The sequence below is a fragment of the Scatophagus argus genome, chromosome 20 (assembly GCF_020382885.2).
Source record: "Scatophagus argus isolate fScaArg1 chromosome 20, fScaArg1.pri, whole genome shotgun sequence".
Lineage (NCBI taxonomy): Eukaryota > Metazoa > Chordata > Actinopteri > Scatophagidae > Scatophagus > Scatophagus argus.
In genome coordinates, this window is record NC_058512.1 from 12,630,580 (window position 1) to 12,749,459 (window position 118,880).

The 118,880-nt window shown below is 39.1% G+C and overlaps 6 protein-coding genes across 9 annotated transcripts; 3 read left to right on the top strand and 3 right to left on the bottom strand.

The window, feature by feature from the left end:
- Positions 1-553: 553 nt before the first annotated feature.
- On the bottom strand, positions 554-21,476 carry LOC124051747 (cytochrome P450 26B1-like). 2 transcript variants are annotated; one of them, XM_046375400.1, is made up of 11 exons: positions 21,042-21,475; positions 19,915-19,992; positions 19,421-19,505; positions 18,899-18,934; positions 18,299-18,438; positions 17,752-17,875; positions 16,701-16,845; positions 16,418-16,522; positions 12,451-12,578; positions 6,680-6,767; positions 554-1,831 (listed from the first exon to the last, which is right to left on the bottom strand). In XM_046375400.1, the coding sequence occupies exons 1-11, from the start codon at positions 21,229-21,231 to the stop codon at positions 1,688-1,690; spliced, it is 1,263 nt and encodes a 420-aa protein (XP_046231356.1). In that variant the 5' UTR covers positions 21,232-21,475; the 3' UTR covers positions 554-1,687. The 2 variants fall into 2 exon arrangements, with proteins under 2 accessions (XP_046231356.1, XP_046231357.1); XM_046375401.1 differs by lacking the exon at positions 554-1,831 and adding an exon at positions 4,379-4,921 and having other exon boundaries at positions 21,042-21,476.
- A 732-nt stretch (positions 21,477-22,208) lies between these two features.
- Positions 22,209-62,939, top strand: si:dkey-247m21.3 (5-hydroxytryptamine receptor 4). Its single transcript, XM_046375388.1, has 7 exons — positions 22,209-22,381; positions 38,028-38,109; positions 38,293-38,466; positions 39,353-39,553; positions 39,921-40,074; positions 41,160-41,824; positions 61,894-62,939. The coding sequence occupies exons 2-7, from the start codon at positions 38,087-38,089 to the stop codon at positions 61,985-61,987; spliced, it is 1,311 nt and encodes a 436-aa protein (XP_046231344.1). The 5' UTR covers positions 22,209-22,381; positions 38,028-38,086; the 3' UTR covers positions 61,988-62,939.
- A 9,747-nt stretch (positions 62,940-72,686) lies between these two features.
- On the top strand, positions 72,687-79,773 carry slc26a1 (solute carrier family 26 member 1). Its single transcript, XM_046375724.1, has 8 exons — positions 72,687-72,900; positions 75,189-75,642; positions 75,800-76,006; positions 76,451-76,697; positions 76,919-77,150; positions 77,674-77,857; positions 78,138-78,425; positions 78,514-79,773. Exons 2-8 carry the CDS (start codon positions 75,235-75,237, stop codon positions 79,093-79,095), a joined length of 2,148 nt encoding a protein of 715 aa, XP_046231680.1. The 5' UTR covers positions 72,687-72,900; positions 75,189-75,234; the 3' UTR covers positions 79,096-79,773.
- A 4,274-nt stretch (positions 79,774-84,047) lies between these two features.
- Positions 84,048-89,884, bottom strand: LOC124051951 (progestin and adipoQ receptor family member 3-like). 2 transcript variants are annotated; one of them, XM_046375769.1, is made up of 7 exons: positions 89,710-89,884; positions 89,030-89,278; positions 88,647-88,809; positions 87,654-87,809; positions 87,304-87,501; positions 87,031-87,121; positions 84,048-85,886 (listed from the first exon to the last, which is right to left on the bottom strand). In XM_046375769.1, the coding sequence occupies exons 2-7, from the start codon at positions 89,224-89,226 to the stop codon at positions 85,744-85,746; spliced, it is 948 nt and encodes a 315-aa protein (XP_046231725.1). In that variant the 5' UTR covers positions 89,227-89,278; positions 89,710-89,884; the 3' UTR covers positions 84,048-85,743. The 2 variants fall into 2 exon arrangements, with proteins under 2 accessions (XP_046231725.1, XP_046231726.1); XM_046375770.1 differs by lacking the exon at positions 84,048-85,886 and adding an exon at positions 85,893-86,163.
- Positions 89,885-92,096: 2,212 nt separating this feature from the next.
- Positions 92,097-104,780, top strand: antxr2b (ANTXR cell adhesion molecule 2b). Of its 2 annotated transcripts, none has more exons than XM_046375207.1 (17): positions 92,097-92,454; positions 93,106-93,177; positions 94,828-94,899; positions 95,079-95,160; positions 95,387-95,491; positions 96,134-96,202; positions 97,331-97,411; positions 97,539-97,599; positions 97,722-97,817; positions 99,913-99,982; positions 101,882-101,960; positions 102,204-102,299; positions 102,454-102,504; positions 103,154-103,249; positions 103,357-103,530; positions 103,709-103,789; positions 104,615-104,780. In XM_046375207.1, the coding sequence occupies exons 1-17, from the start codon at positions 92,330-92,332 to the stop codon at positions 104,651-104,653; spliced, it is 1,449 nt and encodes a 482-aa protein (XP_046231163.1). In that variant the 5' UTR covers positions 92,097-92,329; the 3' UTR covers positions 104,654-104,780. The 2 variants fall into 2 exon arrangements, with proteins under 2 accessions (XP_046231163.1, XP_046231164.1); XM_046375208.1 differs by lacking the exon at positions 92,097-92,454 and adding an exon at positions 92,517-92,909.
- Positions 104,781-104,872: 92 nt separating this feature from the next.
- On the bottom strand, positions 104,873-118,608 carry LOC124051635 (ras-GEF domain-containing family member 1B-B-like). Its single transcript, XM_046375206.1, has 14 exons — positions 118,351-118,608; positions 112,048-112,560; positions 111,817-111,939; positions 111,438-111,575; positions 110,777-110,992; positions 110,077-110,151; positions 108,475-108,567; positions 108,050-108,152; positions 107,513-107,592; positions 107,304-107,399; positions 107,124-107,219; positions 106,696-106,819; positions 106,510-106,582; positions 104,873-106,401 (listed from the first exon to the last, which is right to left on the bottom strand). Exons 2-14 carry the CDS (start codon positions 112,552-112,554, stop codon positions 106,368-106,370), a joined length of 1,758 nt encoding a protein of 585 aa, XP_046231162.1. The 5' UTR covers positions 112,555-112,560; positions 118,351-118,608; the 3' UTR covers positions 104,873-106,367.
- Positions 118,609-118,880: the final 272 nt, after the last annotated feature.

Here is a 118,880-nt window from a genome sequence, read left to right on the forward strand (position 1 = left end):
GAGTGAGAAATATGCGTGTCTGCAGCATAATTCATTGTGTATAGGGGGGAGTATAGTTACGTATGTGAGTGAGAGCAGCTTAGAGAACACAGTGGGGTTGTTGAGCAGCTCACTGCAGGACAAAAGCATCTTTCTGAGACACATGCCTATAGCTGATTATGCAGACTGCAGACAGCATTAACAGCATAGCTCACATTTCATACATGTTACAGTTCACACTGTAGCTGGATGCTCTGGTGCAGAGTGAACATATTCTTGCTGCTGGAATATGTTAAAGACTATATAAAATACATTAAGACAATTTATTGTAATTGTCATAAAACTGCATTTCTTGTGCATTTGTACGCTATTCTATCTAACTGTATTGCACTTTAATTGGATTTTAATTGAGAACAGTGATTTGTCATATTAAAGAATGAACTTTCAATCTTGTTAAAAGGGTTAGGGCTTTCTTTAATGGTGGCGTCTGAAGGACCTTTATATGCTTAAAGTGGTTAAAAAGTTCTGTATTTCAAAAGAAAAAATGAGCAAATTAAAGAAAAATAAAAAAAGGTGTGACCATTTTTTCTTAATATAGAAATCTCACACATTAACAATGTAACATGATAGTAGATTTGACCAACAAGTTAGATATTTTCTCAAACCATAAGGAAACATAAAAAAAGACATTTAACAGACACATATAAACATACAGAATATGTAATCCAAAGAATGTGCTGCATTTCAACATTACTCAATAATTTAAATTTATATTTTATAAATGCTGTCGACTCAATTTAAGTTTAGTGCATGATTCATGTGCTAACAATCAATCGAAATGCTGAGGTTATTTCAAATTTAGCTGTGCACTCTGAGGCGTCTTCTGGCATCATTTACATGTGATTCAGAGGGTGTGTATATCATTGCCAACTGCTTTCAAAATAACCAGGTTAGTGTGTGTCTGCGTTTGTGTGCGCGTGTGAGACTTGCATGCTAAAAGGAAGCAAGTCGGTGTCGGTATGACGATCTGTTGCTAAGCAGTGGTGGTTGATAGGTGGTGGAGGGAGGGAGCGAAGACAGGTTTGCAGTCAGTGATGGAATTTTGAGGGCTTACCTCAGTGTGTGCATGTGTGTGTTCCCTTGGATTTGCTTGGTCTCAGTACTGACACTGCAGTGTGGCAAAAAAACGAAAAGAAAAAAAAATGATGCCATTTTGGAGGTGATTTCAATTTCGTTTCATAACGAACGCTGCCATAGATGGAAAGGAAAAAAGGAGAAGTTGTTTTTCAATTCAACCTCAAAGCAACATCTGTTGTATAAAACAGGTTCAGAGAGCCAAAGAGTTTCATGGTGAGTCTTTTTTAAACCCTGACTCATTAAAAACAGATTCAACAATGGAAGAATGAGGCATTTAGTTTGTTTTGTATTTCAGGTTCATGAAGGAAAGCTGCAGAATATTTGGTAGAGAAACACAGACTGAAACTTGCACACCCCTCTGCTATCTCCTGCATTATTACTGTATTATACGCAGCAGGGGAAAACCTCACTGTTTCCCTCTCAGTGTGTGTTCACATATTTTACTGCTTTTTCTGCATATTCTAGACAGGAATATCTGGCCTCAAGCTACAGCTCTGACTGCTCTCCCACCCAACGTATGAGAAGGTACATCACTAAATATACTGTGCACCCCTAGTCAGTGTTGCTACTTTCAAGATCTGGTCTGATCCAGTCGGGTGAAGGAGATTCTGGGAGGGTTGGCAGGGCGAGATACAGGCAGCCATTTGTACTCAAGGTCCTGTGATGGAGGGTCCAAACACCAGCTGTAGTGCTTTAGTAGGTAGGTACATGCTTCCTGGCAGCAAAACACAAGAAAAATGGGTTTCTGAATGTGTTTGATAGCTGGGCAGCATCGACATAAATGCAACTCACTTTCTCCCTGACAGATGATATTTAAAGTTAAAGGCAGTGGGGGCGTAAGTGACAATTACGTAATTTTTTACAGCAGTGCAAAAACAAAAATGTTAAACTAGAAGACACTTGGCAGAGCAGGAGCCTCCGCCAACACAGATTAAGTCTCCAACTTGTAAAGCTACAGCCTCCATAACACTGTATGCCTCTTTGTAAGTCGTTTTCCAGGTTTCAAAATAGATATGCAACGCAACAGCTTTCAGCAGCCAATCTGAAACAGAACATTAGGTCCTTGGGAGGTGGTTCACAGCAGAAATGACTCAAAACATCAACCCTTTTTTTAGATATATGATCATTTGACCATCAACAAGAGCTTTCTCACTGTGTATAATTCTCATTTTTTACCAAAATGTCACCAGCTAACATTACACTGCTACCAACTTCACTCCATTTTGTGTAAAAGTTGAACTATTGTAGGACAACGCAGGTAAAACCTCATATTGTGTATTTTATTCTACATACTAAGTGCACTCAGAGCCCCATGGCTGGTGATATAGCCAGCGTTCCCCATTGGTTTATAATCAGCCAAAGAGCAGACCAATAGCATGCACCAACTCCAGTTGCCTTGCCTTCCTCCACTTTATGAATGAAGATTGTTCTAATATAGGGGGAGGAGCAGAATGAATGAATGGGACTGGAGGAAGGGAGGAAAGAAGTGAGGGAATGGAGGAAGGGGGATAAGGGTGGTGGTGGGAGGAAGGGGGAAAGGGAGGAGGATGGAACAAGGAGGCGATGAGTCACATCTCTGACCTAGATCCCTGCGGTCTACTTTTTACTCTGGTCACGCCCTCCTGCGTGTGTGTGTGTGTGTGTGTGTGTGCTGGTATGTGTAAGTGGTCAGTCTGCTGAGAACCAATCAACCAAATGGTCTGGTGATTTTGAAATAACCAAGGAGGTTACAGTGAGAGATGTTCAGAGTGTGCATCATAGATTACAATAATAGTGCAAAGTAAATCCTCACAAGGTGATGGATAGTCTGTTTTCTTGCACATTATCACATATTAGTGTTGGCTCCCTCTGCTCAGTGCTGCAGAGGGCAACTTTTATTAGGAGAATCAGAACTCCTAAGCTAACAGTAAGAACGGGGTTGACCCCGTTTGTATGGATGACATCATGTTTCTGTATGAATTACTCTACAGTGATTGGCTGATAGCAGATGACAGGCCTGTGCCAGTGAATGTGAAATAAAATATTCATCATTACACAGACTGGGTGAAATTAAATCAAATGAAAAAAAATATTTAAAATGTCATTAAATTACATTTCAAATTAAATCGAATTAAAAATGATACTTTAAATTTGAAGATTAATTAGTAATTGCATTATCTACAGCTATGTTTTTTAATGTGTACTTCATGAACTGTCAAAAAATGTGTACATGAAGAGCACATTTTCAGTCTCAGGAATTCTCACAAACTTGAAAAAGTTTAATAATGTGCGACTGGGTGTAATGAAATTCATGCAGGGGATGGAAATACAACCAGCGAGAGTCTCCCAGGCTTTCCCTGGTTTCTCCAGGCTTATGATTCCACTTGTACTTCAGCCTTTTGACCTGAAAATACTTGATACCTTCCCCTAAACAAGCCAAAGTATCTGAAAGTACGTTATGTATGTTATGAAAGTATAATGCCATGGGTCCAAAGTCTGCCAAGTGCCAAATGTGGGTTGATTTTTCTGTTTGGTGAGTATATTTTGTAAAGTTATTCACCACACTGGCAGTTAAATGTAAGTCACAAAATTAAAAAAACATGCTGGGAGTATCTACCATGTTTTGGTGTAATTTACTCATGTGCTGCTTCTGTCGGCTGCTGTCTGTCTGTCTGCCTCCGAGTCTGATACACTCTGATACTAGAGACAAGGACTTCTTGGTGTATTCAGGTACATCTCATAAATTCTTTGCTGTGCAAAGCATGTGGGCCTTGAAGGCACATCCAAGTGCACCTTGTAAACCAACCACCTCAACACAGAATGAACTGCAGCATGTAAAATGTGTTGCCCTTGACATGCAACACAAAAACATTTTCAGGGTTTTAAATGTACTTATTCGTATATTTATTATACTTATAAACTTGCAGTGACGGCATTGATTATTTAGGACTCTTTGGAGCTCTGTTATTTATCTCATCTTGCTTTGGAAAGCTACATATCCCAGAGCTTGCAAGCTGACAAGTGTTATTAAATTCCATTTAACTAAATAGCACGCATCTTTACAGCAGTGTTTTTGTAATTAATCCACTCGAGAGTAAGCCCTTCTCCAGGAGCTATTAACAGTATTTTGCCTACCAGCGTCCGGTGGCTATGAGGCAGTGATACATATTTCAGTTATCTCAAAGGCAGTGGTATGGTCAGATCTTTCTCCCATATCCAGAGTAACCTGGACATGGGAGCCTGGGGGGGGGGGGGGGGGGGGGGGGGGGGGAGTAACAAACAAGCAGCCTCTGGTTATCTAGAAAGAGAAATCCAGTTTTAAATAATGAGATATGATTGTCCTCCTGAACAGCAAGGAAACCAGAATGAGGAGAGAGCAGATCATTAAACTGCTTTGGAAATTTCACCTGAGCTCCATTCAATCAGGCCCAACATAAACAATGACTCATGAATGTGTGTGTGTGTGCATGTGCATGTGCGTGTGTGTGTGTGTGTATGTATATGAGTCATCTCTCACTGTTGCATTTTGGATAGCTTGCACTAACACCCCCATGCCTATGGTGTTTGTATGCATGCGTTGCTGTTTTTAGCCATTTAATAACCTAAGAAGAAAAACTTCTAAAAGCTGTCTTTCTGACTGTAATCTGGCGGCGTAGGTTAAGTAACATACTTTAAGTGTGTGAGTTAACAGTCTGACTCAACGGATGTCAGCTGCTGAGATAAGCTCCTCATTGGCTGACGGGTGCAATCTGCTTCCTTCCCTCTGCTGTCTCGTCTGGTCTTCCTCACCACATTCATTGAGAAACAGCGACAATAAGCTGATGACCTGGCAGTGAATGAAGTCATTAAAACAAGACTCTGTAGCCCATCAGCTCAAAATAAAACAGAACTATCTGTTCTGCTGTAGGCTGTCCTGCTCTGTTTTAGATTTGGTGAAGCATCAACAACCAAAGCCAAACTATGAATTCAAAGAGCTGGATAAATAAATGAATAAAGTGAAAAGGTAAAACACAGTGTTCTAACATCTACCTTCAAGCATGTTAGCATTTGAACACGGTTATAGTAGAATCAATTAGCAGTCAAATCTGAAATTTTCCTTGTATTTGTGATACTACAGTAGGACTTATTATCTCTACACAACAGAGAATATACAAGAATACACATAATGTTTTAAAGAGTTTTTCAAAACGAGCCACCAGGAAACACTGAAAAGTCAGCCTGGCAAAATAAAAATACTTTTACCCAAATGATGGAGTTAGATGGCAACAGTTGACATTTCAGCTTTCTGAAAGTGTGTCCAAAAATACTTATTAATTAATAAAACTCTGCGTATTTAACAAAGAAAATAAAATCGAATAATTTCATTTTATCTGAAATGTTCCACCTACACTAGGTTTAGCTGTGATTACTTAAAACCAGAGGGGATCCTTCCAACCCAGTTGCACAAGTTTACAATTTAGAACCCTGGGAATCCACTGTGGTTGTTTTCAAACTGGTGCCGCCCACCTTTCCCCAGTGTGGAAGCGCAGAGCACACAGCTGTTCCCAGTGGGAACGCCCTTGCATGGGAAATAAATCTTTCTCCTTGCTGTTGTCACACCTGCAACACACCTGTCTCATTCTAGTGCCTTCCAAAGGCTGTGTTTGCATTTGTGTGTGTGTGTGTGTGTTTGTTTGTGTGTCTCTGGAGTATATAGGCAACGGTGGCTATGGTGAGTGCTGCAGTGGGGACTAGCAGGTGGTTTAAACAGGACAGTCTGTACCTGGGCTCTCTGGCTGCCACTCTGATATCTCAGATGAACACACACAGACAGACAGACACACACACACACACACACACACAAGGACAGGAAGACAGACAGACACACACACACTCACCACAGAACATACAGCCAAGCATTTCATCATTCTCATGAGACGTGCTCTCTTTACCGAAACTTATGGGATGGTTTACCTCTCTCTGCCACTGTCAGTGACATATGAACTAATAAGACTTTGTTCTTTGTTCATATTCCATATTTTGTCAGTCATCTTCAATAAATCAAATGAGGAAAATACAACTTTTGTAAAGTTTTTGTTTACCCCACATGAACAGAATACTGTTCTTCTTAAACTGTTATTGTCGACAGATGAGGACAAACTACCTGGTTGCCTCTAGCTCACACCAGTGATACTGTAAATGCTCATGTAGTATTTCTACAAATTCCGATTACAAATTATATATATTTTTACATGAGCTCTGTTGCACCCTCTCCTTCTTCCCTGAGGAGGATGAACACACTAAAGTGAAGACTTTAGACTTCGCTCAAAATGTGACCCTGCAGTTCAAAATGAAAAATGAAGAGCTGAGGCCACTAAACCACGACTGTCTCAACATCTCAGCATTTTAACTGTGGTTACAGAACATTCATTCAATGCAAATCACAAAGGAAGTGAAAAAGAGAACCATCACACAGTCTTTTACTTCCCTCACTCGAAAAGAAGACCATGTTATAAACCGAATGAGACATAGCACTACGTGTGTGTATTTGTATGTGCATGTACCTATGCATTTATGTGCGTTATGAGCAAAGAAATGGAGTCACCTTAAGGAAGACATCGGTAAGTTTAGCTCCAATGCAGCTTCTGGGCCCGCTGCCGAAGGAACACAGGAAGTGCTCCTGGCCTGCATTCCTGCACATATACAAACATTTACATGGTCAGACACAAATACAAATGTGTGCAAAGAAATCAATATTCTAACACGTTCAAGAGTTAGAGGGACACAAAACATTTCAACTATGTTCTACAATCAGGGTACTCAAGCCAGTGTTTTCTCAACCAACTGCAGGACCAGAAAGTTGTTTTAAAGGAATACAGATGTTATCAAATCTGGCACTTTGAGAAGGGAGAATGTTTTTGAAACACAAACAACAGTATATATTTCACTTCTAATCTAATAATAGCATACAATATTGTCTGCGTGTGCTTGTTCATTTCTTCATTGATTTTGTAGTCTTCTACCAACGCAATATTTTTAGGAATGCTAACATGATATCTCTATGGTGTGTTCTATCTATTGGTCAGTTCACCAATTTTGTCAGACTGAGATATCGCAGTGACTGTCAGATGGAGTGCCATGAAGTTTTGTATAAACTCTTATGGTTCCCAGAGGGACAGCTGTAATCACTTGGGTGTACAGTAGTATTGCTGCCTTCAGGTCAAAATTTGTCTTTGTTTGATTTGATGACCAAAAAAACAGCAAAAGTAATGACACCCTGAGCTCTATTTTGTATTTACTGCTAAATAACAAACGTCAGCATGATAAAATGCTAAAACGGATAGACACTGTTCCTTGGTGCGTCCAGTGGTCAAGAACTTCACACAGTACCTTTAAGGATGAAAGATCAAAGACTCAAAAAAATATCCATCTGAAATGGAAATGCATCTCTAAACAGCACATCTCAGCTTCTGACCTCTCTGTCACAAAAGAGTCAATTAGATGGTTGATTTCTCTTTTGGGAATCAAGAGAAAATCACCTCTGAACAGAACGGATGTGTCAAGTGTGAAGGTTCAAGACAACACAACATGGGCTTGAATCATTGTCACAACTTGACATAACTACTCTGTCTGACTCTCTCTGCAATACCTGCAGTAACCCCTCTAAAAATATACTTAAAATGAAGAGATGCTGGTTGTTTCCAGCCAACAGGTTTGTCAACAGCCTGCTAATGCAGGCCATCTCTCCCCTCTCACCGCTAATGCATCCTGTCTTCCTGAAACCTGAGCTCTGATTAAAGGCAAACAGGAAGCATTAATGGTGTGTACAGTCTGGGTCCAGTGTGTGTGAGAGGGCTTTCTGTGTATGTGTGTGAGACAGAGTTAGAGACAGAAGGGAGAATATTAGTGTTCTCTGCAGCATCTGTCTAATGGTTTAATGTTCTATTATGGCCATCCTGAAACAATAATTTCTGTAGTGTACAACGCAGTCCTGCAATACTTAGACAAAGAAAGAGAAGTCTTAGCAAGCAGACCAGCATAAGGCTATATCAAATATGCTGAATGGGTGGGAGATATACTCTGTTGTTCAGTGTGATTAACGTATTACTTTACTACTATAAAGTGTAAAATTAATCACACTGAACAATACTGAATATATAAGAATACTAAATAAGTCTAGATATAGCATGCATATTACACAGGTCATGACTAGCAGACCTGAAGCTGACTTTAGAGTTAGATTTAGATTTGCTGAAACAGAGACAGTACTAATCTAATGACTTCACTCTTATCTCAAATGGAGTACTGACGATTTGCTGTTCAATAGAAAACTGATGTCACTATTTTTTATTGACAGGAAAAAAGCACCATGTTCTCAGATTTATCTATGACCAGCAACACAAACCCGCTGCAGTAGCTCAGATTTTTATCTGTGTTTGGTAGCGTTTCCGATTCATTTATCCATGGCCAGAGCCTGTGTGGGCGTTTAGCTGATAGGACGTTAACTTGCCAGCTTCGCTATTTGCTTCCAGCTAGAAAAGCATACAGACACACACACACACAAACACAGGCAGATGATATGTACTGAAGCACTAACTGTGGATACTATACACAACTATCATACAGAAACACACAAGTAGACAAATTGGTTAAACTGTAGTTATTGTAGGTGGGCTTGTTATGTAACAGGACTGCAGTCATTAAATTAAACAGCCAGGTGGCAAGGAAAGGAGCCAGGCAACTATCAAGACAGACAGGAAAATAATCTCCAGGAAGACTGACAGATGGAGGAGCAAAGAAGGATGCAGGTAGGAGGAAAAAGAAACAGACTGGATGATAAATGGAAGGCTGGAAGAGTAGCTACAGCAAACACATACACAAACAGAAAGACAGCTAGAGAAGGAAAAATGGATAATTAATCATCTCGTTGGAAAAATCTGAAGTTTTAGCAGCAGTTAACTCACATAGAATACACATAAATAAATCAAAACGTTGAATTAACCACAATTAGCTCTCAGTCTCAAACCAGCTGATGCCAACTGCAGAAGTGAATATTTAAATATGAGTCTGTAGTTTTTACTGATCAGCACTGTGAGAAGCCTAAATGGCGTACATATCTTGGACTATATTTTAGCTAGTGAGTTTTGCAGGACGATGCATGTGGAATGAACTTCAACTCAGTTCACACTAACTCACTGTAATGAAGGATCATGTCAGCCAGAGCAGCAATGTGGTTCATTCTTAATAGTTTTTGCAATGGAGATGAATAAGCTGTATCATGGTTGGATACACAGACAATACATGTCAGTGGGATCAGTTCATTTATGGTTTTTGTCTGTAATGGGATTGGTTGCTTGTAACAAAATACAGCACTGCATTACCACACTCAGGAAGCTCAGGCTCTGTGTCTGCATGTCTTGGACTTCATGTGGTGTGGTCAAAACTTTAGGCACATACATTTCACATCTTTTGTGGTACATCTTTATACGTCTGCTGGATTTTACATCATATTGTCAGGAAAAATCTCCTCTGACTCATTCTTTAACCCCATCCCACGCACACACACGCACACACACACACACAAAGCACACAGGGAATCCCCATTGGTAAAAAGGGTGTGAGGTGGCCAGTTACCATGGCAGCAGCTACATGTCTGTTCGTTGATAGATTTCTTTCTCCAGCTGAGTGTTCTGTTGCCTTCACACACTCTTCAGTCAATTTTAACTGACACACACTAGAATAACACTGTGTCATGTAGAAGCAGATCAAGAAAAACATATTTGATAATTAATATACAACAGTTTCCCCTAAGTGAATTAATGTTTTAATTTGTTTTGTTTTTGTTAGTTTTGTTTTTTTTTTAACTCATTCAGATTTCTGTGAATGAGGTAAGAGAATAAAGCTTAACCCTTGACGAGTGGATGTTTCTACTGTAGGAAAAATGAAATTATAATAAAATACCAAACTAGTATGCACAGCAAGATGAAATAGACTGATCCATTGAGAGCTTGTCTTTACAAACAATGTCTTGACTTTGAAAAATACCTCTGTGTATTTCAGTTCTCATACTGCATTTCATATCTGCATTCGCCAGTTCCACTAAAAGAGCTGTTAAAATGGTGGTTATATTAAAGCGACAGAGGAAAGCCCCAGATAAAAAGAGGACTCTCCCCTGTTTTGTTCTGAGAGCCTGGAATACCAGCCCGTCTGAAAAAGAAGCAGGATAGGATCTTCTCTGACTCATTTTTCTGTATCCCATCCCACTCCACAGGGCATTTTTCTCCCCCACCCTGCACACACACACACACACACACACACACACACACACACACACACACAAAGGGGGAATCCCTATTGGTAAAAATGGTGTCAGGTGACCAGTTTCCATGGCAGCAACTACCTACATCTATACATTCATAGATTTCCCCTCACCCCCTGCTCTGTCGCCTGAATGAACAAGCATGAATGAGAATAAACAGGTGAATGGAGGAGGTGGATGAATTAAAACAGTTGAACGAAAGAGTGAATTAGTAAAGGAGCCAGGTCAGGTTTCATTTCAGGTATCAGAGAAGGATGTGAATCAGGGATGTGGACCCATAACTGGTCTTCAAGTGTCTCTTGGTGTATCTTTATTCTGTTCAGAAGCTAAACAAATCTGTTTTTTTCCCCTGTCTGTCTGTGCTGTACAGCACATGTGAAAGAGATCAGGTCAGATTTATGTGCTCAGGCATTGTTAATCTATCTGCATCGGTTGTTATGGTAACCACGTAGGCGTATGTATGTGTGGCAATAACCAGTGTGATTTTCCAATACGGAATCATAAAGTGAGCTGTAGTCTAGAGCCCCAGACAAAGCTGATTACTATTCTGATGTTTAGGGGAGGATGTCGAAACAGAGCCTCAGCTGTTATTTTTATATATCAGGATGTCTTATTATGCATTATTACACTTATACAAGGGTCACTGACCACAGGCAAAAGGAGAAGCGGTCTTCAATCATCATTCATTTTTTTTAAATTTGTTAATTAGTCAGTAAATCCTATGGCTAGATCTGTTCCAGCATATCGCCCAGTTAGGAAATATTCCCAGTTTGCATGAGCCAATTCATGTACATGTTTTTAAACGCTTGAAGAGCCAAGCTATTATGAACTAATAGTTTGCTTTCAGACAATTGATTCACAAAATCAATTTGCACTATTGTATCTTATGAAATGCCTTCAATAGTAAATACAGAGTAAAGTCACTGGAGCAATACAGGCTTTAAAATAACATCAGAAAATAGCAGTTTTATGGGTCCAAACAGTATACTACATTAGACTGAGAAATAAAGATGTGACTTGTGAGAAATAAAGATGTGACTTTGTTATATTTCTATAGGTGCATACACAAAGAAATGTGTGTTTCTGAGTCAGCAGTATCTCTGCAGTTTGGAAGGAGAAATATCAACAAACTGACAAAATCTGGTCATCTGTCTAGTGATGTTTGTATGATTCTCTTTTTTTTTGTGTGTGTGTGTGTGTGTGTGTGTGTGTTTGTGTGTGTGTAACGTAATTTTTTCCAAGTTCGTGTGATTATTAAGCTTTTAGATCAGTGTCAGGTCAGATATGTTGACCACTACCATTCTTCCTTTCCTCGTCACGCCAAATAGTTCATACTATACTAGCAAGCTACCTTTAGCTTTGTAGTTGGCTCAGTTAGCTATGGAACCGTTTGTCCAGGCAGTTAGCAGGTGTGAATATTGAGTCACAATGAATCACTATGTGAGGACTTCTTTTTTTTTTTTCAATTTAGAAACAAGCAGCCCATTTTTCCACAGCTAGTCATATGGCTGCTATTTTGTGGTTATTCTTTGTGTCTAAGTTTGGATAATTGTGCATGACTTGTATTGTCATTCATGCCAGTGCATCATTAAACACTCATATATGAACCATTTGAGTATCCATCTCTTTGTTATTACTCCTCTCCATCTTAATTCTGTTTATTCTTAAACATTATCCAACATTTTACCAAACCCATGTCTAAATGAAACATACAATAAATAATATATATATATATATATATATATATATATATATTTATATTTCTTCTCTTTTCTTTCTGTCTTTTATGAAATGGCTTTTTGTGACGCATTTCCTCGACCCTTAATGTGTCAAGGCACTGAAAGCTTCCTCCCACTTCTTCCTTTTAATGGTCAGTGTAATTGTGTGTGTGTGTGTGTGTGTGTGCATTTGCGTGATGCCACAATTAAGCCACAGCGAGCACCAGGTATGGTGTGTGAACAGAGTTGCACATACCGCGGACGTTTCTCCATCAACCTAAAAGCTGAGGTCTGAACTTTATAGACAGTAAGGCTGCAAGACAAGTTGAAGATCCTCACCTTTCGCTCCACCTCTCCGGCAGGAAGCTGTCTGGCTGCTGGAACACCTCTGGGTCACGGTGGACGGAGTGGCTGATATAGATTACACCGTAACCCTTTGGGACATGAAACCCTGCAAGGGTGGAGTCCTGCACACACAAAAGAAGATGTTACATCATAATATCTTATCTAAATTAATTCTACTTCTCTTTCTCTGTATCTAATCAATATATCTAGACTGAAAAGCAAAAGAAAGCGTTGTCATTTTTCCAGCAACTGATGACTCAATATACAAAGCTTGTAAAATATTGTAATATGTTAGCCTCTATCCCCACTAGAGTCACCAAGACAATTCCTACACCTGACTGGATGAACATTCTGACTAACCGGGCTGAGACTGGTTTTCATTTCTAAATTTCAAACTTAGCAATAGTGCAATGCTAAACCCTGCTTCACATCTGCAACATCTTTGTATTCTAAAAAACTGTTGATCAGGAGTTTTCAGGATTTTAGTGCAGATACACTATATAGACAAAAGTATTCAGGCGCCCCTCTTTATGGAACTTTACTGAACTGTTTTTCAGGAGTTGGGCTCAGCCCCTCACTTCCAGTGAAGAGTAATCTTAATGCTTCAGCATACGAAGACATTTTGGACAGTGCTATGCTTCCAACTTTGTGGCAACAGTTTGGGGAAGGCCCTTTTCTATTCCAGCATGACTGTGCCCCAGTGCACAAAGCAAAGGTCCATAAAGAAGAAGAATAATCACTTTATTGGCAGTATATATTTTTACATACACACACTGAATTTGTCTTCTGCATTTGACCCATCCTTAGTTGAACACACATGCAACACCCAGCAAATTACATGAAGTGAAACACACAGGAGCAATGGGCTACATCAAGCGCCCAGGGAGCAAATTGGGGGTTAAGTTCCTTGCTCAAGGGCACATCAGCTGGCTAATGGAGGGGGGGGGGCATTTTTGTCACATTAATCACTCCACCACACCCAAATAAGACATGGTTGGATGAGTTTGGTGTGGAAGAACTTGACTGACCCACACAGAGCCCTGACCTCAATTCCATCCACCACCTTTGGAATGAACTGGAATGGAGATTACGAGTCAGGCCTTTTTGTCCAACATCAGTGCCTAACCTCACAAATGCTCTACTGCATGAATGGGCAAAATTTCCCATAGAAACACTCCAAAATGTTGTGGAAAGTCTCCCCATAAGAGTGGAAGGTGTTATAGCTGCAAAGCTGTCTATGTATTTAGAATGTGATGTCATTAAAGTCCCTGTTGGAGTAATGGTCAGGTGTCCCAATATTTTTTTCTATATTACATATAACCAGAACAGAAACTGAACTGGGAACACCAAAATAATGCAACTTTAAGAACAATTACTAATACACCTTAAAACCAGAATGAGTGGGAGACTTCTTTCATTCTGATGTTTGGCTGAAATGATTTTAAACCTAAAAAGGAAAGAAAGAAAGAAAGAAAGAAAGAAAGAAAGAAAGAAAGAAAGAAAGAAAGAAAGAAAGAAAGAAAGAAAATCCTGAGTTCATTTTTCACTAAGCTCTGGGAAAAGGAGCCACCTTGGGGCAAAAAGACCACTTACCCAATTGTTGCCCTTTTAATTCATCTTTTCACTACATCCATTAGTAGCTGCACTAATGGACTGCCAGAGAACATGATCACTGTTTCTCTATCCTCTACCCTCTTTCTCATTTTTCTCTCTGTCTCTCTCTGCTGGAGTGGAAAATCTTTTACAAATCTCTTTCTTTCTCCCGCTTCTCACTGAAAAATGCTTCTGTCCTTGTTGAGTTCATTCTCTCCCTCCCTCATGCTCTCTCTGGCAGATCCACATACACAAAAACACATTCAGGTTGCTAAAACTATTGCATATCTTAGTTTCACTTGGATGGAGCTTCGACTTTTTCCACCTGACTGTGAATACTAATCATCTCTGTTTTTTCTCACACATCCGCCTGCACACGTAAACATCTCATCAACTGTTTTAACCCCTTTCCTTTTTTGTAGCATGTTTGTTCTTTTGCCGTGTTCTTTCGGTTTATGTACCTTGTTCAGTATTCAATGTTAAACAATGCAAAACATAGGTCTGCGTGAAAATGTGCCTCTTTTCTGTATTATTTTCCAAAGGAGCTACTTGTACTTTCTGCACAGAATTTAGGTGACAAACTGCTCTATTTGAGTCTGACACCATGACCTTTTGCATACTTTATGACTGCAGAAATAAAATATAACTATTCTTTGAGTTCATTCTTCTCTAAACAATCTGAAACTCCACGTCATGAACCCGTGTCCCACTGAGGCCATCAGGAATCAAAGTGTACTGGTGCATTTCCAAGAAGTGACAAATGACTTTCCACTCGGTTTCACAGTGTCACCAGCACACATCACTCCCACCACCAAGCCCTGACCCCCCCCTGCACCGACCGTCCAACTCCCTTCCTTCCGGGGAGGCAAAGCCAATCAATCACAGAGACGGATCAATGCCTCTGATTGGGCTGTTGCATAAGGCTGTTTGATGAGGTCACAGTGATCAAAGAAAGTTGGTAAGAGAGGAGGTGGAGACACTGTGAACGGCCCGCCCTGAGAGTAAGCAGCCGGCCAATCGAGAGACAGAACTTTAAGTAAAGGTGGGATTTTACTGGCTGACAGTGGTGATGTCAAACCAGAAGGCAATCATTTTAATGAATGAAAATCAATGTTGTAACAAATACAGTAGAAACATTGGATGTAAGATACATCAGAATATCAAGCATGTGGAAAAGATGGCTGCATGGAACAACTAATGATAAACAAAAAAAACAGTACAGTACAGTAACAGTATTACAGTACAGTAATAAAACGGTCCAGCAGTAAATACCAGTTCAGTGAATTTCAGCAAATGCCTCCATGCTGTAACTGATCTACCGACACTTTATATATCACATTGTCATTAGAACACATTATGCAGCTCAGATACTGGTAGTCAGACCTCTGAGGAGGTTCACACACAATGCTAGTAGCAATCAACGTTCGAGGATCCCATTGTGAAGCTGTCTCTGTTTGTTTCTGCCTCACCAATACTGAAAAATCTCTTACAGAGGAAAAGTCACAAAAGAAGAGGCTGCCACAGAACACCTACCAACAGCAGCTGAGTGACTATCATTAAAAACTGAACATTAAAAGACTGACTAAAGCGGTACTTAGTGGGGGGCTGATGTAATGTGCTGTAAGGTGTCTGTGAACTTCGTCCAGCACCTGTAACTCTCAGTACTGCTTAGTGCACTCAAGAGAGAGGACCTGACGAAGGAGGAGACTTTCATCTACAGTGATATGTTGCCATCTAGAGGTAAGAGGTGTAACACAGAAAACAGCCAATAAAATCCTGGTTTGTGTCACTTTTTAAAGCCTACAGGAATATAAATACAATATAATAATAAAGTTATTCGTTGTAACAGTTTGTCTATTTAACAGTCTTGTTAAAACACCCAAATGAAACATAACATACTTTATACGATAGGTTGTACTTAACTTTAATGTGCTCGTATCTTATTCTTATTCTTATCCTTGCTCTGTATGTTGCTTAAGGTTCACTAATCCAGTGACTGGAAGCTAATTTTACTAAAACGTGAAGCATAAATGGTCACAACACAGCAGCTCAGTATTTTCCGTGTGATGCAATCACAGGTCCTTGTATAACATAAACTCAGCATCACACATGTGAAGTCTGACTTTTTAAAATTAGACTGGTATCTAACATTAAAATTATTACATAACAGCTAATTTCTGTCCAGACAGGGGACGCAAAACTCTGAAACATTTGATTTGGATGCAAAATTTGAATCTCTATGTCCCTTCAGATAAAATTTACTAACAATGAGCAGCAGCCAATGATGCAGACTCCCCATGCTCGTGAAAAACACTGATCAAGACCAAACCTGTAATGGCTTTACAAAAGGAAAGAGAAACTTTCCTACCTGATCAGCTATTCTGCGTCCACCGATGAAAGGAGGCCAAAGTCTCTGAACCTCTAGCAGTACTCCACGCAAGTAATCAGGGTCATCCATTGCTCGCTGGCGTGTCTTCTCAGGCGCACAGAGAAAAATCTTTGTTCATTAGTTTCATTGAAAGCAGAAAGAACTGGGCAAGAAAAGTCATGGCCTGTGGTTATGGTTATCAAAGAGGGTGGTATGTTTTAATTGCATTCAAGGGCACATCTTAATGACACTAATCAAAGCCACAAGAGCAGTGTTTTTGTACCTGTTCGTTTCCACTGAGTGCCAGTGTGAAGGAGGTGAGCAGGGATGCCAGAGCTTTAGGGATCAGAGCTGAGATGAACAGCAGGAGGTGCTGGGAGGCACAGCTGGAATCCGGCAGCGGCAAAGAGGCAAGAGAGCCGACAAAACTAGAGAGAGAGGAGAGGAGAGAGCAAAATTCTAATAAACCAATAAATAGTGACAGCAGGGTTATTATAAACAAATGAAATCCACAGCCTCTATGAGTTTGTCATTTATAGCATAGAAGTAAAGAGTTTTATGCACACAAATGTACCTGCAATGAGCCACCATGATTTTGAGTAGGTAGTGTCACTGTATTTCAAAGGTATTTTAAATCCTCTACCCTGACCAACAGGAATTGAGAGAATAGCAAAAGGAGGCAAAATATTACTCATTGTGGACATTTTAAAATACTTATTGCATATACAGCACGTTTTCAATTTGTGTACAAAATATGAAGCTAAAATGGACAAAATGCTACACTTGGCTGAGGTGGAAAAGTTGGCATAATGAAAAACATGATGTGAGGCAGTTTTTCAACACATCAGTTTTTCAACACATTTTTCAACACTTCTGCTTTGTTCAGCAGAAGAACTTGCTGCCACTTACTGTAACGTGCCTTGACTAAATACTTACGTAACTACCAGCAGTCTGCAGGAAGCAGGAACAAGAAAAAGACACCAAATTTTTGTCTGTGTTGGCTGTCTGAAAGCCCAGATGTGTTCCTGCTTTTACTGTACTTCTGCCTCTTGAGTGTGTGTGTGTGTGTGTGTGTGTGTGTGTGAGAGAGAGAGAGAGAGAGAGAGAGTGTGTGTGTGTGCCTGTATGCAAGAGACATAAAGACAGAGAGAAAGAAAACAGGAAGATGCAAGAGACTAAGATGGGAAGAAGAGAAGCAATGGGGCGTTTTCCTCTGTGTGTGTGTGTGTGTGTGTGTGTGTGTGTGTGTGTGTGTGTGTGTGTGTGTGTGTGTGTGTGTGTGTGGGTGGGTGGGGGGGTGTCTGTCGGTGGTACAGTGACACATGCTGTCTCACCCCTGTGTGTCATTCTCCAGTTTGTCTTTGATGATGTCCATCAGTTTGTCTCTTGCGTCCAGAGCAATGGAGAAACCAGACGACCACAGAGGAACCTTCACATTGACCGGAGCAGAGATCAGACCTGTAGGGGCAGAGAAGGAGAAGGAGGAGAAGGAGGAGGAGGAGGAGGAGGTGGTGGTCAAAACAACAGGGCAAAAGTCATGTATGCTGAACTGAAATTAAAGGGGATGTGGGTTATTTTGCAATACTGTACAGCAAGGTACAAGGTCTAAAATGCTAGTGACTGACTTACTAGACATGTCTGCATGTCTGAGTTAGTGCTGAGTTATACTGGAAGACAAATTTACTTAGGAGCAGTTTATTTGAAGTGATTTGAAGCAGAAAGAAAGGCGGAGGGTGGGGGGGTGCTTAGGAAGGCCAAATGCAGACCTGCACTCGTCTACACTTGGTTGTATTTGCGTGCATCATGGTTTGTGTGTGTGTGTGTGTGTGTGTGTGTGTGTGGGTGGGTGTATGTGTGTACAGCATATTTGTGTGTTCCTACCATGCCAGTGCTGGGTGCAGAGCTGCACAATTTCCTCGTAAAGTTTAGGCTCCTCCTCCGCACGTACATTCAGGAACAGGCCCAGCACCAACTCTGTCCCAAGAGACTTAAAAACAGAGTACACACACTCTGGCTGGCCACTGCAAACACACACACAGATCACACGCTGATTAGCTGCATACATTATCAAACAACGTTATCAAAACAATTAGTCTGTATCGTAAATATGGAATGAATTGAGTGAAATGTTACAGTCCCACAATGGACTGAAAATAAAAATATCAACCACACATCAAACTGTATTTACACATATGAGAACAGGGGAACTTTCCTACAAGACAAACAAAAATAAGAAAACAAAACCAACACAAACATGAAGAAATAAAATTATTTCTATAAAAACCATACCAAACCTAACTGTTGTGTGGCTGCTGTGTGACTTCCTTTCCATTTTTATGACACTACTGTTGTTGTTTATCCAAATATCTTTCACATTTTAGTTTGTTGAGCTTGTGAAACAACTTGTAATCCTGCTTTGTACACCATGTTGGACAAAAGTGTCTGATAACAAGTGCTTTGAATGCTGGAGGTTTGGGTTACCTGAGAGAGAGGTCCTTCAGACGGCGCTCACACACACTGTGGAGAGAAAGAGGTTGAAACACAAAAAGAGACACACACACACGCACTTTGTTTCCAAACAAGAATCTTTGTCACAAACAAGTCGTGGTAGTGCATTATGTATTTTTTTATATTCATTATAACAATAAAATAGGCTTCAGTTACTTCTTATTCCAACATCAGAATTCACATATTAGAAAATGATTGCAGATATTTGTTGCTCCATGGAACAGACAAGTGGTCAGGAAACACTTTGACATGGATACACACACTACAGCTGTTGCAATAATAAAGGCTTTGCAGCCACAAATATCCTTGAGACATCAGTTGCTCAAGAGACTCTAAATACACAACTAGAACAAAAAAATGAGAACGATCTTGATGGACCTATTTCAAACACAAGTTTGCCTGTGAGGAACAATATATTTATTATAATACAATATAAAAACACATCACACACATCCACAAACACAACATGAACTGATGCTGAATAACTTCTACTACCTGGTGATATAATGACTTGATGATTCCAAACAACTTCCTGTGAACAGGCTGGTGAGAGACAGTCTGAGAAGACATGCCTCCTCGCCTAAAACACACAAATGTACTGTAAGTCACTCATATTTATATTTGCAAGCACAGTTTTGCAGTTATGATCTTGTACGCTAGGGTACTGTCTTGAGTGGCATTTTAAAATATTTTTCCATTCATCATCAATTAATCTACTAATTATTTTCTTATTTAATCTGCCCAAAGTGATGCCTGCAAATGTCCTGTTTTGTCCAACCAAAGATACAAAACCCAAAGATATTCGGTTTACTATCATAGAATAAGAATATCAGAAAAGATTTTCAAAAGGGTACCGGCAAATGTTTACCATTTTCGTTTAAAAAATTACAATTAATCAATTATCAAGATCGCTGCTGATTGGTGTAGCCTGCACATTCAAGAGCTACCTTAGAAGATCTGTTTTGTACTATTTGTGTGCTTATTGTTACCATTAGTGGTGACAACGGTGTCACCATACACGTTGGTCATCAAATCAGCTGGGTCCTTCAGAAACAAGCTAGACTTCTCTGAAACGCAAAACATACACGCACATTTACTGTACAGATACTGATCACACAATCAAACACATAATGTTCATGCTGGGGTTTGAGTCTGAATGCAGCTGTGTGGGTTAAAACCAAAGCACAGAAGAGCTGGATTATATCAAAATGGATTGCAGTGTATGTTCACACAAAGACTTTGAAAGAGTGGATTTCCCCATGTTGGATATCTGCCTGAAAATAAAACTCATAACCACATAAGTCTAGTGGTTTATTGTGTAATAATATCTTAAATGTGAGTTTATCTCAGTACAGTGAGCTATTACTTCATTTATCTGAGGATTTCATCAAGTTATACGTGCTCACAAAAATAACAAAATGCACTAAGAAGCTTGACATATCTTGTAGTAGTATTATAATTAATTAGCTTATAATAGGTTGCATTGTCCTCTCTATTAAAAAACATTTAAACTATTATCTCATTTAATTTCCTGTTTTCCCTCTTGATAGTCTCAGGTGATTTTCTGTTGTTTCTCTCTAGGCGCTTTTCATTTTTACAACTTATGCTGATATTACAGTTCGCAAAAATAATTAATGTATCGTATAGTTAGGATACTCTATAAGTGTTAATTGTGCTACTATTATATTACTTTAAAGACATCTGAGTCACATCCTCCGTCCACACTCTCCAGCCATATCACGAGTCTCTCCCATGACAGATCATACTAATCTCGGGGTGAGTTTTACTTCATACAGGGGAAATTTCCTCTTTTTTTTTTTCCTTTGGCCAGAGCGCACTCATTGTTCCGAGGCAAAGGAAGCAAGTCTACTATGAGCTCAGCTGAAAGCACAGATGCTCTGATTTCCACGTAACAAAATACCTGTGTAATGACAAAGATAATTAAACCAAAAAGTCACCACATTTTAAAACAAAGTCACTAATAATGTCGCTATTACGCACGCTGCAGACTTAAAATCTCATTAGAAAAGAATGACTTTTACACGTCACTGAAATCTGAGATGCTGCTTCTCACCTGTGGCGCGCACACACATAAACACATACACAGTTGACATACCACAAAGCATCTCTCTCATCCCCTTCACGGAGCAGATGAAGGCGGTCGGTCTGTTGAGCAGGCGGCACTTAAACACCCTGCTCCGGTGTTTCTCCATCCTCTGCCGGTAGAAGCTCACCGGGTCCCGGTAAAACTCCAGCGAATTGTCCCCGAGCACCGACACACCTGCATTTCCTGGTAGTTTCGACATTCAGGCCCGACAGTGGAGACGGGATTTCGCCCCGTTTTCGCCTCTTTGCTCAGAAAACAGTGACTGTAAAAGTGTATCAATACTCTGTCCAGGTGCACATTAAATCCTGCTGTCATCACCTCTTAATCCACTAAATCCGCGTGGCTCTGTGGGAGCGTTTTGTGTGTAATTACTGCTATCTCATTATCGGAGCTGCTTTGTCTGAGGTAGCACAAAGTATCCAGCTGCACTCGACAGTGACGCCTTCAGGTGCTGTCCGTAATTTAGGGCTACTAATGCGTCACAGTTTGTTATTCCCACTGCACTATTACTTTTGCTCCTGCTTCTGGTTCTATATACAACCCCTGTATACACAGGGGCACAGAAATCCTGAACCCTGCGCAAAGGTATTCCCTATGGGCCTAATCACCTCCCCCCTCCCATACCCCCGCATTTGAAAAACTCAGGACTGGCCCATTAAGCAAGATAACACAGGGTACATTTCCAGTGGGGAAAACGTCATAAGGACCCCCCAGGGTTCCTTACATGCTAGAAAATTAGTTGGCCTCCATGTGTGTAAATGTTCAAATATTTATCAGAGTGTTTTTATCACATATATGTAGTAGTTATAACATATGAGTCACATAATAAAACAGCTTAAATCTTAACCAGGGGTTTTAACTGTTTCATCATTCAGCATTATGACTTTTTGCACACTGGTGCCCATCTGCCTACAGCCAGTGCTCGTCTTATTTTCTTGCCCCTGGCCCCCAGATAACCTGAGTCCACCAATGGACATATCTATACGAAAATTGCCTTTAGTATATTTTGCATACTACATTAAGCAATCACTGGCAGTGAATAAATGTAAGTGTAAAATTGCATTTCCATTCTATTGCTGCAATAAAAGGCCACAGGATGGCAGCATCGATCCCTTTTCTCTCTCTCTCTCTCTCTCTCTCTCTCTCTCTCTCTCTCTCTCTCTCTCTCTCTCCTCTTCCTCCATCTCAATGGCACGAGGAAGGATTGTCATCTAGTGCCTCTCATCTGCAGCTCGTACAGCTCTGACTCTCTGGGTACGCTGCGCTGCTTTTCTTCATTTCGGCCGGAGCATGCGAGCCACTAGTAGACACTGGGGCGCGTAGGAACGTAGGCCAGGAGCCCGACACAGGTGAGCTTGTTACGTGAAATATTAAACAAGTTTAACAGACAGGAGGAAGAAAAGTAGGAAAAATGTTTGTTAATTTTGTTAAGTTGCAGATAAGATGGATAGATGATACAATTAAGTAAGTACAATTTAAAGAAATCGGATTAGACCTTTCCCTTATTGCTCCAAGAGTCAGTTCACAGTGTTTTATGGCCAGCCAGGAGTTCTGCATTTTCTTATCGTCACTGACAGAGTTATTTATTTACACTGATATGACAGCAGGTTGTTGGAGTGGAGAATTCAGTCTCCATCCTCCGCCTTGTTGAATACGCAGTCACCAAATGCAATGCCTTTCATTTTGGCTGTTTATTGTTTTGAAATTATTATTCATGTCTTCTCTCTCTGCCATAGGCCTAATTATGACCACTTGTTGTACAGTTGGAAGAGTTATCATTTATATAGACTTAAATCAACCCACTTCAACTTTTGCTGGTCATGATGGGCAGGCATGATTTTCCCTCTAAGAGGACACTTGCTGCAAATCGGTTTTGTACTAAAAGTCTGAATGTACTTCTTAAAAATAGCAGATGTGCCTGATTTCACCCCATGTAGTGCTGCTTGTGGTTTTTTTAAAATGCAAAAAACCTTATTGCACAGGTTCTGAGACTTTTATACAGAGAAATATAGTGTGCATTTATATTCAATATAAATATATATCTATAGATAGAGATGAGGTTAGGTTTTAAAAGAGAAGGTTAATTGGTGCACAGTAGCAGAAGTTAAAGAGATACAGACAGAGAACATTGCGGACAGATAGGATTTTGTTTGACAAATCATATAACTTCTAGGAAACTTCACCCCAGAATAAGTTAAGTTAAGTTAAACTTCATGTCTTATCTCTTGTTTTACGAGAGGTGTGCCCATCTGAGAGTATAGCTGGCTAAACACATAGTCGATGTGCCTAACAGATGAACAAGAGGAGGAGGAGAGTTTAGGGGCATCTGTCCTTCTGAATCTGTTGGTCCACAAAAATAGTTCGATTTTTTTTTCTCATCAACGTCACAAAAAGGAAACCTTTGCTGGCTGTCAGGACATGAAAAGGTCTGCTGTTGTTCAATTACCCTGAACACAGTGAACTGATTGCTGACATTTCAGCACAGACGTGCTGTAATTTTTCCATTCTTGGTACTTTAGTACAGTATAGTTTCTCTGTTGTTAATGTGAACCACACACACACACACACACACACACACACGCACACATACACAACCATTCAACGTGTATATTTGGCTGCTTCACAGTTGATTAAGCTGAATTGACTGTAAACATTGTAGTACTACTCTATAACAGTATCTGCCCTGATACGCTTTAGATTGTACCGTTTACATGGTGTGTGTGTCAGTGACAGAAAGTGATAAAGATAGGGATCAAACAGTGAGCAGAAGAAAGATGTAGTTTGACAGTAGTAGTAGTAGATTGAAATTCTAATTTTAAGTTCAGTTCTGTCAGCTTTGCCGAAACCCAAATACATGCACAGTTGTGAAAATTTTCTCTCAAACCGGTGTGTTAAAGCCCTGTTTAGGACTCGTTGGGCATCATCAAGAAGGCTGCAGCTTGTACCTGCTTGAGGCCTTTCAGGCCTACCAATACAACCTTCTACACATAGAAGACTGGTGCCTCCCTGCCTTATTATGCTTTGCTGCCCAGGGTTTGAGTTATCTGCTTATGGATCTTAGTGTCATGGCGTGCACTGACCATATCAGCTCTGCACTCGAGATGCTATGAGTACAGGCGTAGTCCTCCAAGATGCAAGCTCCACCAGCATTAGGTGAAGAAAATGCTGAGCTTTTGAAGCAGAACTCAAATCACTGCAGCTGTTATGTAGTGCAGGATCTTCATGACTGTGCATGAGTGCAGAGGTGAATCTGGTTGTGAAAGCTGTTAGAGGGCTATGCCTATACTCATCTGGAAGTAAAGTGTACGCCTAACATTATCCATTAGCTCAACATTTTAGCTATCGGGTTTAGGTAAATAAAACAAAGTTAGGCAAAGTCACACCCTTTCTTTTCTCCATTTTTGAAACTACTGTATTTAAAATTGCTATATAAATAAAACTCAATTTTTACTTGCTGACAAAAGTTGGAGGCAAAATAATGTTTTAGCAGAATGTTAACTGCGTATAGATAATCACTGTGTGAGATTTCATCTGGCATAAAATAGGTATTTGGCAAGTGAAACGGCACAAATGGACGGTGGATTTAGGGTCTCATCGACTGATCTCACTTGAAATATTTCCCATTTTATTTAATCAAACATAATCAAAATGACATGGCAGCTCAGGAACACCACCATCATAACCCACAACCCTCAGTCTTTGCTAAAGCATATTGTATTCCAGATAATAAAAAAGGATGACTTATATTTAGTTAGACTGGAACATCCAAGCTATCACAAGGGATGCAGTATTTTCAAACAAGGCTGATGCATTGATGTCATCCAACAGTAATTCTCTCAGCCATTGTTTAAATCCCTTCTCTGGTAATAAATCACTTTCCTTGCCTTCCCTTGACGTGGCTCTTCTTCTCAGTAAATCTTATTCAAACCAGCGTTAGCTTGCCAACTTCTTTTGGCTCATTCACATGTACAAACCATATTACAAGGAGTCCACAGTATGTAATCCTCTAAACACACAACATCGGCCGTATTCCACATGGAGATTAAGAACCAATAGATCATCGTTACTCATCTTCCATTAAGTTTTTTATTTCCAGGAATAGTCACAATTGTGTAACTTCTTCCAACATCTAGGAAGAAGATGAAATAAATAAAAGGCAATTTTATGCTGATTCTGAAGTTGGATAAAATTTAAATTAGATTTTGATCATCCTAGAAGAAAATAAACACTCATGCAGAAAATGTAAAAACCATGGGCAAGGCAGCCATACGCTCACTGATAGCCCAGGAAGCTTTCTAGGTATGAGCGTCTGTAAATGAATCAGGTAGATGAAACAAACTAGTGCTGAGAAACAATAAATGTACTCAAGTAACCTGCATGCCCCCGACAAGTGAAAGCACTACAGTGTATTAGCGACAGAAAAGGTGATTTTGGGGATTAGCACTGATTTCTGTCTCTACCATAAACAGTTAACTTCTTGTCCCTGCTATTGCCCACTGTGGTGTCCTTATTAGCCACTCCCTGCAGACATTTATGAGAGAGACGCCGCCTTCAGGATAATTTTAGGCCGTCTGTATCAACGCCAACTCATTAGTCTGATTCCCAGGGCTGGACAAGTCTTATTCATTATCGGTGTCACCTCACCCAAAGCAACATAACCATTTATACTTTTTGCCTCTCGATTATCAGTAGAAATAAGTTATCTTATCAGCAGAAGTAAATTCAATAAGGTGTTGTCAGCATTGATAAAAGCTCTCAGTATTGGTCCTTATTGTGGATACAGTTTGGAAAAACTTTTTCTTAAAAATACCCAGGTTATCTCCACATTTTTGTCAAACCATTTCAGTTTTTATAAACACAGACAACAACAATGAAGATACCATGGCTCATTTCTTTAGGAAGAAATTTGCAGCTGTTTATTTTTATCAAGTATGAGTGACTGACTCTACTTGCACCCACTGAGATACACAGAACTACACCTACACCTGAACAACGGTTCTCATCTCTACAGGTGTAGGTGTAGAGAGGAGTAATGTGGGATTGTTCTGACAATACAATAACTCTCTTGCAAACCAGAATGTTGTTTTTGACTGTCATACAACAGACACCTGCTTTTATTTCCCTTTTATAATCCAAAAAGTAATACAAGGTAGTGCTGAGAGCAGTAATTGCTTAATGGATTTGTAGATCATCAGAGAATTAACTGACAATTATTTTTAGTAATCATTTTAGTCACATATCAATGAAAAATGCCAAACATTCACTTGTTTCTGCTGCTCATTTCCAAAACATTTTATAGATTAATTGACTCATTGTCATAGATTTCTTTGTCACAGCCCCTTTCTGCATAGTACCAGCTTAGTGAACAAGGGTTTCCCATTTGACAAACAAAAAAACAATGCGCTTGTGCCGACAGGAATTGATTTGCCATTTCTGAGTGCAGCCTCAAGGTGAACAACTGTTTAATAGTGAACGAGCATCAGACATTCTGGAGAACCTGTGAAGGTTAAACTGTGTTGCATTTACTGAACCCCCACAGTCAGAAAATCTTCAAGCTACTCCCACGTGTGCTGATTTTTGGCTGTCATCCTACTGACTTCCTTGTCTATGAGCATTCAACAGTTTCAGAGTGTTGGAAATTCCTGTGTCATCGTTGGCCATCTACTTCTGTTAGAGTGAAAGATGACAGGTTTAGGATTTCTTCTTTTAAAGGATCAAGGAGGATTTTTATTTTATTTATTTATTTATTTTTATTAGTACATGACTTGAATGAGGCATTTTATTCTCTGAGATAAGAGGATGTTACCCAGGAGAGTTTGTTGCACATCCATCTCTTTCTTGGTTCTAAACAAAACTCTGAGATAAATTCAGTTAAATATTAACACATTTTTGTGGGACAAGAATGTAATGTGCGGACAGGAATTTTATTTGAATAATTGGACTTATGCGTGTTGACAGGTGGCCATGCAAAGCATCTAGTTAACCATTATGCATCTGGAAGAATTAACCAAGAGTAACTGATGGCATTTTAAACAGTATTGCTTTTGTATTTGTGATTTTTGCAAAATCTTTATAGGAAGAAGCGTTTTGTTGTTATGGTTTTTGCCTTTTACTGGCTGACATATAATTGTTTCTTTGAGCATATTTTTAGCACAGTTTCCTGACAGCAATAAAAAAAAGGCAATATTAATGTGGACAGTGGTGTGAGTATGTGAAGAGAGAGCAGAAAACTGATCAGTCCTAACTAAAGCCGTGGGGCGGTACATGAGGGGTAATGGCCCTGCATAGGGACTTTATTTCCACAGCTTGCCTGTCTTTCTTTGTGCACATGTAGGTGTGTGTGTGTGTATGTGTGAGATACACACTTTATTCTGTGGTCATTCTCCGTTTACCCCTTTAATCCTGTGAGCTGGCACCCTTATTGTGACGAGCCCAGTACGCTTAATTACCTGCTCACAACCCATTACCCTCACCCACACAGCTTCATTCTGAACACACACGCCATCCATTCAGAGTAGCATTTTGTTCATGCGTGCAGCAGACCAGTGTGTGATTTAGTGCATCCCTGTGAGTGCATGGAAAAGTCAGCGCCTCTTCACCGACAGAGAAAACTAGGAAAAAATAAAGGGTTTTTGAATATTCTGTAACAGTGGGTGACACTGTCGCTTTGAGGCTTTCAACTATGTTGGAGCAGCAGATTCAGTCTGCTGCACAGCAGGTTTACAGAGGATTTCTGGGAGTTGACTGGCTTTTTTAGAATTTTGTTTATTGTTTATTTGGATCCCCTTTAAATTGTTGCATTGACAGAAAAAGTAGATGAAATATCACTTGTGCACATAATAACCAAACTGGATAATCCATCCTGTTTGCATGTCGCCTGCGACATGGTGACAGGTGGACGCTCAAAACACAGCAAGTGGAGCGGAACTTGTGTGCATGTATTTGATCTAATCTTCTCTTTTCCCTACATTAGAACCTGATTTGAGATAATGAGTTAATGCTCAGCAGACTTTGTCCGGCAGGATCTGTCATTGCAGTGGCTATTCCAAGCTGATGGACCAGAGGGTTGTGAGTTAAGGTGTGCTACTGTCACTGCAGACACATTCTGTTGTCCTGCACCTACAGATAAATATGGTAGCTGCTTGTGAAAACATGTCTTGTTAGTTCCACACCATGAAGTACCATATAACATATTTTTCAACACTGGAACTTGTTTGATAACATGAGCAGCATTAACCATCCCAAATATACAGAAAGAAAAGATCAAAACTTTATCAACAGTTAATCCATAGGCAGAAGACTTCTGTTTTATTGACAGATGCTCTGCAGTGAGGAACACACACCGTTAACAAGCATCAAACCAGCATCAAACATGGAGACACTTAAAATTGTTTTTCCACAGGGTTTTCAGTGACTTTGAGTACACTTTAAATGCTATTTCCACCACATATTTAAGACTTTAATGTGTATTGGGTGCAGCTGAGAGTTTAATGTTGTTTCATACTCTACTAAAGAGGCCTTTGCAACCCAAACCAGAGAAAGTATGTGTGTCTGTGTTGGTGTTTGAGCTGCTGCTGGTGGTGAGGAGTTATTTCATGGTTTTGACTGGCGTCCCAAACCAATTGGTTCTTGAGCAGACTTTACATGTTTGTAATTTCTCCAGTTCCTCTGTTTCCTGCTGCTGCTTTCAGTACAGTGTGTGTGTGTGTGTGTGTGTGTGTGTGTGTGTGTGTGTGTGTGTGTGTGTGAGAGAGAGAGAGAGAGAGAGGGAAAGTGAGACCGGATGGTGTTTTTTGCTTTTGGCTGATCATTCCTGAGTTAAACTGACAGGAGTTCTGCTTTCTGTTTTGTACTCTTTAAGTTCTGGAGCTGTAAAAAACTGTGACAAAATATGTTTTGTCTTATAATATGTCATCCTTCCACGAGGTTCATGTCAATCAAGGTGAACTTGCAAGTTTATATTTGTCATTGTTTATATTTGCAATATGACTTTAATATGAATTTAGGTTGCCCATCCTTAATTCTAAAGCTGTTTTCCAAAAACAGCTGTGCACTATAGTTTTGGAGAAACATCACTCAAACAATCATGAATGGGGACTGATTTCAGTTGGCGGAGTAATACACATTTTGGTTTTTTGGCACCAGAGAATTTGGCTATGCAGGCAAGTAGGATCAGTTTTCTAATGTTTGGGATATGGAACTTATTGACAATGTAAAATCTAAAATATCATCAGACTTAATTTTATTAATTTTGAACTTTAATTCTTCCTTCTGATGTCTAAACATTGATCAATAGCTGCCACATATACTACACGCACTTTACAGCAGCTTCTGGTGAGAGCATCTGCCCCAATAGTAATTTGTTTAAGAGCCAGTCTTCCTTACTCAAACATTTAAAATTACAGGAGAGTAGTCTTCAGAGCATAATGCCTAACAGTCTCCTTGGAAACAGGACCAGGGACTCCTCCTCCACATACAAACAACTGTGCATATGACCACATAAACACACACACACACATGCACACACAAGGTTCAGCCCTCTCACAATCTGAGGTGTGAGATTATGTGAGAATTATTTACTTCCCACCTGACAAGAAAACAAGTGAGTGGAGAGTTAAAGAGCATTTAATTTGCTGCATTTGTTGTGTTAACCGTGATACATTGGGCACCGCACACTACTGCATAATGGAATTCATATGATTTACAACATTTGAACAAATTTTGATAAAAAACAGGGTAACAGAACAGGACTGAAATGGGTGAAATCACTAAAAATAAAAATATACTATATAAATGATTTAAAAAAAAGCATTATTTTAAATAGGAGCGTTCACAGGAGGAGCAAATACTCAAGGCCTGATGTAAAAATAAAATAACTTTATAGGTGAACTCAAGCAAAACTATCCATGTGGTAGCGAAGGAAGCAGTCGCTCGTCGATATAAATGCAGTTTGACATGTGTTTGGGTTACAATTTTGACAAACCTGTGGGCACTTCTTTCATATTAAACAAACTTTTGTTTTGTACACTAAAAAAAAATTGAAACATTGGCTTTATTTTGTCAACAGGTTCCACGAAAGTGGATTAGGTTAGTTCAAAACAAAAATGTTAAGGTCATCTAATGAATTTGTATTACAGCAGCACATTGACTGTGAATTGAATCAGCTAAAACAAATTACTTCTGATCAACAAGAGATACAGTATTTAACCTCACCCAACTTAAGTCAGTTGTATGGACTTAAAAAAACATATTTACAGGCAACATAATTTACATTTCTTCCTTCAAAGTACATATATGTTGAAGCAGTAAAATAATTTGTTTAAGTTAAATTAATCCCATTTATGTTTTACTAATTAGTTTGACATAATACTTTAATACTTAATAATAATTTATCAACTGGTTCCACACAATTGAATCTAATAATCCCAACAAATTTTTGATATTTCCTTTATTCACCAACAACTCAGCACTGATTCAGTATACATTTTGGTTCACTTGCTTTGAAAATAATACAGCAACATAAAGTGCCGTGAGTGCAATGCATATGATTTGAACTGCCAATGCTACTTGACTAATTGATGGGCTGATTGACAGAATATAATGAACAACTATTTCAAGTAAAAAATGCTGAAATTTTCTGGTTCCAATTTCTTAAATGTAAATACTTTCTAGTTTCTTTAGTCCTCTGTGACAGTAAAATGAATATCTTTGGGTTGTGGACTTCTGGTCAATACAAAAACAGAGTGAAAACAGCTGAGTGAAAAGATCGAACAGAGCAAACAGATCGAACAGAAAGTGTCAAGTTTTCACAATGGAGAAAACCCAAAACAAACAAAGCAAAAAAGGCAAAAACAAAGAGAAGAAAAACTTCCAGCCAACCCAGGAGTTGACATTCACCTCCAGTTCCTGGAAAAAAAGGGTTTCCATTCTCTGCTGGGAGAACAAGGCTGTTATGTCACAGGTAGGTCCTCCAAAAGAAGGTCCTCCAAAGAAGTAAGTCAAGGCTACAACAAGCAAGGAACAGACTGGGGACAAAACCCCTCTGACTAACAAGGGCCAGGCAGAGAAGGAGGACTTAAACATCAAGCAGTCTGACCCAGTCCCAAAGTATCACATCCTCCAAAGACAACCTGAGTTGTTGTTGTTGAGATGTTCCACAGAAGAGTGCTGCAGTGAAAGGTGGAGTGCTACATCTTCCGGGGCTCCAAAGCAGTCTGCTACACCTGATTTTGTACCACAGCAAGCAGGTACATTTTCAGGTACTACACAGCAGGCTTGGGAGGCCACAGAAATACCAAGGGGCCCCGTAGGGAGGAAACACCTTTGGGTATCACCCCCACCCTATTGCACTGCTCTGACTAAACATTCAGGTGAGGTGAAGGTCACTGACTTCAGAATGGACCCCATCCAACACAAAAAGCTTTGGATGGCACCACAACCCTGATCGTGCAACCACTAAACCACAGAATGCTGGAAGCATCAAGGCCTGTGAAGTGGTTGAGGCTTTCCCACAACAGGCAGTTCACATCCCTGAACCCAAGACTGTGCTGCACATATTAAATATTACATACTCAAGTTACGTTAACTCAGCACCATTTATTTACATCCAATATACTAAATTCTAATTTGTTAAAATAAAATGTTTTTTTATGCTAATTTAAAGCATTTTTTAAATATTAAATATATTCAATTATGCTATCTTAAACCAACACGAGTTTTTATGTTTATATGTTAATTTTAAGCTTTTTATATGTTCAGTATATTCAGTTAGCATTTGTTTAAGCACTGAAGTTTTTTTATGTAGAGTACACACTGTACTGGTCTGTTTAATTGACCTAACCTGCTCAAGTCCCGCACTATTAAATTATAAAACTTCTACATATTTTGTATATGATAAAATTATTTCTGCATGTATTGCTGTATCATTTAACTACAACATTTGCTACTGTAATATTTTCCTTCCTAAGGACAACACTTGTTAACCATGTTAGCAAGAGAGTGTATAGTAAACATAAATAACAGCAACAATGTAAGATAACACTGTCAGTCCCCGAAACAGCTTCCTTATGCCGACAAACCAACAGCAGCAGTGAACGTTCCACAATAGTTATATGTCAGACTAACACAAATAGTTCTCACTTGCAATCTGTAGGCATTTTCTGAAAACAACACAGTACACATCCCATAGATAAGCATTGCAAAAAGCACACATGCAAGCAGTTCAAATTAGCTGCACAAGTGCTTGTCCAAAGTCCAAGTCCAGTGTCGTTATTGCAAGAGCAAAAACTGTCCATATTCCACTAGACAAATGTGGCAATCTGCTTTGTGTCTGCATTCCCATGACATGGTAACAACTAACTCATACTATCTGTTTTTGAGAACTTGAGCTTTTTTAGACATTGTGTTTTTTATGTGGCCCATAACATGGCTGCAGCTAATGCAACTGTATCAAAGGCTTGGACATTTATGAGTGTTTAGCTCTTTACTAGTTATACACCATCCTGTTGGAGGTGAAACCCTAAACAAGCTACCTAATAAGCTATCAGCGCACTAATAGTAATGTTGTCTAGATCATGCAGTATCATCTGGCCTTCCAGGACAATCCCAGTGTCCTCTGCGTTATCGGTGGCAACAAAATGTTTAGTTTTCTATCACATATGACAAGGGAAACCATTTTTTTTTTTTTTTTTTTTTTTTTTTGAGAAACTGGAACCAGAAAATGTCGGACGTTTTTTGTTTGAAAACTGACTAAAATGTTAATTAAAGCAGTGGCAGTTTGTTAATTGATTCAGCACTACCACAGTGTATATCTAAATCAAAATGAACTTTTCAAAAGAAAGTACACTTTAAAGCATATCACCCCTGATGTCTCATATTAAAAGAAATTCTAACCTACTGGTCTTGTAAACCTAAAATTGATTATTAACATCAAAATCTGGAACATGAGAGACTTTCAAATTATAATCCTTTTTCCACATACTTTAAAGCTTTTGCCGATTTTAAGATCACTTTTTTATTTTTAAATTCAGGATCACTACCATATTATTTGACCAAATGTCTGGCTGTTCTATGCCATCAATAACTATTTGCTCTAGAGCTCGACAAAATATTAAAGATAATATCTTGAAAGTACTGGACCCTAATAATTATACTCACCACATACTCCCTCACTAAATTTGTCGGGTCTTCACAGAGCCACACACATCCCCTTGATAATGCATTCCTACCTTAAATCAACATCATAATCCAAAGTCAGAGAAAATTATTTGGTTAGTTTCCTCATTCAAATGTGTACTGTGAAATCATCAACATCTAAAATTATATTTGCATGCATTAGCATAGCTAACACTATGCTAACTTGTTCACGGCAGATAAACGCTCTGTTCAGTGAAAGTGACGTCTTCTGTGACTGATAATTGATAAGACTGAATTATATTTACCTTGTAAATTCTTGCAGCAGAAGTGTGGACATGATTTAATTATTATTTTGCATCCTTGCCTAAACCTGAACATTCCCAATATTTTGGTAAATTAAGGCCTTTTGATCAACCACCATATCCTGTCAGTCTTCCACTGTACAATGGGTCAGTGACACAACACATTGCTCATCCAGACATCTATACATATTTGATCAAATCTGAAGGTGCTATACTGGTGCTGCTGTACTGCATGCTGTAGTTACCGTCACCAGCATCACTTAGCTATTTACTTCACTGACTTTGAATATTCTTCTATCTTTTGTGTCTCACATCTCAGTGTGAAAGCTTTGGTTCTTTACAGTTGTTTCTAGTTTCACAGTACGTTTCACATTATGTAAAAATACCATTCTTCCCCCCCAAATGAGGATAAGGCCTTGACGCTTGTTGGAAAAAATGCCAGTCTGGTCCACGTGCTTTCATACTTTAAGGATTTTCTATCATGTTATTGTCTTCTCACTGACCCCATGCCACACTTTGCAGCATTTGAGGCTGATATAACACACATAAATTAGTCCTTTGACAGACTTACTTCAGAAGATAAAATAAATGACATCTGTCCTCCTCCTCTTCATGGTTTTCACTTTCTTTCTCGAATGTCCTTCTTTGAATCATCATGAAGCGTCCTTTTTAAATCACACTCTCTAATGCCTTTTAACATCACCTGTTGTCACCAATGGTCAGAACAGAAACAATTGTTGTATAGTGTTGGAGTGATAGCATTAAGAGAAAACTGCATCTTTCCAGGGATGTTTTTGACAGGAACATAAACATTGTCCTGATAAGAAGAGTTAGGTTTTCAGGTATGCAATTTGTGCAGCCCTGTCAATCAGGAAGTTAACCATATGGTGAGCGAGCATCTTCTAATTACAGCTGATGAGTCAGTCAGTCCTTCTACATCGTCTGTCTGCTTGTTTGTTTTTGTTTATCAGTCAGTCACACTTCACATCTATATATCTTATTATTGCTTTTTAACAGTATGATAAACATATGATAAACATATACATAGAGTCTACTGTAGACATGTGAACATGTATAGTTGTTAATATCTGGACTTGGACTTGAACTGATCTCCTTTATTAATGAGCCTTGTTATTCCTGACTTGGTATTGCTGGTTTGTTGCCTGTTGAATTTCACAGGCAGTTGTGAAAATGTGGAATATAATGATAATGTCTACAGTGATGATGAAAATCTGCTCACACTACAAAGCCATGCCACTGGAATTTTCAGCCAGTGATTTATTCTTTCAGAGCAATGGTGGACTAAGTGATGTTCACTGAAAAAAAACAAACATATTTAGAAAAATGTCTGAACATTTGTCCAATACTTTATGACATTCCCACCAACATCATCTGTGCTTTGTATATAGTGCACTATAACTTTGATCTTAGTCAGTAATTGCAGTAAGGATGATGATAAAAAAAAATCTTAAGAAATTTTTTGAGGAGTAATGATGACAATATTAACAACTGACATAAGAAATAGACGAAAACTTCCCTTCCTGCTCACTGCTCTCCACAGTTTGTTCTGTTCACTTCAGCCCTGTGTCAGTCAGATGTGAAATAGACACGGTGAGCTGTGAAAACACGCCTCCCTGGACTCACATCACACAGAAGAACCACAGGAACCTGTCAGAAACACGGCTCCTCTCCCTCCTCGCTCTATTTATTTTCTTTCTCTCTTTTTTTTCCTATTGCTGAAATTCACATTGAACAAATATTTTTTCATTCCTTAGATTCTGATGCGCGTGTGAGTGTGTGTGAGCGAGCAACAAGTACGATAGTGGGTAGTGTTAGTTTTGTTCGTCGGGGATGATTTCTGTATGAGAGAGAGAGAGAGGATAATGATTATTTCCTTGTGTTTCCTGCATGGACCATTTTAGTTGCAAACAGTAATCAGTCATTTTTCAGTGCGCTATTGAAAACTGGGTGTTGTAATGAGAATGCAGAGCTGAACACCATTCAATCTGTGTACCATTGTTGAGCTGAATTATCCTTTCAGCAACTTGACATTTAATTATATTTAGTGTGTGTAGAATCAGTGTTATTGTGTCCTAATCATGGACAGGCTGAGTTGCTCAAGGGGTGAAGGCCTTGCTGTGCTTTAAATTAGGTGCTCGTCAGGATATTGCATTATTATTAGATAAGTGTGTGGAGGTGTGAATTTTATTCATCATTCACAAAAACTACCTCAGTCACTTTTTGCATATATCACAGAGTGCAACACCATGAATGCCTTCAAGCAAAGACTTATGGCTTTTAAAGTGGATGTTAGCCCCATTAAAGCAATAAAACTGCACGTTGTTGCAGATGTTCCCATAACAAGGCAAAGCTATCCCAGAAGTGATTTTTTGTAATACTACCGTCTGGAGTGATGTAAATTTTATTCATGTCCTGTCCTGGCATTTACTGGTTAGTATGACAATCAATATACTAAATGACCAGCTTCACAGCATTTCCTGATTCTGGGTATTTATTTTTTGTGGATATGTGTTTCTTTTTTTTTTGTTTTTTACAACAGCACAATCATAAAACATATGTGTGAGTACTTAACCACCAAAGATGATGGTGGTAGCATTTTCTAAACCTCCCAAGGTCCTCGTGTGTTCAGTTAAAGAACACAGTGACATAACGACCCTTGTAAGTAAAGATAATGTGTAATCTATCGGAGTTGCGTTATCTCTATGCTCCCTATAAGTTGAAAATTCTACGGCAACATTCAGTCAAGTCAGTGGTGAATTCTTCATCAAATAAAATTAAACTTGCACTGAAGTCTTAGAGCTAACACTGCACCAAAACTAGGTCAGAGAATTGAGAATTACTGGCCTACAGATGTGACAAACTGTAAATTGGTGATCTGCCTGCAGGAAGTACATGTTGTTGACGAGATTGCCTGCTGTCAGAGTGCGTCAAGTGATGATATTGACCCTTGACTGCAATAATACTAGACAGCCGTCATAAAAAGACAGAGAGGCAACAGATGTTGTAATAGGTGCTTAAAGCTGATAAGGGATCTACAGCTGTATGGCTGAAAGGCTCTCTGCCGTACTTCAGGAACAGATACTTAGTGTGAAATGGCTCTAGCCATGTTCAGCCTTTTTTGTCATTTCCTGCTACAGTGGTAAATTTTGATGTAATCTTCTCATTATTGTACATGCAGAGACAAACAATATGTACTTCTGTGCAATAAATGTATGTATATATTTTATGATAAATCTATTTCAAGCCATGCTAGCAGCAGGGATGTCTTTATTGGTTTCTATCTCTTTCCCTATTCTCCTTGTTTTCTTCCCCGACTTCTTTTTCTTTTGCTGCATAGAGTTTCCAAAGATACTCCAGTTGTTATACCATTACCTGGGGATGGTCTACTGGGAAAAAAAAAAAGAAAAAAAAAAAAAAAGAAAGAAATCCTGTTCCTGTTTTGGTTTTTGCTATGGCACATGTGCTCTTTTGTGCCATAAATCAAGCCTCATTTCTATGGGAAGTATGATCATGAATAGCTTATAGGGAACTAATATAAATGTGGATGGTGTCATTTTTCTATTTATCTATTACGCAGTGCAGTCAATATTTACTTGATAATGATACATTTATGCACCACCTTAAATTGTGTTCTCATACTAATAAAATAATAATTTTAAAAAATCTACCTAGACACACAATGGAAGATTAAATATTGATAACTTGTTGTTGAAAAAATAAAGATTTTTTTTATATTAGGGGTTTTCCTCTTCATATCCGCATGTTCAGAACAGCATCTGCTACTAGATTAACAGCTATGTGCTGTAGGATACCAAAATTGGAGTGTCAGCTTATTTTTGAGGGCCATATACTCATCTAAATGAGAGGTTATTGATTTGACAGGAAAAAAGACTAAGTGAAATGGACCAGGTGGACAGTATGGGTCATTGCGGATCTAGTAGACAGTAACCTAGACTTAATGCTTTAACCTCAGTTGTCGTCTGGTCACCTCAGGCTGTTGCTGATAAAATCAATATATTTATTTTGGGTTTTTTTTAAAACCTTATTTACCAAGTTAAATAAGGACTGCAAAGTCAAACAGACTGTCCTTCAGGGAGAACCAGGATCTGCTGAATATTTACCTGCCACACAGGTGCTGTGTAGGAGCTGATACCTGACCTTTGACCTCCCTTGATGGGGGAATCAGAAAGGAGAATTTTCCTTGTGGTACACAAAGCATGATGATTTTTGCGTTACACAGATAAACTAACATGCTGATGGAATCTGGCAGGCACAGCTGTTGCCTGTGGCATCCTGGTTGTCTTATAAATATCACACATTTTCAAGCTGTGATCCACTTACTTATTTAAGGTGCAAATACAACATTTTTGGTCCCACAAAATGGATAAACATCAAGAAATCCAGCCCGTTTGTACATGCAGCCTAGATACTATTTTCGGAAGAATGCAGACTTATTGCAAGAGCCAGCAGAATTACACAATTACAATGTGTGTGTTTGTGTGATTGTGTCTGTGTGTGCGTGTGTGTGTGTGGACAGGGCCAGAGCATGGGGTGATGAGGACTATCCTCTGCTGACTTCAATGCAGATGACCAGTGATGGCCACAGCATCACCTCGACAGTAAGTCACTAATTCAAACTTAGAATTTTATAGCGAGTCATGTTTCAGTCTAATTGCTACAAATTTCAACAAGGTGTGGTTTTCTGATGAAGTTGTGAAGTTTGAAGTTTGATATCTTGATCTGCCGCTTGTCTCCTCTCTATTTATCTCACAAGTTGTGGGGGGTGTTTGTGTTTTTTGCAGTTTGCTGGATGACATAATAAACACAGGACAGCAACAACAGGAACCACAGCAGCAGGAATTCCTAAGCTCCCTGGAGACAATCATTCTCACCATCTTTCTCTCCGTCATTATCATCATGACAGTGTTTGGAAACCTGCTGGTCATGGTGGCACTCTGCAAGGACAGACATCTGCGGTGAGCCCGTTGTCTTGTTTGATACTTGAAGCAGTAACAGTGGGTCAGACTGCATTTAAAGTCCCAGTGCAATGAGAAGGGCCTATCTGCAGCCAGTGGAATCGCTCGAAACCCACTCAGCCTCAGCATCCCCCTTGTAACATGAACAAAGAGCAAGGGCGACTCCATGGTCACTGTTACTGAATATCTCATACAAAATTGAAGTCTTTATATCTCCTTCTGAAGTAAGAAATTGATGTAAAAAGTTTTGGTATATGTTGCAAAATTGGTGACATTAAAGTCAAATGTCACAAAGAGATAGAGCCAGGGCATTTGTTTCCTTGAAAACACACACGAGGCATTCTGGGAAACAGTGTTAAAAAAGTCCAGATGCAACAGTAACAAGGTTAGCATTGTCATAAAGCTGTCATAATGCTGCATGTGTGTAGCACTTGTAAATCAGGTCGGTCATGATATTGAGTTTCAGTTTGTTGTTTTTCCACATTTAAATGAAAGCTGTTTTTGTCTGTTTTTGAGAAAGCAGTACAAGCCCTTCAAATGTCAAAGCATTCACATTAAGGACAGCCTGTCCCAACATACCCTCTCTGACTAGACAGGTAACAGATATTCAGTAACCTGTGACACCTCGTCACTTCCGTAAGATTTAAGTCAGGCTATTTAGTACTTCTCATTTACGCATTTGGAAAAAAATCCTACAAACAAGACACATACCACTCGCTTTATAGTTGTGTAAAGTCACTGTCAGCAGATTGTGCAGCAAATCTTTAAAGGTTAGATGGACACTTATTGTAGTCATGTGAGACATGATGGTACAGGAAATTAAAAGGTACACCATGAACTATACTTTGACTTTTGTGCTTAATTTAGTCTTGTTGTCTCCTCTTAGAAAGAAGAAGACTAACTACTTCATTGTGTCACTGGCCTTTGCTGACTTGCTGGTTGCGGTGGTGGTGATGCCTTTTGCTGCTATCGAGCTGACCACCGGCCAGTGGCGGTACGGAGAGATCTTCTGCCTGATCCGAACGTCTCTGGATGTCCAGCTGACTACAGCATCTATCCTGCACCTTTGTTGCATTGCACTGGACAGGTCTGTACATCACAAAGAAAACTGATAGGTGGGCTTGAAGCTCAAACAGGTTTTGACAAATTATATGGCTTATTATACTCTGACAAACTAGAACTACTGTAATTTAATGCACAAATCCAAGAAAGTGCAAATGAACATATACATATAATATAGAAGGGTAATACATTTAAATTTGGTTGGGAACACTTATTTGGGTGACTCACCCATACAAATTCTCTGCATAACATCATCATCTGATACAATTTAAAGGCTCAGTTTGTAAGATTATGAATGATCCCTTGAGCATTAAAATGCTCATAAAGTTTGACTTTGCCATAGACCATAGTATACAATATTTGGGAGTATTCCTGTGTGTGTATTTTTCCAGGTATTACGCTATCTGCTGCCAGCCACTGGTCTACAGACATAAGATGACCCCTGTCAGAGTGGCGGTGATGCTCAGTGGCTGCTGGCTCATCCCCACATTCATCTCCTTCCTACCCATCATGCAAAGCTGGAACGCCATCGGCATTGAGGACATTGTGAGTCCTCGCTAGCTAAGAACAGAAATCAAGGAGGGGGTGAAAGGTGACACAGTAATGAGCTCAAAAACAACTGCTGATTGCATTAGTATTATTAAAAGGTGTACTACAGTGCTGCATCAACCACACAGAAGAGTTCATACACCTCCCTCAAATGCCTAAAGAGAGAGATGTTCTTTCTGTGAGGGCAGATGCCACATAAACCTTTCCAACATAATATTCTTTCTTTCTAATAATGCTTCCAATCCCTTGAACAATGACAAGGTAATGCAGTGATCACAAAACAATTCCAGTCCCCGTGGAGGCTCTCTTGCTGCGAGCAAAGACAGCACTTCAGCAAGCATTTTCTGCTGGTTTGAATATGTTTTGGCGTGAGGTTATTTCAGAACTGTCTTGAAATGAGCTGCAGGACTCCCAGAGGCAGACGGGGATAGATGAATTGATTCAGCCAGAGTTAATGAAATGCACTCTCTTTTCTCTGTCTTTCGGCCAGACAGCATCAAAACAACAATCTTCTGTTTTTAAAAGCTCGCTTGATGTCCTGAAGTATGTATTGGTGACAAAATTGTATAGAAGTTATTCACATTTAGGTTTGGTTTTAGTTTTTTTTTCTTATACTTGGTGAGTATATGTTGATCCCTGGTCACTCAGCTGTCTCTGAAAAATACTTCTGTTTTGTCCCAGAAAGTTTTAGGTTTGCACTATTTTCCCAAAAGAAAGAATGAGGCTCTATACTCCACTGCAGCGTGGCAATAGTGAAACTGAGTCTCTGTTCAAGTACACAAGGGGAGGAGATAACATTCACTCTTCTCCAGCAGGTTCCCTTTGCTACCAGGTTTTAAGCTAAGCTAGGCTAAATTCCTCCTGGCTCCAGCTCTTCACAGAACTCATAGACATGACTCTGACTTTTCTGGGCCAGAAAATGTATTTTTTAAGTGTTAAAAAATTTGTTCTCTTAACTTTTTAGTGACTCATAATTATGAAATTCAGTTGCTTATAAAGTTGCATAATGTATTTTTGTAACTGTTGCTGTTGGTCACCAATGTAGGTCAACTGAAGTCATCTTTGTCTCCTCTCCTTTCCAGATTGAGGAGAGGCGAGCCTTGGCAGGAGGCGCCAATGACACCAGCTGTGTGTTTCTGGTCAACCGGCCGTATGCCCTGATCTGTTCTACGGTAGCCTTCTATGTCCCATTAGCCCTCATGGTCCTGGCCTACCAGCGTATCTATGTCACTGCTATGACCCACGTGCGGCAGATTGAGACATTGCAGCGGGCCGGCTCCGCTCCCGTCACCGGGACAACTCCGATGATCACCGTGAGGTCATCCACTTCCTCGGATCCATTGGAACACTACCGCCTCAGGACAACCACAGGCTTCTCTTCCTCAGAACAGGCTCCTGTAGCAAACAGCCGCATGCGCGTTGAGACTAAGGCGGCAAAGACCCTGGCAGTTATAATGGGTTGTTTCTGCCTATGTTGGGCACCATTCTTCATCACCAATGTGGTGGACCCATTCATCCATTATTCAGTGCCCTGGCAGCTGTGGACAGCCTGGCTGTGGCTGGGGTACATTAACTCAGGGTTGAACCCCTTCCTTTACGCCTTTCTGAACCGGGCATTTCGGAGGGCATTTCTGGTAATTCTATGCTGTGGGGATGAGCGATACGCACGGCAGGGTAGTTACTCCTACGGACATACCCACAGAGTGTGCTCGGCTGCGTCGGTCAACGGGACATCTATGGCACTGAGGTAAAAACACATTAAAGACTGCATTTGTATGAGTTTCTGTGAATATTTGCTCAGAGTTTTACTCAGGATAATCATAATGTGTGCTAACAAAAACCTGTTAAAGATTTCTGATGGGTTTTGCAAATCAATCCTTTTTTAACTTTAGAAAATTTGCACGGTTGACTAGTAGAAAAGTGTTGTATTACATCCCATCTACAAAATATTATTTATTACCATCATCAGCAGTTGCATCACCTGTCTGTTTCCATGCCAAATGCATGATATTTGTGCTAGATTGACGAATGCCCAAACCTTAATTCTGTTTTGAAAGACAGTAAATATATCGGTCTGGGTCTGTTTGTGATTGTGTGAGAGAGAGAGGGAGAGAAAGAGAGAGCTTGTTTTTTGTCCTTCTTAAGTCATTAAAGAAGAAATCAAGGCCACAGGCAGGAAATCAGGTTCATTTGTCTCTTGTTGCAAAGAGAGGCAGGTGTATTTGTACTTGTATTTGTATGACTTACAATTCACTGAGAATCAGTGAATTGAGAAGAGGACGGTGGATCTGACTCTCATTTGTTCCTTTGTCTATTTGACACAACAAATCAGACAGCAACGATATTTGAGGGGTTTTTTTTCACAGCAGTTTCAGAATTTATATCAGTCAGTCCAAACAGCTGCAGCATTGAACCTTTGCTCTGTTGAACCGGGGAAGCCTTATGCCTTACATAATAAGGACATTGCCAATAAACATAAGTACAAGTTGACATACTGTGTAAATTAGTAACTGGCTGCATAAATTAGGTTAGATAATACTACTGCCTTAAGACTTCCAGTAATAAAGTAGTAATAAAAAATTACTTTAGTTTCAGTCCTACTGTATTGCACATCCTGTACAGTAATTCAAAGACTGAAGGCACATAAACACCAGCAGCAAGAGAATATATCATGATTCAACCATCATCTTATTTAAGTCATTATTTTCCATTTCAGCCATGTTATACCCGAATGTGTAGATAATAGAAGTGAACATCCTGTGTCTAGAAATAATGTTCATGGTCAAAGCATCTGTGGTGTTCCACAGAGCTATCATGCTTATCAGTAAAATATCAGCTAATCTGCACTTTAAAGACTAAATTCAGGTTTCAGCACAGAGTGCAGCCACAACTGCAGTAGTTTTTTCAGTACATAGATGGACATGGTTTTCAACTTCCTCTAACTTAAAAGCATGAGTAGTGAAGTGGGACAGCTGGGGAGGTGGATATAGAAGTAAGCCAACATTGACATATAGCATATAGGAATGGAAAACCGGCAACAGAATTGAGACTGCGTTTCTACCAACTGGTTGACAAACTAACAACAATTCAACAATTCAAAGCATTTCAACCAAAAATATATTGGTTTGGAACTCAAAAAATTGGTTCTCAGTCGGAATAAATTGAAAAAACAGATTTTTTTGTGACCTGAAGTGTGAAATTGATCATCAGTGGACTGGATATACTCTGCAGGTTGGAAAGAGAAGATGAAGAAGACAACAGTGAAGATGTTGAGTAAATTAAAGGGTGCGCAGTTGTCTGCTAATGAAACTCAATGCTTGGTCTCAGTTATCTGGAAAGGCTAGAAAGCAGTACAAGAAAGATCATCCTCAGCTATCCCAAGCATTGGCAAAGGCTGGGTTTTACTCAAACACCAGAACAAATAACAACCAAACAAATAATAAACAAAAAAGTAAAAAAAAAAGAAAAAGAAAGAAAAAAAAGATTACTGAGACTGCAAAAAGAGTTGTCAAAAAAGTGGAGCTAGAGCTAGGTAGGGTAATATTTTACCACGACATGATCTCCTCGATGGCATGATGGGTCTGAGACCAGCAAACCAGATGACTGGGGACCTGAATTCAGCGTGCTGAATCTCCGTCCACGTCGGAGTTTGATGACGGTAGGTTGACATGAATTACGTTTTCATTTCAAAATAAATAAATAAATAAATAATAATAAGTAATTATTTATATAATAATATAAATAATAAATAAATAAATCCATAAGCCTTTATAGTGTTGCTTTGTTACATTTCCATGATCTAAAATTAAACAAATACCTTAAAATATTTGTCCTGTCTCCTAAATACTTCAAAATTTATTTTTGGAAACTGTGAGTTATAATCATGCCTCGTAACTTCACCGGCACCTTGAAGCATGCCCAAGGTGTGTGCATTGTAAGCTGCGATGTGTAAATAGCCTCCACATTTTATGATTTAATATTGCTTTTGGAATTATCCAATGTCAGTGGAGACACCTCCACTGAAATGGCTTCTGATACTGAGGCCTCCACCAGTAGGCCTGGTGCCAGAGCTGCTTCTGTGAGGGGAGAAATCCCTGAGGAACAGGAGCAGACAAGGACCAGGAGAAGTAATTGGTTTTGCCCAGAACCACCTTCTGTTTTTCCAGGGTCACTTTACAACTATATGATATACCTGACTACCTGATTCATTATATTGCACCTCGTATGTGGACATTGACATATAATTATTTTTGAGTTGATTAATGAAGGTTTTCTTGTTGACCATTGCTGTTTTTTTTACACAGGTAAAAGACATCAGAAAGTCCTTTGACAAGAGCAGCAGACACAAAACCTCATCAGCAGTCTGTCACGTCTCTTCTGGACCTGGTTGAGAGGATGGTTGCTGCTATAGAGGGAGCCAGCAATTCAAATCAGAATCACTAATTACTTTTATTTGCTTGTCTGACTTTTGGAGTCTGTTTCTTTTTAGTCAAGTTTGCTATGTTGACGTTTCTTTGTTTACGTTTTGTATTTGTACGTACTTAACAAGTACTTGCTTTTCAATGACTCATGTTAAGATACAGTGTTAAACTATATTCTTGGGCATAAGCATTTGTACAGGCTGTTTGTATTTTTCGTTTATTGCATGTAAAAATACCTTGCAAAATATGCTATTTTTTAAGAGAGAACTTTAATGCCTACAACATGCCAAATGCACTTTAAACGGTGCACAATAATATATACAGAATGCAGTGGATGCTTAAGCAGAAAAGGAAAAATACAATACAAATGCAAATTATTTTAAAAGCACATTATGTACATTAAAGTTGTGTTCAGTCCATCAGTCAGAGCTCTACCATCGCAGCTCGCACATCAGCTCCTTCCTGCTGTTGACCTTCCTGTAACACGCGAACAGGAGGCTGCATACTCACATTCACTGGAGCCAGTCAATAAAAAGCTGACAAAAACCCTTACAAAATGCAACTTTATGTCCCTGTTAAACATGTGAGTCATCTCAAGTCATTGGCTCATGGAGTTTTTTGAGCTTAAACTCCTCTGAGCTGTTGAAACGGTCATGGGCGTCAAGGGAGGGATCGATTGAATTTTTCCCCAATGTGTCTTTTATACAGATCACAGTCTTTAATGATGATAACATGCTATCACAATATTGTACGCTGTCTTATTTTTTTTAAGTGCAGGGTTTCTGTTGACTCTAATGGTGGTGATTTACTTGACATCTGTGTTTGTGCTCTCAGCTCCTTCAAGTGGAGATGATGGAGGAGGTGGTCTGCTCGTGTCTGCACTGTTTAACTTTAACACAAGTACTTCACTGCTGCAGAGAAACAGAGGCAATCGCATACGCACATAGACACACGCGCACAGATGACAAATTAAATTATACAAAAGCATCTGTGCAAGCAGAGGCATGTAAGTGCAACCCTCTCATATTGTCGGAAAATCTTTTGCTCGTTTTCACGAGACTTTATACTCTCGTACAGTACTTTAAATGTGTGCAGCTGGAGTACACACGCAAACACACACTTTAATTCTTTAACTGCCTGTTAGTTAGCACTGAGGGATTTCTACTAAGCAGTTAGTTTTGTGTATACACAAGTGCATGTATGTGTCTGTAGTTTGTATCTTCTCCGGTCATAGTGGGTTTGCTGTGACATGTGTAACATGTGTATGGTCTGGTCTGGTGTGTTTCTGAGGTGTCTGTGTGCGTTTTTTAAGCTTTCTGTCTTTGTGTGTAGGAAACAGAAAGGCAAACAGCATTAACTCCAATCTGATGTCCTCTCTTTAAAACTGTCTCGGACAGAAAACAGACTCAGACAATCAGATTACAGCCAGCAGGATACTGGAAACTGAATTTACTGGAGGAATCCTGTCGAATGATTTTGTCTAGGCGCTTGAATGCAGTCTGCGGGTGGATGGTGTGTGTGTGTTCATGTGGGCGTTTCTCTGTTGTGTAGTTTTTTTTTTAAATCACAAAAAAGTGTATTCTGCCTTTTATTCATTTTTCTGTGTATGTGCTTGTGTGCACATACCAAAAATCGAACTCGAACTCTAAAAAATCATAATGTTTTCTTTTTTATGTTTTGCTGTGGACCATTCTTTTTAAGCAACCATTGATTATTTTCTTCACCAGTAATCTCTTGTGGTTACCAGTTTTCATCTAACAAAGACTGTGAACAATCTTCAGCTTACTACAGCTTTCTATCTTATATTTGTTCTTCAACCTTTTTCTGTGGTCAGCGATAGTCCACTAGTTTTTACTGACGCAGCAGAAGGATCTGCCATGAAATCTCTTAGTACTTTGGAAAACTCTCATCATGAATCATCATGAGCATACAACAATTAAATCAGTGCAAAAAAAAAAGAAAAAAAAAATACCAGCATGATCCTATAAAATGTAAATGAATACAAAGCTGCAGTTCTTATAAGCTCATTCGCTGTAACATGATTGACTCCTTAAATGAAATTATTGACTTCTGATGCCAGTGATAATGACAAAGATAAATGAATAGACTTGTCAAATGGGTTGTGAGTTTTGGCTTGTGACTCGCTGCACATTCCTGCTCTGCTAACAAAAAGGTGTTCGCAGAAGAAACAACATCACTGTGATAATTTTCCACTTTGAAAATCCTGAGGCCATTTCCCTGAGTGGTCCTAACAACAAACAGACAAATACACTCACACACACACACTGTAATCACTCACAGTACCAGCAGTGGACAGTAGACACTTGTTTGTGATTGGAGTCATAACAAAGACCTTGTGTTGTGCCCACTAGTAGAGACATCGAGACCATCTGAAGCAGGTTAAAACTGTTGAGTAAATACAGTCAAACTGTCCCTTGGGTCCTTGCCCCAGTCAGAAGATACTGCACAACTTTCTTTTACAGTATTTTAGCCTTTTCTTACTGTTGTCAAATTTACATAAGCTACCAGGTGGACAGACTGCTGGTTAAGGGTTGTTCGTCCAGTTGTATTGCTGATATGACACTGGGACAAACCTTATATTTGCTCCAAAATGAGTCAGTGGTCCTACTTAAGTAACAGGAACTTTCCTGTATTATCTGCCATTAAGTCATGTAACAAACAGTCTTGATACTCACACAAAATCACACAAGACGTAAGAAGAGACAGAAGGTGCTGATGATTAGTTATCTCCTTTAGATTATATTTAGTTTTAGTGAACCCAGCTGTCAAAGGCTGTATTTTCATTCAGTTGGATTTCCTGTGTTTTACAGGCAAATATTTGCTGACAATCTGGGAAGCAGGCAGTCTTCACATTGCAGCATAAACGGGACTTTTAACACTCCTTTGTTTCTGGGAACAACACTGACGTTTAACCCAAACAGTCTGTTTCACATCCGTTATGTAATTTATAATAATGTTTAGTTTGATAGGAGCTTATATACAGACAGTGACCAATCAAAGACACACAATGAGACAAAGCACAATGACTGACTCTGTAGGTAGTTAAAAGTCGGGGCTGTAAATGCTGCACGTTTGCTTTTTCGACAGTGGCAGAAGTTGAATTTCACTTCTTCTCTGGTCCTGAGATTCTCTCAGCTCTGTCATCTTACCTCCTTCAGAGCAGCTGACATCAGTACCTAAAACAGTGTGGGTTGAATGTGTGAGCTTGGACTCATAAATAAAATTATGAGAGTGAGTCAAGCAAGAGTGAAAGGTGTCATGTAAGAAGTTGATATACATTATAGGCTTAATGTGCATGACTCAGACCCCAAATGACAAAATAGCCAAACTTGTGCAGGTAAACAGATACATTTTTGTGCTTAACAAAGAAAAGCATCTCTATAATAAAGTAGCCCATAGTTAAATGTCTTACGGAAACCAGGAAGTGATATTATCAAATCCTGTTTCCCCAAAGTGTCAAGTGTCTGGTGAGAAAAATAATAAGCCACAGGAACGTCAGGCTCTTCCTGTTACTCTTCCTGTAATCTGGTTCACCTTCAGCTCGGCATGGGAGCCCTGTAGCATCCGATAAATACATCCAAGCAGTGGCCACCGTTGTCAGCCATGTACGATCGGTGTGACTGTTGTGTGATTCACCTTTCTGACAGTCAGTGCCAAAGCAAAGTACAGCTGTTCAGCGATTTGAAAACAGCAGAGTTTGGAATCTCTCTGGAATGAAGGTCACGTGGGAGACGAGTAAGATGACTCTTTGGCTCCAGGCCCATCCGCCATGCTCAGTAAATGCTGTTTTTTTTCCACCGTGGATGTTTCAGTGTTTTGATTGTTAAGATAAAACTTTCTTCTCCATGTAGGGAAATTAGGTCAATGTAGACGGTTTCAGCAGGGAAGAAGACAAATGAGCTTTGAGTGCAAAAATGCAAAGTAAAATAGTTATTCAAACAGTGAAATAATGAATCAGACATAAAATAATTGTCTGGATTGGAGGAGCTTTGTCAGGTCCGAGAATACAGCCTCACTGATGTTGTTGCTGTAGTGTCATCAAGCTTGTCTGAAATATTAACGGGAAGTGGAGTTTAACGTAAAGTTTCATTACGGGACACATGGGAACAGTAAAGTTTAAGTTAAAGGAATATTTTAGTATAAAAAATGTAGGACAAAAACAATTAGAGGAAATAATTGCATTTCAAAAAAGGGGTGAATTTATGGGACATTTTTTGCTGTTGATTGAATCCACATGTGTGACAGTGACAGATTGTAAATGTAAGGCAGTGTGCAGCCACTTGTATGTATAGTTATGATCTGGACTATGTTGCTTATATAAGCTGGAATATGGTGAAATGTTGTTTGTGATAAGGGTAGGCGTCATAAGCTTTGGCTTCAGCCTCTACCATTTTGGTCAAAATGTCTTTTTTTCATTTCATGCTTTGTTTAAGCCAATAAGTAGATTATATGACTTTAAAAAGACATTAGACCAAAATAAACCAATTAGTCAATTAATTTTTTATCCTTCCAGAGCCAAAAAGTCATTAAAAGACAGGATCCTTGCCTGTTATCACTCCTGCTCAGTTTGTGGTTGTAATGGTTGCAACACTTACAGGTGTGGAGGTTTGTAACCGAATGAATGAGAAGCAGGTCACTGCTGATAAAGAGCATGTTTTGTCAACCACAGAGACTTTGTCTGGACACACTGGCCAGAGAAGTGCAAACAGTCCAGTCTGTGATTTATTATGAGACTTGTATGATTTATTATTGTTTGATTGAAACCTAAAATCCTCCAGCTGCTCCTCACTGCTTCTCTCTGTTCTCTGTCGCTTTCTTTTTCCTACGCAGAAGATTTTTATCTTCTCTTTCTTTACTGATTTTTGTTGAACATTGGTGTGAAGTGTTTGTCCGGTCTCAAGAATTACCTTTCTTCTCTCTTTCTTGGGTGCTATGTCATCTCTCTCTCTCTCTCTCTCTCTCTTTGAGAATTTTCTCAAAAGACAACGATTGAAAGATTATTTGAAAAGATTTTTCTGGCAAATATGCCTTAAATTGAGAGTAAAAAGAACATATGAAAAGAAAAAAAAATTTGTGCAATTAATTGTACTCCTCTCTGGTTCACCAGCGGGTCTCTGCTTTTCTCATCTCTAGCTCTGAAAAAAAACCTGCATTAACTCAATTATCTCTTTTTTTCTGCTTTTTTTACAAAAACAAAAGGATCAAGAATATGAAGAAAAATAAAAGATGAAAATTTATCTAGATAAACAAATCAAGAGCATAATAAAAAAATGCCAAAACCCATATGACGGTTCTCCTGATCGCTGCCTTTTTCACTTTGAGTTAAGGACATCAGCTGCTGTCACGTCTCTTCCTCTTCAGTGTTAGACTCAGTGTGGACGCTCTGAACTCATCTGTGATTCTAAATGAAACTCATCTCTCCCTCAGCCTCTCCATCCATCTCTGGCTCTGCTCTTCTTTGTAATAGAAACATAGTTTCCGTGGTGACAAATTGGACCACAGAATGGACCCACCTGGGCTAATCAGCTCTTTGAAATTCAATTAAGGCAGTCTTTTTCTGTGAGGGACAAAAGCCATGCTTTGTTTTGTTTTGTTTTGTTTTGTTTTTTTTTCTTTAAAAATGATTTTGGGCACTGAAGACCTTCCAGGTGTCCTTTCATTGATAGGAAACCAGAGTTAGCAGCACATATAGTCAATCTTTACAGAGGAGATGAGTTGTATCTAAAAATAATTGTTAAATTTTTTCATGTTAAAGAGGCTTGAGCTCTCATTATTATGTTTGCATGGTAAAATTATACAGGAAATTTACATTAGTAAATACAAAACAAGATGCTGAAATCTGTCAGCCAGCTCATTGGTCATTCAGCCATATAACTTTTTGATTGGCCAGGTTATGATAACAGTCCTTCAAGTTAACACTGACGCTTGTACACAACAAATGCAGAATATCTATAACTAATAAAGAGAAGGCTAAGAAATTTGTTGTACACATTCACGGTTGGCAAAAAAAACTATTAAGAAGACAGGAAGATGTGCTTCACTCTGTCACAAGCAGATTACTTTTAAGTGATTCCACAAAATTGTCAAAAAAAGTGATACTCAGCCAAACCCCCAGGACTTCACCTCAGTTGACTGCTGGCCCAACAGAGAGATACAGCTAGAAACAAGACTGAGCTTTTCAGTGAAACATTGTGATTGAACTTTGCATCAGATCTCTTGCCAGGACTCTGATGGGTCTTTTGAGAACTTATGCTATCACAGTTTCCCATCGTTCTGTGAGCAGACTCAGTACCTCAATATTACATTTACAAATGCTCAACTGCTGAGCATGTTTTCCAGCTGATGTCACCAAAAACACAAGGTGGATAAATATTGAATGTGACGATGAGTAAGGGTGTGATCACACCTGCAAACTGTCCAAACAGTTCTGGAAATGTCAGCCTTGTTGCCTTTTGTTGTGTTTAGTTTCTTGAAATGCTTATGGTTTCATTTTTAGCAGACTAGGACAAAAAAATCACATGGCTTACAGGCAGTTTAAATTAACAAAGTTTTGGTAGCCTGCCATCCTGCCAGGTTAGACATTTTAACAACGAATGAGATGAAACAAATCTGATGATTTGTGTTATTTCTGCTTAAATTTTCAAGCATAAGCACGTGCTGCTAATCACATGTTAGCATCTATCTTCAGCTACCAATAATCCCTTGAGTTTTTGTGCTACTTTCTTTACTTTCTGGTGTGAATAACATTTTTATTCTTGTTATGTGCTGTTGAGTTTTATTGAAACTCGGACGCCAGAAACTGGTGGGAACAAATAACTGTTGGTCAAAAAGTTGCAGAGATAGCATAGATTTGGATTTGGGTCAACCTCTCGTATGTCATTATACAGTTTATGTTCAATTTAACAACAGAACAGTTGAGTTTCAGTGGTGTTGTTACATCAGAGGTTCTGTCAATCTGTAACTGCTGACCTTCTCTTAGCTTCAGGTGAATCACATACTTTAGATTTCTCAGTCTGATCACACAAGAGAAAAATAACAGACTCATGTCTGATACAGACAATATAAAGGCTCAGTTTAAATCTGACATAAACGCTGGCAGTCAGCATGTGCATTGTGCTCAGCAGATATTAAATTTGGGGATGAGGTTCAGACATTCTTAGGATTTGTATGTTCTGATCATGTGTTTTTACTTTAAACTCTGCAAAGCAAATTTCCCCCAAAGGAGCAGAACGTGTAATTCATTTCAAGTTTTGTTTGGACGTGGTGGTGTTCTCAGTTAGTGCTTTAGTTGTCCCTCCCTGATTGCCAAACATTACATGTAACTTGATTAACATAACTGTGTGTGTGTGTGTGTGTGTGGGCGGCAGCGGGGGGGTGACTTTTCCTGTAGCGCCACCACATTTAACATTTTTAGCTTGTAGTCATTAATGAACTGCCATGAAATTTTACAGACTTTATTTATTTATTTTGTAGAACCGCCATGAGGCTTTATGGGAAATATCTCAACAAATATTGGGCAGATTACCACAAATTTCAGGAGGAATTTAGGTAACTTTTAGCTTTTTATCTAGTACTATCATCATGTTAAAATTTCAGTAAGTCCAATTTTTTGCTTAATTACTAAATACTTGCAAAATAATGACATTCCTATTGTCCTCAGCTGTATTTTGTGTATGAGTAGTGCTAATTAGCCAGTGCAAGTGCCACTGTGCCTAAATACTGTCTCAGAAAGCCTCTGGCATGGCTTTACACTCTTTGTGATGTTCCAGTGAAAATGGAATTTGGCTGCGATTGCCAGAAAATATGGCATTTCAATTAACAGTATTCAGCTTATCATCTTTTATGCCACAACTTTGTGTTAGTGAGTAGCTTTTGGGCTAAAAAATGCACAACCAAATAATCAATAAAGAATCTAGTTTAATTATCATTCAAGTCAAAAGGAAAGAAAAGGTCCAGATGGTAATCATTTGTCACCAGCAGCTTAGGTTCACATTTTGGAATGCACACCATAGTTTGCATCACCTTAACACCAAATGAATGGTTTTATTTCTTGTGGTGTCCTTTGCAGGGCCACACCCAAATCATTGCCATAATTTATTTTGCACACACATTGTATACATTAGAAATTATGTGAACCCTTCCTCTGATATCTTAAAAAAAAAAAAGAAAATTGTTGGAAAATAATCATCAAAACAATTGTGTTATTTTGCTATATCTTACCATATCTCATTGTTAACTTTTGTGTGTTGATTGTAATAAAAGCCATTACCTCTAATTGTGTTTTAAATGTAACCGACTGACAGCAGGCTGACAGTAACTGAAACATGAGGTGATAATGGCGTGTAGGACTTAGTGTAGTTTCACTGCAGCTGAGGCCAAACAGGGTCACTTCTCCTCACTAATCTGATTGGCATGTGTCTTATGTCCTTCATTATGGTACTTCATTGAAAGTACACATTCATCTTGTAGCTGATATTCTCTTGTTTTGTATGTATACTGTAAGTATTCATGGAAATTTGATGGTGTACTTCAGAAAAAATCATGCTTCAGAAGAAGCAAAAAAACCCAAAACACTTTCATCACTGCACTCACAAGAGTTTTTCAGAAACACTGAAACTTAAATAGAATTGAATGCCTGTGGAAATTAATGACAGGTAATCTGTCTACAGAGAGCATGGATGAATCCTAAGATGGGACAAAGGTAGATGATGAGCAGGATGAAGCTCATTCGCTGTCAGAGCTGCCGTAATACATCGGCACTGATGTTCTTCTGTGGCTTTCCAGATGGATTTTGACTGCAGGCAGCTTCTCCTTCAGCTTTTGCCAAAAGATTAAATCCGGATAGTTATGTTTTTCATACTTAAGTTATAGTGACTGATAAGGCTGTGTGTGTGTGAGTGAGTGAATGAGTGTGATTGTGTGTGTTTGACTGACAGAAAGATAGATGAGTGTTTTTTGTCCGAGTAGTGATAGCTATAGTTCTGAAATCTTTAGACCTCGGGCCAACATTTCTGGTGCAGCCAGATAAAACTCGAGGCTAGGCTGCATGTCATTCTCTCTATTTTATTTTAATTGAGTTTTATTAAATAAAAACAACCAGTGCTCTTGGGTATAGATTGGTATCGTGACTGGATTTCTGAATCAATGGGAAAGACTGACTGAATCCCATATGGAGAAAAAAAGACCATATATATGTTTTTGCACGTCTTTGCCTGTACTATAAATTGTGTAAACTTAGCAACTGGACAAACTTGAGGTTTTTACTTTGATTTCCCATATGAACAGAAACCATTCTGTTCATATCACTATGACCATAACTGAGAAAAATGACATTTGATCAAGTACGCTGGTTGATCTGGTTGGAAAACTGCAGGTGTGTGTAAGAATGCTTCAACATCAGATTTTACATAAACATAACCTGGCCTTATTTTTTTTTCCTGTTTGCATGTAACATATATGGTTCAGGGTCTGTGTTGATGGAAAGTACCTGCATTGGTAAAGTTTACGTTAAGTCCCCCTATTTAGCATTTATAAGCAAAGTGATGTACCGAATAACAATCATAACATCTCCAATGAAGACATATTTCATATTATTTGAACTGTGTTGTTTTTTTGTTTTTTGTTTTTTGTTTGTTTTTTTTTGCCAGTTATAAGTTATAATTGTTGACAAATACATGAATGTTCTACTTAAGGTCAAACCAGCTCCTAAATGAGTGTCTCAGATGACAATAGTCAACTATTTGGCTATTTAAAACCAGATTTAGAGGAAGCAGTTCTCTGTTTAGAGAGCGATCAAATATCAATCAATCGATCGATCAGTCAAACTTTATTTGTATAGCACTTTTCATACAAGAACAATGTAGCCTAAAGTATTTTATATGCACGGAGGACTCAATAAAACAGAAGCTGAGTAAACACTATCTTAATATGGATATCAACATGAAACAAATGCCAACTGTACACTAATAACAATAACAACTTATATACTGATGAAGACTGTGATGAATTTATTTGCTATAAGATCTGTTGGGAGATGGTGTCAGGTCAGTGTATGAATAGATTTTTTTGGTGTTGTTCAAAATGGCTGCTGTTTTATCATCTGCATCCAAATAGCAGGAAAACACAGTAGATTTTCTGTCCCAGAAACCCAGATCATGCTCAGAAAGGGGGCCGCAGGACACCAGTGTGGACTGATGCAAAAGTATGCGGTTTGTGGTTCAGTGGGTCAGCGTCAGAGTTTGTTTTCAAAGACAACTTCGGCCCACAACTTTAATTCAAAAGGGAGTAGTAGGAGTGTGATTGTCACTGGTCAGTAATTTTAATTTTCTCAGAAGCAAACACACTCCAGAAGAGCATCTCAGATTTCTCTGAACATGTTTTGATGAGGGTTTGGAGCCAAACTCATTTCTTCTCTGTCACTTTCCATTTTCAGTTAAATTAGCTTCTGGCTTGAAAGGGTCCCACTTAATAATACCAAAGCGATAAACATAATGATGAGACCTTTTATTACTGTTTATTGGATTTTTTGTTTGTGTACTGTGCTGAGTGTATCCATAGTTCTTGACTGATGTGTTCTGCCCTTAATGCTTTCATTTGGTTTAGTCTCAGGAAGATAGGAAGAACCTTTAATAGAGGATGACTTGTGGTTTTGGAAAGAAACATCTGCCTTAGGTGGAACTCAACAAGATCAGTAGGTACCTTAAGCATTTACAACCAGGAGCAAAACAAATTTTAGGAATGCAACTGTGCAGAAAGCAGTAGGAGTAAAAATCACGCTCTCTAAAAGGCTGTAGTGTATTATTAATATTGCCTAGAGTCCTGTGTTATATCCACAATCTAATATGTCAAAACCAAAACAAATCCCACTCCCACTGACATACATTGCCATATTGTCTTTTCTGTTTAACACAGGAAGAGACCACATCTCACAGCAGAGTGGTTGTACTTTGTTTGTGGTTGTACTTTGTTTTGTTTGTGTGTTTTGGTAGCCATACTTAGCACGTCAACAGTTCAGTTCAGGTGCTCCTAAATTCGAAAAACCCAGCGAGTGTAAACCCATGTCCTAAAAAAAAAATGGCACAGTCCCGAGGTAGCTGTTCTCCCGGAATACTGACCCAGTTTTGATTAGCCTTGTTATATCCTAATAAAACATATGATACTGACCATTGTGGCAGCGAAAGCACCAAGAGAGGGTCAGGAACAGATAGCTGTATAAATGAAGAGAGAGATATTGGAGAGGAAGAGGAGGAGGAGGACAGTAGCCAACAAGCTGCTGCAAGAGAACCTGCTATAGCAGGAGAAACAGGTGAGGCTGACAGCAGGCTCCCAAATTTCTCATTTGGTCACCCTGTAGCTCCCAAATTGCATACTTTGTCAGTTGATCTGTCCAACATATTTGTTGTACCGGGTACACTGAAGCCTTAGCGGCCCAGATTTCAGGCTTTAAGAATGAATTCACACTTCCAATTATCCAATGAATTTCCCTCGGGTGCTAAAGCTGTCCAAGCAAGGCTTTAGCCTGCACTCATCATTCTATTTATGTGCCTGTGCATGGACACAAGCTTTGAAGTGTTTTAAGGCAAAAAAGGGACAGTTCATTTAAAGTCTTGATTTATTTCATTGAATAAAAATAGCAACTCTTCTGGCATATCAATTTGCCTGTGAGTGCATGTGTTCAGACTGAAACTCCCTCAATACAACAGACCCTTCTGCTTTGGTAAATGGTAATAGTGATGAGTTTTTAAGTAATGGGGTAACATGAAAAGCAATAGTATGGTCTTACAGGTGGAAATCGTTTGTTTAGAGAAAGGAAAACTAGCTCCTCCATTGATATCAATCAGGCTAATGCCGCCACATTGTTCGTGCTACTCTTCTCCTCAGTGTTCCTGTGGGAAAACACACCTTATCTCCCTCCCAATCAGTGCTCCCTCCTCACTACTTCAGCCCCCAAAGCAAGAAAATAAGCATGAAATTTGATTATTTAATGTCCCAAAAAGATATTAGCACAAAATTAAAGAAACACAAACCTCTCGTCTATCTCACGCCGATCTCTCTTAAGGTCACATTGGAGACCAGTTGATGCTTTGACACAAGTGACTTGTTGCACAGTGAGAACGAAACAGGAAGTGTTTGCATTTGGAGTGGTGTAGCAAGAGGAAAAGTGAAAGAGTGCATGGAAGATTTTTTTATGCGGATTTGAGACCAAAAACAGGATTGTGTGTAAGATATTTACTCTCACAAAAGACATACAAGCACACTGTAGGCAAAGTTTGATTTAATTAACTTGTGTGTGTGACATGGGCATTATGTCTTAGCGGATTATTTATGGTTAAATACATTTGAACCATGCATGGCACAGGTACTGCAGCTTTAATACAGTAAGAAATATATGGATCAGGCATGTAGCTAACATGCACAAACAAATGTGTAAACAGTAACAACAGCAATAAATATCGTTTCAAAAACCTCATCTGGTCTCAGTTAGAATCCCCTCCTTCACCAAACCCTTAAAAAAATCCGATCAAGGTGCTCTCCTTTCTCATGATCTTTCCCTGCACATGAAGCTTTTTGATGTATGTTTTGATCTGCTGTTTCAATTTGTCAGATTGGAGTGCAGCCACAGATAAAACTAACTGACGGATAACAGCAAATCTGGCAGCGCACAGGCACCAGATGCAGTTATGAACAGCAAGTTAAATACGACCTGTACTGAGCTGTTTTTAACTGGGCTGTTTTTTTCTGACAGCTGCTTCTCAGACATTTTTCCACTGAAAGATGGATTATGAATTAAAGTAATTAACATTAAAATGAAAATAAATAAATGAACACCTCAAAAGTTATTGAATGGCAGTGAGAGTAGAGTTTATTTTAATGGTTTAGTTCAGCTCAAGAGCAAAATATTGAGAAATCTTTAGGTAAAAACAATTTGTTGCTGCATTTAATTTTGCAGTCATTTAATCTTTTTCATTCATTTGTACGGTCAGGACAGAAAAATGAAGCCTTTGAGATGTTTAATTTGAAATCAGTGTCATATCTTAAATCTTCATTTGCTTCTTTTGAAGTTCTAAGATTTAAGTTCTAAGATCTCTTTTGGCAAACAGTCCTTGGATAACTACTTATTCAACAGCACAGGTAGAATGGCAGCTGGTGTACAGTACCTGTGTACAGCACAGCCAAGCAAACTCTTGTTGTTTTAGTCAATCAATAATAATTGCAACTAAGCTCTGATTTCATGCTCCACACAGGGGGAGTAATTTTACACACAGCAGCAGACAGTAAACTTGGTTACCTTGCAAAAGAGTTGGAGAAATGCAGCAAAACTACACTACTGTACTACTGTGCTGTTATTTGCTGCTCCTTCTAGATAGATAGATAGATAGATAGATAGATAGATAGATAGATAGATAGATAGATAGATAGATACTTTATTGATCCCAAGGGAAATTCAATAATCTTAATTCTTGTTGCATTACTCTTTGGAATATTTAAAAATAATCAAGTGTGACCAAAATTACCATGCCTTTTTTGTAAACACATTTTTAATAAACAATTGTGGTCAAAGTTAACCACAGTAATGAATAGATTATTATTTATTATGGCTGTTTCACAACAGGAGCCAGCATGTTTTGACAGTTGAATGCTTTAATTGTGAAGCTGCTACAGTAGAAAATGTTGGGTTAGCATTGGCGGTATATGTCACAGCTGTGGGATGAACAGTAAGGAATGAGGCTGGTATCGGTGGTTGTATGGCTGAATGACAGACCACATCATTTCCTTGTTTACAAGGATGGTGGACTCCGTCACTCAGCCACAATGAAAACCACTATATAAAGAGTTAAAGAAATAAGAAATGTAGACGAGTGTGTAGTGCCAAAAGTGGGGTTTCATGTCATGAAAATCTTACACAAACAGAGTTTAAACTTAAACTTTAACTCAGTGTACATCAGCTATGCTATACAGTTCAGTTTAGGTTTAGTTGCTGCTTTGAGACCCAGAATAGAAACAGAAACATATTTGAAGAGTCCCATGAGAGAAATTTGCAAAGTAGCACAGATCATTTCTCATTTTTCCTCCTTCTGACCATGCAGGAGCCTTTACTGTTTTTCTTTTTTTGTACATGTTTCTATTTTTATCACAATTGACAGTTGACACAACCTCACAAAATGTTTCACTACCCTTAAACTAAACAAAAGGAAAATGACCAAAGTGTAAATGTGTTGTAAAAGGAATTCCTCTCACCTTTTCCTTTTTTTCCTTTCAATTCACACACATACTTTTTTTTTTTTATAACTCTAGCCAAATTTAAGCTGTGTACTATTCGCAGTGCATTGGCCTAATATATCTAATGTGTATGTGCCATATAGGCCTATATCACCTGATATGTGTAGTCAAAACATCTGCTTCAGCCGTACAGATAATATTTAAGGATAACATGCTCATGTTTTCCTTATGAACAATACCGTATATGTAAGTCCAGCATGGTGACCTGTATCTCAACTGACTGTGAAGTCATTTGTGATGATAAGAAGTACAAATATCTTCACTACGTCAGCAGTACATTAGTGTTTTGGTCAGACTGTACATGTGAATTTAAATGTGAATCAGTCTTAAGCTGCAGGATGAAACTGAATCCAAAATGCCCCCAGATGTTGAGGAAAGCATTCATTTTATGATGCTAAATGTAAGCATGAATTTGTTTACGACTGAGTTAATGTCGTTTTGAGCTTCAACCCAACAAAGACTTTCCATGTAGTTTTCACATAATGTCAACCAGGGTCAGATCTCTGGGATAAGCCTTGTGAACAGCAATAGACCGGGAGAGGTACTGAGAATTTCTGCATGAAAACTGAAATTAAATAAAATTAGTAAACATCTAAACAAGGCAGCAGAGACAGCTGTTGCTTACAGAGGTTTGTTGGTCGTGTTTGATAGGTGTGGTTCCAAAAAGAAGCTGATAATGTCATTTCCCAGACTTGTTGGTCAAATCGTGTGTTTATGCAGAGGGTATTCAGTACAAATCCAGGATACTATGGATGCTAGGGGTTTAAACAAATATGAAAACATTTGTTTTCATATTTGTTTGTTATTTGCAATAACGATCATGTTTTGTAGGAAATGCAGCACAGAATTACTTTGTTTTCAACACAGGAATAAAATGTATATTGAACATCATTTCACTTTATTATAAAAATGTTCACATTTCACATTTTTTCTTTTTTTTCCTGACCTCAGCCAGTTCAGATTAGTAGTGTGTGAATGTAATTTGTAGGGCTGAATTTTTGTGGCTGAGGATTTTGACCTCAGACTCTCATTCCATGAGGCTATTTGTAATGTGGATGTCTGTTTCCTTGTATTTCCTCTTTAGTATTTCATGGCGACATTGTCTAACACTGATCCCTCCACTGGTGCTTGGTCCGATCCAGTGTAAGAGACAGATGGACAGACAGACAGAGCTGTGTTTGGACAGTAAACAGACTCACTGTACAGAAAACACACAAAACAGACGAGCAGAAGCGAAAGAACATTTCTGTTTATATTTCCCTCCGTCCCCTCCTTACCCTGGACATGCCTCCACATGGGACTCTGTGTGTGCGTGTGTGTGTGATCATTGTAGTGAGTGGTCTGATAACAGCTAATCACAGGGACTTCCCAGAAGGAACTAACCTGAACTTACGGTCAGGTGTGTGTTTGCTTGTGTGCGTGTTTCATAGTAGTCTTGTGCTTATGAGGTCTTCACACAGATGGGCAGATTACTTCATCTGCAATAAAGGACTTTTTGCCACTTCAAGCTGGGTTAAGGCTTCAGTTTGTGGTGTTCAGTATAAATTGAGTTAATTAATGGTTTAAACAAAGACACACTGTTTGGTACCAATTTTTCTTCCACATGGGAAATAAACATCACTGTCTCATCAGCACTGAAGGTCTGTGAGTTAGTTTTCAACAGAGTGAATCAACAGAACCAAATAAAAGAAACATTTCATCACTGTCAAATGAAAAGCATCTATCTTCATTGGTAAACCAATCTGAAAAAATGCTGCTTTTCTTAGTTCAAGAAACTAAGAAAAGCAGCATTTTTTCAGATAATCCATTTGGATTGTTGGTGTTTAATTTAGCTTAAGAGGCAGAAGAGTCTTCATTTAAAAAAAAGAACATTGCTGTTTATGTTTAAAAATTTAAAGTTACTTTCAGTTTCAATTTTTATGTTCTAGTATATTCCAGATTACTCTGATGAAAGAAGAGAACTTCTCACACTGGAAGTCAGAAAACAAGATTTCAGCTTTAAGTAGATCCATGGAGACTACAGGGTGTATTAACAGTGATATGATAAGGCATCGCAGAGTGTGTGTGCTGAAATAACTGGTATTGTACTCTTACAGTTTGTTTTTTTTATAATCCGTACAATTGGCTGACATAGACAATGTTTTCAGTAAAAGGTCAAACTATAAAAAGTCACTATAAAGCAAAGACATCTTTTTTTGTCACAGTATCTAGTATCCGTGCATTTGCAGTACATATAACCATTAAAAATGTAATGGTTGTAAAACTACCAGAACTTCATGGTCAAACATCTATTTGGATTCTAAACAAATACATTTTTCTGCTGTTTTCCTGGGCTCAGATCAGTTGGTTGTAAACAGACCAGTAACAATACCCTAAATCACTAAATGTTTTCCTCTTTGCTATGTGAGCTATTTTATATTTAAAAGTTGTACTTGCTACATAAACTGTCCCTACAAAAACAAATACTAAAGTGTCCCATTTTAAACTTAATTTATCTGCTTGTAAGCTGTCTTTTTTTCTATCTCCTTCATCTTCATCAGTTTTTGCAGAGGACTTTGCAGCGTGGTTTGAGAAGAATGTGGACAGTGGTTCCCAGTCACTCTTTATTCATTTCCCATGCCTTCTTCATCTTGCATTCCCACTGACTCTGCTACAGCAACCCTTCTCTGCCAGAAGAGCTATCATACAGCTGTGTCTGCCTTGACCTGAACCTTTGCTCCTAACTTTCCCTTGCAATACCAATCAAATATGGTCACTTCTAGATAAAAAAAAAACAAAAAAACAAAAAACAAAAACAAGATGGTGACTGCCATAATGCCGAAATGCTCAACACGGTAATCCACAAACAAATGCGAGATGAGATGGTTTATACAGTCCATACTTGTGCATAGGTAGACAGCCTATCAATCAGTCAGTAAAACTGTAAACTACTTTTGGGAGATGTACTCACAGAGTGTGAATGCCTACTGCAGAATAAAAATGTAATAAAAATGGTGTTTAATTGCATCAAAATCTTAAGATTTAGAACTACATGGGAATTAAATTTAATTGAAGTTGTTAAAGTTTACTATAGATGTCTGTGTCACTCTTTCAGATTGTCCTTCTTGCCAAACCGGAGCTACAGCGACAATGGACAGACGATACTGCCCAAAGATCAGGAGTCTCAGGACTCTCTTGGACCACTATGAGGATGACTGGACAGACATGTGACACCGTCAGCTGATGTAGGGGACCTCTAAGTTGATTTAGAGACGAGGACTTCATGGCCTGTGTGATCTCGACAGTCTACTGTGACCTGATCTGAACTGTTTGTGAGACCTTGTCTTAGATATTCGCTCTATGATCCAGCATTGTGGTTGGCATTTTTCCATATATGTTGATGCTGTCCTGGGTAATTTAAGGTTAGAGACACTACTGCTGGGTGTCATACAAGTGCAGAAAGGCAACTCTAATGCTCCGTGTTTGCAAATGAGAAAAACGAAGCATATTTGTGCAGAATTAAAGTACCGGTTGTAGAGCACTTCTCTCTGTGGACTGAAACATGCTGCCAATATGTTGCCAGTTCTCTCCTTGTTCTAAAACCCTGTTCTTCTCAATTGAGTATCTGGATCACTGGATGTGAAAATGAAGTCAATAGTCCAGTGCCACAGATTTCAGAAAACTACAGAATAATGGAAAGAGGGAGAGGCCTCTTCTATTTTTTAACCTCTATGAAGGCATTCATAAAAGTGCCATCTTTTGGTACCATGTTGTGAAGGACAAACAAGCTACAACAGAGCTAACCGCCAGGTGGTTGCACATGTGACTGCAGATTTTATCAGAATTTCATTTTATTGTAAAGTTTGTATTCTTGCCTTTTGCCAGCATCAGTGGCACTCTGAAAATGCTGGATGTTACGTCAGTGTGGACATGTTTATTATGTTGCTTTCAATTTTGGAACACCAAAGTCCAAGGGTGTGAAATTAAAAGTTGGGAAGTTTGAGATGTAATACAGCATCATAAAAACTCTTCCATCATTCACCATTGTGATGTAACACTTAAAAGCCCATTAAATACTGTTGCACTTATGTCTGTGCTCTGACATCTGTTGTATCTCTGACCACACCCAGCAGTGATGACATGTTTTTTTTGTTTTTGTTTTTTGTTAATGCAGCTCTACATCACTGTCACATAGTTTTTAGATTTAATGACCAGTGTTAAAACCACAGTGCCAAACATTTAACTCAAAAGGTTACAGGAAAGTAGGAAAAAAACATTTGATTAAAAGCTTGAGAAATAAATACAAGCTCTTTAAATGCAGATAATGCATACTGTGCATTAGAAAGACATCCTCACCATGAAAGCATTATATGAAAAAGACCCCTTGAAACAAGAAGAGTAGTTTTACGCCTAATAAAACTACATAATGAAAATCTCATTAGTTTAGACTTCACTGACCAAATGTATGTTAAAGATCAGTAGCTGCAGACCGTGGAAACTGAACCTGCCCCTTTGGCGAAATGACGAGAACTGCTCTGATTTTCTAAAAATAAGATACTCACTGAGGATCCCAACAATGAAAATAAGAGGCAGACTGACAGAACAGCTTTCTAGGCCTTACTGAGACTAAACTCAAAACTAACAGGCTGTACTGTAGAACATGTGGCAGCTGATCCACTTAAAGAAGAACCAATTGCAAATTAGTGAAAAGTCAGGGAAATTTAAAAAAAATTTTTTTTTTTTTACTTTGAGTGATGATCAGCCTTGCTATATTTTCCTTCTGATAACAAATCTTATGAAATGTCCAAAACTAAGAACCTGTCCGTTTCTTGATACTCCTTGACTTCACAACTCTGTTTGTGATGCATTTTCAAAAATGGTTAAATAATTTCCTGACGGAGGTGGTCACTGTATGTAGTTCTTGGAAATGTTACAGCAGCAGGACAGTGTACATGAAACGTCTTCAGAATAAACCACAGAGGTTTACAGCAGGAGGTGGGTTTGGTCTTTATGGGCAATAAGAAAGAATATTTCCCATTCCCAGACTTATCCTTTAACCTACAACAGCATTGAACGTTAGATTTACATTAATTGTACAAAATAATAGATTAGGTTTAGGAACCTTTTTCTGATTGACCTATAAAAACCTAATGAAATATGAAGTATCTTACTGTTTTGCATTTCCCTTCAACCACTAATCTCAATGTCGTTTACACTGCTCAATTGATGGTGTTGTGACATAATCCTTTCATGGTGGAGGACTAAACCACTAGCACAAAATCTGCATTTTAGGCCATATTTATTTCACAGTTTTTTAAGAATGTTAACAGAAATAAAATAATTTTTCATTTTTCATGTATTTGTTGGTACATTTTGACAAAAAACATCAGACATGATAAGCATATTCAGGCTGAGTTGAATAATTAATTCTGCTGTCTCCAATGAAAAATAAGAGACTTGTGAGTCAGATGATGTTGTGCAGTGTTTAACACGACATTAACTGATTTTGGACCACTAGAGGGCAGAAAGATTCTGTGTCTGGCCATCTGATGAAGAAAAATGTAATATTCACTCTGTTTTGAGCTTTGATTTGGTCAAAAAGCAGTTGAGTACTGCTAGAGAGCTGCAGCTACAGGCTTTGGCAGAAATAGTGTCAGGAGATTTGATTCAAAAGTAAATTCAATAATGTCTCTGCATCACAGGTTTATCTCCTACAATGTCTGATGCTCAGTTTACATATCTGAACTCTACGTCTCACTCCATCTCTCACAACACGCTTGAGAGATTGACACAATGAGGTGTGAAAGCAACTCAGCCACCTACAGTCATCACTGACATCTGCATTTTCATTTCAAATTCTTTCTGCCTCTCTGCCTTAGAAAACAGCACTTAATACAACATCTTTTCTTTTTATTTGCACTGCACAATCTCAAAGTCCAGCTTCAAATACGACAAGCCAAATGAATGTCTTGTTACAATGTGACAATTTTAAATAGTCTGCGGTGCCCTGAATTTCATCTATTTCATCTTTGTTGTGTGATGGAGATGATAAAATAAACAGAGAATTTGACAATGATTTGGCGTAAACTGATTAATTCCTGGGTTTCTAACCTGTAGGCTAAACAGAGAGACCACTAGCTTATTTCAGATCTATTAAATGTAGTAAGTCTTTTGAATCCTGTAAATTTCTGCAAGATCTGTAGGTAGATCCTGACATCAGTGGCATGTCAGTTCAGATTCTGTGGAATAGTGTGGTTGTGGCTCATTAAACTTGCATGAATGTGTTATCATTACCATCATTCATTGGATGTTGTGTTTCTGGACACCTGATGAATGAAAGTTGAGTTTTTACTTTCTTTTAGCTCTGTTTTGGTCACCACCAACTCCTGAGGGAAATATTTGGCTCTTTAGCTGCTAAACGCTGCACTGTGATCAGCTGGTTACTCTAATTTTGTGTGTTCTTTGTTGCAGGGCAGCTGGTGTGCAGTGAGTTTACCAGAATCCTGTGACCTGTAGAAACAAACTGCATTTGCTTGTGGGCTAGGGATGCTTTGTCTGAAAGTAGTTCTTTAACTAAGCACATCTAGTTCAGTAGATTAGTATACAGAGAAAACAGTGCATTCTTTAGTAAGATTAAAATTCTCTCTGATTGCCTGGAGGAGCCAAGTCTATTTTGAGAACAATTGCCCAGCACCTGTCAGATATGGTGTACACTTCATACTGCTCTAATACTAATCTTGTTAACTGATTATTGTAAGCAAATACATTTTTCACCATTTTAGGCAGGTGAATAACTATTTTAGTCTTTGCACATCTTCTGCTGATGATTTACACATCATCACCTCAGTTATGATGTGTTTCGGCCTTCAGTAAAACAACATGAACATCAAGCATGGACTAATATTATTCTATGTGGGACTGAAACACATTTTAACAAGCCTTTGTTACTGTTGGCGGTGGCAAGCGACAATTACACACAAAGCCCCTCGTCAGGAAACCTTTTTGGTAACGGCAAATATGATTATCCCCATCATTCCCTCCACCACTGAAAACAATCTTTGAGCTGATTTGCCCCGTTGATTGGTGCTCACCCCCGAGACTGCTGGCCATTAACCAATCAGGAAAAACTCCAGAGGTGGAATTCATTATTCAGTGAGCCCTCTCAAAACTCACCGACTCCAGTGCAATCTTTCTAGGCTTACATACTGTTTAAAGCATGAAGATCCCAAGGCTTTGCCTCCTAACACAGCAGTGCCACATCTGGGCTTGGGCTTTTTAAAAGCATCTTGGCTCTAAGTTTAGTCTGAAGCTACAACAGGATCACAAAATTATTTTTAACCCAATAAGACGCAGATCCAGTATTTTATCCTTCTTTGGGCTGCTAGAAATTTGTCATATAAGATTTTGTTCCTGTGTGAATCCAGCCTAATCTGCTTTTCTCACAGAAATGTCTATTGAAAAAACAATTTGCTGTAAGGTTTAAATTGTGATTTCTTTAATAAAGCCTTTGAGGGGATTTATTACTTATCTCCTTCCATGTGGGGCTAAGAGGTCAGGCTCAACATCAAAGCAGTAACCATGGGCCTTACCACATTTGGGATAGCTCCCACAGAAAAGCTCAGGTGAGCAGCTGTGTGCTCTTTATCAGTAATGGGGATATTATCCAGTCAGTCAGTCTTCATATTTGAAGTCTTTTGTGTTATAAAACTGAAAAAGAAAAATCAGTCCAATAAACATTTCTGATAATGTATACGTTTGACTATTGCAGTGCAGTGTCTTCTTTGTGCCAAGTAGTTAGTTCTTTATTGCCCCCTGAGGTCAAACAATAAAAACAACTGTTGCTGCTACTGACAGTCGTAGAGAACTGCAGGGGCAGTGGGTGTTTTTTCCCCAGTGGCCACAAGGGGGCAACAACAAGCCCATACTACACTCAAAAACAAACCTCATCAAGTGACACAAAGATGAAACTTATTCTTTGAAATTGCTATCTGAAGTTTTTTAAAACTGTACTTGAGAAAAGTAAAGAAATTTGGTTTTGAAAATGTACGTATTTTATCAGTTTAATTCTGATGTTCTCTATAAAGGGACATGCTTAATGCACCCCACACATTGACTCAGTATTGTACTAATGTTAACTGGCTTGGAGCTTTGGCAAAACACTCTGTCCTATTTGGAACCTCACTAGGCTCCCAGTCTCAATATCACTGTATACCAGCAAAGAGCAGCACAGAATCAATCAAAGAGGGAATAGGAAATGGCTGTTCAGGAGACAAGTGGCCAACCCAAACCAACAACCTAAAGTATTGTATTTGACAACCTGGAAATGAGACTCAACTTTTTCTTCTTGTGGGGGCTCCAAGTGGGGATGACAGAGGAGAAATGTGATGAAGAAGCTGAAGGACAAAAGAGAAAAGAGAAAAGGGAGCGTTGGACCTGCATACGGTATTTATAGGAAGTAGCTCTTAGCCACCACTAGATGTTGCTACACAACTAAGCAACCAAACTTGTCTCTTGCAGTTTTACTCCTCTGGCGTGATTAGAATTCATTTTGTGCAGACATATTTTAGCAGAGATATATAATATATATTATATAATATATATATATATATATTTACATGTCACAGTCAGACAAGCATGGTTGTAAATGATACAAATGATGATGGCTGAATGCAATAGTGCCATGCCATCAAGGCAAAATGTCTGCTGTCAAAAAACACCCTATTAAAGTACAAATGCATGACACAGTACAAAAGAGAAATTTCCTTAAAAGGTTATCCACACACAAAAAATGGAGGGCTTTGAGTCAAATATGTTTCCCTGCAGCTTCACTGCATAGTGCAAAAAGGTGTATTTAATGCACCTCTATGTACACATATCAATGGCACTGTCCTGTCCTCAAAATTTCCTTGGTGCTTACCAGTTACAAGTGCCTGGTTTCAGGTCACTGAAATGCACCAGGCACACAACAACACCTGTATTAAAAATGGAAATATAAAACACTTTTATACACTTTATTACTTTTGCTTTGTTTCAGTGACTGTACATAGCTGATTAAGTCGTTAAGAGATTTGTTTGACGCATACCACAGTATTAAATCAGAGTAGAAAAAACAACAAACTTAAATCCCCTCAAGAGGATTTCAACAATTTTGGCAGTGTATCCTTTATATTTGGCTACAAGTTGATATTTTCACGTTACCATTTTTCATGCTGATAACTTTTTAACTAAACATAGTTATTAATTCTTGTCTCAAGGAAGATGTTGTGCAACAACTGTCCTACATCCTTCTGGAACACTGGAAAAGAATGCCTCATGGACATAAACGCAAACTTTTGCACAATAAATTCAAACTTATTTCAAAGCACCACATGGGTCTTGTCCTGAGAGACAAGTAACATTTTAAAGAGCCTGAATAAGTTTCAGGGTGAGAAATACTTCAGTGATTTGTACAGCTGAGTCAGCAGGATTACCTTTTTTCACAGTTTAAGGCTCATCTATTATTCGGTAGGGTTGTACAACAAAAGACAACCATTATTTAAGGTTGAGTGTGGAAGATAAGTTGCAGTGTCTCACAGCCTGAGGAAAGAAGCTGCTCTGTAGTCAGGTGGTATGACAGTCGCTTGCCAGCAGGCTGGCTGGGGTTGGTGCTGTAGATGTTTACCAAGGATGTTCCTGTCCTGGGCCATGCACATCCCATGCCAGTTTGTAAAATTGCCTAACCTCATTCAAACACTCAAGCCAAGACATCATTTGAGAGAGCAATGACATGACAGCAGGCATTTTGGGTGCATGACTTTTCCTCTGTTGCAGCTAATCTTCCTTAAACATTTGCATTCCTGACAGGCAAGTGGTGTCTCAACTCAAGGAGTTAATAAGTAGAATGAATAAACACTTGTGCTCAGTGTCTGCTGCAGGACCCTTGCAACCCTTGAGAAATGTTGGAGGTGAAGAAGTGGTGGCATGTCATGGGTTTATCAGGATGTATTTTTTGGATTCCAAAGGTCATCACCTAAAATTGCCTAAAATGTGAAGCTTTAAAACCTGGCAAATACAAAATTCATAGAATTCTTTTGAAATTACAGTGCAAGTTCTTAAGAGGTACCTCTGGGAATCCTTTTCAGTTTGATCAAAAAAGGTTGTTCTATCATTCACAATCAATATGAATGCATAAGTGCATATTCATAAACATGTCATTGAGCAGAGTAGCATCCTTTTTTGTGCAACAGGCACATTTTAAATCCAAGTGTTTGAAAGTGTAAAACAACCTGTTTTTTGTTTTGAATTATCGAAGTTTCATTAACACAAACAAAATGTAAAACCACTGAGAAATTTTCACCTTATAAAGAAGTTATGTGATGTTGACACACATCAAACTAGGAGTAACATTCGCAGTTAATTGGAGTCATGTTTCCAGCTGATGATAATAAAGACTCATCTTCTGTTAAACCATCAACTCTTCAGGAAAATAACTGGGTATTTAGCTGTGAAATGCTATTTTTTTCTGTCTGCTGTTTGGTTCTGGTTAGGTAGCATACTTTTTTTTGGAACAACAGTACTCAGAGTGATCCACAATAGTAAATATGATGTGAAAGACATAAAACATTTTAAATGTTTTATAACTGAGGGAAAATGCAGAGTTGAGTGATGTAGGCTTCACATTCAATGTCATTTGATTCATTATCAATATAGTAGCTCATTAATATTAAGCATTTTTCAACTCAATCAAAAGTGGCCCAAGGAAGCTTGAATTTTCTCCTACAGTCTACCTCAGCTCATCTTAATTCTTGTCTAATAGGATAAGAAATCTTATCTGCCGCTGTTGTTTTAAAGTGTAACCCATGCCATTTTCAAACCTTAACCTCTCTCTTCAGCCCATTCTGAATCCTGATCATTTTGTAAATAAAAATAAATGGCTTTGCACTAGATTTCCTTGAATCATTCTTGCTTGCTCAGATCTCCGGGAAAGTTAAGTCCCAAAACACAAAAAATTAACTTGTGTACGTGCCGTATTACAGAAGCAGTGTACGTATGTTAAAAAGACAGTATGAAGTCCTCCTGTCCTCCTGACATATTTAAATCTTATGGCAAAACCTGTTCTGCAAATAAGTAACATGAATGGTTCCCTAATTCCCAAATATTAACTTTGTCCTTTTTTTTCATCCGGTGGTGCTTAGCTGCAAAATAAGCAGTTCCAGACATCAGTTGACAGATGAACGGATAAAACATTATATACAGTAAATGACTGTATATAATGACTGTATATACTGTAGTTTTTAGCAAACATTACTCAAACAGAAGAAAACATTTTTTTTCTTTTATTATTAATTATTTTTTAAAGAGGAATTATGCACAGCAAGTATCTGAGTTAGTATTTCTGGCATTTCTAAGAATTTTTGGGTGATAATGGAGAGTTCATTGTTTACCTTGGGAGAAAATTGTCTTGGACATTGAGAGAACAGTGATGTAGTATTCATTTACAATCACACTACAGCATTCCACCCACTCATTCCTACCTACACACCAAGACTATTGCACAGATGCCATAAATCACGATGCAGTGTATTACTTGATATAACGGTATGACTAAGATATGACGAACTTTGAAATGTATAAAATCCTGTGCAGAAGTGGGGTTCCAAGGAAAGACTGAAAAACACCAAATGGAAGCTTTTATGGACTGAAAATAAAAATAGTTTGTCTGTATTGCTGAGTTGTGAAACATCTTTTTGATCTATTTGATCCATTATTAGTTAATATACAGGAATGGAGCAGTGGGGTTTGAGAGGATGTAAATCTATGTACACATGCGCACACACATACACACACACACACACACACACACACACACACACACACACACACATCAGTAGGAGCTTAGTCACCATGGTAACCATCATCCACAGCCAACAGACCCTCCTCCCTCCCTCCATCTCTTATCCTGTCACCCCTCCCCCTCTGCATGGCTCCAATCCGCAGCCAGGAATGAAATGGGGTCCCGCTACCATCATGCTTTGCAGAAGGAAGCAGGAAGAAGCCAGGAGCAGTAAGCGAGCAGCAGAGTGGACGGCGGTACAGAGGAAAACAAACGGATGGTGGATGCAAGAGACACCGGTTAGGAAGGTATGGCCGTTGTTGCCTCCTGTTTACATTCAAGCTGCTCCTTCTCTCTAGGAGAATCCTTCCTCATTTACCTTTTCTCTCAACAGAAAAACACACAAACTGTGTCCAGAAATCATGGTGTGGCGAAGCTGACATACAGACAGATGGATGCTGCCGATGGATTTTAAAGGACAGTGCAGTAACCCTCGGAGGGTAAATAGTTTTTGCTTTGCTGTCAGGGGTAAACAAATGTGACAAGGGACTGACTGTATTAGAGGAACATAAAGAAGTAAAATGCCATGTCCTCACACTGACAATGATGCCATTCAGTCTAACATGTAATGTACAGGGGGACACGCCCACACACTTGCACAGGCACAGACACACTTTTGTCTCAGACAGTGAAATATAACCCTATGTATATAAAAATGAGCAATCTTAAACTTATCACTTACTCTTGATAAACACGACATTGCCAGGATTTATCCTCATCCTTATAAGTGAAATTGGCTACAAAAATACCAAAGCAGAAAATCTAACTCATCAGAGTTAAATGGTGTTTGCAGCCTGTACTCCTGTGCCCTGACTACCATAGCCGTCTCCACTGTTATTTCATTAAATTCATCAGTAAGCGAATCATATCATTATGTCAGTTAGTGCTGACTGTGACTGTCTTCCGTGATATAGTTACTACAATAACTATTTTCAGCAAAGTTGTGATGGCAGTTTATGTGGCCCCCTTGGTGTTTTAGTAAGCTAGAGTGAAATCCTGACAGCGGTGCCCTCAGTCAGCAATGCTAAAAGCTGCTGATTTGTTCACTGACAATGGTGATTGAGTGCAGTCGGTTCAGCTTGAAAATTCTGCATATGGACATGTACTCGTGCTGACCATCATAAAAAAAAAAAATTCTGCGGATTAAATTTTGATTATTTCATAAACTATTACTCCCAAAGCATTCACATTTTAGAGTGTTTTTTTAAGTCCACTTGTGGAGACTTAATCGAAGCTTTTTGAACTATACGAAACATGCAGAACTTTTAAATCAATCCGAATTTAGCTTCATCGTCTCACAAAATAACAGAACTTTTACATGTACAGATGTTCACGAGATTTTCATACTGTAATGTAATAAACACTAAAAATAAAAATCCCAATGCGAAACAGTTATCAGTAATATAATTTATAAAGTCAGTTTGCTACTAACTAGTAGGATAGCTGTTTTATTACTTTTAAATTTATTTATTATTTTATTTTTATTTTTATATATTAATCTACCTTTTCTTAACAATGTGGGTGAAACTTCTCATTATGAGTTCATATTTCATTTATGGAAAGACAAAGATAAGATAAATGTACATCCAAAGACACAGATGTAATACACACCATTTCCCTGTGTGTTACATGTTTTTATCCAACTTGGCACATACAAATCATAATTAAAAAACATGCAGCACTTGATATGAGCGTATTTCAAACAGATATAGGTTGTCTCGTGCAGTTCACACAGATAACAGCTGCATGTCTTGCTTGTTGCTCCTAAGCTGCTGTGCTCCATGGCCTACATCCTGAGGATGTAGTCCGATCCTTTCTTAACTGAGCTCATAATATTCTTGAACGACCCTAAAATTTAATGATTGACATTGTTGGGAACATTTGTCTTTAAAAGGAATGCAAGTCTCCACAATATGAGTAATACAAACACAGACACACAAACACACACACAAATGCCTTTCAGTTGGCGCAAAAAATGACAAGCCCCACCCTATTGGTGATCGAGCCAATAGGGAATGGTATGAGGGTGGGCAAAGGGCTGTTCTTATCTTATTATTTATTCAGCACACTCAGATTTACTGCTGACTGACTGCTCAGATGTCTTCAGAGACGAAGAAAGAGAGAGACATACTGAGAGCTGCTCAAAGACACAGGCAGGCAGAGAGTTAAGGCAGTCAAAGCAGAGCTGATTCAAATACGACACATCATTGACTCGAGGTCCTGTTTGTCCCTGTGACAGTGACTCTGCAGGTGAGTATGTGATCACACATAAGTGACTTGAACTGTGTGGGATCTTTTAATCATTTGGATTTAAGTGTCCAAGAAATGTACTTTTTTGAGTGTACCTTCAATCATTAATTGTCCTTTATTTAAGTATTCTATGAACTACATTTGGGCAAGTAAGAATGACAGGATATCCTTCAATTCTGCTGCAGTTTGATGCGGATTTTCCGTCTGTGGAGAGCATTACTGAATTGGAGATATGTAGTCTGCATGAGATCTTTCATAATGACTGGTTACCTTTATGAATTTCCTTACTGTTTAATCTACTGACGCTATCTCTTGATCATTGGTTTTGCAAGTTGAGTTAAACATGGAGATTTGGACAATGATTTGCATCCTTTGAAATCCACCTGTTCTCTTAGCTGTAAAGCAAACTTTAAGTCAGCTGAGTACTGTTCTGGTTCTGATCTTATAAATTTAGTAGATTTTTTTTCTTTGGTTGTCAAGTGGAGAGCACCAGTTTTAGTTTTATGTATGCTACTTTTGCATTTATTGTCACAATATCTATCATCAATTTAGTATTCAGGGTTTAAAAATTGGAATATTGCATTTGATGGTACTTTTGGCTAACGCAATTATAATTTAAAAAATATATATAGTTGGCTAATTCACTGCAGTAGACTGAAGAATAAAGCAGATATTTTTGCTGCAATACTGAAGACCTTGCAGAACTTAATGTAAGTTTGTGAAGAAAAAACAAAGCAGCTAAATACTATTCAGTGAGTTTTTTCTGTGCTCACAGGGTAGTCCTTTAGACATGAAATCCATTAATTTTGCCCCTTTAGACTCTTAACATGACTGCATAGAAAAGATTTCAATTCTACATTTCAGATCATTTCTAAGCAGCAGTGGGGTGCTTTTACATCACATGATTCAAGAAGGACAAGACTGATTTGAAATGGTTTTCAGAAACACCTTTAATCAATTCTTTTCAGTGCTGTTTAGGGCTGGCACTAAAGTAAATTGATTGTTTTGTTCCAAAAGGTCCTCAGTGTGACTCCTGTCATGTTCAGCAGTTAATCAGGTGTCTGTGTTTCTCTTCTTGAAAGAAAACCTTGTTTATGTGGACATTTTTTATCTGTTGGCAGGAGTGTTAAACACAAATGCAAGGTAGTTCTTGTTTTCTTGGTCCCTTTTTGGAAGATATTCTTTCACTTTTTTATGTTGTACCACAGAGTAACATGGCCTCATTATTTATCTCCTGTGTCTTCTACTTGATATAAAGCCAGGTTTATAAGATCCATGTGAACACAAACTAAGCTCTATGTAGGTTTAATTACATGGTCAGCTCCTTGCAAAGTTAAAAGCTACTGTCCTGCAAAGTAAACTCCAGGACAATGTTCCATAGGAACAGTGAGAGGAAAGTCAACAAAGAAGAAAAAGATTGTTACCAGCGCTGCTGCAGGAAGTCTCAATTACAGCACATACCAGTGTTGCCTTGATAACAGAGGCTGATAACACAACATTTAAAATGTTTTATGGTTTCTGTGACATGATTATCTCAGCTGAGACGCAGCTGCTGGAGAACAACTAACCTTATTAAGGTCGTCTGTGACCCATTAACCACAAGCTTCTTTCACGAGTGTCATGAATATGTTGATCTCTCGTTTTTATTATGGGCATTGTCAGTTATGGGTTTTAAAGCCAATACTCGAATATATATCAGCATAACAAATGCTGAAAAAGTTTATTTGATGTATATTTTGAGTATATTTTCAGTTTGGTTCATGTCCCATCTGCTAACATGGAGGGGAGGGGTTTATGAACTATACTTGAGCCAACCACTGGGGGGCGAATAAGATGTTTTGGATTGTTGGCTAGGTTATGCTGGCAATGAACAGGGAGTTTGTATGACATGTTGTCTGACTTATATTTCATTGCAAAAGTGTTGATGCAGTAATTGTTTTAATATGTAAATAAGAGAGCACAGACCATCAGACAGTCTCCAGCTGTGCTCGCGGGACAGCGGGACTCTGAGGTCGTACTTAATCAAGCACCAACCAACACCTCCACCACTTGAGAAGAGGACAAAAACTACAAATAGCACTGTTCCTATAAAATAAAATGCATGTGTAAATGCCCCAGAACTCAAACATACTACAAAAGCAGTTTAGTGTGAAAATGGCATAACATAAAGATCCAGTATCTTGTCTACTGACTGAGGAAAACTCCACCGATTCTTACTCTTTCTGTTTCTTGTCTGTCCTGTCTAATTACCTCTCCCTCCCTCATTTTCCTTGGTGATGATCTCCCAGGAGCACAGCTGACCATATTATCCACTGCCCCTGCCTCTCTAAGACCATGGAGGAGGAAACCAAGGTGACAGAGACCACTCCGACCCCACCACCTCTCCTGGAACGCCAGGTTCGCCGGCGTCAGCCCACAGTTTCTGTCCTCAAATCCAAGCTGAAGCAGGGTGTGACCTGCTCTGTGCCCAGAGTCCGATCCACCCTGACTGGGATCTTCCCTGTGGTGCGCTGGCTGCCTAAATACAAGCTCAAAGACTATGTCTGGGGCGATGTGATGTCGGGCATGATTGTTGGTATCATCTTGGTACCACAGGCTATTGCTTACTGCTTGTTGGCAGGAGTGGAGCCCATCTATGGTTTATACACTTCATTTTATGCCAACATCATCTACTTCCTCATGGGGACGTCCAGACATGTCTCTGTGGGGATCTTCAGCCTCATGAGCCTCATGGTCGGACAGGTAATGGATCACAAGTGACATACAATCATAAAATACGGGTCTCGTGCATTTTTAATTGTGGGCAAATTTGACTTTAAATTTCTTCACTTGTACAGCATTTATGTATTTATTACAGTTGTATGATTTCATTTAATTAATTAACCAAGATTTGTTGCAGGTGGTGGATAGGGAATTGTTCCTGGCAGGTTTTGATCTCAATGAGGACTCCACAGAATCTGGCCTTGATGTGTTTAATGCCACACTGGGCACTAACCTCACAGGTGGTAAACTACAGGGCGTGGAGCTAATGGGTCTACATTGCAGGAAGGAGTGTTACGCCATCAGCATCGCTACTGCCCTTACATTCTTGGCTGGCATCTATCAGGTAAAGGAATAGTATTCTCACATTACACTGCCAGAACTCTAAGGTGTAAAATAAAAATGTATATCCGAAATAAAGCCACCCTGTGGTGTATTTTACAACTAGTAGCATTATGGAGATGATGTGGAGATGTGTGATGTGCTACACAGTGGTGCTGATATGTTCATATCACTTGAATGATTAACAGTTTATGGTGGAAATGTACCACACGTTCTCCCTGAAGTACATCATCCTTAGTGAACTTTATTGTGGTGCTGGAGGAAAAGTCAGGGGATCACCGAAGTCATTGGGATACATCATATAGGAATCATAAATGCCTGTACAAAATTGTGTGCCAGTTTATCTTCAACGTTGAGATACTTCATTATTTAAGTGACTATCTTTCTCGTTCCCGTCTCGTTCTTCTCCCTCTTCCTTTCCTGCTCCACCTCCTGATCATCTCACTAGGTCATGATGGCTGTGTTTCGGCTAGGCTTTGTTTCTGTATACCTTTCAAGTCCTATGCTGGATGGTTTTGCCACTGGAGCCTCTTTCACCATCCTGACCGTGCAGGCTAAATACCTGTTGGGTCTAAAGATTCCCCGTCACCATGGCTATGGCACAGTTGTCGTCACCTGGATTAACATCTTCGCCAACATTCATAAGACCAACTTTTGTGACCTGATCACTAGTGCCATCTGTATCTCTGTATTAGGTGAAGACGTCTGTTTTACATATTCCTCATCAGATTCTCGGTTACTGTAAACTGCCTCATCTGCTTCTGCTTTAATGAATGATATACTACATTTTCCCAGAATAACATGGGAAGAGGCATCCAAATACTGTCTATATATTTTTGATAGCATACAGGTTTTTTCCACAATAACAAGTATTTATCATGAATATATTATATAATATATTATTTATAATTTAAAGTGGCAGGGAAAGAGATCCAGGAGCACTACAAGAATCGTCTGAAGATCCCTCTGCCAACTGAGCTGATAGTCGTGGTGGGAGCTACACTGGCCAGCCATTTTGGGGAGCTGAACGCCCGTTACAGCTCCAGTGTTTCTGGTCACATCCCCACAGGATTCATTCCCCCCCAGGTGCCCAGCTTTGGTCTGATGCCACGGGTGGCACTAGATGCCATTCCTCTGGCAATTATTAGGTAATCCACTACAGATTTAACAACATATGCAACTGGCATCACCATGTGTCTCTTATCTGAGCTGTTACAGATATAATTTGGTAGCTGGACTACTGTTTGGCACAGATATGAGCCCTTATTGTCCATATTGAGGTCTAATTGCATTTTCTCCCCAAAATACAAACAACAATGGACATTTCCTCCCTATTATTTATGTTCTTAAAAAAAAAAAAAAAGAAAAGTGGTTAATTTGATAGATGATAAGCACTCTTGAAACAGATTAAAGAGATGAAATTGACAATTGAGTTTTGATTAAAAAAATATTTATGGGTACAGAAATATGGCTTTTTTTATCACTAGTGACTGTATGGGATAAAAGAAAAAATACAGTTTTATTTACTTTTGTTACAGTATTCTGGAATATTAATCAGTTATAATCTGATCACCCTAAATGTATGTTTACATCAAATCTAAAAAGATTTTTATGAAATAAAAGATTTATTCACAGTCTCAGTTGGTAAACAAATATAATTTTGTCTTATAGTTTTGCCTTCACGGTGTCCCTGTCTGAGATGTTTGCAAAGAAAAATGGCTACACGGTTCGTCCTAACCAGGAGATGCTGGCAATTGGTTTCTGTAACATCATCCCCTCCTTCTTCCACTGTTTCACCACCAGTGCAGCACTTGCAAAAACCATGGTGAAGGACTCAACAGGCTGCCAGACACAGGTGAATTTCATAGCCTATTTTGAAAGTGGTGCTTTTTCAATGACTGGTCCAATCATTTCCTTTGTTTTGAGGATTCAGACGTAAATATTGATTCAATATTCCTCTGATAACAAGTTCTTGCTTTCCTATGTGAGGAAATGGTTTCTAGGAATATCACTGTCAGGTCTGTCCTTGGTCTATATGTAGAAAATACTGTATTTTACCTGTTTATGTTAACTTTGTGGAAAGTGTTCACTATTAACATCCTTCTCCTTCTATGTCTCTGTATCATATCCGTCAGGTATCAAGTTTGATCAGCGCCCTGGTTGTTCTTCTCGTCCTCCTCTTCTTTGCTCCTTTCTTCTACAATCTACAGAAGTGCGTTCTTGCCTCTATCATCATTGTCAGCCTTCGGGGTGCCCTGAGGAAGTTCAAAGACGTCCCAGCTAAGTGGCGTGCCAGCCGGAACGATGCCATCGTGTGGCTGGTCACCATGTCAGCCACAGCTCTAATCAGTGTAGAGATGGGTCTCCTGGTGGGAATAGTTTTTTCTATGATCTGCATCATCTTTAAGACCCAGAACCCAAAGGTGAGTAATGAACTTCGGAGTGATATTGGCCTTTAGTGATTTCATTTCTTTCATTTCATTTCTTGTCTAATATGATGTCTGATGTCAGGTCTCTCTTCTGGGCCGAGTCAATGATACTGATCTTTATGAGGACATAGACGAGTACAAGGACCTCATACCACCACCGCGAGTTCAGGTCTTCCGCTTCCAGGCTCCTCTGTACTACGCCAACAAGGAATCATTCCTCAAATCTCTCTACAAAGCTGTTGGAGTTGAACCGTTCTTGGAGATGACTAAGAGAAGAAAGGCAGAGAAGAAGGCCAACGAGGTTTACTTGAAACAGGCCCAGGCAAATGGGGATAAAAACAATGGAGAGGTTAATATTGGACTTGTCCAAAGAGATATAGATTTCCACACCATAGTTTTAGATTGCTCTGCCATTCCCTTCATAGACTCCACAGGCATGGCCACATTTAAAGGGCTGGTCAAGGAATATAAAGAGATCAGTGTGAGTGTACTCCTGGCCAGCTGTAATACCTCAGTCATCGATACCCTGCAGCAGGGACAATTCTTTGGGAAAAATAATGAAAACATGACTATCCTGCTATTTCATACAGTTCACGCTGCTGTTCTTCATGCAAACAGTACATTTGCAGCAGCAGAAAGCAAGCCAGAAGACGCTGTGGTGTAGGGCAGCTAGAAGAAGAAAGGGACAGAGAAAATGTGGTGGTTTCTTCCATTTCTCATTCTCCTTTCTTTAGTAAACCTAAAAGTGGTATTTAGGTTTAGGTATGCTATGTTATCATCGTTGACAATACTGCAGGTTGTAGCTTTGAGGTTGCCTTTGTCAAAGAAAGCATTGGAATGCCAAGAGGGCCCAGAAAACTATCCTATTAAGAGTTTTTTTTGTTTGTTTGTTTGTTTTTCCAAGATTTAAAATGCAATGCAATTTCAGCCCAAAAGCATGGTCATTTCATAAAAATAAGTATTTAGTAACCATTTAGTAGAAAAGCGAGTTATTTTTTGAACTGGCACCCTATGACTGAAGAAAAATAAGGGAAACAAATGAAAAATCCTACGACAATCAGAATACATAATAATATCTTAAACCTAATTTTTGTGCAAATACACTGATATTTCAATATCAGTTTTTCTCTATAACTAGCAAGAAAACAATATGGTGGACAGTTTTCTTTCTGGTAAACAAAAATATCCTAGCTGGGCTTCTTTTGTGATCTCTGACTGCATTCATGCATTACTGGTGCTGGGAAGGGGTACCTGCAGATGCTGGCACACCACCAGTTTCTTGCTCGGAACCAAGCTAATAGGACAGCAACAGAGGCTGCCCCTTGACACTAAGATGGTTTCATGGGTTAGGGTCTAATCTAATATCTATCTATCTAATATGGACTTAGTCCTGAGAAAGTAACAGACTAGATATGTAGATGAGTAAAGATTAAGGAAGGTGAAGAGATTAAAAAAGGAAAAGACAGTGGCAGTAGACAGTGGTTGTCAGTCTCATGTAAATCAAGATCACATCATCACATCATGAAAAGCAGTATGACATGCAGTTATCCCTACATTAGAACAACGCAATCAAATTGAAGATTCATCAACTTGACCTTCCGATAAAAGTTAGAAGAAAAAATAAAAAGAAAGTTAAGGTAAATATAAAGTCAATAAAATAATATCACTGATTAGCTAACAAATTTTACAAATTTCCATATAATAATAATAATAATGATAATGATATGGACTTTAGAGTAAATCAGTGGCTTATTTTTAGTCACCGAATCTGAATGCTGGGATTCTGAGACCAAGGTGTGTGTCTGAAAGCTTTTCAGGCACTGCCCATGATCCACAGCTTCAGTGATATCAACAGTGAGGTATAATAAACATAAACCTAGCAAGCACTGTAACTCACATTTAATCTGTGCATGCTTGCTCGTTTAGTGTAGTGTTTTACTTTACAACAGTTTTATATGAACGTTGGTAAGCACAAATGTGTATTCCATTTGAGTTCATATTCAGTTGCTGAATGTCTTTCATGTCTTTCAGTTTTTCATGTGAGACTATTGTGTCACTACAAAGCTGTTCTGAATTTTTATATCATTTTGTCTTTGGCCAAAGTCCATAATAATGGCCTTAATCCAGGAGTCCAGAGTTCTGGACTTGGAGATTCAGCCACTATAAGCAGTACTTCCTGAGGTGCCAGCTATTATCCTGGCTCTCAAAACCATTTCTAAAAGGCCAGTTGATCTCTTCCTGACTTAAAGCAGGAGCACTCATACACAGCAGGAAGAGAAGCCTATTGCCCTCAGACAAGGACAGTGTGGTCTGTTCTCATACAAATAAAGGGTTTACATGCATTTGAGTTCTCGGGTTCCAGATGAAAGTTAGTCATCATATGGTGCTTCTGAACTTTGTATTTTTTTCAGTAAACTGATGACAGCAGGTGATGCCACATAAATGCTTCACTGCCACTGTTTTGTTAAATGTTATGTGGTTCTATGTTTATTAAATCATGGCCTTAGTCTTGCATTTTATTGGTATAAAATTTTAATTAAAACATTAAAAATTTCTTGAAAGTACCCAACCTTCATAAAGGACCTGTTTGTACTGTCATGTGAACAGGATCATGTCAAAAAGATAAGCGTTTATGAACTGGTATTATAATAAGATGTAGATATTGTTTGTAAATTTAAAATGATCATTTTGGATTTTCATACATTCACTTTGTCATCAAAGGTTTTACCTATGTATTAATTTAATTCAAATCAGGATAGTGTTTATGTTACATTTGAGAGGAAGTTTGTTTGACTTTTTGACAGTGTTGACATTCAACACTCATATACAAACACTGCCTTAATGTTCAAAACTTGAATTAAACTAACATGTTTTTAGTGGACTGATTGACTGTGTGAATTATTGCCAGTATTAACAGATGTTTATCAACAGATGTTTATCATTTGTTAAGGACAAATGTTATTTTACCATCATCATCATTATTATTATTGTTGCTGTTGTTGTTTTTATCATCATCAGTAGTAGTAGTAGTAGTAGCAGTAGTAGTAGTAGTAGTATTGTTGTTGTTATTTTGCCAAAGGAAGAAATATTAAAGCTGCAGTAATCACTTTGCTCATACTAGCAATTGATACACATTACAATTGTTATACAAAATACGTGTATTTCTGCAGTTCTTATCTCTACTGAGCATCTTTCAGTTCACTTTTCCAGTTTTATGGCTCACAACTTACCACTCTAAAATTATATTTGAAAAACTCAACACAATCTCTTCCAGGTCTGCACCATAACATAATTTCTGAAAAGAATGGAAGCCAACAGTTTTAAATGGAGTTAACAGTGATTGTGACACTGGGGGAAAACAAACAAACAAACAATGACGCTAAATATGCTGGAAAATACAAAACTTTAAAAAGTTGAATGTCACTTGAAAAGTCACTTTGTCATTGGAAAAGATAACCTGAAAGTTTAAGAGATACACAATACAGACAAAATTATAGAGATGGAGCTGATTTTTCAGAGCTGGGGTTGGCCTCTCACTTCCAGTGAAGGGAAATCTTAATGCTTCAGCATACCAAGACATTTTGGACAATGCCATGCTTCCAGCTTTATGGCAACAGTTTGGGGAAGGTCCTTCTCTAATCCAGCATGACTGTGTCCCAGTGCACAAAACAAAGCTCCATAAAGACATGGTTGAACGAGTTTGGTGTGAAAGAACTTGATTGGCCCACACAGAGCCCTGACCTCAAACACCTTTGAGATGAACTGGAAGGGAGATTGTGAGCCAGGCCTTTTACTCCAACATCGGTATCTGACCTCACTATTGCTCTACTGCATGAATGGGCAAAAAATTCAAAGTCTTGTGGGAAGCCTTCACAGAAGAGTGGAGACTGTTATAGCTGCAAGCTGTCTACGTATTTAGAATGTGATTATCAAAATCCCTAATGGTCGTGAAAGTCCAAGTTGGTGTAATGGTCTGGTTGCCGAGCTGGTTGTCTATATAGTGTATTTTTGCTTATTTTTGAAAACTACAACTACATTCTTGAAATGAAAAGGCCTCCAAATGAAAGTTGACTGATATGATGATTAGTGTAGAAAAGACTGAGCTGCTGTGTCAGGCTCCTTGTAACTATCCATTAGTTTATGAGGTAATATACTCATTATCTGTGTACAAGATAATCATCATACTTTTAACACTGACAGAATGCCTTATTATGTTTGAAGTCATTCTAAATGATAGCACTACTACAACATTTCATGTGATTACTCTTCCCAAACTTACAGAGAGTCCATATGTTTATGCCTAGTTACATATTCATGTATACTTTAAAGGCCTGTCATTTACTTATTAGTTGTAAATGTGCTATGAGAGAGCTGCACCAAGACTGTCAATGATTAAATGACACAATGTTTCACACCATAAGCGCAAAGTTCAAAATGTTAAGCTTTCTACCGACATCACTAAACCTGTCAACAATCCAGCTGAATTAAAAAGAAAGCACCTTGAAGGAGCAGTGCTTTCTTTTCTAAATCAAATGGCAAGAATGTGGATAAGCTTGTTTCTCTAAACATCTAACTGCCGCTTTTAACCGCTTTTTTATATATTATGTCCATGTTTTATATGGCACATCCCCAAACTTTGATGCATCTTGACGTCTTGCCTGAGAACTTGATGTAAAAGTTTTCATGTTATGCTTTTAGTCAGACACTATCATACAGTATGTCAGGTCCAATAGTCTCCTTCCTGGTAACAGGAATACATATATATTAAGTTTTGCTTTTTCTCTGCACTGATTTTTAAATCAAGTGAAAACCAGTTCAAAGCCAAGTATATGTTCAGGATTTTCCATCATCGTGGCATCAGACACCCTTTGCATAAATATCCATTACTGAATGAGGTGGTTTAGTGATGGTATATAATTTTCTAACATAATTGTCATATTTACAAAGTCACTCAAATCAGCAATCATTCTAAATTACATCATTGCCATCACACAGGAAATAAAAAACAAGATGAAGAAAAACTCCTGTCCACTCATTTTTTTTTTTTTTTGGCACAAACTGCAATAATCTTTGTGCACGATACTTAAAGAGAATGGTTTACAGTGCATTTCAGCCGGCTAAGACCGATGCCATGAGCATGTGGTTTGAACTATGATCTGCTGTGTCATTAGGTAGTCCCTGTACTTAACAAGCACGTCAAATTGCTTACTGAAATGAATCACTAGATACTTGACACTGGGGGAACAGAGAACACCTCTACTCTGCAACAGTCTGCACAATCCACAACCATAACAAACAATGGATGACTGAACTGGTCAAGTGAAGTGAAAAAACATGGAGATGCTAACTCACATTTTCTTTTATCTCTTAAAATGTTGCCCATTCATGAGTAACTTTTGTATCAATGCTGCCCTCTATTGTTCAGTAATGTGAACGGCAGAAAAAAAAGCACATGATGCGCAGAATTGTTAACAGGCAGACATTATGCTTAATTTTCCCTCAAGAAGGCAGTCCTTCTCTAAACACAATTATCAGAGGTTACTGGTTTCTTGCTATTAAAATACAAACTATATGAGAAATAACTGTGAGCAATCTGAAAACAAAGCTTGAACAACATTCTGTTTCCCAGCATTCTTTATTCATTCAAAATATTGAAAAATATATTTTCACATAGGCACTGAAAAAAATAATATACATCTTGCACATCGGTGCCAATACTTAATCATACAAATGATGCTGACGAAAGGATAAAACTATCATGACATTATTTTAAAAAAAGGATCAAGCATTTTATGGTATCTGGAGGGCCACGTTCACGTTCACGTTCAAAAATAAAGACACACTAAAAATAAAGCCACTTTTTCAGGATTTGTGCAGGTTTTCGAACCACACGGACACACGGTAGTCCTTACACTTGTTAACGTGCTATTGTTTGTAATCATTTTCAGTGCACATGAAGTTAGAACCATGTTTATACCAGTAAAGTAAATGATTTTTTCCCCCACTGTGATTTGGAGGAACCACCCTATAAACAGCAATGTTTAAATGCCCTCAGTGGAAATCTCAATTGAGTTATTACTTGTCTACTGGCTACAGCCGCATGTTGACATTTATCTTCTACAAGTTAAAGCTGCAATAGATAAAAGAGGAAAACTAATAAACAAATCAGCATCCAAAGTCATGCAACATGATGTCAGGAGTCTAATATGGAGTGAAGATGATAAATATATTTAGCCATAAATTGAGTCAGGCTTCTTTCACCACTCGTCTTGTGATGACATGTCCTGTTTACTGAATTTAATCTCTAATAATGATAAATATAGCAAAGGAGATGATTGTACAACCTGTTGATTAACTGTGCTGCTCTGGAATTTAGGCTGCTATGACATACTGACTTTGGCCCCTGTAAAAAGTATTTTTTTTTCATTACTGCCAGCTCATTTGTTCCAAAGACAAAACAGTACACAAAGAAGAGAAAAAGACACAAATCAGGCTGTGCTACGAAAAAAAAAATGCACTAAAGCCTAAATAAGATTCTCTCTTATTTTCAATCATGCAACTTTACAGTGATTGCTGACAGATCTTTGATCATTTGTTCGGAAGTGACAAAAACTTTTGTTGTCATGCTTTGCCCCTCTACTCTTCATAGAGACATTTCATATAACGTAATCTTGTGGAAACTGATACAGAAAACAAAATTAGATGCAGAAAACTTCATTGTTTACACAGGCTATTATGTTCGATTTAAAAGAATCCTTATAGTTTTTCAATACTTCAGTACAAAAAAATGTTACAATCTAAGCCAACCATGATACAACATGATCACCAATTAAAAACACCACAGTAGTCTAAAATAAGTTTAAATTCTTGTTTCATGCATTGATCTTAATGGTTATGGTGCAACATTGAGGGTTATTTTCTGTCCGTCAGGTGGACCTGAGCACAGAAAATGATGATGAGGATCTGTGTGGTGCAGCTACATCACCTTTGACATCAGTTCATCTTTTGTGAAGAGAATTTAAGATTTACAATAGCTCCTAAATACTCTTAGGTGATATATAATGTTAGTTACAGTTGACTTGGAGACGATACTGGTCTACAAGCTGCCAGACAGTAACTGATGGCTCAGTGGAGCAGCTAATACTGAAGTCAGGAGCTGCTGGTAGTTAGTGGTTGAAAATCCATTAGGCAGCAACTTTTAAACAGCTGCAAACTGGCAAGAAGTCTTTGAATATTATCACAATAAGTTTCTACTGACAATTACTGGCCTCAAACTGACTGCCTATCCATCATGTTATTTGATCAGTTTAACTTAGCTGCTGCTGGTCTGCACCGGGCAGGCCTGGCTGTGTCTAAAGTGCATGATGTGAACAGCTGTCTGATGCCACCAGTAAAGCATCACCACCACCAATATGTGCCACACCTGGTGGCTGGAGCCCAGGTAATTCAGCTGGCCTGGGAGAAGAGAGGAGGAAAATGCTCTAAATACTGTGCATATTGTTTTTGTTCATTCTCATACTTTCTTCACAATGTATGAGGGTGAAAATATATTTCAGGAGGAGATGACAAAGAAGGAAGAGATGAGTTTCAGAGTCCATCCTTTCAGTCAGCATGGAAAGATGCTGCTTAAAGAACTCAGAAAAAAACAGTAATTTTCATTTTGGACTGAATGACAAACTCCATCTGCTGATGAAGATCGTATGCTATGGTGGGAAGATCTTTCGGTCTGTAACTGTATAGCATATATATATATCAGCATATATATTGGCTACAGAAAAGTTTAAGACCATATCAGTATCCGTTCATACATTACCAGTGCTCACACTTGTGATTTTCCCACTATGACAGGTCATAACGCATATGGCAAAGTATGTTCACTTAGTAACTGTTAAGGGAAATGGTTTCAGCTGTTTCACACATTCTACAGTATATTATATTTTATTATGTATTTTGTTTGTTCTACACTTCTACTGCAGTATGAATATTCTGGAAAATACCTGACATAGACATGAAACCTACGGTGAGGATCAGTATTACAACAGGATAATTACTGTATTTTTTTTCTGTGACTTTAGCTTCAATTGACTGAATGATTCACAATTACAGCATTCCTGCTACCCACAGATGCTGGATGTAAAGTGGTGCTTTCGTTAACACAATCTGACCTGGATTCAAAAATGAATTGAGGTAGATGTGACATAGTTTAACTTTAATTACACAGTTAGTTTTTAGATGGTTAGCTGGTCTTGGTCACAAGACGATGCAGGTTTTTAGTTTTATGTTTATCAAATTTCTACATCTGTTGGACCATGTTCGTAGAAGGTTTATTGTAAACCACACACATGGTGAGCTAGAGGCTAAAGGTCTTGAGGTTTTTTTCTACAGAACAACTGGCTTAACACGGACACAGTTTAAACTACAGCTTAGTACTGAGGTTTAAGAGACCATGTGATTATGTTCCAGACAACACAGATTTAAACTTGTTGCTGATGCTGAGAAAATATTTAATTAACACTGAGAAACGCATTTTTACTTGGTCTCAACTGGTTTGACACTACAGCTACCCACATCAGGAATATACAAAGAGAGAAGGACTCACCAGGGAAATAGCGTTCAGGGATTTTGGTGACATAGAACAGGAAGGCCGACGCAGCTATCAGGTACATCACTATCACGCGAGGCAGGAACAGCTGCACACACAACAAAAACCAACATTTGTGTGACTAAATGTTAAACAGTCACATGAAGAAAGCGCTGAGATTCATTTGTGAATCATGGTTGACTTGAAGAACACTGCTCTTAACAGGAGTTAAATACACAAATAAGAATGCTCTCACTTTGCTTGCTTTCAAATAGCACTGTATATCCTCACCTGTACAACATCAGAGGTAAACCCTCCATTGAGCCAGACCCAGTGACATGCAGGGATCACGCTGATGCCTGCCACGCAGCAGAAGATCGTCATTCGTATCCGTCGCCAGTCGTTGCTGAGGTAACGAGGGTGGACCTGAGCACAGAAGATGGCCAGGATCAGGGACAGGACTGTCAGCAGGTAGGCTTGTCGCCAAAACTGTAAGACAGCGGGAAAAAAACGATTACAATTGAATCAAAGTCGGGGCATTTGTTTCTTTAAGAGTATAATATCCTGCGAGAAGGAGAAGGGTCTTCCAACTTCAGCCTATCTGCAGGATAGCTGCCGGATGCTTGAGTGTTCACACTTACAGCATTACAGTAGAAAGCATAGAAGAGTCCAGGTACATAACAGCCCAGGATGCCAACAGAGATGCCTGCGTAGTCCAACGCCAGCCAGCGACGGCTAGTCTTCTCTGATCGGTGGCAAGAGAATAGGTGGTACCCCGCAGAACACAACATGCACACCTGAAAACACACAGTATAGATAGGAGGATACGGTGATTATTATTTGTGATTATTCATGTTTAAAGCTTTTATGGAGTAAATCATTTTGTTTTACCTTAATATGCAATTCTATAAACAGAAAAGGGGGTTTTAGCAGGAAGGTGGGAGGATAAAAGATACTATGTTATCGCACTGACATGTCATTGAATACATTAACAAGATTCCAGAGGCTTTATCAGCTGCTACACAACCTACAACACAAACTGTTCACAGCTAACACACAAACACTGTCTTTATGTTGAACGATTCATCAGCTGCCAATAAAGACTCTTTACTACACTACTGTTCCTACTGTAGCTTTATAATACACTTTGCTCGACCTTTACAACTGTTACACCTACACGCAGCTTACACACCTGAGTAGGTAGAGATGTACAGATTGTACCTGTGGCAGGAAACATGAACTTACATGAATCAGTTTGTTCAACCGCACAAATATCCTTTAACACTGCTCTGATGTTCATCATAAACTAATACTTAAAAACAGCTGTAAGAAAAGAGTCAACAGTCATTACTGCTGAAGTACAGACACATACACTCGCAGATCATGCACACTCCTCTTGGTCAAATGTAAGCTTATTTTATTAAGCCTGGAACACACTGAAGGATTGTCAAAATCTGATATCACAGCAGTGCTCATGCTAAGCAACATCTCAACATCATTCAGTTTCATGTCTAAAAAACACCACAAGCTCTGGGTGAGGGAACAAGAACTTCTCTGATATTAACTTCTCCAGGAGGCAGAAATCACCAGCTTTTGTCACTCTCACAGCATCCATCAAGGTAACTAAGTCTTACCTGGAAGCAGAACAGTCCTATAGCATAGATTACATAGTCCTCTCTGTTGGCTCCAGAGGCTGGCAGTACTGAGGAGAGGTCGTTCACAGCCAGAGAGAAGAAAAGCAAGAAACCCAGAAGGTGGCTCCAAATATTCACAGTCTCATTGGATAAAATAAAAATACTGCAACAGAAAAAGAACAAACAAAAACATGTCAGAAAGGGAAGGGGGGACATACACTAACATGCTCCAGTATATACTATAACATGCAAGATATTCACATAAGCCTGACCTACATTATGGTTCATCCAAATTCCAAATAGGAAGAAAAAGTCACATTACATTAAACATCACTGTCATGAATTTGTCTTAAATTCTGATTTCAAAAGTCTATATTTCCCACCTCCTCAGGCAGAGTTTGGAGGGCAGGTGAGCCCTGTAGCCATCTGTGATGTAGGGGTTTTCTTTAAGAAAGAGGGGGATTTGTTCATAGGTGTACAGTCTTATCCTCTGGGGTACCAGCACTGGCCAGTGTTGGTAGCTACCCAGCTCTATGTAGTGAGCAGTCTTCAGCAGCTTCTGGGGCATCTTCAGCAGCATCTTGTCTTCTGCTCTTCTAGTTCAAGGCAAGCTGGGAAAGTTAAGGCTAAGACTGGAGAGAGGATAAGAGAAAGCGCTGGTTAATCAGAGGCAATGCCTCCATTTATTCGATTTCAGTTCAGTTCATATTGGACATATTGGATAAGTATGATGGTGGCAGGATAGAAACTAAAGAGCAGAAAACAATGACTAGACTGCCACTGTTGATTAAACCCCATTTAAATACATGAAATGAGTAAGCTAAGGGTTCACCACTCTGAAACCTATCCGCACCATGTTGACTATTCAATGGAAGCAATTGAGAGAAAGCTTTTTAAATAGCAATACACAAGACAAACCGACATCTTCAAACTGTATGTCAGACCGTTTTGTTATTGTCAAGCCATGTTAGCTTGCTAAATTCCGACTAGCCACATTAATGCTAACTGGACAGGAATTATTTTATTCAGGTGAATTGATAAAAAACAGGTTTGCAAAGCTCACCATTAGTCGCAGTCCGACTGTAAATGTCCTCGTTCAGGCAATTTGACTACATTCAGATGGCTATCAAGTCAGCATTGCGTTAAAAAAACACATCACATTTTAGGAAAAAAGAAACATATCCTTAATCTCTCGATAATAGCAGCTAACCTGTCTTCTTCTTTTTGATATCGACAGTAAACGACCACATTGTACACGACTGCCACCAACTGATAAGTATGGGGAACTGTAACTGCAGCCATTTATTCAACCTGGAAACAAGATATCAAATATCCTGGGTTTTACTGCAAACTATTTCATAAATCCATTGTTAAATTAATTTTTTTTAAAAAATTCAAATTCTCTTGTGAAGGATTAATTGTGCTAAAAGATGTATTTTATTGTAGTAGTTTGTGCAGCTCCCAGTAGATATTTCCACCAAAACTGAAATGAAAATCACACCCTTGCTTTTGGAGCCAGTAATAACAATGCAGATTTTTTGTGACAGCAAAACTTTTCTTTTGATTTAATAGGCTGGACTGGCCACACTCTATACTATTTCATCTGTTTTGGATTTGATGGAGGGATTGGCTGTAGTCACACACTGTTCAAACTTCATCAGCAGTGGTATGAAGAGACACTATCTCTGTTTTGTTTTTCAACTGAGGTCAAAGCAGAGCATCTGGTGATCTCTCCTTTCTGCAATCAGTACCTTTACTTTGGTGGAAACAGAACCAGTTCTCCTTAAGGCATTACCATCCTCCTGCTGCTCTGACATGCAACTTTTCCCATTTGAGATTTAGGAAACAGTTTCCTTTCATTTCTACTTTAAGTAGGTTTCAGGCTGGAAAACCAATTTTAGACTGCATTGTCTCACATTATCATATATGTGTTCTTTATTAATATTAGCAGACACTCATTTTTGCACACAGTGAGTATCTTCCTTGAAACTACTGTAGTGATTACTTTGTGGTCTCCCTTTCCTCTTTTTCACTCTGTAGTTGTTTTAATCATATTTTTTTTTGTCTTTCTTAGAAAAGTGAACAAATGGCAGCATTCGAAGCAGACATGCAACAAGTATTTCTGACTTGTAGTACAAGAACTACACCCATACAGAAAGTACAGATCACATAATCCATAACAGCCGCCCATGAAATATCCAAGGGGGATCCCTGGCTCACATGATGTGACAGATCAGATGATATTTTCTGACTCAATGAATTTGGTATGTTATTATTTGATTTATTTACTGTCATCACTTCATCCTACTTGAAAGTTGAAATTAAACCTTCTGGGAAGCCACAAGCAGTCAGTGCATTTCTTCCCTGTGAACATAATGAAATATGAAGTCCCAGCAGCACAGTGTCCTAAACACTTTAGATTGATGATAAGGTTTGGTATATGATGAAGTCCCAATTATTGCTGTGTTGAAAAGCAAGCCCAGTCTCTCCCAGGGAGACAAAGAAGTAGGTTTAATTTCAACTTTTGGGAAGTAACCTTTTGGGATCAGACCAGACTCGTACAAGGCAGCAAATCACTCTGACATACCAAGGACATTGAGTTAGCCTATTCAATGCTGCTTACCATCTGCAACAGATTTACCAGAACATGATGCACTTGTTTGTCGTTAAAAGAAAAGAAAAGAAAAAAAAAAAACATCAGGCATACATTACTGGGAAAGTGATCGATGAATCAGTGAAAGTAAGCCAGTGCTGAGTTGTTCATTTACTGAGAGGAAACTTTTTTTTTTTACATTAAATATTGAAATATGGACCCCTTATAAAACACTTGTCAAATGCTAAGGAGGAAGAACAGAGTTATAAGTGGAAAATAGCTCCCTTCACATCTGTTTTAAAGTACAGAGATATTAAAATGTTTTCCTTTATATTTATATTCAGTCATCTGAACCATGAACGACAATCCGTCATTCCTTGTCTTGTTTGTCAGTCTCTGTTTATGCCAGCTGCTCTGTCAACTCAAAGTCAAGTCAAGAGATAACATCTACAGCACAGGATGATGTGATTTTGCCTTCAAAATACAAGCAGTCTGACGTCACGCAGCATTAAAACTGGATCAAACAAAATATAGTAAACATATGTTTTTGTTGAGTTCACAGTTCACTAACATACATTTACTAATCCTGTGCATTCGGATAAAAAATTTGAAGAGGTGCTTTAATTATTATTATTATTATTTTTATTTAACATCTGTCCATTGACAAGAGAAATATAAACAGTAGATATAAATATAAAATACAATAAATTGGCTAATCTTAGAGCATTTTCAGCAATATATCTTAATGTCCATTGTCCTAAATATTTAAATAAAAATCAATCTAGACTTTTAAAAGCTAGCCTACATAAAATCATATGATAAGTATCGAAAGAAAATGGCAAGGTGAAAACTATTTTTCTCTACTTTAATTTGAAGGATCCTAAGAGGAAGCTGCGTCGTGTTGTTAGTGCTGCTGCTGTGGCAATGCTGTGGAGCAGCTGGGCGCCCTGCCCCGTCTCTGTTATTGTCAGTGAGCTGTCAGAGACCCACATGTAGTGATCCTCCACCCAGCTGTGCTGCAACATGTGAACCGCCGGCCTGATGCTGTGAACACGATGGACTCGCGCTGCTGATATGAAACGCATGGATTATGGATCGGATATGGATATGCTGTAAAATCCTACTTTGTCTCGTTGTTTGTGCGAATTCATCGTTCCGTGACGGCGACGAAGCTTCTTGTGATGGAGCATTTGATATTTATTTTGTCTTGGACAGGTGAGAGCATGCAGATCGTTTCTGGGAATAAAGGAGCCAACAGGGAGGTCGCAATATAATAATTTAATATTAGTTACCTAAGTGCAGAGACAGGCTTGACTTGGTCCTCTCCATGTATGGCTGTGTTTAGTTCTCCATGTCCCCCTGTTGCTTCACTGCAGGTTTGACGAAGTTTATTTTAATCTTCTCTGTTCTAACCATCAGTGTTTTGGTGTATACTTGGAGAAAGTTCCTCCAGAGTTCCTCCTCTGTGTGTATTATGCTGTTGTTAAATATGAACAAAGTCTTTTCCAGCAAAACAACAGAATAAATGATCCATTCTTTGTTTATTTTCCGCATCGACAGAAAAAACAACAACAACCCTTCTGTTTGTTTTGTCCGAATGCATGTATAATATTTTTTCTGTTCGGATGGACCAAAACAAGAGAGCTGCGTGGAACTTAAATTAATAAAATGTGAGATTTCAACATACATTCCTACCAGTTGTACTTCAGTTCTATCAAAATTTAATTCATGACACTTTTACACATATATATATATTCAACTTACCTTCAACTGATCCATGGACCTTCCCCTGTATTTGTCCACTCGTCTCCAGGGTTGTGAATGCTTGGTGTTCTGTGACATTTCTGGTGCTGCCTGTTTTTGCAGGTCGGGCAGCGTGTCAGGACATTGGCATGAGATCTATGGATTTGTGGAGCAGCTCACCAACAGGTTTGTCAGGTCAGTAAAGTTGCTGTTGTGTGCTTTCAACATTTGTCAACCTCCCTCTCCTCCCCTCTTCTCACCTCATCCCGTCATTATATCTTATGGGTATTTATACTATAAATAATACAAGAAAATGTGGAATAATACAAAACCATAACAAAGTGAGAGGGTGCTTTACAGATAGCCAGGCATATTAAATGTGAACTAGAGTCATACAGCATAGATTAAACTAATGAAAAAAGACTAATTAAAGAGTGTGGAGTTGTTATAGGTCTTAAAATTACAGTACAAACAATAGTAGCGAGTAGAAAAGTAGGCCATGTCTATTTTGGGCAGCCGACATCATAGAAGGCCACCAACTGCTCCCAAACCCCTCTGGGTAATGGTGCAGAGGGTGTGTGTGTGAGTGATATCTTTAGGTTTAATAGCGGGTTGCTAAATATGAGAGCAATTCATCCAGCCAGATGTGGAAGGTGGTGCTGGCCACAACACACACTGCTGTCCCCCCATTGCAGCCTGAAGGGCAGAGGGAGGAAGTAATACTGTCGGGTGCTGGAGGTTCAGCTATGTGCCATGAGGAGACAAGTGGGTGAAGAAGACACAAAGACTGTGACGTAATCAGGATTCAGTAAATGAATATATTTAATGAAATGCTGCTTGATGAACTGTGATAATGTCATGATGTGGCTAGTTTTGGTTTATCGCGTCATATGATGTTGTCAGAGTAGCTTAAACTTTATTGTCATTCCACACACTGCAATGAAATACATTTTAGAGTTTAACCAAAGTGGCATCTGCGCATGTAGTTATACTGCGTAGAAATATAAACTTGCAAGGTTTGCAAATTGCCTTGTACATGTGTCTTAGAACCTCTTCTCAAAAAGAAATGTACACCACAAAGACAAAAGTATCCAGACACACCTGGGGCTGTTTATCATGAGTTGGGCCCCTTACTTCCAAGGAAAATCTTAATGTTTCAGCATACCAAAACATTTTGGACAATGCTATGCTTCCAACATCGTGGCAACAGTTTGGGGAAGGTACTTCTCTAATCCAGCATGACTGTGCCCCAGTGCACAAAGCAAAGCTTCATAAAGACATGGTTGGATGAGTTTGGTGTGGAATAACTTGACTGGCCCACACAGAGCCCTGACCTCAACCCCATCCAACACCTTTGGGATGAACTGGAACAGAGATTGTGAGCCAGGCCCTTTAGTCCAACATCGGTGCCAGACCTCGCAAATGCTGTACTGCATGAACAGGCAAAAATTCCCACAGAAACACTCTTGTGGAAGGCCTTCCCAGAAGAGTGGAAGCTGTTATAGCTGCAAAGCTGTCTGGGTATTTAGAATGCAATGTCATTAAAGTACTTGTCGGTGTCATGGTCAGATGTCCCAATGTATCTTTCTATATAGTGTAATAATGTTATGTCAAGTACTGTCCCTTCATTATACAGTATGTTATGTATTTTCATCTTATTTTATGTAGTCCTGTTGGCATTGATCTTTGAATCTATTTTCTGTTCATTTAAAAGCCAGTCATCAACAGGAATCATTTTGTTGACTTAAGTTCCTAAACCATTTTTTAAAGATACAAAATATAGTTTCTGACATTGTTTGCTTGTGTAGATTCACAGTCTTTTGTGCGTGTATGTTTGTGTTTCAGTCCCAGGATGAGGGTCTCCTACGTAGTCTTTTCAGCCAAAGCAGTTGTAATACTGCCACTAACTGGAGACAGGTACCTTATTTATTTTTTAAAAATAATCTTATTTTTGCTCTTTCTTCACCTCACTCCTTTGTCCATCCTCCTCCTCACTGAAAAACAACATCACAACCTCAATAAGCCAGATCACACAGAGCTCTTATCAGTCTTTATTTACACTGTGTTTTATCTGATTTGGGGATCTGGCTGCTCAGGTTGAAGATAGAAGAGGGTTTGGAGAAGCTGAGCCAAATCAAACCTGCTGGTGAAACGTACATGCACGAAGGCATGAAAGCGGTTGGTATGCTCGTCGAGCATTACGATTGCCTGCCTGGAACCATATCCCTTATGCTTAATTATTTTCAACAGAAGCTGAAGGGGAACATTCACACAATCTACTACGTGTACTTTGATGTTATAATATAGTTTGTGAAATCTACTCTGAGTCTGTGTGTGTGTGAGCTGTACTGAGTGGGGCTGTTCAGACTGAAGAGTTTCATTGGCTGAATTTTCACCCTATCAGGTGTCAGAGCAGATGAAGACACAAACTTCACCATCATCCAGCATCATCATTGTTCTGACTGATGGCAAGCTGGAGGTCTACCCCTATGAACTGAGCGTACAAGAGGTATCAAACACACACAGCCACACACACACGCACACTGGCCGAAGAGAATTCAAATGGTAGCAGTAGTAATACTGTAAGTGAAAATTGATGTTCAGATGATGATGAGGAGTCCATCTTCTTCCATAAACATTTTTAACAAACACACCTACATTTCTGTCTTATGACTCTTCAAGCAGCCGCTGGTTTCCATTCAAGTACAATGGAATGAAGAATTTAAAGAGACTTGAAATCTGTCTAGCCGTTCTGTCACAGTTAATTTCATGTTCTGGTCCATATTTGGTTTGTTGTTTGTGCTCTCTGTTGTCTCATTTTTTTGTATTTTTAGAACATGTTTGTGTGCCATGTACTTTTCTTTTTTCCTTGTACAACCAATTGCCATTTGGGATGAATTAAGCATCTTATAACAGTTTCACAGTTCTCCATGCTCATTTGGATGCACAAAGTGAATCAGCTTTGGCTTTAGGAAGCATAACACATATCACTTCAAATGGTTTTTAGACAGAATTATAAAATAAATAGGATTTGACATGAAACAGCTGTTTCTTTTATCAGTTGCTTCTTTTGTGAAAACACAAACATGAATTCAGCATATTGTCAACAGAAGCAGAAACTTGACTCAGGACTTTGTGTTGTGCTTCCCAGGCTGACAAAGCCAGGGGGTTTGGAGCCAGAGTTTACTGTGTCGGGGTCATGGACTTTGACCACAAACAGGTAGGGGGAATTCTCTCTTTACTTGTACTTGTTGGCCCGTGAGAACACTTCTCTCTGTTACTGATACTGTTGGCTGTTTAAACACCGAGGTTTTATTTGTCTTTCTGTGTGTGTGTTAGGTTGTGGTCAGAACATCAATCGGCCTCTGTTTCTGGCTCAGATCTATTAACTCACCTTGATCTCACTGGTTAGTGTTTGAGTTCAGCTGGAATCTCAAAAGGAATGAATAGCAAGCAGCTGGCAATTTTATGCTGCAGTTGGGATGTAAAAACATAGAATCCATTTTGATTTGACTTAAGATTTCCTGGGAGAGTCTTTGATTTCTTCCTGCGCGGGTTTCGGGTTGCTGAAAGAGACCGTTATCTTAGTAAAAAAAAAAAAACTGTGAACCCAGTCAGGATGAGAGTGTTCTCAAAGTTGTTTTTCCTGCTGAATAGGAATGAATACAAATGTCTGCTAACTGTGATGAGTGTAAGACATGCAAAGGATAAAACAGGCATCATCCCATAAGAACCACTGGTCTGCAGTGTTTTTAGCAATGCTGTGACATGTGATCTTTAACGTCAGGTTTAACGCAAAGAAAGACAATATAATTACATTTGCTGAGAAATATAATACTTTGATATTTCATTTTAAAGTGGCAGCCATTGTAGAACAATCCCCTGTCCTGACTCATCCGTGCATTAGTGTTGTTTATTGTTTCTTTAATCACATTGTAGTGACAGTATTGATCTGCATAGTAACTATCAACAAGCCTATGTAAATGACTTCAAAATTGCATAAATTATGATGGGGAAATTCTTTAGAAGAGAATGGGTGCAAGTGTTCTTCTGCCCGGCTACTGACCAAGTGTACTTTTCATGCTGAGAAGGAAATAATTACATCACTCTCTAATTAGATAATGCCAGACAAGCTTCCTGTTCTGTTACCATTAAAGCAGGAGATGAAAGCTTCAGCTAGCTCTACAGAGCTTTCATCTCCTGTAAACTGACTTTTCCTCTCTAAATGCTGCTGTAGCACTGACCTGAAACTATCAGAAGACCTCCCAGAGAGGCAGGAAGAAGTAAACACTGAAATGTAAAGGTCTTTGTATGTGAAATCTCAAATAAAATGAGTTTCTTTTTATAGCTTGCTGAAATAGCAGACGGCACAGAACAAGTCTTCCCAGTGCTTTCTGGGTTTCATGCCCTCAAAGACATCGTCAGCTCGGTGAGGTTACATCACATATAATGGTGCACAAAAATATTCACTGGCATACAGTGTGTGAGTGGCATTATGCAGTGTGAGTACAGACCTGACAGAGTACAACCTGTCCTTTATCCATGTCTCCATGCAGATCCTGAAGCAGTCATGTTCAGACGTTTTCATAATAGAGCCGTCAAGTGTTTGTGTGAATGGTAAGTTAGTGGGGTGCAGTTTGTTGCATCTGTAATGTTTGATTGAAATGGTGATTGATGTTTCCATTTGCTGCAATCTAAGTACAGTGTCATCTTAGTGAAAACCGTCTGTTGTTTCCCAGAGTCTTTCAATGTGGTGCTGAAGGGTAGTGGCTTCAGTGGAACCAGGAGGACAGACAACATACTCTGCACCCTCACTGTTAGTCAAAAAACCTATGGTCAGTATATGACACACAGTAAATACACTCATACACTTGTGGTTCAGTGGTCACCCAACATACACCATATATACAAAAGTATTGGGATGGGACTGTTTTACAGATGTTAATGTTGGACCCTTCCTTCCAGTGAAGAGAAATCTTAATACTTCAGCATACCAAGACATTTTGGACAATGCTAAGCTTCCAACTTTGTGGCAACAGATTAGTGAAGACCCATTTCCTGTTCCAGCATGACTGTGCCCAAGTGTACACAGCAAGGCCCGTAAAGACATGGTTGGATGAATGTGGAAGAACTTGACTGGCCCACACAAAGCCCTGACCTCAATTCCATCCAACGCCTTTGGGATGAACTGAGATGGAGATTGTGAGCCAGGCTTTTTTGTGCAACATCTGTGCCTGACCTCACTGTTGCTCTACTGAAGCAAATCTCTCTATGTAGAATGCAATTTCATAAAAGCCCCTGTTAGCATAATGGTCAGGTGTCCCAATACTTTTGTCTATATAGAGTACACCTGGCTTTTAGATGTTAATGCTAAGGAGGATACACTTACTGTAACTCTGGTGTAATGAGGCAAGTTTTCTCACCAATGATGGTTGCTTGGTTGGTTGATTGGTCACATAATAGCACAGTGCAACTCACAACCACATTGCGTATGTTACCTAGAAATTATCTTTTTATTTCAACATGTTAAGATTACTGCCATTTTGGTCTATTACATCCTATACATGCCATGTACAGCAACGTATATACATCTATGGGAGTCAAAACACACACTTTAACTTAAAAAATCACCAACAGAGCACAGAGCCACTCTGCAGTTGAAAATATCTTACCTAAACCATGCTCTGGTCTTCTTTAAAGAGAAGTCATTGATCAAGTTGTCAAAAGTCCATCTCCCAGACAAATTGTGATTCATTAGCCATCAGTGACAGTGTGTCTCTGTGTCATCCTTGTTCTTGGTTCATTTTTAACCGTGGACATTTGCAAAAAGGACCCTTCTCACTGGCAGTTGTTGACAGGAAGTTGTAAGATGTATAAATTGGAAAATGTTGTAATCCACTATTGAGTGTTTTTTTCAGAAATTTTGATGGAGGCATTTTTCATTCCCTCAGGCAAAAAATGTTGAAATAGTGGGTATCTTTTGAACCAAAGTGGCATTCTCAGCTTCTTTTTCCTTTTTTGGGGGGGGGTTTATGCTTTGCTGACCTGCTATAGAGGACATTTCTTTATGTTGATGCCACGAAACATGACATGAAATAATATTCTTATTTATAAAATGTTAAATTTCATAATCGCATACGCATCATTACACATACAAAACGTCATTTGATCCAGTATTTTAAAAACCAAGATTAAAATACATAATGGTTGGCCAAGGACCCCATTGGCTGCAGCGGCGTGGGCATATGCCCATGCAGTAATCTATTAACATCATCTATGAAGTGAAATGCGATACAAGATCTTGTTGCTGCAGTTGAAAGTCAGAATCAAGACATCCAGGAGCAAACAGGGGCAGCTTTTCATTGAGTTGAGCTGGAGAACAGAGGAGACATTATTAGATGGAGCAGAGGGAGGAGACCCGTGTCTGTCTCGTTGGTCTATTAACAGATCAGTGGTGGGGTGGGTCACGGAGAGGACATGAAGGGATAATGCATAATTGTATCTTTGGTTTCCTCTTCCAAGCAGCTTGTTTTTATCTGTTCTTCTGGAATTCCTCTCATTCCTTCTTTTGCTGTCCCTCTGTTGCTTTGACTTTCCTTTGACGATGTTTATAAAATTTCTTAAGAGGGATCAATCAGAAATCTAATAAATATTTTGGCATGGCACTGACAGTTGTGAAACAAGTCCTTATTTTTGTTTGTTACATCTCGTTATGTACAAACATTAAATAGCATACCAACTTCTTTGTGTATAATTAGAAGATGCACCCCACACACACCTGTGATCGATCTTTCAGGAGTTAAAACGCCACGAGCATCATTTCTAATGGCCAGCAGGAGTACACCAAGAGGCTAATTTGTTTTACAAGCCAAAGTGCCTTTATAGGCAGTAACAAGGTCTCACAGTCTGTGTGTCTCTGTCTTTTCTCAGACCAGAGGCCTACAGTAGTTAGAGATGGCCATCTGTTGTGTCCAGCTCCTGTTCTGAACGAGGTCGGACAGTAAGTCAAGACACACACAAAATGTTTGTAACCATGTGATAAACTGTAAACAAGGTGGAAGTCAAAAAACGGAACTTTTCAGAGTCAATATCAGCAAAAACAAAGTTACCGACAAGATAAACAGTAGCCACAAGAATTTCTTAATTTACAGCTGAGAAACCACACTTGTGTTTTCACACTGAAAATAGTAGCTGAAGCTTTCATTATGCAGGTCACATGCTCTGTTATTTGTCCTTGTTTTTCTGTCTAGTTTTTTTTTTTTCATTGTATGTGTTATCATCTAAAGTTGTAAGTTTGTTTTTATGGAAATACTCAAATCATGAGCATCTCTGTGCCCCGCTGGCCTTTTCTCTCTGTCAGGCCACTACTGAGTCTGTGTTTACCATCAGTAGAGAAAAAGACAGGATTTGGAAAGCAGTTCAGTATGAGGTCATTTTATAACATCATTACCTTGGCAATTCTCTGAGAACACCAGCTGATAGAAAAAAAATGCATCATCGGCTCAGTGGTGAGCAGTAGTGTCACACCAGGACAACACTAAGGTGTGGCAACATTTCACAAGGCTGACGGATTATACATTCCTCCCACATAATAATGTATATAGAATTCTGCCTTTGCTGTGAGTAAAGTATAACAACAATAAAATTATATTTGTAGATTACTAGTTTATCGGTTCAAGTCTTATTGCTGTGTCTCATAAAAGTAGTCCTGTGTAAATACAGCCAGCTGAAGGTAGAAACTGGAAATGTCTTGTGTGTAGCAGGGAGAGAAACCAGAGCAATGTTTACAGTAGAAATATCTGTAAACAGCTCAAAGTTTTGGATGGAGTGAAGCCATTGTGACCTGAATGTCTCCCTGGCGTTTAGAGAGCGAGCCAAACCTGATTTAATATGGCTTCAAACAGCTTTCTATTCCTCTCTCTCTCTCTCTCCCTCTGTCTACGCCCAGTCACTTCCCACTCCCCATCATGTCTCACCCACTCTGTAACACTCCCTCCTCACTGAAACACACTTACATAGTTGATATCACTTTGCAGAGGCAAAGGGGAAATAATCTAATTTGAGTTCAGCCTCAAACCAGTATTTAACTACAAACTAGAATGGCAAAGAGGAAATCTGGCCCAGAAATGATAAGAATATGAATGGAAATGACTTCCTTTTTCATTGATTGAATGTTCTTGGCGCTAATGATGTTTGGAGGTCAGCAAGGAAACTGACAAGGTTACCAAGAAACATAGCTACAAGGCAGTGATTCTCAAACTTTTTATTTGGCGTGGCCTTGAATTAAAAAAGGTGAACAAATCAAACACAATACTGCTGTTATTTTTTTTTCACAAAGGCTGTTTTTTTTCCCCTACTTCCAGTTTTGTCTCTCTCAAAGTCTCAAAGCTTCAAACATGGATGTAATGCATATTTTCATTTTCAGAATAACCAGAGCTAGTTATGAAATGAAGATTTATTTGAAGTGAATAGTTGATGTCAAGATTTATTATTGAGTTTAGATAAATATAGAATTTAAGTAAGGAAAAAGGCTTCAAAATGCATTTATTTGATGCTAAGAAATAGCACATGCAAAAAAAAAAAAATCTATTTAGTGAATAGCCTCACTGCCCATTCATAAGAATGGGACATATCCAAAAATGAACCTTAAATGTTGCTTAGATTGCAATAGAAAACAGCTAAGGGTGGTTGCAAGTCATAAGTGTGATAGTTAATTTTGCTCAGAAGGACCAGGGCTGGTCACATGTTGATTGACAGTGAGATAGATCAACTGGTTCATGTTCCAGCCTCACATAAACAGTGAGATGGAAGCTGGTGTTTTGCTGCGGTGTTTAGGTGTGCAGGAACTGTTACTTCTTCTTCTGATGTTGTTTTCTGTGATTTTGTTGAATAATTACAGATCACTCGAGGTGCTGGTTAGCCTGAACAACGGACAGTCCTACATCTCCAGTCCCATCACCATCTATGCCACAACATGTGTGAGTATCAGTAAGATAGAGATCAGTGCGAGCAATTCTGCATTTTAGTCTTACATAGCAAAGCAGTCAACTGTTAGCCATCATGTCTCCCATTACAACTTAAGAGAAAAACGTACTTTTTTAAAATAAGTATATTTAGGTAATGACACACACATTTGGCTCAGTTGTATTGGTGCCAGTGTAATGATAGCTCATCTACAGGTGTGTGGTATAGCGTGTGTAGCTGATTGGTATTTATTGCAGTCAGATGGGACCTGGGTGCTCTGGTTGCTGTTGGCTCTGTTGCTGTTACTGGCTCTGGTTTTACTTTGGTGGTTCTGGCCTCTCTGCTGTACTGTGGTGAGTTTAAAGTCTATGTGTGTGCTTGTATATCTCCAATTCAGGCCATGTGGAGGCATGATTTAGCACTTGTGTTATTTATGGAAGTAGTCCACAAGTTAAAGTTTGTCCTTATTCAATGTGAAGTGACTTAGTCATGTTGTCTCTTACTTAGGTTATCAGAGACCCACCCCCCTCTCGCCCACCTCCTCCACCTCCAGTGATTGTGAGTACAGCACAGACTGTTGAAAACCCATATTCCTCTCATGTGATTTCTGATTTTTAGACTGACATGTTACCACTTGTTGCCATCGTGACTATTTTTCAAGAAGCAGAGTAGGGATTTCTGGCACAACTTCACTAATTCTGGTCTGATGAGATTAAAACGCTTGGAGAAAGACAGCTTTATAGTGAGACCAGCACACTTTCATCAGAATCATCATTTTCTGTTATTCAAAACAGGGTGCACTATAATATTCATGATCAGTGTAAATTGCTCCTTATGCTCCTATGTCCTTATGCTCCTTATGTAAGGGTCTGGGTCTGTTTAGTACATTGTGCCTTTTGAAAAGAAGCAGAATTTAACTAAATGTGCAAGTATCTTTGCTTGAACACAAATTTCAACAAAACTTAAATGGATTTTATTTTTGACCTATTTTGATCTGTGGTGCTTGAGTCTGCATTCAGACAGCATCTACTGGCCATTAGTGGTACTGCATCACTTTAGCGTTGCCCTCAACTTTCAGCTTTGATGGTGGCTGATTGGTCTTAACTCATTAAAAAAAATGCCACTGTATCAATATCTATTTTGGAGAGTAACAGTGTGAAATCTTTTGTTATTAAGGTTATTTCACTTTACTTTTGTTGTTTTCAAGGACCCAGAGGAGGATCCTTTACCCAAACACAGGTGGCCCACTGTGGATGCTTCATACTATGGAGGAAGAGGACCTGGAGGAATCAAACGCATGGAAGTAAATAAAAATACAGAGACAATAATCAAATCAAATATCTTTTTTCTACAACGATGACACTCTTCTACTCTGGTATATAAATGCAGCCATTTGTTCACGGTCTGTAGGTGCGTTGGGGGCAGAAGGGGTGCACAGAGGAAGGTTCACGGCTAGAGAAAACCAAAGATGCTGTGGTCACTATGCCTGAGGAAGTGGAGGAGCCCATCATGCCCCAACCCCCACCACGACCTCCTCCGGTCTACAACCCACCATCACAATCCAAATGGTACACACCCATCAAGGTGAGTCATTACTGTACACTTTGCATTATGTTTCTCTTTATGAATGAAGCTGCTCTGAGCAACTTATGCTTGGATATCACTGCTGTCCTCCTTCACAAACACTCACACACCCACATTCTTAATCTGCGTTGTCATCTTATGTTTATGATTGATTGATTTGATCTGACTCGACGCCCAGGGGCGTTTTGATGCGTTGCTGGCATTACTGAGGAGACAGTACGACAGGGTGGCAATCATGAGACCGACACCTCAGGACAAGGTAAGAAACGTATGCAGCATTTTCCTCTCAAAAAGGTCTAAACTCTAACTTGGATGGAAGAAAACGCTGCTGCTTATCAATTCAGAATACTTTGGCTAGCTTATCATTTCTCCCAGCCGGTCCGTCTGCACCAAGCAAAACAAAAAAATGATGTGTCACCCGTTAATTTGATTAGAAAATGGATTCACCCTCTTGACTCCACAGTGATTTGATTAGATAATAACAGAAAATAATACAGCCGAGCCCTCCTTTAATTATCCACCCAACAGCCAAATAACAGCTTTCTGCATCAGCTCAGCTGTTAGCCACAAAATCAACGCTACATCAAACAAGATGCAGGCCCTCCAACAAGTTAGGACTGTTTTCTTCCATTTACTGATCTGATTTTTATGATCTGATTCATCATCATATTTTGTCCCTCTGGGTCAAGTGTTACATTGATCAGGCTGAACTGAGCTCTAATTAAAAGCCAACATCTTGAATTTCAATGTTTTTTCACACAATTTTGAAGGATGCTGCTTTTGCACACTCCTTCAATACTTAATTGTGACTGGTTCACATGGCCCGAAAGGTTTGATTCAGGCAATGTTTTTTTTTTTACTGTAAGAAACTGGCCTGATGCAGGTGTGATCCTTAAACAGCATCAGGTTCCTTCATACATAGAAGATGCCACATTTTGCATGTTTTAAAGGCCGTTTCTCTCTTCACTAATAAATGTGCTTTGACAGTGTGTGGCAGATGATCATTATGGCAGCAAGTAACATATAACATGCATCACTTTTGTTTTGCATGTGTGCTAAATATTTGTCTTTTGATGGTCTACAGGGCCGCTGCATTAACTTCACCAGAGTCCAGAGTCACTGATATTCAGACGTGAGGAACAACACCTTTCACAACACCGTTCCAGTTTTTTGCCAAAGATGACTGACATGTACACTCAAGATAAACACTAGGATTCACTGTGTATTGTAAATAAATGACTTTACTTATATTCTGGTGTTGTTATTAAATTTAGAAATCTGTAGCTTGTTTTATGAATAGTTGTTGTGCATCAGTTAAAAACCAAACCAAAGAAAAACTTTATTCAGTTATTCTGTTTATTCGAAAGAAAAAATATATATAATTCTCTTTTCACAAAGACCTTCAGTAAAAGTACCCTGACTGGTAAGACGAGTGATACACACACAAAAAAAGACTGAAAAAGCATACGTGAGAAGAAGCTTATAAAATGAAACATAAAATGAGCTTTCATAAAATATAAAAACAGCATCACGTTCACACACAGGTAGACTTTAACGAATCACATCACGCTCACATCACCACAGATGAGATTAAGAGGAGAATGAGGATCCTGTTTGTACTTAAGCAGAACATACACGCATCAGTTTGTGCTTCATTCAGACCCAAAACACCTCTTTGTCATACACTAACTGGTGTTGTATTAAGAAAATAGCTTACCAATGCAGAGCCAGCCAACCAGCAACAAGCTCATGGTGAAACTTCAGAGAAGATACATCAAGAACAATTTTCTAACCTTCTGATACAAAGTACAACTTTAATACTGTATAGAAAGACACCTTAAAATAGGAGTCACCAGATCCTATAATACAATACACAGGAACCTACCGAAGTGCATTAGGTTTAACTTGCATGATTAGCACAATTTTGCATCACCAATACACAGTCAAAGTGCACACATCACAAAATGCTCAGAACCAAATAGCATCATTGATGAAAATAGTGTCTGTAAAATGTATTTGAGAAAATGCAGCTGATGCACTGACTTGCAGTATGTGTTACAACTGAATAAAAAGCTTGAATGAATGGAAATTGGTGCCGTGTGCAAACTGAGAGCAATTGGACTGGATGTGGAGCACTTGCTGCCGAAGGTGTTAAAATTATGCACTCAACAAGACAACACAGCCAGCAACAGCACTTTTAAAAGCTGTTCTTAGCACAGTCTTTATAATACAAGTCGATGACAGTCTCTCTTCTCTCTTTCTGGTCTTTTTTGACCCAACACAGAAGAGAAGCAGTTCTAATGTTGCAACATGACAAACTGGGTCCATGTGTATCTCATTCACAGACAAAATCAGCCCTTAATGCTTCTGTAGTATGAGTCCTTCCACATAATTAGGATGTTGCCAACATGACAGAGAACCACTGGAGATATAAACAAAAAATCCTTTAAGTGCCCTTGGACAGAGCTAATGTTAAAGATGATGATCCAAATTAGTAATCCAAGCTCTCACTAGGTTCAAAAAGGAGTTCAGTCCATGAACGCTTGCAATGCCGAGAGTTGCGGCAAGTCCTTTGGCACCAGGTGAATCTCATTAATGACTGTGACAGCATCTGATTTACGAGAGCTCAAACCCCACACACTGTGTTATATTCTTCTGGTCATGTGTGAGAATATATGCCTCACTGTGTTTGTTGTCCTGTAGATCAATATTTGTAAAAGACTAAAAATTTGGCCATGGAGATGAAAAATGTGTCCATAAAATAATATGGAGGAAGCTGTAGCTTTAAAACACCTTGTCCATTTATAGTCTGTAGGGCAGAGGGGATTATAATTCTCTTAGGATCGATTCTCTCGGTGCAGGAGGGAAGATCTGCAAAACAGAGGGTAGATAGTAGACATTTTTGAGTTAACTGATTTACTAAATGTTACAGTTAAGGTGGTTTGATTGTTTCAAGTGTGTGCACATGTGTGTACCCACCTAAGAGACCTACGACTGTCTTTCTCCATGTTGTTCTCGGGTCCTTCACTCTCGTACGAGGCAAGATGCAGCTCTAGGGTGATAAAACAAGGCAAAGTTTGAGTTAAAACAAGAGCCATACTACGCATAGTATGACAGCTGTGAGACTTATACAAGACTGGATAAATGCAAACAATGCATACTGACCATCCTCACTAAAGACTGGTGTGGTGACGAGGTACTGGAGGATGCGGCGGTCTCTGTCAAACGGACAAACCACCTGGCGCCAAACCAGGAACTCGCTCACCTGTTTTGCAAGCTCCCACAGTTTCTGTTGAGACACAGTGACAACAGACTTTATGACACCAGCTTGACAAAATGCATCTCGTTGTCTCTTACAGAAAATACACAAACGGGGGTGGATGAGGTAAGGAGGGTAAACTGCAGCGTTCTTTTTTAGCCCCAAGGGGGAGTCATTACATCAAATGTTAAAGCCTTGTCCCAAAGCCTAAACTTTCTCTTTAAATGGCCTTATTAAGACAGCTTTGTGCGTCAGCGTTCAAAACAACAATCCAGTCAAAGTCACAGACTTCAGCCCGTCATTTTAAAACAAATCTCCTCAGTTGTGGACCGACCTCAAAATTGATGTGTCCATTCGACAGCCGGCTGGCACAGCCTTCATTCAGGAAGTAGATGTCTTTGATGAGCAGACTGAAGAAAGGAATAACAATCTGGAGGAAAGAGACAGTTTATATTGAAATTTCACATCGAGGCATGAGTTTTTATGTCCTCAAGAATCCAGCGTGCTCACTTACCTTCTCCTGGCTGCTGTGCGCAGTCTCAGACCTCTGGGTGGCGCCACGGAGCGCAGTGCGGTAGTTGCTGAAGTTACTGGATGGGTCCATCTGGTGCTGAATCAGGTGAGACAGAGCAGACAAATTGATCAAACACAAATGCGTATTTGCAAATAACAACATAAAATCTTAAATGGTGCACAAAAGTACATTAATGTCATGAAACTGACCTCCAGGATTTCAAACTTGTCAGTGTTGACTTTGCTCCAGGTTTTCTTCAGTCTGGCAACGGGACTCATGTTCATCCCAGCTGAAATACAGCAAGAGTGAGTATACAGAGTATTTACAGAAGCAGATCTAAGAAAATTATTAGCTTCCACTAACTCGGTTTGCACTTCCCTGAATGATTTAGCTTAGCATAAACTCCAGCATTTGTTGACTTTATTGAATTATTTTATTGACTATTGGACAAGACATAGTGGGAGCTACTACAATGTAACTAAGTCTCCTGCTTCAGAAACAAGCTGGAAAGTACTTTGTGGCTGATTTGAGTGGAATCCATTGAAATGTCAAGAACATTTAGCAGTATGTGATCTGTGTGAACCGCTGCAGGATTTCTTCTTTCTTTAATGTGTGCTGACGTAGGCTGAAGCACTGAGGGAATTCTGCACTACACAGTAATCAACTGCCATTCAAACAGTGTGTGGGCTTTAATATTCTGCTGGTGAAAAGTGAGATTTCTGTATGTTCTTCTGTCCAATACTCACTGATAATGGCCATGAGGGAGTTGAAGTTGCCGATGTTGAAACACTCCTGAGCCACATCAATGAAGAACTCTATGATCCGTGCTCGGTGTTTCTTCTTCACTGGCTGTAACGAGAGAACACAACGGGAAGTGAATCGAAGACTCCTCAATCACTGGCCTTGAAGTATATGTACAATTTAAGCTTAATTATTCTTGTAGGTGTGTGTTTTCGGAGAAGAATGCGTACATAAATAGAAACCAGATAGTGTTTATGCTTCTGCAGGAATCTGAGAAGTTTTTGATGAATATTTTGTTAAGCACTATGAAGTTTGTCTTGGTCTAAAATTATTTATGACAAACCCTGCAGCTGTGTGTTGCAGAATGAAGCATGGGTAGTGTGTGTAAAATAATTCTAATTTCTGGACTGTTCCCTTAAGCACAACGTACCATACAGATCTCAGTGGCCACCAGGTAACTCAGTCTGTTGAACCAGTTGACGTAGGCCTCCAGGTTACTGGTTTTACGCTTCCGGAAGAAACCCTGACAAATAAAAGGGGGTGGGTGACATGGTCAACACACATGTGAGTCCACGGAATGAGAATTATGTGTTTTAATCAGCATTTCTATATCAGATGTCCGTCAGTATTTTGTTGTTTAAGTGAAAGTGTCAAAAGTCTTATGGTGTTATTATGGGTGGAAGAAGACTGATGCAACAGCAAGATCTAAATCCACACAAGGTAAACAAGCTTTCACCTACATTTGTGGTTTTCCTGTGTTCAGGAGAGTATTAATACACATCAAATACTAATAATACCGAGCTAACTCCATGGGGCGAGGAGGATCATGGGATGCACATGAAAGCTTTACAAAGAGCTAGTAAGTGGACCTAGAGTTAAGGCCATTGTTTTTTAGTTGCGAGTTAGCTTTATGGGGTATAATTTGGGCTACTCCGTAATTTACTTTACAAATGGATACTGACAGCCTTCACACCCTGTGGACATGCACAGTGGAGTCTTTGACATGTCTGTTATTATTTTCATCTCGTTTCCATCTGCTTTTGGTTTTCTGTGAGACATTCGATGGTGAACCTGTTTGCTGGAGGCACCTTTTTATAAATACACATTATAAAAGCGCTGTATAAATAACCTTGACTTGGTCATGATGATGTAATCCTGGAGATTCATGGCTCTATTAAATGCTTACACAATACCAGCAGCCCACTCCACTCCAAACTTCCCCTCTACACTTCAGGACCCCTTACACTGACTCAACCGCTCTTTTGCACAAAGTGGATCTTATATAACCGGCGCAGCAACCGGTGAGGGCCGACATACAACGTGGCCACAAACAGCGACTGAAAGCTTGTCCTCAGCAGCACTGATTGAAAACGACCCTCCAGGTGACTCACAGTGCCACTCAGGAGGGAAAGAGCTCTTCAGATACACTTAGACATACAAAGAATATCACTCTCACACTGTGTTTGATGCATTTCGAAAACCAAATTAAAAAAGGCTGCACAAATTCCCAGAATCTGCCAGTAGGATCTTTCATGTGGTTTCTAAAGCAAATTAAGTTGAACTGAAACAGACCGCAAATTACACTGAAAGCAGACCCAAAATGAAGACACTCAAAATCTAATAAGGAATGACTAAAGAATGACTATGGTCTGGGGCTATTCTGTATCAGTGCTTTGATGTTGATAATTCTCAGCAATTCAGCTGTATTCTTAAGCTGTCTTTACAAGCAAAAAACCATGTGGAACAAGCCAGAGCCGTTCGATCCGTCAAGTAGTGGAAAGACTGCCTTTAATTATTCCCAAATTTTTTCGTTAGCAACATAAAACACTACATTGAAAAAACTAACACGTGTTTCCTAATTATGTTTAACATGATTATGTTATGTGTGAGATTATGGACTGAACATATGTTATATGTTGTGGTCAGCATGATACAAAACTGAAATATTGTGAGTTATAATGTTCAACAAACAAGCTGAACAACTGGAGAGATAGCTAATAGATAGAGAGCGTTCACTCAAACTCGGTTGTACCTTGTGGTTTTCCAGAGGATCCTTCATGGCGAATGACTGGATGAACTCCTCAGGACCGATAAAACTCAGTCTGTCCTGAAAGCAGAGAACAGGGAAAGAAGAAAAGATCAGCACAATGATAATGTGTTGTGATAATACTGAACATGGAAATGATCAAGAAGAAAGAGGGATGAATAAAAGAAGATGATGATGAAGAAAACCAAATACTAGAAAAAAACGACATGACAAAAAAACAGAAGATGATGATGGAACAATGACGCTGACGCTGAGATGTCCTTCCATTCATGTGGAAGGAAAACTATAACTATACTAAAGATTCATGTTCAGGTACAAAAACACAAAAATTTTAAGATTAGGGTTGTCATCAAAAACACCTATGACTGAAAGCAATTTATCTTTTTATTAAATGATAATATCAATGAACTTTCTGTATGCGCTGCCACAGCAAAACAGACCACACAAAGGGCTTTATGACATAACAATGAAACCAACAAACGACAACTGTAAAACAAAACTCAATAAGTCAACACCCAAGCGACTTAGCTGTTTAACTTCTTCATTAAGCCTGTAAATGCATGTCCATAAACACAACTTTTACACCACCAAAATAATAAATTCACTAAATTTACATGAGTAAAAAACAGTAATAAAGCAGTACCACAAATAAGAGTCCCAAACCCTACCCCATCCAACTTCTTACCAGTTCAATGTGTGTGAGCTGCTGTGCAAGGATGAAGGGGTCGTCACACATGCTCATGACATCACTTCGCTGACCCGAGGCCTGTTTGCTTTTCAGGGAAGCAGGCCGCTCCATCGCCACAGCGTTGAGCGCAGCGACAGCCTCCTCGTACTGGCCGAGGGCAGAGAGGCGTTTGATGAGCCGCTGGGTCATCTGCTGCATAGCTCGCCAAGAGTACTGAAGTCATGACACAAACAGAGCAAAAATCATCAGATATGACACCCAAAAAGACTCTACTAAGACCAGACGACTCACAGGTGTAAGGGCTTTGGCTCAATAGAAGAAAAAGCTGCTAGCATGGCTAAAAACTGTAAAATGATTACGATGGCTGGGTTCATGTTGGCCTGACCAGTTCTAGCTGATCTAAGGATGCGGGGGTGTAGACTGGGTGGATTTGAGCTAAGAATCAGCTTTGGGCTAGTGTTGCCAATTTCAATCATTCCAAGAGCCCAGGATTTGTTATTCATCTCGAGTCTGGCAAGCAGGTGTGCTGGATTTCGGCCGCTGTTGGGCCAAGGGGTCAAGAAAAAATTTCTTGCTATGAAACCCTCTTTTGCCCATGTGTTCAGTGTTTAAAATTGTTGCAGTCTTAAAATATAACCACGGTAGATTTGACATTAACCTCATCTGCTCGGGCCACGTGGTGTGTCATGTCCTTGAGGCAGCGCATCATCCTCTCGTCCCTAAAGTCATATGGAAATGTCTCCGTCCACTCAGTCAGCAGCTGCACCAGCTTAGGTGCCACGTCACGGAAACGGATCTAAAAAATATTATATTGCATGTCAGGTTCTACAGAAGTAGACTTCACATCATTTTAGCATTTAAAAAAAAAACAAAACAGCATCATGATATTGCCAATATGTATTATCCATCTTTCCTGTTTTCTAAATATCAGTGTTGGCCATTGAAAAACCAGTACCCGAAGAATAATTAGACTTGTACGTGTGTGTGTGTGTGTGTGTGTGTGTGTGTGTGTGTGTGTGTGTGTGTGATCTGCCCACCTTATCCAGCAGGGCATCTCCGGACCGCTGCTGTTCCACACACAGGTGACAAACCCTGGTCATGAGCTCATACGGGTGCAGGAAGAGGCGTGAACTCAGCAGGAAGGTGAACACATACGACCTCTGATGATGAGGAAACAAAACAGCTCTCATAAAAAAAGAGCAAAACAAACAACAACACAGGCTCTTTACAACCACGAAAACTAAAACATTTTGCTTCCTGGTGCTTACATCAGGGTAATAGTCGACTGTGGGAACCAGGTGCTGGATCAGCGCCTCAAGGGATGCTGAAACCAGACTGTTGTCGTGGTAACACATCTCCCCATAGCTAGCAGTGACGGCGTGCCCATAAACTCTGCCTTTTGCCGTAATGGAATTGTTACGACACGGCTGCTCGCTGCCACTGCTGCTGTGGCGATAAGCGCGTCCAGGACAGGAAGTGCTGTGCTGTCGTGGGCTGTGCGGCTGCGGTGAGGAGTACGGGTTCTCCGACACTGCACAGCTGCTGCTGTAATGATGCTCCTTCGTAGTCGCGGAGGAGACGGAGGAGCTGCGGTACGAACTGTGAGGCTGTGGTATGTCGTAGGGGTTTTCTGTGGAAGAGTATGCGTTGTTGTAGACGTTTTCCTTGGCGGGCTTTGGGCCTGTGCCGTTGCGGTATGGGCTGTGAGGCTGAGGACGGTTGTTGTTGTTGGTGTAAGTGCTGAACTTTCCAGCGTACGGTGTTGTGGGAGGCATTATGACCTGTAGAAAAAGACAGCAGTATGGATCAAATCCCCAGTCATATGTAATTTTGAGACATGATATTGAGATATATCATATATGTTTCCTCAATCAATAGAGGAGTTGTAAACCCTTTTGTAGGCACATCAAGGTATTTCATCACATAGAAATCATATAAAAACCTATAAAGCATTGATTTGCACCACAGCCCACAGTGATTAACAGTGGTCCCTCTGAAACAAAGCAAAGTCTACTTGTGTCTCCTTTATCATGTTTAATACTGTAAGAAAACACGAAAACTGCTATAATCATAGAAAAGTCTGTTGTACAGAAGAGTATGTTTCTGATTCATTCCTATTAATCACCTATTAGTCACGTCATGAGTCCCTGTGGGAGCCACTGACCTCCCAAACACCCAGAGAAATTAAAGGGATAGTAAACAAGCTACTGTAAACAAACTCACATACTCTCATAGTACATTTCGTCATATTGCTTGTTGATTAAAAACTACAAATGTCTGACGTGTTTCTCCTGCTGTTACACTACAATCCCCCACTCCCTGGGAATGTTTTTCTTTTTTTGTTTTTGCTGTGTTTGCATGTTGTGAAAACATCTGTTTGAGCAACTCAATCACGCAAAGCAAAGTTAATTATACTTAATCACATAATTTTACCCTTCTCTGTTTACTGTTGAACGATACCTCCTTGTGAAATCCACTTTCCATAAAAGTTGGTTGTTGGTAAAACAACTGGTAAAACAAAAAAACAATTACAAATAGGCTTTAAAAGCAAACATCTTCCCTCTGTCTCTTGCTTTAGCTTTTGTCACATTCCTGAAGCTAATTTTTGGCGATAGATCTGGAAAAAAATAGGCCAACAGATGGATGATCTCAAGACTGCAATGATCTTTTTGTCGTAATGGTGTAGATAATTGGATCTGAGTTAGGTAAGCTGATCCCAGATCACCACCAGGGCGTGCTTTAACTCTGGAGCCATCTTTATCCTGCTACTGTTGTCTGTCTCTGAACCACATGCCAGAGTAAGTCACACTCACACATGTGCCTCACACAGCAGCGTATACACATGCACGTAGACTGTACAAGAAAACAAAACCCTGCAGGACTCCAGCAGACTTTTGTTTGTCCATCACAGTGCCGGCAGAGGAGTGTCTGCCTGAGCCAACATCTTACACACACACACACACACACCCTTGTCCACCATGGCGCCTAGCCCCATGCCAGTATAATCCAAACACACACACGTCACACATAAACAAATGATAGCTTGAGCGATACACACACACACACACACACACACTCTTGTATACCACAGTGCCTGGCTTCATGCCAGTGTAAGCCAGTCCAGTGCCAGCCCGTCTTCTGAACTCTATGATCTCTGCCTGCTGTCTTCCTTCTAACTCGGTTAAAAGATTACAGTGGCTTTACCTTCCTAAAGTTACAATATGTAATCTGGAACAGGACGGCTCTGGTGGTCAAGCTGAGATAAGAATCCCCTGAGTGATATTTACTCCAGTTTGGATGGTGTGTTTTCTGTCTCCAGGCTTGTGTTTGCAATGAAAGGTGACTTTATGCAAAAAGGGGAAAAAAAACATGACTAAAAATTTAAACCCAATCTCAGTTTTTCCAGACTGACTTCCTGAAAAGTTGACCCTTTGGATCGTCTGCGGCTTCCATGCTGCAACACAGAAATTTTACTCGCTCTAAATCATAGGTTGGACTTTCTATGGACAACTTAATGACGATGTTCGGAGCATAATTTCATATTGAGAGCATTGTTTAAATTTTCTTGTTTGTAAACTTTGAAAAAATTGCAGCCTTATGAAGGGCTTTCATGTGGTAATAAAAATACAGGAAAAGGCAGAAATGTATGGCTTTGTTAGAAAACTGAACTAACAAAACCATAAATATACTGTTTCATGTGTACAGGGTTTGCTCCTATGCTGAACTTTAAAAAAAAAAAAAAAAAAAGCTTTGTAGTGCAGAACTGGCATCAGTTTTATAATGTGACACAACAGACAATATCTCCTGCGTTGACAAATGGCACAGACTGTAGCGTGTGCTGCGTAAAATGCCATAACCTGGTTCATCAAAAGGTCAAAACTAATTGAACGTTTGATAGAGCTGCAGGGAAAATATCATCTGCTAATGGATTTAAACCAGTGAAACTTGTTCAAACTGCTTGAAAGAGACGGATTTGTTGCCTTCCAGTTTTTAATGTGAGAATTTAGTGTCCAGTGCATGTTTGAGAGTGTCTTTAGAGGTTTAAAGGGTGTTAATAAACTGATTCGTGGGAAGCGCTGGTGTTCATCCATTTGCTTCCTTCTTAGATCTCTGCAGATTAAGAACAAACAATAACTTCACTCCAGTTGGTTCCAAAGCTGAAAACAACTTAAATCTTCCAACCTTAGGCATTATTTTTCTAAATCACATAATGTGGTTTTAAAAAGGTAAACCCAGCTAGGCTGAGGCCAGTCATAACGGGTGGGGGAGAACGAGGGGGAGGTCTTCAACAATAGAGGTATTATCTATCCTGTCATGGCATTAACAGCCACACAAAGACCCCCAGGAAGAGATCAGAGCAGATCACAGCAGATCTGACACACACAGCAGCTTTCACACACTCTGCTTGCCACCGTCGGGGCGTATGATGCAAACTGAGGCTGGGATCATTTTCACATCAGTCAAACCGGTAAAGCAGATTTTCTCATTGTTCAGAGAGGTGTGAGCTCTTATTATACCTTGACAGGCGTCATCTACTGTGCAGTAATATGCAATAAAGCCACCTCTTTTATTTGCCAAGTGCAATAAAAATAGGAATTTGTCTTGGTGACTCCAGTAAAGGAGCATATCGAAAGTCACATATTGACATAAGCAGATGTAACTGCACGTGGCTCGAGGACCTCAAGGTCAGCTCTCATTTAGTGCAAGGTGTACACGTACAGCATACTGTAGACTACGGCTGTATAATCACGCACTGTTGTGTACAAGCACTCTGCAACTAACTTGGTCAGTCTAAATTGTTCTTATTCAAAGCCAATTGACCCCAGTGGGCATCTGCGTACTCAGTGACCTACCACCCCTGGTGCTTAACCACAACAGGAGCTGAAAGGAACAAGAGAAGATGTGTCTGCAAAAACTCCTGCTTTTTGTGACATCTAATCAACTTGAGTTGAGGCCTTGAGTTGCAGTGGAATTATCTTGAGCAGCTGTGAAGCAATAAGAGGTGGTCTAAATTACTTTGTTGTGATTGGGATATTCTGTCCATATTGCTCAGTTTATTTGCTGTAATCTGTGTTCACAATAGGGTTGCCAAGCCCTTTAAATGTACTAAGTTCAGCATGTAGGTTAACACGTGGATAAATGATATGAGTGGAAAAACACCTGATAACAGCCCCTGGAATGCCATGCTATCTTTGCTCTACTTTGCACTTTATGTACTTTGACACCAGTAAGTCTCAGCAGGTAAGGATTGTGAGCAAGACAAGTGACTCCACCTGAGGTGAAGACTTCACAGTCAGCCTTTTTCCTAACGATAAATGAGGTATAGTCCAGACTGTGCTCATATCCCTTACTTGTGGTTTTGTCAGAGGTGCACAATTAACAGTTTTACACATACAAGAGTTAACCCTCATACCATACCATTACCATAGACAGCAATCCTGTGATGAGGTCAGCAACCTACCCCAAAGCATTTCTACCAAAGAATAATAAAGAAAGTGAGGGAAAAGATCTCAATTTAGTCCATTTTTCTCTCAAAGGAGTACTTCACTCCCAAACTTTGACTTGTAACTTACTATGAGGAGAGAATTGGCTTTACTTGACGTCAGGATGTTGTTTAGGCCAAAGATACATCAATAAATAGAGTGGGAACAGCCTGTTCTTAACTTTGTGACCTCAAATGTGACCTGCTGAACCTTTTGAATACCTGTCAGACCTGTCTAACTCACCACAACTTGTTGGCAACTTTGAATTATGCTCATACAAATCATGGTTTTAATTATCTTTAATCACCTCACCATGTTACCTCACACTTAGCACACACAGCACTCTTAACATATTGCCAGAGGTGTGTTTTTTAGTTAGTCATTCAATACATGGGATACAAGCATCATTTAAGGTACTATTTTATTCTAGTTGGCTGTCTAAGCATGAGAACCTGCATACTCATACATAATCTATGCCACAATTCTCATGTATGAGGTCTGAGACTCTGCATCATCACCACCACACTTCAAATGTCCTCATCACCTGACCAAACAAGCTAAACCAAAGTAGGGAAAGCCACAGAGCTCAAACTGCCCCACTCATGCTTGAGTAAGCATACAGCGTCAGACGAGGCCTGCAGCCGCTGTCAAAACAGCAGACGCCGGGACCCACTGACCAGTTGAAAAACCTGCACCTGCTAAACTAAATCTGATAGAGAGGCAAACAGAGCCGGATACAGACACCACGCTCAGATCGGCTGAAGAGATATGTGGAATACAATTCACCCATTGCTGGTCCTGTTTTTCATCTTGTATTGTCACACAAGCTGCATTCAGGCAAGCATTTCTTTGTGTGCAGGCTCTACACACACAGACACACACACATGCACACACACACACACACACCAACTGGGTTATAAGATTGCACAGAGGCACACAAACTCACTCTCTCTCATTCACACACACTCACACACACATACACACACACCTGTCCCTTGTATGATCTGGTAGGCTAGTACAGTATTAACCTGGAGTCAGAAAGGATAAAGACACATTATCTCCCCTGCTTCTGGGATATAATAAACCTAAGCTCTCTCTCACACAAACACATTTTCTATTGTCGATAAACCTGAGCATCCCACAAACCACTGTCCGACAGCCCAACAGGAACGTTTTACAGCAAGATTTAAGTTGGAAAACAACTGGACCTGATTGTTTTTAGACCAGCTGAAGCCCCAAATGTGGCTTGTGCTTCTCAGACTGCCTCTGTGTTAATTATTAAATAAGTTAAACCATTTAATTTGAGGTTTATTTAAGCAACCTGTCACATAAGCTTGCAAAGTAAGGGGGAACTGAGGCTTTTATTTCAGCAAGTTAGGAGACCACTGGTTTATATATAGAGGTGTGGAGGGAATAAAGCTGTTTAAAGTCTGTTTGGCCAGAAGTACACACGCTTTCTCAATCTTTTTGTCTTTTCCCTACAGACACATACTCAATCTGTTATTCTTTCTCTCTCTCACACACACACACACACAACATGCCTGGTCTACATTATGGGTTTCTGACTGAGTCATAACACAGTAAAAGTAAAAGCTGACTGTGAAAAAGTCATGCTGTGTAACCACAGTCCCATCACAGGTGCTGGTGAGTAACGTTTGTTTGCGTCTGACAGCCAGCCTAATTATAAACTCACATGGGCGGTAAACAACAACAACAACAAATGTAGCTGGGCAGAAGGAACTAGAAATTAAGGAGGATACTGTTGGCATTGGTTGTTCAAATATCACAAAACTGAACAAAATGCTTTCAACGTGATTTTATGGCTATAAAGTGTTATAAAAATGAGAGAATCAGGGCAACGTTGTTATGATAAAGATCCAAATTGGGCAAAAAGCATTGCAGAAACGATTCTATGACTAATAATGTTGTTAGGTAAAGTAAAATGTTTCATTTTTACCCTGATAAACAGAATTCCATAACGCATTTGAAACTAGTAAACTGATTTTCTGATCACCAAGATTAATTTGAAACAGAACAAATGTTTACAGTCCATAAATAATCCCATCATCCACACCCTGAACGACCTACCTCTGATGTGATGCAGCTCAATGTCCGAATGTAATTTCTTTCAATGGCAGAAGGCAGTTTAAAAAAAAAAAAAACAAAACAAACGAAACAAGACTATCCCAGACTGTTGATGAGCTCCGATCGGTTCAAAGCTGCACGGTGTGAAACACACACATAAGTCTTTCAGCGGTGTGTCTGCGCCGTGTTTGTCTCTTTTGTGTCTCTACTCATGATAGTTGACTCAATTTGAACCAGCAGCGCTGTAATGAGCCTCAAAGCGAGGCGTATTCAAATTACTTCCATAGAGCCGGGAAATCCGACCAATCGTTGCACGGGGGCGGGTGCCTCTAGGGGAAGCGCTGGCCAATCGTAAAAGAGGAGTCGAAAAATCGAAATCTCCCGAGAGTCTGATTGGCTGGCTCCCCGTTCTCTGAGTTCTTTCTTTTCAACCACAGCCAGGAGCACTGAATGTTTTTGTTGGAGAACTAGAGTATGGAAGGTGTAAGGTTTCCCCCTGGAATGTGATTGTGTGTGGCTGTAGTTGGTCTCAG

Excerpts from the sequence above, each read along its gene's own strand:
- LOC124051951 (XM_046375769.1), bottom strand. The coding sequence starts at position 89,226 with ATGCTGCTGAAGATGCCCCAGAAGCTGCTGAAGACTGCTCACTACATA. Across the intron at positions 88,810-89,029 it reads TCCAAACTCTGCCTGAGGAG|TATTTTTATTTTATCCAATG; the intron begins GTGGGAAATATA and ends TTTCTGTTGCAG. Across the intron at positions 87,502-87,653 it reads ATGCTTTCTACTGTAATGCT|TTTTGGCGACAAGCCTACCT; the intron begins GTAAGTGTGAAC and ends GCTGTCTTACAG.
- LOC124051747 (XM_046375400.1), bottom strand. The coding sequence starts at position 21,231 with ATGTCGAAACTACCAGGAAATGCAGGTGTGTCGGTGCTCGGGGACAAT. Across the intron at positions 19,993-21,041 it reads GATGAGAGAGATGCTTTGTG|AGAAGTCTAGCTTGTTTCTG; the intron begins GTATGTCAACTG and ends TTTGCGTTTCAG. Across the intron at positions 18,935-19,420 it reads TCAAGTCATTATATCACCAG|TGTGTGTGAGCGCCGTCTGA; the intron begins GTAGTAGAAGTT and ends TTCTCTCCACAG.
- si:dkey-247m21.3 (XM_046375388.1), top strand. The coding sequence starts at position 38,087 with ATGGCCACAGCATCACCTCGACA. Across the intron at positions 38,110-38,292 it reads GCCACAGCATCACCTCGACA|TTTGCTGGATGACATAATAA; the intron begins GTAAGTCACTAA and ends TGTTTTTTGCAG. Across the intron at positions 38,467-39,352 it reads TGCAAGGACAGACATCTGCG|AAAGAAGAAGACTAACTACT; the intron begins GTGAGCCCGTTG and ends GTCTCCTCTTAG.
- antxr2b (XM_046375207.1), top strand. The coding sequence starts at position 92,330 with ATGGATCGGATATGGATATGCTGTAAAATCCTACTTTGTCTCGTTGTT. Across the intron at positions 99,983-101,881 it reads GTTCTGAACGAGGTCGGACA|ATCACTCGAGGTGCTGGTTA; the intron begins GTAAGTCAAGAC and ends GAATAATTACAG. Across the intron at positions 101,961-102,203 it reads CCATCTATGCCACAACATGT|TCAGATGGGACCTGGGTGCT; the intron begins GTGAGTATCAGT and ends TATTTATTGCAG.
- slc26a1 (XM_046375724.1), top strand. The coding sequence starts at position 75,235 with ATGGAGGAGGAAACCAAGGTGACAGAGACCACTCCGACCCCACCACCT. Across the intron at positions 76,698-76,918 it reads CATCTGTATCTCTGTATTAG|TGGCAGGGAAAGAGATCCAG; the intron begins GTGAAGACGTCT and ends TATAATTTAAAG. Across the intron at positions 77,858-78,137 it reads CAACAGGCTGCCAGACACAG|GTATCAAGTTTGATCAGCGC; the intron begins GTGAATTTCATA and ends CATATCCGTCAG.
- LOC124051635 (XM_046375206.1), bottom strand. The coding sequence starts at position 112,554 with ATGCCTCCCACAACACCGTACGCTGGAAAGTTCAGCACTTACACCAAC. Across the intron at positions 107,593-108,049 it reads CTCCCTCATGGCCATTATCA|CTGGGATGAACATGAGTCCC; the intron begins GTGAGTATTGGA and ends GCTGTATTTCAG. Across the intron at positions 107,400-107,512 it reads ACAAGTTTGAAATCCTGGAG|CACCAGATGGACCCATCCAG; the intron begins GTCAGTTTCATG and ends CACCTGATTCAG.